The sequence below is a fragment of the Perissodus microlepis genome, chromosome 17, assembly GCF_051167445.1.
Source record: "Perissodus microlepis isolate ML-2025 ecotype Zambia chromosome 17, ASM5116744v1, whole genome shotgun sequence".
In the NCBI taxonomy this organism is placed as follows: domain Eukaryota; kingdom Metazoa; phylum Chordata; class Actinopteri; order Cichliformes; family Cichlidae; genus Perissodus; species Perissodus microlepis.
In genome coordinates this window covers 12,875,265-13,019,443 of record NC_140477.1, presented here as the reverse complement: position 1 = coordinate 13,019,443, position 144,179 = coordinate 12,875,265, and the positions used below count along the sequence as shown (strand labels likewise).

General features: G+C 39.4%; 6 protein-coding genes and 2 long non-coding RNA genes across 16 annotated transcripts; 2 read left to right on the top strand and 6 right to left on the bottom strand.

Annotated features, from left to right (window-relative positions):
* Positions 1 to 23,811: 23,811 nt before the first annotated feature.
* On the bottom strand, positions 23,812 to 37,078 carry LOC146369286 (uncharacterized). Its single transcript, XM_084909364.1, has 4 exons — positions 25,239 to 37,078; positions 25,027 to 25,161; positions 24,793 to 24,870; positions 23,812 to 24,611 (listed from the first exon to the last, which is right to left on the bottom strand). The coding sequence occupies exons 1-4, from the start codon at positions 25,318 to 25,320 to the stop codon at positions 24,436 to 24,438; spliced, it is 471 nt and encodes a 156-aa protein (XP_084765490.1). The 5' UTR covers positions 25,321 to 37,078; the 3' UTR covers positions 23,812 to 24,435.
* Positions 37,079 to 42,857: 5,779 nt separating this feature from the next.
* Positions 42,858 to 49,918, top strand: LOC146369285 (uncharacterized). The gene is made up of 2 exons (XR_014797299.1): positions 42,858 to 43,431; positions 45,472 to 49,918. It is a non-coding gene; the product is annotated as an uncharacterized LOC146369285 (long non-coding RNA).
* Positions 48,828 to 57,778, bottom strand: fam3c (FAM3 metabolism regulating signaling molecule C). The gene is made up of 10 exons (XM_084909363.1): positions 57,642 to 57,778; positions 57,184 to 57,239; positions 56,959 to 57,063; positions 55,555 to 55,581; positions 55,055 to 55,178; positions 54,775 to 54,833; positions 54,626 to 54,676; positions 54,455 to 54,539; positions 54,234 to 54,360; positions 48,828 to 49,664 (listed from the first exon to the last, which is right to left on the bottom strand). The coding sequence occupies exons 2-10, from the start codon at positions 57,197 to 57,199 to the stop codon at positions 49,575 to 49,577; spliced, it is 684 nt and encodes a 227-aa protein (XP_084765489.1). The 5' UTR covers positions 57,200 to 57,239; positions 57,642 to 57,778; the 3' UTR covers positions 48,828 to 49,574.
* A 525-nt stretch (positions 57,779 to 58,303) lies between these two features.
* Positions 58,304 to 72,353, bottom strand: LOC146369283 (sortilin). Of its 2 annotated transcripts, none has more exons than XM_084909361.1 (21): positions 72,055 to 72,353; positions 71,690 to 71,752; positions 71,488 to 71,564; positions 71,318 to 71,414; positions 70,717 to 70,884; positions 70,488 to 70,561; positions 70,197 to 70,243; positions 69,267 to 69,403; positions 69,095 to 69,178; positions 66,794 to 66,854; positions 65,676 to 65,828; positions 64,885 to 64,982; positions 64,704 to 64,803; positions 64,431 to 64,605; positions 64,143 to 64,336; positions 63,408 to 63,600; positions 60,038 to 60,154; positions 59,814 to 59,955; positions 59,609 to 59,715; positions 59,403 to 59,520; positions 58,304 to 59,142 (listed from the first exon to the last, which is right to left on the bottom strand). In XM_084909361.1, the coding sequence occupies exons 1-21, from the start codon at positions 72,313 to 72,315 to the stop codon at positions 59,110 to 59,112; spliced, it is 2,499 nt and encodes an 832-aa protein (XP_084765487.1). In that variant the 5' UTR covers positions 72,316 to 72,353; the 3' UTR covers positions 58,304 to 59,109. The 2 variants fall into 2 exon arrangements, with proteins under 2 accessions (XP_084765487.1, XP_084765488.1); XM_084909362.1 differs by having other exon boundaries at positions 59,403 to 59,483.
* A 2,893-nt stretch (positions 72,354 to 75,246) lies between these two features.
* LOC146369282 (uncharacterized) lies at positions 75,247 to 77,129 on the bottom strand. Its single transcript, XR_014797419.1, has 2 exons — positions 76,632 to 77,129; positions 75,247 to 76,109 (listed from the first exon to the last, which is right to left on the bottom strand). It is a non-coding gene; the product is annotated as an uncharacterized LOC146369282 (long non-coding RNA).
* Positions 77,130 to 79,254: 2,125 nt separating this feature from the next.
* LOC146369281 (uncharacterized) lies at positions 79,255 to 80,676 on the bottom strand. Its single transcript, XM_084910746.1, has one exon. It carries the CDS (start codon positions 80,612 to 80,614, stop codon positions 79,256 to 79,258), a length of 1,359 nt encoding a protein of 452 aa, XP_084766872.1. The 5' UTR covers positions 80,615 to 80,676; the 3' UTR covers position 79,255.
* Positions 80,677 to 91,455: 10,779 nt separating this feature from the next.
* On the top strand, positions 91,456 to 111,517 carry impdh1b (IMP (inosine 5'-monophosphate) dehydrogenase 1b). 8 transcript variants are annotated; one of them, XM_084909439.1, is made up of 16 exons: positions 91,456 to 92,013; positions 98,007 to 98,105; positions 98,282 to 98,359; positions 101,466 to 101,514; positions 102,677 to 102,778; positions 102,906 to 102,980; positions 104,598 to 104,804; positions 104,896 to 104,983; positions 105,078 to 105,277; positions 107,617 to 107,707; positions 107,844 to 107,939; positions 108,259 to 108,402; positions 108,525 to 108,669; positions 108,756 to 108,899; positions 108,981 to 109,064; positions 109,406 to 111,517. In XM_084909439.1, the coding sequence occupies exons 1-16, from the start codon at positions 91,802 to 91,804 to the stop codon at positions 109,425 to 109,427; spliced, it is 1,836 nt and encodes a 611-aa protein (XP_084765565.1). In that variant the 5' UTR covers positions 91,456 to 91,801; the 3' UTR covers positions 109,428 to 111,517. The 8 variants fall into 8 exon arrangements, with proteins under 8 accessions (XP_084765565.1, XP_084765566.1, XP_084765568.1 ...); XM_084909442.1 differs by lacking the exon at positions 91,456 to 92,013 and adding an exon at positions 95,719 to 95,942; XM_084909441.1 differs by lacking the exon at positions 91,456 to 92,013 and adding an exon at positions 95,720 to 96,037.
* A 62-nt stretch (positions 111,518 to 111,579) lies between these two features.
* Positions 111,580 to 136,144, bottom strand: prrt4b (proline rich transmembrane protein 4b). The gene is made up of 4 exons (XM_084909438.1): positions 136,034 to 136,144; positions 126,721 to 127,861; positions 120,889 to 121,011; positions 111,580 to 114,271 (listed from the first exon to the last, which is right to left on the bottom strand). Exons 2-4 carry the CDS (start codon positions 127,766 to 127,768, stop codon positions 112,239 to 112,241), a joined length of 3,204 nt encoding a protein of 1,067 aa, XP_084765564.1. The 5' UTR covers positions 127,769 to 127,861; positions 136,034 to 136,144; the 3' UTR covers positions 111,580 to 112,238.
* Between the last annotated feature and the right edge of the window lie 8,035 nt (positions 136,145 to 144,179).

Below are 144,179 nucleotides of genomic sequence, written 5' to 3'. Positions count from 1 at the left end.
ATACACGACTTTTATTTATATTAAAAAAAGACGGGTTTGAAAGGAAGTGTCAACCATTTTTGAGCTAAAATCAAACTGTGCCCCTAAAAATGTTTGATCAGGTTACAGAAAATTATACTGACATGTGTATTGAACTATACTTAAATGATATTAAAAGTGTGTACTAATTACAGTGGGTGCCTGACAAAATATTTTTATCCCCTCATATGCTGCTGATGGAACATGTGACACAGTTGTCTGGTGAATTGTCCAAACTAGGAGCTCTGTTTTCTTAGCAAGACATGGCTGCTTATCAGGCTCTGGCATGCAGCTCCTTACTTTTTACTGCACAATTTGGCATATTTAAAATCGTAAAATACAAGCTTGGCAATATTTAGTAATTTTCTAAAAATCAACAGAAAAGACCAAAACCCATTTCCATTTCAACCTGTAAGTTACAATTTTGAATATTTATATACAATATGATACAACTTCATATAATATAAGCAATTTAATATTTGCACATTCTGAATATCTTACAGTGTGACAGTGTTTCATAACTACTTGCACATTTTAACTACACCCTACCCTTGTGTACATAACACTCGCTTTACTTTATCTATTATTTTGTATGGTCAGAGTTACATTTATTCTTTATTTATTTATTTATTTATTTATTTATTTATTTATCTGTTTATTTAGTTGTGTGAAGGGAACTCACAAAGTAAGAATTTCATTGCTCAGTGTAACCATTTGTGTTTTGTGGTGTATATGACAATAAACTTCTTGAATGTATATATATATGGCAGTGAAGGAACCCAGTGCAACTTGGTGATTACTTTTTGATAGTATTTGTAAAGCATATAACATGAACATATAAGGCACGTAGAAATCAGATGTGGAAAGCAAACTACTCGAAACTCAAGACCTCCATGACGTCAGTGTACCCACTGAGAGAAATTTCACTTCCTGTGTGTACGCTATTTATATTTTCAGTAAATACTCACAAAGCAGGTTCAGCTGTGCATTTGGGTATGTAATTGTATTGCCCTCGTTACAGTTTCACGTGCCTGGAATTACTTCCTGTTTTGGAGGAAAAAAAGTCCCTATAGTATAAAATATTAAGACTTGTTATAGGTTAGAGTAAGTACAGGTTTAGTCAGTGTAGTGTCCTCTGTGTGTGTGTGTGTGTGTGTGTGTGAGTGAGAGAGAGAGAGAGAGAGAGAGAGAGAGAGAGAGAGAGAGAGAGAGAGAGAGAGAGAGAGAGAACTCAAAAGGCTTTCATGAAATATTCTGAACATATGGCAGCCAGGCCTCTCAGGACTGCAACAAAGAAAGCTAATCTCTCGTTGTCAACTGAGGTACATATAGAGACTATAGAATATGACAGGTAACCTCCCACGCACCCCACGCACACTCACACACAAACACACACACGCATACACACCACCTTCCCCCAGGACAGCAGGAGTTGTGAAGGACCATGCTGATCCAGGATAAAGCTCTGACAGGGCCTACTTCCCTTTTCTGTGTCTGCAGTAATTAAATGAGTGCCGTTGGTGAGCAGCACTCAGGAAATTGGCCCCGTCCAGCCACTGTCTCTGTTGTCAGTGTTTTCAGTAGGCGGGTACAGGTGGTGGAAGGAGAAAAGATGATGGTTGCAAGGTAGAAAAAAAAAAAGAATAAATGTGAAGAATAGCGGGCACTGAGAGGCACGAAAGAATGAAAATGGCATGGTGGCAGAAAGTGACAAATCCAGAGACAGTCTAGACAAAGTAGCACGAGCGACATGTCCATCAAGATTAAGTAGGAAATGAGTGCGCCGGGGAGGAAGTGTGAATGTCACAGCGTCTCTCCTCTCTCCCGCTTGCTTGTGCATTAACGAGAGCATTGCAGAGTGATGTCACACGATACCGCGTTTCCATGCTCGGTGCAATTTGTTCTTTCAGGACATGGGTGAGGTGAAAATTGTGTTAAGGTGAAAAGGATCAGGTGTCTTTGGAGAATTAGGGAGAGAAGTGAAGATGAGAAAGTGATATTATGTCAGGGTGACAGACAGCCAGTATGGCCTTAAGAGTCAGAGGAGACAGAAATGACATTTACTTCCAGTAAACGCAATTGTAAAGCTATGCGGTAAAATACTGCTATTGTAGTATATCCTCTAAACTCTTCTGCAGTAAATAGCAGTTAATAATAGATACAAGGATGTGTTTTTTAAAAGGAGACGACCTTTAAAAGACGCAGGTTTGGGTGATAGTTCAGTGACTCTAACATTAATATAGTTCAATGTATTTGCTGGTTTAAACAAGTGAACATCTGGTTTTTAATCTATGAGCTTTTCGCTTAAATATCTTCAACTATAGCAACCACACTTTTGGGTTCATTATTACTCAGCAAGTGCGATTATGTCTGTATTTAAACATTAGAATGTTAGGCGGCCTTTATATAAAAGTTTGGCTTTTTAAAAATTGAGTCTCAAAAGCTAATGTGGAAGCGGATTCTGCCTTAAATATTTTCCTTATGAGTTCATGGTCTTAGTTGGTTTTAGCAAATCTTACTGAATATAACTTCATGTCTGTTTTCTTAGATGATGCTTAACAGTAGTGCAGTACACAGGGCATACTTTACCAGAGGTCTACCTTGCTGCTGACAGGTTATTATTGTATGAGTGTGCAATTACTTGAGGCTTCACAATCAGAACCACCTCACAGGGGCGATCGTGGCTCAAGAGTTGGGAGTTCACCTTGTAATCGGACGGTTGCCAGTTCGAGCCCCGGCTTGGACAGTCTCGGTCGTTGTGTCCTTGGGCAAGACACTTCACCCGTTGCCTACTGGAGGTGGTCAGAGGGCCCGGTGGCGCCAGTGTTCGGCAGCCTCGCCTCTGTCAATGCGCCCCAGGGTGGCTGTGGCTACAATGTAGCTTGCCATCACCTGAATGTGTGTGTGAATGGGTGGATGACTGGATGTGTAAAGCGCTTTGGGCTCCTTAGGGACTAGTAAAGCGCTATACAAATACAGGCCATTTACCTTTTACCATTCACACTCACAACGCTTTGTTGGGATCTTTAGAAATGGGACCTCCCTGCTTCACTTATGGAATCTTCCTCAGGCCTAAAAACTGATGGTAGGGGGAAGTGAGTGTTATCCCTACCATTTGCGAGTGGCTGCTTTCAGTCACTATGAAATCGACTGCCAAACCCCGAGTCATGCAGGCCCAGAGACTGGTCAGCAACCTGCTGGAAACCATTAGTTGCTGGGGGAATATGTGTATTCCCAAACCGGTTGGTAAGTGCTTGCTAAAGATTTCTTGCAGTCACTAGGTGAAATTGATCAAAAAGAGCCAAATGTTGCTAGACAGAAAACCTCTTTGCAGTTGCTGTGGTCACAGATTGCAGTTGTCGCCCATCATTTGCAAGGACTCAACAACACACTCACTACCTGTCAAAGGAGATGAAGAGGGTTTGCCTACAAAACAGTGTGAAAGTTGTACCTTTGGAAGCATGTTGGTTTCAGCAGGAAAGCACAGCTTTTACTTTGAAGGAAAATGTTGTCCATTTCCAGATTGCAAGTTTCAGTAAGGTGACTGTGAGTGTTTGAAGACATACAAACCACGGACAACAATCTGCTAAAGAAAACAAGTAATCACAAGGAGAATTTTTTGCATTACCCTCCTTGAGATTCTTTTCACTCAGAGACAGTCATAAAACACTCACTAACCAGTTGGGGAACACATTTGACCTAACTGCTGTGGTGAGACTACAACACCCCAAAGATGGACAAAGAGACAATGAGCAAATCTAACCCACATTTTACCCACTGTTCCTAAATTGTTTAATGCAACTAATACAAAAAAAGAAAAAAAAAGCAATTAAAATGTGAGCGCACTACAGAGGTTGTAAAATAAATCATAACCTACTGTATATAAAGTGAAATGAAATGCTTGTGACATTGAGGTCGTTGCTACCCTAGCTACTCATATTTTCATTTCCTGTGAAAGAAATTCAAAAAATGATTTTCCTAAAGACTGTATTAAAGCAACCTAGCATAGCATTGGAAGGACATTTTATTACAGCAATATAATGTTCATAGTTCAGCTGTGGGTTCAATACAGCCTATCACTGGAAGTTCAAAAGATAGCAACAGTTTATGGCATGAAATGGACAATACACTTCTAATTAACGTTTATGTGTATCCCTTGTAGGTTATAGTGATTGTTTTTAATGATGGTTGAATAATAAATCGTTCTAAATTATGGAGTGACATTTTCTCCTCTCGCTGTCCTCAGTAACTAGAGATTGCGACTAACTCTGATTATGGCCGCTGAACAGATACTAACAGGTCACATCACTTAGTTAGGAACCTCTGTAAGCAACAATTCGACCATAACTAACCGTGTTGGAAATCTTTATTAATCTTTACATTAACATTTAGCTTAAAACACCAGTGTGCCTAAGTATAACTTCACAGACTCACTAGCATGACTGACAACTCTACTCTTGCCAAATGTATGTTCTCATCCGTGGAATAATAAAGGTTTATTCTATTCTATTCTATTCTTCTATTCTAAAATAAACCTTGGAGCGATCCAAGCAAGCAATTTTCACCTGCTTTCAGTCTTTATACTACAATACACTAAGCTAACTGACTCCTGGCTTTCCCTCTATATACTATGGCACATTTAGAAACTGAAAGAGCTGGGTCTCTCTATGTAATGTTGACTCTCATGGATACCTAAATGCCAACTAAACAAATAGATCAAACACATCCCAAGTAGAGCACAAAGACAAATGAATGGCATACTTATCACCTTTGTGCATGTCACACAGTTGTTTCGGTTAACACAAGACCACATTAAAGATTGTCTCATGTGTACAGTTGACTCGCAATTTTCTGTCAATATTATTTCAGTCAGAATTTAAAAATATATATAAAAAAGTTGTGAAAGAGAACTTAAAGAGGTGCTGGAAATAACCTTTCTATTTTAATGGCTCTCACCTGGCCTTTTCCATTTAAAAAGTTACGCTAGGCTATCTAGTTTCATGACCGGAAAAGGAATTTGAGGCTGATCTTATAATCTGACTGATGATGTATTCCCAAATGGTGGGCTGTTCCTCTAACTCTACTCTTTGGTTGAAAATGTTCACCCTCCCCTGGGCTGTTGTGCAACCTGCAGTTCATCTATGAGCGTGAACCTGATGGCCCGAACCCAATACCGAGCAGCAAGTGCAAGTCATCATATTTCTTCATATTGGATTTTTTGCTGTTCTAAGGGGCCTGAGGTGTGTGTTCATGTGAAATTAGATTACTGCCTGCAATTTGTACACCCTTCAGTGATGGTTCCAGTTAGCTGGAAGCTGACAGAGGATGTTAATTGGCTTCTTTACTTGCAGCGGCGAGGCTGTTGATCAAGCTTTGGCATGCAACATGCCCTGGGAGGCGAGACATTTTCACACTTTAGGAGGATTTGCTGACAGTATCTGATTAGGCCACCCTCTGCTATCGTTACTGTGATCCATTGTCAGATAAGATACCCAAAACAAAAGACCCAGAATTTATTCCATTTTAATAGGATACATTTGAAAAGGGGATGATGATCAAATCCATCAGTGGACAAAAGAAATGATTAAATGTCAAGGTCGCTTCATTATTGCAAACTCTAAATAACAAAAGAACTGTGACAAGATAAAAGGGTTTGGGGTGAAAAGGAAACGTGATAAGCAAGACAGAGCTCGATCTAAAGCCACATGTGTGCCTGCCAACCAAACTCTTGTGGAGCAGAACAAAAAAAGACAGAGGTGTCAAAGGCGGAGAAAAACATAGTATGTTGGATACTGACGAGAGCAAAACAGGGAGAGGAGCTAATCGCGAATAGAGTGCAAGAAGCACAGGATGGAGAAGGGGTGAGTGTTTGACGGATTGTAGATAACGCGGATAATACGACTGGCAGCAGAGTTATAAATAAAGTGAACACAGAGCAGGTTGGCACAGAGCATCGTGTACAGGTCAGGGCCTGGCAGAGATATCGTGCCGCTGTGCTCTTGTTAGAGCAGCTGTCTGACCTGCGCTTGTTCATGTTTGCGTGCAGCTGCTGTCAACACGCGTCATTTGCATTAACTGATAATCTCTGAGTCTGTAGGGAAACATTTCCAGCACTGACCTAATGCAGGGAGGTTGCGGCAGTTCACCATATACATGTCTGTTTCGCGCTGTTTGTGTGTGCATGAATATGTGATTAGGCAGATTTATATGTAGCTAGTTTGAGAGTATTCAGGTGCAAATGAATGCACGTGTGTTTAAGTGTACATCAGTTTTCTGTATATATTGTGATGTGATGTATTTGAATATGTACTGTAAATAATAGAACAGTAAAAAACTAATATTGCGAAAAAAAAAATCATTTGAATCAAAAAGGTAAACTTTCAGGAGGTTGATGGTGGAAAGGCTGGCTGTTGGCAGAGTGCTGTATCAAAGCATATTAATGGGAAGTTGACTGGAAGGGAAAACTGTGGCAGGAGAAGGTGCATAAGCAACATGACTGACCGCAGTCTTAAGAGGATTATCAAGAAAAGTTGATTCAAGAACTTTGGAGAGCTTCAGAAGGAGCGGAGGGAGGGTGAGGAAAAGACCTGGACTGTTGCACAGTGGTCCAAAGAAAGTACATTTTTAATTTCCCTTGGAAATCGATGTCTTAGAGACTGGAGGAAAAGTAGAGAGGCAGAGATGTTTCCACAGGCTGTGATGATTTTGGGGGTCAGGTCATCAGCTGGTATTAGTGGTGGGTGGTCCACTTTGCATTATCAAGTCCAAAGTCAACTCAGTTATTTACTAAGCCATTTTAGAGCAATTCATGCTTTGATCTGCTAACAAACTATATGGAGATCCTAATATCCTTTTCCAGCAGGGCTTACTACCTACCCACAGAGCCAGATCTACTGCCCATGTTATAACTGTGCTTGATTGGCCAGAACCCCACAGAGAACCTATGAGGTATTATCAAAATGAAGATGAGAATCATATGATCTAAAAATACAGATGGACTGAAGGCAATCTGCTATAATAACACCTCAGCAGTGCCATAAGCTGATCGCCTCCATACCACACGACACTAATGCAGTAATTTATGGTAAAAGAGCCCCAAACCTTAGAATGAGCCCCCTCTATGAGTCTGGGATAATTTTAACGCACACTTTTCTTTTTAGTCTTGGTGGCCACTCAAAGTGCTTTTTACACTATAAGCCACATTCACCTGTTCTCATAAGCATTGACGAGGCTTCAAACTACCAACCTTCAGTAGAGGATCACCCAGAATGAAAATGTAAGCTTTTTCTTATTCAAATTCTTATTTTGAGATCTAGTAAACTATCAAAAAACCATGCAGGAGACAAACGCTCTTAGCAAGTGCACTGTTATTTTGCTAATGTGCTTAAGCACTGTAATACGTGATCCTCTAAGTGTCTAGCCATGATTTAGTGGGTCATTTTTGTTCATTGGTTAGTGTTGGAACTTTGCTGCTGAATACGTCGAACTGGCCAATAATAAAGGCAGCCTCAAAAAACTTAATTTATAACTTTCTGCGACCCACCTACACACACCCACATTTATATTTACGACATAGCATACAGTGTGAAAACACACCTGCCACAGCAGCCAGACACAACCTCAGTCTAGACTAAATCTGTCATTGCCCCACAAGAACAGGTTACCTTGTTTCGGTGTCCAGCCAAAGCTGAGCCCTCTGTATTTATGAGGGTATTTGGGCATTAAGTAAAGGCAGGAACAGGTTAGTGGAGCGTAAAACCCCCCCTTCATGTATAACAAAGCTGTTCTTTGAAGATTAGCATGCTGTCTGCTGCTGAACATTGATTTAGATTTAGTGTGTACTACTGAAATGATCAGGAAATGCAGCCAAAGCAATGTCATAAAAGAATATGTTTTTTGAGTTATTGGGAAGCTGCACATGTCTATGTTTGTTTGGTTTAGCACACTTGTCAGTATATAGATGATAAAAAGGGGAGAAACACACAGACTGTTGATTGTAATTGGCTAGGGCAGTGGCATGCCTCAACTTAAGAAACTCTTTGATTGTGGAAGTGTGTTCAAATAGCTCCAATCAGGCAAAGGCTGACCCCCCGCACTGGATGATTGTTTCCAATATGGCAAAAACTGTAAGCTGCAAAAATAATTTCGGAATATAACAGGATGAATGTCTGCAGTGTAATTTGAAAGTTTATGTTTACAAGGAATAAAACAACAAACGCATTAAATGCAGATGTCCTTTTTTGACATATAATACTGAGAATAACAAAAAAGAAATGAACAAAAAAGAATTTTCCGAATGTCTGTTACATAATGCATAAATATGCTGTTCCAGTTTCCTCCTTATCTTGCCAATGAAGGGAACTTTATTGCACTACTTCTGACTGAACAACAGCATTCCCCGAAACAGAAAGCATCCAAAGAAAACAATGTGTACTCATGACCTCTGGAGAGATTTTAGTTTCTATAAATGATACATAAAAATTTATTGCGGTATTGTATAGTCAAAGTTCAAGAGTTATGTCAGAAAACAACCATTAACCTGTTGTTTGGTTGGAATGGGTATTTAATTTAGTTTCACTAGAATGGACAGCTAGAGTATGAGTACAAATAAGAACAATATAATCCAAGTTAGCAGCTGCTTAGAATGTTTATTAAACTTTGAATTTATTAACAGTCAGGAAAAGATACCTGGTCTTCCAATACTACATTTTCCACATTTGCAAGCATGTGATCTGTCAGGATCCAAGTGATATGTCGTGTATGCAAAACAGCTATGGTCAAAATTGTTTCTTTTGGCATATCTCCCCTGAAATATCACAGGCATCGGCGTGTCTCGGTGATGCTAACAAACCCCACTGAGTCTGTTGGTATGCGACTGACCTGTGCTCAATTGTAGTATTATTTGAGTATCCAAGACTTTGGAATAGAAAAATGTGTCTTTATGTAAACTGCATATGTGTTGAAAATACTCCAAGACAGCAAAAAGTAGTCAAGAAGAAAAACAGTGCATCCATTCAGTATAATTGAGGCCTTATGGATCATGTAATAAAAGGAGCATGATAATACCTGTACACATATCACCACACGTACGGAGCATACAACCGTTCATTAGTAGTTGTCTTCAGAGTCTGACCAGCTAAAGAAATGTAACAGTATGGTGCAGTGGGCAAGAAAAGCAGCAGCATGTGTTTTTAGAAGATAAAGCTTAGTTTTGTAGTGCTGGTGCCTTCAGGGAACATTCAGCATCAAAGAGAGGGCCATCAAGAAAAATGTTACATTAACAATGGAACAAATGGAATTTTTTTTCTTCATGGATGTCTGAAACCTGTTGGGTGTCTGTTTTGAGTTTTCACTGAAGTCGAAGTTAAATATGACAGCACATTTCATGAGGGGTTTTTGCTTCGAAACGGAACACATACCGCATCATTCAACCACACTGTGTGATTGTATTTATGAAGCTGTGAATCCTTTAAAATACCCTGAGAGACTCGTCGTGCACACACTGATATTTCCCACAGGGCTCTGTCCTCCCTATAGCTACGCTGACAGGTACTTTGAAGCATGTCCCCACGTCAACTTCGAGTGACTGCGTTTTGCTTTTGTTCTCGGTAATTAAAATGGATTGCTAGAGTTTTTACCGAGCAGTGCTTTCGCACATACATTCCCTTTCTCTAGTGTTGACAGAAGACTTGGCTTGAGCATTTCAAGGGTAAGCAAGTCAGATGTGCATGCACTGTATAAGCCCTCATGCTGAGTGTTACATTCCATTTGCCTAACCTTCTCTAGTAAGTTTTTGTTCATGGTGATAATGGTTAAAGTTGTAGAAATGCTTTACTGCTTATTAAGTAATAATCTAATGAGTGTATATTAGATAGGAAGTGAAATGAACCACAAGTTATAGGTTTTTGGTAAGTACAACCTTGGGTAAACAATAAATCATGACACTGTGTAATAATAATACAATTACAGTACAATTAGAAAAAGATGGAGTAAGCATCTTCTCTCTTAAAAGAACAGGGCAGCACGGCTGAGGTTTGCATCTGAACGATCACAAGACTTCTGCAACAATGTTAACAGATAAACCCAACATGGAGATGTGCATCCATACTGAACAGCATATTAGCACAAACACTTAATTGTCAGCACGGTGGTGGAAGTATGATAATTTTGACTTTTTTTTTTTTTTGCATCCGCGGGACCTGAGTAGCTTGCAGTTACTGAACCAGCCAACTCGTCTGTATACTCTTCAAACATGAGGTCATCTGTCCAACACCTAAAGTTCGGCCTGGGTAACATGTTGTGTTGTAATCTGAGGTTACCGCATTTTAAGACCTTGTAAGGTCTAGAGAGTTGGTTAATTTTTCTTATTCTTATTCCCTAATATGTAAAAACTTCATAACTGAAGGAGGCTATTCTTTCTTTGTTACCATGACTGTATGCACTTCGCATTGATATTTAAGGTGTCTTGACTGATTGTCTACAGGAGTACTGAGTAATATCAAGACCCATGTCAAAACATAAGGCAGTAAACAAACCAATGTTTAAACTGTAATATTTAATATTAGTAAGTAAAAATACTCTTACTGAATTTCAAATAGCAACTCCTTCCACTGCGTGTTAAAAAAGTAAGATAGTTAATGGAGTGTTACTGCCTAACACTGACCTTGATGTGCTGCTGGCCCCTGTAAAAGTTGCTCATCTAATTATGTGTACTGCAACACAGGATGACAAGATGACCTAGTGGTTAGAAACACAGGGCCATCACTAAGTGATCTAACTTACAATCCTTGTAACAGCCATTGTCCTTCAGTATTATGGGGAGACCTATTAAAAGGAGCATTAAAACTAAACTGCCTGGACTGCTGAATAGATGCTATCAGAGATATGTAGGCTGGGGTCGACCTTGATGTATAATTTCAGTAGCTCTGCAAAGGAGCACAGTGACAGTGATGGATAACCCAGGGATAGAGTGAAAGGGAGAAAAGATGATCCGATGGACGGAGAGAGAGGAAGAAAAGCAGCGGTTTCAGGCAGATATGCAAAAAAAAGCAGACATCAAGAAGAGGAATGAGACAAAAGCCACAAAGGGAAAGGCGAAATTAGCTTGAAGCGGAGTAAGTTGAATCAAAGCATCCAATTCTCATCTGTAGCCATTTTTTCAGAGAGCGCTTTGGATAGGGATTACATAGGGAACAGTGCCAGGAAGTCTGAGAGAGGTAGAGAGACACAGAGAGAGAATGGCAAAAGAGAGGGGTGCTGACCTACTTTGAATGGGAATTCTAATACAGCACCAGAATCAGCGAAGCAGAGAAAAAAAAAGAGGAATTGAAAAGGAGAACGAGATGACAGGAGCTTCTTGCTACAAGAGGCTTTTCAACCAAATTTAAATTCGGTAATAATTCTACCAGAGACTCTCCTGTCCTACACTGGCCTCTGTTTAAGAGCAGCTCTTTGAACTCATCCAACTTTTACAGGATTTCTCGGGACTGCTGTTCAAACCAGCACTAACCAGTCCTCCTTCACAGTCTCCCTCTGGCTTTAATGCAAGTAACCCATAGAGAGCACATTCATCTTGTGTCACGGTGTGTTTGAAGCCTTCAGTTTGTTTGGTTCCTCCCATATATCTGATATTGTAAGAACCATAATTCCTAATCCATTTAAAAGGAAATGTCATATATTTTAAAGGTCAGGGGTTTAATAAAAGGTTTGAGAAATGCTGGGAAGGGAAACATACACACAGGGTCAAAAGATCATGGACGCATTGCAGCTACGCATACAGATGCACACTATGCACAATAAAACAAAGGGCAGACAGGACTAATTCCATCACCTTCTTGTGCCACATTGACATATGACATTCAAACAACACAAATAGAGAATTGTCGGTGTGAATCTGCACACACGCATCGTTTCTAATTAGTAGTGCAACAACAGCTTTTAACCCATACTCTCGCCTAGCAAAGTACAAGGCCGTATGAAACTGAAATTATATTCTTCACTTATCAAGTCCATTGACAATACTGTTCTTAAAATGTATCTAAAAAGCATCAGAAATCAACCAGCTCTCATATATAAATGGTCAATACGATGCCTTTACAGTCATTTAAGTGAAGTCTGAGATTATATCTGAAACTGAGTTAAAGTACTCCACTGGATGGAAATTAAAGTGGAGATGAATCATTCTTTTCAAGAAATCAAAAAAGGCATTAAGAACCATGAAGTCCATTTTGATGAGTTCATTATTTCTAATGCCTAATGGACACATAACGTACACTAGATCACTGAGTTATGAAATCCTCATTTTTACTTCCATATTCATGATTAAAGGACAAACAGAATTATATCATTATCACTCCAGTATCCTTGCTAAAAACTAATGTTTCCATCTACTTCACTGGCAATTAAATCTTTCCAGACAATGTTTCATATGTGGCATTATAAGGTGATATGGACTCCAGCTCCCTGCATGTGACTCATGCTTTGTAAATGCCTTGGTTTTACACAATTATATCCTTGAACAGATGATTTATATATTTACATTACTTTAAAAACCAACCTGAGATTATTTTTCAGTGGGTTTTTTTTTAGCAAACCTTTGTTGTCTCCAGCGTGCAGATGGTCATGAAACTCTTGGCAGCAGGTCTCATCTGCTCCCCTGAGTAAGTAGAGGGGATGAGCCTGAGATGGTGAAGAATAGTACAGGGTGTGCTCGCTGTGGATGAGTCACCAAGTGCCTCAAAATGAACAAATACACGGACACAGCACACTGAAGTACAGCCACGTACAGTAACAGATGGGAAGCTAAAATCAAAATATAGATGTTACATCAACGTACATACACAATTTATTCAGTTTGTGGGTCTAAATGTGTTTAATTAGAGATGTAAACATTTCTCTGTGAGGCTAGGCTGATGTGTGATTTAACATTTAATGGCGATTTTAAATGTTCACCATTGAGTTTATACAATTGGTTCTGCTAAAGTTGTAAATTTAAAAAAAATTAATTAAAACAGCCAGAAAGCCCTACAACTTTTAAAACAGCCAGTCGGTTCCAAACGCCCATATGCTGCAAAAACATTTATTAGGTTGAAAATAAGCTCAGCTGCACGCTAGCTCACCCTTTACATCTCCACCAAACAGCCTCTTTGCAACACATACACACACAGGCTCATTTTCATAAGCCCTCGCCCTAAGTGTGTGAAGCTTTTCCACACACATTTGGCACTCTAATGCAATTGTCTCATAGATTGTCTGCCCTGCCTGTAGCAGACTAATGTGGAAACTTCTATGGTGGCGGGGGAAAAAAATCCCCCTCTAGTGAAGATGCTCATCGGTGTGCATGTGGATGGGGTTGTGTGAGAGAGAAAATGAAAGACAGGTGAAAATGAGCATCGACCACTATTCTCGTGAAAGCAGATCTCTCTCTCTGTGCTAAAGATTTCTCAGCCCTATTTCCCCTCCACCATCAGGGATGTAAAGGTCTGAGTGGAGGAGAGGATGATGTCATGCTTACAATCGATGGAGCACTTGATGTGATTTACGCTAAATATATTAGCATCATACACCACAGGAGCCTCTAGGGTAAAACCAAGAGGCAGCAGGGGGGATAACATGACTAAGTCTCCTCCCTAAACCCATCAGCACATGATACATCAGCCAAAGGTCCATATAGCCATGCATGCATATGCTATTATTATGTTGTCACTGTTGATAAATCAGCATAAGCTGATATGACTTGTAAAAAGCAAAACATATAAAGAAAGAGTCACCTCTCACCTAAAGAGAATAAAAGGGTTAACAGCCTTTAGAACTCTTGGGTGTTGACGTGAATGAGATAAAGACATCAGATGCTTCAGAGCAGGCTGGACCCAGGCAGCTATTAGATGCCTGGGCCCAGTGGGAGGATAGGATGCATGTGAGCTCATTGTTTGTCTGTGACTTTTTTTTCTTTTTTCATGTGCTGAAAATAAAACTGAGTGTGAATGGAACAGCAACGAGTAATGCATCATAAGCACATGGCTTTGTCTCAGTAGGAATCTTGGCATTCACTGAAAAAGATTTTCATCATCACTGTGTTGTGTGAATGGTCTGAGCATGTCTTTAGAGCGTGTATGGTTGTATAATCTCTGGCAGACATACACACAAATTGTCAAGTTTCTTGTGTTGTTAGCCACACTAGCCATGGAAGTACGACAGCGGGTTGTGATTTGGTGCATAGGAGCACGAACAGAAAGATTGTCATGGTTTCTGGAAAATAATTCCTTTGATATCATATCCCTATTTTACATATAATTGATGATATATGTTTTTAAATAAACACAAATAGAACTATAAAGAATACACAGGACACATCATGGACAAAAATGATTCTGAGAAGTTGGAGGAAGATATATCATTGACAGAGTAAGCTAATGATAGGACCAATGGGTAGGCCAGATTAGTAACTGCTAGGCCTGTGATGGAAAAAGAGGAATCAACTACCCACTGGATGAGTTCTGAACTTTGTTGGGTCTCAAAGTTGGGTCTGGGACTCTCCACCATTTGACCCTTAGAACTGAAGAAGCTTCTCGGATGAGAGGTGAAACGTCTTCAAGCAACTTAAAGAAGTCCAGATGCTTTTCTTTCCAAGCTCCTTAGACTACGATGACCTGGATGACCGAGAACCTTCACAGGCAACTGTGTTGGGTGCTTTATTACTAAAGCTGGCAACCTATTGAGGTTTCTCATCTGAAATCACGTGTACATTCTCAAGAGTCATCGACCACATTGTACATGATATAGCAACCAGTTGGTAGGAAAAAATATCTGTATTCCTCAACTGGTTGGTCTTGGTTCGTCGAGGCTGTTGCCTGTTTCCAGATGAAATCTGTTCCAAAGTGATTGCTTTGGATGATAGCAGATTACCATTTTTGCCTGGAGTTTCTAATGTTTGTCTGTAAATACTTGTTAACTACTAGCCCAGTAGTATTAACACTTGAAAAAGTGCGACCTAAACCAGAAATAAGAAGGTTTGCCTTCAAAGTAAAGGTTGTACCTCAGCACCACAACCGAAAAAGATGCAAATGTTTACTCCTAAGGTAAATATTCTCATATCCTCACTATAGCTCGGACAGTAGCTGGACAGGGTTTGACAAACTTCCATTTAAACCGAGTACGCACCAATATGCTAGCAAATAAAGCGAACACAAGGTGGTTGGGGAAGATCTGTTTTCCATAGCAACAGATGGTTACCAGGTGGTCATTGACTGGTCTATAGGCCTGCATGACTGAAACTTTATTTTTCCTGCAACTGACATCATAATCCAGCGACCACTCACAACCAGTCGGGAAATACATAATTTCCCCTCACAACTGATGGCTGGCAGGTGATTGAGACTTCTCTAGGTCTGTGTTACTATACCTGTATTCACTTAATACTACACTGTCAACATGATTGCCAAACATCCGAAAAAGAATGTGTATGCAAAAACCTTATTTATACTTGGCTCATCCTTAGCATAGCAAGGCTAGTCATTTACTGGATAAGCTACTAACTTAGCTGGACATTAGCATTCCAAGGCTAGCGATTAGCATGACGAAGCTGGCAACCTACAGGCATGGCTAATTACATTATCTTAAAAAGTAACCGGTGTTCTTCATTAATATTATTATTATTATTATTATTATTATTATTATTATTATTATTATTATTATTATTATTATTATTGTTGTTGTTCTCTTGTCACATTAAAGCCAAATACAAAACAATAAATTTAATGGGAAGTGAACTGGCCCCTGGAGCTTGGCTCTGATAACAGGTATTTCAACAGTGGCATGCTCATTGTGAGCTAATATGTTTGCAGCTTTCAAATGTGGATTGTCACAAAAACATAACATCACGAATAAACTATAAATAAGCATACAAAAATATACACATCATTTATGTTTAAGATTTAATGAGTTGGCGAGAATGAGAATGGAGTCATAGAGTCAAGACAATCAATGTTATGAGGATAAGATTGCATCATAAATGACTGCGCCCAGACAAAATTGGAAGGAAAGGTATCCATTAAGTGAGTGTGTATAATAAATACTTTCTATGTGTGTAGAAATGCATCCATTTCACATAGCTAGCATTGCTTGCACAATGTTTGGAGATGCTTATGCTTTACTTGTGTAACTATGTGGAAGAGGATCAAGTGAAACTATGGTGGATTTTGACAGTAAAGCCTAGATTGGCCAACCACGAGTCAACAATGCCCAGAGATTACAGCGATCAGGAGTCTACTGGCATCCCAATGTCACCCAGCTTGTCTTAGCTATAGGGATAACTGGGGGTCTGGTTCAGGGAATATGGGATTTACACTGATAGCAGGGAGGAGGTGGCCATGACCTCTCATGAACTAACAGCTGAGGACTTGAGTGTGTCTGTTTGTGCGTGAATTAACTTACTGCATTCAAGCCTGTACTTTATGTGCTGCTAGTCCCCATGCACAGAGGTCACTGAGTTTGCTGCTTTGATACCTATAACCTTTCACAGTATTATGCAGAATGTGTCACACTTCATCAGGCCTAATTGCATGTGGGAGAACAGTTTAAAAGCAAAAAAAAAAAAACCACGACCTTTATGGTGAGTAAGTTCCAGTTTCCTTGACCACAAACACGTCCCTATGTTCATGGAATTGCATATGTGCACACACGCCTGATTTATGCATGCAGTTTTGTGTATACAAGTGACCACTATGTTACAGTCCATAAATCAGCTTAGTGAACAGAACACCTTCATGATAACAGTGGTTAGATTATTTACTTTCAGCAGGTAGAAGAGAGCACTTATAGACAAACTTCCCTTCAGGCTTTCTCCAGGCTGTTCTCATCTCTATGTATGCTGCAGGTATCCAATGACAGAGTTGTTAGTAGCCAAATGTTAAGCAAATTATGTTCGATCGGTTCAGTTGATTCTTTTATTACATTTTATCTGGAATAATATACATCTGCTTCATTTCAGTAAGCTATTACTTTAAATTGAACCCTCGCTATTAAGATAAATGATCAGTTAATAAGAATTTATAATACACAACTGGGTAATTATGTCGTGAGAAGACATAAGCTAATCTTGGTGAAATTAATTTCTGCTTTCAAGCATGAAGTTAACAAATTAAATAATTGCACTGCACCTTAACTTTTTAAAATATCCTTACATTTTGAATGGTAAATTGTAAACATGTTGCACGACAGTACTCCGCAAAAATCTTGAGCGACCCTTCATTTCTTTACATTTTGCTTCAGAGCAATCTGATTTTTCCTGTACATTTTTTAAAGCATAATCTTGAGTAATAGTTTTCTAGAAGTTTTTCTTTAGATATTAGCTGCTTGTTCACTTATTTTCAGTGCAGTCCTTGTACCAAACAACTTTAAGAATAATGTTTTTTGTTTTTGTTTTTTTTTGGGGGGGGGGGTGTTTAAGCCACTTAACACTGCCCTATGAATCACTCAAGCATAACAAAGCCACCTAACTAACCAATGTATGACTGTTGCGTCTACATATAACAAACAACTTGGCAAAACCTGCATATGTGTTTAATATTATGCCTTAGCAGCATCAGTGGCAAACATTCAAAGATGTATATACCATCCGCAGTGTTAAACTTGGGCATAAATGTAAGGAACAAGAAGAATAAAATTCTACCAGTAAAAAACAAAATTTGAGTATTTTACCCTTTCTCTAATTTTTTTGTCAATTTTTGCTCATATCGTGTGCATACTTTCACTTCTCAAATCCTCTTGATACCCTAAAAATAAAGCGCATGTTGGCTGAAAATGACCACAAGCAGTCATAACATAGCCAGCTTTAGTTCTCCAATTTAGCAAATCAATCCTTACAAATTAAAGGCTTTTATCATAGATATTTAGCACGATACCAATACAATGCACAAACCAATATATAAATGCTATGCTTACTTTACCATAATCCACATAAGGAAAAACAATGTTTTCAAATATTTAAACATAAAGTGCAATTAGCTCTGAGGGCTAAGAAATTATTATTTTAGAAATCCTCCTGTGCACCATGATTAGAGTTGACTGGTTAAAACACTTCTGTGTAACAACAGCTAATTTTTTAGATGAGTCACTATACCCTGCTCTACCACCAAATTATGGTTTAAGGGATGGTATTAATTCACCATTGTCCACTGCTATAAAGAGATAAGTACAGTTTGTAGTGTATCTTAATCTTGGGTGCTGACCAGAGAGGTCAATAACAGTGTGGTGCAGCCACAGGGCGAGACAGTGAACACTGCCTTTCTTTTCAGACTGTGAGGAGACATCAACAGGACCGATTGTACTGCAGGGATTGGTGACATCATTCATTCTCTCAGCAAGGCAATCTATACACACAGACACATGCAAACCCATCCGAGTGGCTCTAAAAGGAGTTTCTCACAAAGCAAGAGGTCAGAAAGTCCAGTGGGTATGGGCGGGTGGAAAACTCCATTGACCTACATCACAGACATAATCAACAATGGTCATTTGATTAGTCTTCACAACAACATACACACAGGCCTACTATCACTTCCCAGCGAACATACTACACAACCTGCATCTGTCTTGGATTCATAATGGGCGGCTTGTTGTTAGGCATCTCCACCAACCCCCGCAGAACTGTCCTCTGGGGATTCACCACTTCAATGAGCCTCTTATATCTGCAGAGGGAGACAGCCAGTGCCAAACAAGACTGGCACAGAGAGGGAACAGCGTAGGCACGTGGGAAAAGCATGGGCAAACCGTGGCTCATCTCGTGATTCAGAACAATACGTTTTAAATGGGGAAGCTGGCAGACAGGAGACAAAACTGATAGAAGAACAAGACTGAAAGGCTATTTTATGGTCTCCTGTAACGCTCTGCGCATTTTACAACAGGGAGAATAAAAGTTAATAGGGAAAAAAATAAAACACTAAAAAGTTGTTTTTTGTTCTGTTTCTTTTGTGTCCGTGTGTGCGTGTGTGTGTGTGTGTTTTCCAAGGAAGACAGTTTAATGTAATTAATTTAATTAGGACATTTGACTTTTATCCATCCATCCACTGCAGTTCGCTAGAACCTATCCCAGCTGTCTCTTAGGGCGAGAGGCAGGTTACACCCTGGACAGGTCACTAGTCTGTCACAGGGCTAACACACAACCAGTCGCACTTACATTCACTCCCGCATTCACACTTATGGGCAATTTAGTGTTTCCAATTAACCTAACCCCACTAACTGCATGTCTTTGGACTGTGGGAGGAGAGAACCCACGCAAACACGGGGAGAACATGCAAACTCCTCATTTAACTTTTAGACAACCAGAAATTTTGATCAGTAGTACCTGGTGGTGCTTTGTAGTAAAAATAAAAAGCTTAAAAAATAAAGAAAATACACAATATGTCACTAAATGTTGCACTTGAAAGACCAGAAAACAATCAAATAGCAGTCTTATATTATTTATAAGGCACTGTCAGTCTTAACTCAAAACAGCTTTCCTACCTTTGCAAAGCAAAAAATAATATAACCTAGAATAAATATTTACAGAATTGTTGATATTATTATTATTGAAATAGTAAATAAAAATAGTGACAAAGATAAATAGAGTGAAAAAAATCATGGTATTCGTCTAATTTATTTGCACTTGGTTCATTTCAGATGAAAGCGAGAGTCATTTGGCTGCAAACTGCTGTCATTTACAGCCACAGAAGCTTCTCATTGTTCTTCTTCACACACAGGAAACAGTGCCACATCTGTGTGTGAGGAGGAAATAAAATTAAATCTGATGTGATTTAAAAACGTTAGTTATTCAAAACCTTCGAAGATAAATATTGAGTGCTTCACACCAATATACAAGTGAATGTCATCCGCATAGCAGTAAAAATAAATGTCCTTAAAGGTCCTCAAAATGTGCTGAGGAGGGGGCAGATACAACAGAAACAATAAAGGCCACAAAACAGAACCCTGTGGCAACGTGCAGGCAAGAAGAGGACCTGTACTTAGAAGCAGCCACAGAAAAGGATTGCTTAGAAAGAACCACTCCAAAGCAGACTCTGAACACATTCAGATTTGCTAGTGAAGGTTTGTTTGAAATGAGATGTGAGACATCATATGAGTCAGATTTGAAATTTTTATCCCTTTAAATGTGATCATCCACTGTTATAACAGCATACAGATGTCAAAAATAGGCAAAAGCACACAAAAGGTTCACTCTGCAGAATTACTCAGCATCACACATCACAATATGGATGCAGACACCAAAGACACGTTGGACTGTTTATTATTATGCCACCCATACCAGTGTCCCAAAATGTGTCTCTGCTTGTAAATGCAAATCATTAAGTCACGTGAATGGGATTTTTTGCTATCTTTGCATGCTCTCAGCGTTTGACATGGAAGAAAAAACGAAAGGGCAGAGAGTGTGTTAGAAATGCACACAGGTGACTGGAACACCAAGGACTGTATGCAAATCAACAGAGCCAAACTAATGAAAGCTGATGATGTTTGGATTTCACAGCATAGCTTTCTGTTTCTTATCTGTTAGACTGCACTTTGCGTATCATTGCAAGTTCCTCTGATAATCCTTGCCGTCCTGAAGACCGAGTGTGCGATTATGCGTGTATGCTAAAGGTTTCTTAATGGGTGTATTCAAAATGAATTTTATATTTGTGTGTGTGTGGCTGATAAGCGTAAACACGCCTCTCAGCCTGTAGCATTTGCCTACCTTGATTACATCTCTGCCTTCTCAAACCCAATCAGCCTTCATTCTGCCTAGCTGTAGCATGCACACACAAACACTCTATGCACACAGAAAAACACAGATTAAACACTCAAATTGCCCCTGCACAGGCATGTGATGTATAAACGCTTCAAACACAGCAGATCTGAAGCACTCCAAACTTCCCCTTGCACTTGCACTGTCAACAAACAGGCCATTTTGCCCATGTAAATTCAAAACCCTAGAGGAAACTAGATGGATATCTTGGACAATGATGAGTTCAGACTTTCCTAATGAAAGGCTTTATGCGGATGGGTTGTTAGGGGATTTATAATTACAGGACTGTGGAGGAGGGCTCAGGAGCTGTAATGAGCCATGCAGCCTGGTAGGTCCTCTGAGTCAAGAGCGACAATCTTCATGCCTCCTGTGGAGTCTTATTCAGTTATATGTACTTGTGTGAGAGAGGGTGTATAATGTCTGTCGCTGGGTAAAATATGTAGGGCTTGTGAGACTATTCATTTGAATGTTATCAAGTCTGTTTATACTCTCAAACTGCTATTTTGTCTCATTAAAATATAGGCTTTGTTAGTTATTGTTAGAGTTGACGGACTGAATGCGATTTTGACTAAAGATGGGGCCTCAGCTCCAAAAAAGTCCAGATTTGGTAGTGACGGGCTTCTGCCTTCTGTGGAATAATTTCAGATGTCGGATGCTATTTAAGAACATATAAAGGTCACAAAGACTGGCAAACGTTTCTGTAGAACCTGATATGTTGTCATACCTCTGATAGATTTCGTTCACACCATACCAAACATAGCTGCTTATGTTTTTTCTCCCATGTGATAACTTCATTGTTGCCACACAACTGTGACTAAGTTTTTTGTTGCGGCCAAGCATCAGGTGATGAGCCCCAAGTAGCCTGAATGCCACATTGTTAATGCTGCCAAAGAGCTCAGTCGCCTTTGTGGTGGTTCCTGCTAAACTAGGTGTCTCCAGAAACACATTTTGACGTGATGACACACACACAAGGTAAAAATAATGTCAGATATGGTATCCTGGCTCATAATAACATTTGTAAGTATGCTGTTTTAAGCAGGCCACTGGTTCATCTGTTTATTCTGCCAGTGCAGGACCGTAGCTGATCACAACAGATGTGGACGAACACAGGAGCTAATTCACCAGTGGCAAGCTTACAGCAGCTTGTGATTTGGCCTTTTAGCATCTGTTGCAGACTGAATGACCTTTGTGCTGCCACGAGAAATCTGCAGAATGTTATTTGCTACTGTTCGAGTGCCAGAGAAGTAAGTCCATAGCATGAGTTTACAGTATGCAAGGAGGCAGACTTTTGGGGCTTTTTCAAAAATAAAAATAAAGGTTTACTTTGTTTTTGTTTGGACAAAATGACACATTCACTGCCTCTAAAATTCCCTGTTTTGTTTTGACCATTTCCCTTTTTCTTTTTCCCTTTTAGTCTCTCAAACTCCCCTCTTCTTACAGTAAATGTTTGCACACCACAAACCGTAGCTGGAACGCTGACATAAAAATCCCCACACTTCCCTAAAAGAGGAAACTACAGCAGCTTTCATGCCACAAGACAGAAAAAGCAACTTTTGTTCTTGGAAAAAATAGCCAAAATGTAATTTAAGGAGAAAAATGCTTAAGATTACAATTTTTTAAAATGAGAAACGTAAAGAAGTGCATACATTGATAAGTATGCAGCCATACTCCCAGACTTTAGATAGTGGCACTTCAAAAGCCTGTTACAGTGAAAGGACACAAGGGTTCATGGTCACATGCACAGGGGCAGTCGTTTCGTAAATAGGTCCCTTAGATGGGACTATCCTACATCCCTCTATTATTAAAATCTGACCACTAATTAGACAATGCCTGGGAGAGGTGGGGTTAATATTCAGGCAGTGGCACAAAAGAGAGGAGGATTATAAGGGCAAAATGACAAAGAGCTTTAAAGAATATGAAAAAGTTTGTGTCTTCAGGGAATCTTAAAAAAAGTTCAAAGTTATCCCTATCCTTTTTGTCTCATGACCTTTAGAAAGAAGAAACATCTACTCACAGCCAATCCTTACAGAGATGGTAAATGGTCTCCACTGTACAGCACCTTTTAACCTTAGCAGTGGATGGATGAAGAACACCCAGATATGCACCACTGTGTAGTGAACGGTTATTACTGATGACAGACATGCTTCTTTGAATCTCTCCAAATGTGAAGGCTACTAATTAGACAGCACATACATATTATGTAATAGTAAATGAATAGCCTTCTATCTTAATCTTGACTTCGTGTCCTGTTTGTTATGTAGCTACAGTGTGAGTTTTAGACAGTTTTCTTTTGTTTGGTTGAAGGAGTGTTTACACTAATGTTTTACGTTCATGGTTCCTTGGTACAAGGTGTGGCTTCTAAATAATGGCTTAGATAAGCCCAGTCTTGTTATTGATAGCCACTCCTGTATTTCCAAATTAGTCCTGCAGGTCTGTGTATGGTCCACAAGCAAATGCAGTTTTAGGTCACTGAAGACAGATGCCCTTTCAGGGTGAAGCCATTCAAAAGCTCAGTCGAGAAAGTAGGTGGCTGGGAAAGGTGCCAGTGATTCTGATTTGCCTCCATGGTTTAGGCTTAAAGTTATAATGCTGCCCGTTGGCTTGGCATGCTCTTGACTGCATGTTCCTGAGTTGTGATTTTGAGTTTTAATATGTGACTGAGAAAATGTCTAAGAGGAAAAATACTTGTGCACTGTGGACTAGCTGAGACTCATACACAGCAAATTCTGGTCTTTGGAATAAACTCTCTGGGAGTTCAGATTAACTACATTTGAGTGTACATGCATGACCATCGAATGAACTCTAGTGCAGAGTTAGAGTAACTCTTTTCCGGGAGTTGATTTTTCAACTCTTTATAGGAGTTAAAACTAAACTCTCATGGAGTAACATTTCTACTACCATATAGAGTAAAATTTAACTCATAACTAGAGTTAAGTTTGATATTAACTCTTTTATAGTGTTACTCATCAAATGAAAAAAGTTTTAGGTTTTAGGTGCAAATTACTACAAAAACACAATAGTGATTATTATGAATGTATGAATTTTATTTATCAAAAATAACATATTCAAATATGAATGCTGCATGGATTAACATACATTCTGTGTAACAGTACTGTAATAGCATAACATCCACCATTATTGGCAGCTAAACAGTTGAGGTCAGATAGGCCTAACATTGGGCGAAAAGAAAAAAAAACAGAATTAAAGGAAAAAAATGACTACAGAATAAGCACTTCTTGTAATGCAGCGTTAACGTGAGGAAGACTCTGTAAAGTCTCCATCAAGCCAACAAATTAAGTAATGCAACTCTCTCACAGAACATAAAATTGTAAATCACACCCATATGACATTTGGGCATCAAAACATTTGAAATGTCTTACTTTCTCCCTTTCTAGGACCAGTATCTTCTTAGAAATGGTTTCATTTACCTGAAAAGCAGGACACTGATCATGGAAACACGTTTCATGGTTAACATACATAACAAAAACAGCTATATATTTGTAGAGAGAGAGAGAGCAAGTCTTATTACACACTACAGTTGCAGAGCAAACTACATGAAATACTATATTAAATTATTTTTCTCTAATCTGTTTTATCTTCGTGTTTAAGCTTTTTCAAGTAATGACAACTAAAGAGTCAAGTATAAGTCAGTTAAGTACTGTATCTACATTTCTTTCATGTATGCTGTCCAATAGAGGCTGAACCATTTGAAGTCCGGCATCACTTGTGTCACTGCTCTGACTGCTGGTGGTTGAGACAGACAATGTATCTCTTAGACTTGGAGAGGAGGGCTCTTCCACATGTTGCTTCAGGACAGTCAAATCTGAGGGTGACAAATAAAAATATTAGAATATAAGGCATATACAATCAAAAACACAACACAACAAAGATATCATTTATGCACACAGGGCCAGTAAATTGCACGCTTTGATTAAATTATACTTTCTCCCAGGAGAACAGATGGTTATTTTGTATTTTATTATGGTAATATACAATTTACATACCACAAGGTGTGAGTGTCACATAGTGTGTTAGGTCTGAGCAGTCACGCAGCTTCTTGGATGATTGTGTTTCCAGGATGTCTGAAATGCATGTGATAAATCCAACTTACTGTTGAGCCATTAAAACAGCATTTTGTGATTGTTACCACAGGATATTAGACAAATTAAAAATGTTTATTTAAGAGTAACTGTACAAATCAAATCCTTCAAAATCTATCAGAACATATATTTACTTACCTTCACCTGTATAGATGACAGAACACACCTCTTTGACTGCTGCAAGTTCAGGAAAGACATCCTCATCCACCTCTATACCCTGCTCATCTGTGACTTTCAGTGCTGCATTTTCTGGTATGAGAAACTTCTGCTGCACTGAAGTAAAATCATCACTCAGTTACTAACAACATTATCATTTCCTCTTTAATGACTTAGTACAAACCATAACTTACCTGCTCTCACAAAATCTGTGAAGCTGACTTCTTCCAATTTTGCATATTTCTTTGTCTCTCTGTGTTTTACTTCTATCAACATCTTGGCCACCTACGGAAAAAAATACCTTTACTACTATGAAACACAACACAAGAAGAAGAGGTTGTTTATGGTAACTTTATGTAAACTGTGTATAACTTAATCAATAAACACTTTCTTACATTGAGTTAGCCTGTCCACACTAAATATTGCTTAAAATCTATTTAGCTAGGCTAGGTTTAGCAGACAATGTGACCGCATGTTTGCTGTGTCCTTGTCTTTACAGTTCTGGAGACAGGGTTGTGTGCACATCTCAGTGTGCAGCAGGACTAACTAACTGATGTTAATGGTACCTCAACATCTCATCAGTGCAGGCTGCACTTCTCTTTGGTTAAATATGGCCATTACCATGAGTCTAAACAGAATATTACTGTAGTTAGCTAACGTTAAATTAAACGTTAGTGTTAAAATTAAGAAATAGAAATAAACGTTTTCATTGACAACGTGAAATGTGTATCTTAAAATACAGTAAGATAAGTTAGTTAGCTAACTTTTGACTAGCATTAGCCTAGCTGCTATCTCCAAATCAGCATAACATACAGAAAACACATGTAGTGCTAGTTAGTTAACTTTATATTTTACTTATGCATCCATGTAACTGAATATATATATATATAAATAACATGACTACACTCACAGAAAATTCCAAAGTAAATAAAGTATTTTTACCTCCTACATGTCGGAGTCCAAGAAAGAAACACAGATAGGCGCGGTAACGGTCGACAGACAAACAACACCAGCAATGTGTTGAATTAGACTCCTTAGCACCCAGTGAATGAACACCTAAATATTACACCGCTTTAGAGTACTCCCCAACACTGACTGTAGTATAAGGTGAAAAATAAACTCCCGGAATGTAACTCTTGTGCACTTTTATGCCTAACTCCAGAATTTTTAACTCCAGAGATTTGCTGTGTATAGAAAGGTAGACCATGTACTGTTCTTATTTGTTAGTATTGCTTTCTTGACAAATGTATCTCCAATTCATCCCTTCTCTGTCAGCTGTTTTCTTCATCCCCGTGTCTAATGTGCTCAGTTGTATTGAAGCTTGTTTTTGCCATGGAAAAATGCCATTCGTTCACCTGTCATTTCAAAATTTTGACAAAATAACTTAAAATTGTCAGTTATTTTCAACATTTTCAGTTATTTTCTCACATGTTAGAGAAAATAAGGTGAATTTTTGAGAAAATAAACCCCAAATGTTGACTTCTCACTTTCCATACCCTTCTTTCTCTGTAAACAACCCTCCCAGATTGATGATCATTTACTCATCACTGCAGCAATATTTCAGCCCAGCTCTTAATGCACTCTTTCACCGTGTCTTCTTTGTTTTACTCAGCCGTTTTGCTCCCTTGTGTGTCTCACTTAGTTCATAAGGTACAGCCATATATTGGATTAGTGCAGCACAGACACAGATACCTGCTAATTAGTGATAATTAGCAGGTATAGAATTAAATACACCAAAAACTGGCGCACAGCCAGTCAGCCGAGTGGGTCGGATTAGCAGTGACCTGATCCGTACCTATCTGCCAAAGCAGCCATTTGGATTCAGCTTTGGAGGTGGTCACTTGCATTAATCCACTACAACTTTGCCCGCTTACCTACCTGCAACCCTCTCCCCCTGCTTTCAGTCCACTCACCAACTCATCAGCTTGCCTGAAGCTCATCATGCAAGCTTCCTTCCTGCCACTCTGCCAGCGATAAACTCTTTTATTACCCCTCAATCAATTGTCTGTGTTTTGCATTTTGGTTCATTTTGTCGATTACATCATGCGTAACTACTTTTTCAACCTGTATGCCATGAAGTGGTTTGGAAAAGGAAACAGAACACTTACGATGCCCCTTTTCCATGCCATAATCGTAATAATAATGCCATTATTTCTCATTTGAACCAGGAAATGAAAATGGTTGAACTTCCACGCAAAATCCTTTTCCACAAAGCTAAAATCTGACATGCAAATGTGGAAATGGAAGCCAGCAGGGCACCATAACCTGATCTGAGACATTAAGATCACCGCTTACGCCACACGTGTCGAAAATTACATTTGAATCAATCTGTCGCCCAGATTAGCAATCAGCTCCGTGACCGAACCTCCTTCCGAGCTCAATAATAATCTGATTTCATATATTTCCTCACCTTGCTGCAAGGGCAGTCTCTGTAAGAACCAGAGAGGTTTTTACATACATTAGAATACAGAATGCCTCATGGCTTAACGTCTTTGGTTATGAGAGCAGTGGAAATGTGATCCCAGCAAAACAGCATGTCAGTCAAATGCATTGTCTGCAATCGGGTGCACTGTCTTTCTTTGCCACATAATACAGTATGGATTATATTTGCATTTGTCCCCTAGAGATACTATTCCATGCCAGAGAAAAAGGAACAATCCAGGAGGCTTTTTCAGGGGATGGCAGGTATTATATAGAAAATGCGTCACGTTTCTTTTAAATGAATAGACAGCTGATCTGAAAAAAGACTATGTATAGGTATTAACTGTGTACATATGTCTGTATACTCATATGCAAACACTTGCAGCCATTTAGTCAGATCAGGTTCAGCAAAGATAAAAGTGAAAAAATTCCTTTAAAAAACAAGTTTCTTTTTTTCTGGTTTCATTGGGATTCAGTATTCCGAGCAACGTTGACTGATCATTTATAGAAACAATTTTTTTGAATGACTTTTTTCCCAGACAAAGCAGTGGTTATGTTTTACTGTATGTGCTGTAAGCACATTGGTCTCCATGTATTGTTTGGAGCTACCGCTTGCTGCAAAAAGAAGTTCATGAATAGTCTGCTTTCTCATCCGTGCCAAGGAAAACATCCAGGCCGCATTTACTATTGCTTCATAAAACCCAGTGCCACACTCGCATTTAAAATTTACAGCCATTAACTAGATGCAGAAAGCCTAACAATGCCTTCTTTCTTTGTTACAATGGAAAACAAGAAAATAAACTGCAAAAGCGAATGAAACCATGGAAAATACCATGCTGAACTTATAGCTGTGATATTTAAGCAAAGGTCTTGGCATTTTGAGTCATTGCACGGCTATGATAAATATTATATTCAGGACTATATGGCGTTTTTTTTATATGTTGCTGGCAAAAATGGAAAATAGATGCAATAATTTATTAAAACATGGGCAAACATACATGGAAATCAAGTACAAAACACCAAAGCAATTAGTCTTCAGGAATTATTCTCCAGGATTCTTAAAGGAGAATGACTTCTCGGCAGCCACCCTTCTACTGCAACCATTTCTAATGAGGCTTCAGCGAACAGTAGATGGATCGACAGAATGGCTCAGGCTCTGTGCCAGATGTGGATTGTGTTTTTTAAGATCATAACTTTCAGATACTATTATCTGCTGTAGAATATTTTTTAAGCCTCCCACTTCATCTTTTGTGTTCAACGTGTCCAGTTTCCTCATTTTTTAAAAACACACTGCGCAGCATCCTGACATATGCCAGGCTTTTAGCTAATAGCTCTTTGGGATCACCTTGGTGGTGCAAAACTCTTTATGCCTGTAAAGTGGCATTATCTTTGGCCTTTTTCATCTATTAAACTAAAGAAATGGGAACAAATAAGGGGCTGCTACTAACAAAGTGCCTAAAAATCTGATTTAAAAGGGCTTTTCTGTTACAGTGGTTCATCCTTGAGTTTAATGTCTTTTTTATGCTTGAATTATTTAGAGGTCACTGTTAAGTGGCTTCATAAATAAACAAAAGTGTGAAAAAGCATCCAATGTCCAAAGAAAAAACTTTTGAAGACCTCCAGAAAGCCAGAAGAGCTCACGAACACTTAAAGAAAATATAAGAAACTCTGTCATCTTAGAAGCAAAATATAAAAATATGAGGGATGGCTCAAGAATTTTGCACAGTACTAAGACCCCTTTAGCAGCAAATATGAAAGAGAACAGTAGAACATCAACTGGAACAACTGATCAGCTGGAACAACTGGAAAAAAAAAGGACTGTGACTCAGTGAATGGTAAGCTATTGATCTCCTGTTTATTGATCAGGCCTTTTCAGCCTGAGCCTTCTGAGAGTCTTCAGTTTCTTATAGCACATTGAAGCATGGTATATTATTTCCAGTGAGTTTAAAGGACATTAATAAAATTTAATTTTACTAAACGTTAATAAAAAGTTTTGTACTTTTTAGGATTCTTTTATAATTAAATGAAAGGTTTCAAATCTGAGTTTTGCACCTTTCCTCTGCTGTGAACATCTGACAGCACAGAGAGCTGCGGGGGAGGGGGTTTGGGTGAGGTTGTAATTAACAACGCTGAGATTCACTCCATTGAAGGCTGAGAATTAAGAAAAACGGATGCTAGGGAAAAGGGAAGAAGAAGCAGATGTCACCCATACCTTATTAGCATTGCTTTCATTGAGTCCCAGAGTGATGTTAACAGAGCCGACGGAGAAGTTTTAAAACATTAAAAAAAAGAATCAACAAAAACCAAACACTGCAATTATTATTTCAAGCTGAACACAGACTGGCTTTATACAATTATTCTTCCTTTACTGATTCACTTGGTTCTTGGTATGGCTTAAACTTTATGTAATAAAGTTCATGTAAAGCGTGACATTAATACGTTGAAAACATTGCAGTTTTTGTATTCTCTCTTGTGAGTGAGTATGTGCACTTACATTTACCTGCCTGTGTCTTCCAGGCTCAAATGAATGAGTGAGAATTGGGCACCTGGAGTTTTTGAGGGTTTTTTTTTTTACCCAACATTTCACACTAGACAAACATCCACTTTCCACTAGGTCAGACAATTTCCCTAAGTAAATTAGAGACACTGTTTGTTCTACCAGCATAATCACTTGGAAACAGCCACACCTGTTATACAATATATGAAATGGAAGGGGCATGTGGGGGGTAAATGTAATTTGCAGAGCCTGACGCTCGACAAAAATACCAAGCAACATGGAAGAAGTGGGATGATAAGTAATCAGTAGCAGGATTAGAAAGAAGCATTACAAGAAGTAATTGAGTCACACATTTCTCACAGTTGTGATAGCAGTGGGGGTTTCAAAAAATGCAAGCACTGACTGAGAGAGGCTGCCTCTCAGTTCCCGATGATCCTAAAGATGCTGATAGTACAAACGTATCTCTTTGAAGATGCACCGGGCCTTTTGTGGTCATCCACAGTGCAGACCACGAGGTGGACAAAATTAGAAAGCACACTTAGCGAGGGCAAAGGTAGTGGTCACTGAAGTGAGTGCTACAGCTGTCCAACTAGTAGAAATTTTCCATGCATGGATCACCTGTTTAAAGTAGCTTTGCTCTTTGCATGGTGATCAGAAGTACAGCCATCCTTTACTTACGTAGAAGTAAAGATACTTGAGTTAAAAAGTATTCTGTTAAAAGCTGACTTACTTTACTCTTCTTTAATCAGGTAAAAATGAAAAAAGTACAGGCTCTAAAATCTAAGAATTCTACCTACAAAATGTAACCCAATATTTCTCAAGCTATTGTGGCTGATTTCCATCCCCTACACCAACAGTATACTCTTGATACTACCTTTAGTATTAGCATAAAGGTGGAATTCATTGACTAAATATAAGCATCATCAGCTGAAATTCAAATTCATAACTTGAAAAAATGAACTTGTTATCATATACAGAGCCAATATCTGATTCAAAAATAATGACATTACATGCAGAATACATGCCCCAACATGTATTCTGTAACGTATTCCGTTACGTTACTCAATGAGAGTAACGTATTCTCAATACTTTGGATTACTTAATATATTATCATGCTTTTTACAACTACGTGAATGTACTATTGCTGTGTGATTTATTACTATTACTGAAGGTCCACGGCTCCGAACCGTAGTAAAGGGACCTCTGACTAATATGGTGGGGTCCGTGTCGGCTTGTAGCCGAAAACTAGCTTTACTTTGTTGTGTGGGTCAACTTTTCTTGCAAGAGACAGAGAGAGGCGTTGAAAGGCTGCTCCAACGGAACTTATTGTTTTCGGAGGAAAACACGAACACAGTGTACAGTCGAGTCTTAATAGCTTACTTACAACTGGGCTCGTCAGGCGCTCTTCTTGGCTGCAGTGGTTATTATTATATTTACATGCTTCCAGCTCCCGTTTCTGCTCGATGACAGATCGTACTTTTCCACTATCCTTTTTCTCCCTCCTCTTGCTCACAGACACATAACGGGTATGCCAGTCCATTCTCCCTGCAACACGGACTACACTGCCCATGAGGCTACATTCTTTAGAGCTATGCCTGTAGCATTCTGCCTGTTAGCTTAGCACAACAACAACACCACAATATGAAACAGGAAAGTACCGCTGTGTAATCCATTTATTTCAACAAAGTAACTGTATTCTAAATACAACCTTTTTAAACGGTAACTGTAACGGAATACAGTTACTCATATTTTGTATTTTAAATACGTAACGGTGGTACATGTATTCCGTTACTCCCCAACACTGATTACATGCAAGCTTTAAATATTCAGTTTATCAAATGTCACTGAGCAGTTCTTACCTTTAAATCTTTACTGAACACATCACACATACAGGTGCTGATTTTTACAAAAGTAAGGGCAAAGAAGGTGATATTAGTTTATAGGTAGAAAGAGTCTTAAGTGTAAAAAATCAAGTATTCATCCTAGTCTGTTTGCACAATGCTAATTTGCAAAAGCAAAGTCATTTTGCAGAAAACGTAATGCCCATTAAATTATGATGTCTATCAACATAATGAGGAATTTTTTAAAATTACCATCTTTGACTTTGCAGTGTTGTAAAAAGCTGATATTTCAAGTATCTGCAAATTGATCACTGACTTAACTGTGAGCTACAGTACTGATTTACCCTTGCAGTCAGTGTTTTCTTTGTCGCTGCTTTTGAAGTATTTGTTATTTTTCTAATTAAAAAATTCTTTCAGCTTTATGCGATTTTCCGATGCTTAATTTTAGTCGCACTCCTGAAGGTTCAGGAGTGTTATGCAAGTAGCAGCTGTGATCAACTAGAGGAAATGAGGAATGAGCTAAAGAGAAATCCGATTTTCTCCAGGTTTTCTCCCTTGGGGTCTACATCAGTAAGCGACCCGGATAAAAGTGACATCACTTGCGACAGTCTATCGCATTTTATGCGGGCCCCTCTGGATCCACAGAGCGCAGTACACCACTTCACATATTTAGCTGTGCAGTACTGCAATAATATGTAAATCTGGATGAAACTTTAAAATGACTGAAGTGATCAGGGTCCAAAGTCCTAATTGCTCTACAAGCCTTCCTCTGTGAACTTTTATGTAATAAAAATGTCCTGACAATAACTTTTTCTTTTGTTTCATTATCGTTATTTATTGTTGTTGTTGTTCTCTTGGGTGCTGTGAATTCTGCTGTTGGGCTCAGCCTCCTGCTGTGGAGGGTGAGCTTGGGCTCTTTATTTGGCCTGTAGCGATGCAGTTCTGGCTTGCTGACACCTGATAAACTTGAATCCCAAAGAGCTGAAGGTGTGGACATGATACAGAGCTACTCCCATGGAAATGCAAAACTGTGCACTACTTTTCCATGTGTGGTCCCACACCACTTGTACAGCTTGTAAAGGAAAGAAAAGACCTATGCGGGCAGACACCTGACATTGGAACCTATGCAAAACCGTAACCAAATTCCCAAATTTATTAGACCAAGAGCTGGTAAGTTTCCCTTCAGTTTAAACTATTTTTAAGACAGTGGAGCTTTCCCCTCTGTCTAGGGCCTGTTTTAAAAAAAAGCACAGGTCAATTTTCCATATGAAAAAAGGACATGATTATATCTGTTTTTCATTAATTCTGAACACTAAAAAAACATAATATACAAATGTTAAACATCAGGATTAAATGTGTAGTTCAAAACTATCCTAAAATTATTTACTAAAGGAAAGAAGAGTGGAACACTATGTGCCTCTACATCTTCCCAGCCCATCCCGGGATACCAGCCAACTATACTCCCCTTTTTAAACCTGTAGGCAACTTTCATTCCAGTATGCAGCAGAATGCTCTACGGATTGTGCAAATAAACAACAAAGATGTGCTTTGCTTTCCTTACAGGAAGGAAGCTACAAAGCTGAATATAGAACGAAAGGGGAAGTATTCCTATAGTAAACGAAAGAAGCAAAAACACTTACTGAGCTTTTATATTTGTGCACTTTTTACATGATCTACTTTTATTCTTGATAATAATTAGAGATCGTAATGTCTGAACAGTTTTGAGATGCTCTACCAGGATCTCTCACTGTCAACAAAGAATGCACTTTCTTTACTCTCTGCAGCCTGATTTTAGTTAAATTTTACAGTCTCTCATCTATTTAAAAAAAATGTGGATATATTTTGAGAGGAAAAAGATTAGCAAGATTGCACGTGTTGTACATTAGCAAGATCTGCCATATGTGGAAACCCACATAGTGATTGCCTTAATTTATAAAGTAGCCTCAAAGAGGAGGGGCTGAAAGATATGAGGAAGAAAAAGGAGCTGCATGGCAAAGACACTGTAACAGTCCATTGATGCTTTATGCAACATATGTGTATATGCCCTGTGTGTAACCATGTGACATTCTTGAATGCAAGAGTGTGAGTGTGTTTCATTCTTCCCTGTGTCATCCAGCTGTCCCCGGTGAACTATGCACGCCATTAAAGGGTAGCAAGCCCTCGACCATTAGTGTAACAGGATCAGGCCAGTGAAAGCCTTCTGCACACATGCATATACTGTACGTGCTGCAGACGCTCACTCAGTATCATGAGGGTACACGCACACTCTAAGACTTACTAGAAACCATAACCATTAACACAGCTCCCATTCAAAGCACTTCACCAGTTAGTTATTGAGAGTATATGAGTTCCTGACTGTTTGTGTGAGGAAGAAGGGGATCAAAGTGATGAAAGCAGCAGTCATGCACCCCTGCAGCCCCCTTTTCTTGGCTGGAAGTGAAACAGAGACAAGAAGGAGAGCAGAGCAGCAGCAATCCTGTTTACCCCTGAATGTCACCCACACGGCTCTGCATTTTGTTTCCCAGAGGAAAAAGGAAAATGGAAGTCTCCTTGTTTTGTTTTGCTTTTTTTCCAGCCGTTTTCTTACCCAAGAGGCAGTGCTCACAGCCAGCCACATCTCTTCCAGTAAGCTATAATTATCACTAAACTGACGCAGATTACTGGAGGAGGGAGCGTGTGGGAGAAACAGCGGTGAAGGTTTCGAACAATGCCAGAGAAAATGATAGCCTTGATACGGAGGTCACATAGTAATGGCAAATAGAGCCTAAATGAGTTGATTCTATGGCTCACAAAACATTCCCTGTATTAAGCCAATAGAGACAGAGGGGGTTTTCTCCTTGGCCGCTATTAGCATTTTACACTAGATGTGCAGCAAGTAATTACATTTGCCATTGAAAAAACACTTCAATACTTTGAAGAGACAGAGCAGGGAAAATGAGAACCACCGTTATCTGTCTCTGTTGTGCTCAAGTAATGAAACTGCTGTTGATTGAATTAAGAATATGAGGAATGATTTCTTGTGGTAGGCTTTAAGGCACGAGCTGGCGTGAGCAAATGGGCTGTGGGCCATATTTGGACAACTTTGGGCCAAATGGTGTTGTATTTCCACATGGCTCGTGTAACATGGGAGGCTATTTGCTGTTAGGGCCAGAGATCAGCGCTGTTGTGAAAAAAGACCTGAGATGGACTGTTTTGGATCTGACACGAAGCAGATGTGGTTCTGCGGTGGTGGATATCATGCAAACAATGGAACCTAAACACAGACTTATAGATAAGCTTGAACGCAAACATCTCTGGCTAAAGCAAAACCTCAAAACATGTGGAACCAGACTTTACAACGCCCCCTCGTCTGTCCAATCACCATTAGAGCGTGTTTTTTCTAAATTACCTAATCAGTCCTGTTAAACGTTCTTCTTCTTCCACACCCTCTGCTACACAGATGTATATCAGAACAACAAGAAGGGGCCACTCCCCTGCTCTCTATCACCAGGTATCTCTAGATTTTCATTGGCCTGCTTGGCAGAGAGATTGCAACACCTCCTGAAGGTTCAGTGACCTCCACTCCTTGTGTCACTATGAAAAGCAAACAAATGACTCAGAGGACAGTCAGCTACAGTGACTAACATTGCAGGTTTTCTAAAAGATCTTTCTGAGTGAAACTTCCGCTTCAGCAAATGTACATAAACATCCTTCTATCGTGCTCTATATTCGGCACTCGTTGCTTAACTTGCTGCAAGTGCAGTGCATGTGAGTCCAGTTTGCATACAAGGAGACTCTAGCAAGCATCAACCTATTTAATGAAAACAACTTGAAAATAGTTGGGCCTTGGGGCTGAAAACAGCCTGTGGTTATTTTTAACAAGACTCACCTGGGAAATGTAAAGTGACACAACCCTAACAGGATCTACATTATGTGTGTACATTTGCATACCATGAGGTGAAAGTGGAGGTTAAGCCTACACACCTGCATCCTTTTTATGGAAGCAAAAACACACAGCAGACAGTCCTGCATTTGTACAGCAGTGTAAACTGTGACGAGCTGTCACCTACAGCGTATACAGTTGGCTCGGCAGGACCTTGGCAGCACAAATGGAATAGCAACATAGCTGCCATTAGTGGACTCTGGCTCTGTTTGTGTTGAGGCCTTTCCAGTCAAAACAGTTGCTGTATGGAACCCATTTGGCTTTCATGTTAAAAGATTGTTTCTCACAGCATAAAACCATCATGGAAGTAACAGCACACTGAATATATACTGTACACAGGAGATGCAACAAGCTTTTGTAAAGGATATCTTTGAACATTTGAGAATATTTAGAGAGCAAAAAGAGTGTAAATGTTTCCCTTATGGTGTTGTATTGAATTCTGGGTATGGTCATTTGATCTCATGCCTTGTATTTGATCTTCTACCTCAGCCCAGAGGAGACAGCAATACAACTTCTGTCAATTCAAGAAAGACAGACAGTGATACAATAAGTGGAACTCTTGCTAAAGAATTCATATCAGCCAGACTCTGGCTTCTTTGATACAACATTTCTATTGGTGCTTATGCTTTGTGAATTATGCATTGTTTAAAAAGTCAAACTGACATAATTTTTGTGGTTATTAATCCTTCCATGAGCTACAATATAAAAGAGCTCCATCTCAACAGCACTGCAGTATAGCAGCATAGTGAGATCTCACAATTTTGCATGACCTTGTCTTACTGCGGCCAGAGGAATTTTCAACACATATGATAGAAAACCACTTTACTGTACAGTAGAAAATGGGTTCAGATTCACTATAAAACTATTATTATTCATGTTTGAAAGACCACATTGTAAATATGATGACTTTTTCTGTGATAATTCCAGCTTGCCAATGTGAGCTGGTACATGATCCTAAACAACACCAAATAACTTACACCAAAAGATTTAATATTTAATCTGGAGAAAAGTACCAGTCTCCACACACAGACTACACTATATTGTTTTTCTGATAAGATGGCAGATAGGATGATTACAGAGTCGTAAATTCTTGCCATGCTGGACCCGCAACTGATTCCACAGTAATCAAACATTGTTCGTGGCAGGTTCAATGTGGTGCTGGTACACACTGCCCACTAAAAGAATGTAAATAAGTTGTCTATAGGATTGTTTAAGAACTCTGTGGACCTGTGTGGTTGCTGATATAATCAACTGAATGCATTTTCTTTTTTTGCTTACATAGCCAAAAATAGAATCTACATTTAATTGTAAGGAGCATTACAATTAAATATAGCTTACATTTCTCTCCCTCCCTCCTTCCACCTTCCCTTTCATCCTTGGACTCTCCAGTTGGATTAGTAAAGCCCCCTTCCTTCCAAACTAAACATTGTGATGAAAAAAATAAAAATCAAAGAGTGGGTGTGCAGTCTGTATCCACCATGACACATGACTTACACTGAAACCACAAGGCTGTGCCCACCCCCGCCATAGCGACTCACCCTTGTCTGGGGCCTCCCTTGCACACATTTTTTTCATAGCTACCATGGTTTTGTTTCTGAATCAGCGAGCATGCCTGCTGATGCAGAAACAGTTCATAAGTTGAATAATTTCTAGCTCTGCGTGCTTGTAGGCTTTAGACTTTATGAGCCGGGGGCTCGATCGCTTCATGGCTTGTACCTATAGTTGTGCTGTAAACACAGTAGACCTTTTCTAAGACTGAGGAATCTGGACAATTTACACAAACATAATTTTTGTTCACTTCAGACAGTTTGGAGTACTCATGATGATATTCTACCCTCGTTATTTTATTGATAAGTTTTATTAATATCATTGTATTTTAGCAAACTAGGTTAAGCTATAAATATGTATGTGCTTCTGGTTCATGCTATTTACCTGTCTGCATGAAACTATACCTCATTCTTATTCCCTGGTTGTCAAACAATGCAGTTGTGTCAAAGCCTCTGGGAACAAGTATGCAGAAATTTGGCATCTGTTCAATAACACATTGAATCATGGCAAAAGTAGCAACAGATTTCCCCCCAGCTCATATGTTAATTTGTTCAAGGCATTTAAGTGCACTGGATAGCCTAATGTGGTATTTTTCAATAACAGGTGGAACATTTTAATGCAAAACACATACAAGCCCTGTACCAAAAATGGGTTCACACACATCATTTCAATTCAAACTGTTGTGATGTGTGCCAAAACATAAAGGGAAGATGTACCAGGCTACAAATGGTATCTAGCCCAACTGAAGTGCATTACAGAGAAATGCATTGCTTGGCTCCATACACATAAGGGATATAGCAGAATGATACTAACTCATTTGAATAGCATCCATTCAATTGTTTTATAGTACTCTGTACTTAAGCATATGTTGTGCAGTGAAGGACATGCAAGATTCGAAGTGATACAAAGTGCAGTGTAATTTATGAGGAAGCTGTGTTTATGGGAAAAGGCAGCACTATAGCTTGCTATAAAACTACAGCCTGATAGCTGGCAGAGCAGTCGCTCTGTAACTGTAATCATTCTAATACATATTATGTTAGACATTAGAGTATAAACTGTTGCCAAAGTTAATGATTGTGGTAGCTGGAAGACAAAAAGAACATCCAGCCCTTCCAAGTAGTTTTCAGAAAAAAAAAATGAATCCCATCTTTAAACTTTTAGGATAAACTATCAAAATTAAAATGCATATGATGAATTCAGCCAGTTATTTTGAGTGGTGCAAACATGATACTAAACTGAAAGTCAAACACGTTGAATCCCTTAAGCACTGCACATTAGTTTGGAAAGGAGTGATGGCTTTAGAAGTGATAGTGCTTAGTGAAGCAAAGTAGCGAGGAGTGTTGTCTAGACTGTTGCAAAATGAATGAGGCAGACTTTGTGGTCAAAGCCATATATTTCCCGACAGCTTGCGCAAAATCACTTAAAACTGATGGAGATGAAAACAACAAGGCAGAAATGGCCATTTTGAAATTTTAATCAAACTACATGAGGCTCAAAGGCACAACCTGCAAACCATAAGTGCAACCACTCAATATTGAAAGCACATAAGTGAAACTTTTCATTACTGGCAAATTTAGTCAAATGCTCTAGTGTTTATAAAAGGTTTGTTTGTGTGTGTTATGACTTTATTTTTTCTTCCGCAGTACCCCTAATGAAATTGTCAAATATAAAATTATAGAGAGAGCTATGATTCATACATTTATGTGACGATATATGTAGGCAGTGGCTCTCTGAAATCTTTTTTCGAGGAAAAACATTTTTGCTGACACAGTTTGGGGTTTTTTCGGTAAAGCACGATCATGCCATGAGTGCCTTGGATTTCTTTAAAGTATATATATATGTATATAGGTACCCTTTCCAAAGAGCACTGCAAACAATAACAATACAATTCCAGGAAGGGTTCCTACAAAAATATTTTTCATGTCATGGTAAAAAGAAAGTCTAAGGTTTTACATGTTAGGACAAATCATGAGATATTAAACCACGCCATTATTTATTTCATGAAAAATTAAATAAAGTAAATAAATACTGACATATAGAAACAGTGTGTGAAAAACTATATACACCCTTACTACTTTCATAGGAATTAAGAGGGTAAGTAGCAGCCCTAGTCAAATGCACCGAGATTAACTAATTATTAGCAAGTGTGACCACCTCTCATTCAAGACAGCTGCCAGTCTTCCCAGGAGTGGACGTCCCAGCTAATTCATCCCAAGGACAGATTATGCAATGCTCAGAGAAACTACAAAAAAAAATATCAAGTGCTACATGACAAACGACACAGGCCTCTGTTGGCATGTTCAGTGCTATGTAATGTTCATGACAGTACAACTGAAAAAAGCCTGAACAAGTATAGATTGTTTAGTAGGGTTGCCAAGACAAAGCATCTTCTTTCTAAAGAAAAAACAGCAGCGTAACTTCGGTTTGAAAAGTTGCATCAGAACAAACCACAAGACTTCTGGAACAATGTCCCTTGGACAGATAAGATGTGTGGAGATGTTTCACAATAATCTACAGTGTCACATCTGGTGAAACACAAGCATATCAGCACAAATACCTCATACCAGCGGTCAAGTATGGTGGTGGAGGGGTTTGTTTTGCAGATACAGGACGTGGGCGTTTTGCAGTCACTGGGTTGACTATGAACTCTCCTGATAAAGTCACACATTGAAAACAACGCACAAAGTTATTGTTGCTACAACCTACTGAGTCACGGGGTGTACTTTTTTCCAAATAAATAATGAAACAGTGGAATATGTCCTTCATTACTGTTTATCTCAGATTGCATTTACCTAATTTACCAAACCAGATTAGACATCAGCAGGTATGAAATTACTGCCTACTGACCTGTCAGTTCTCCAGAAAATAGCATCGCTATTCCTGGAAGATCCCACAGACCTCTACGGAGAGAGTAGGAGGGTGTGAAGTTTGTCAGTAGCATCTAATGACTTAATGTTTCCCTGATGAGTATCAGTAAGAAATATGGATTCTTAGACCCCGCTTTATTCCTTGATGTTTTTCCTGTTGGCTCAACACATTTTTCCAAAAATTTCGTTGTTCATTAACCATGAATATCTGATCCTAAACCTAAATCAATTTTGTACACAAACTAAGCCTGTGTTTGATTTCTTTGTTTATATTTAATCTTTACTCTCAAACCCTTGCACACACCGAGTCTGCAGCTGAGAGGATAACAACTAGAACTATTAGGAGCAGGTTATATTGCAGAGTTTTGGTTAAACATCAGCTCTAAGCATTACATTTTTAATTATCCTTATATGCACAGCATGTTTTATGTGAAATACACTTTATATGTGCAAGTTGTTAAGTCGTACCTTACTAAAACCACAGAGTAAAGCACAAACGGCGTATAGTATTGTCACAGGAGTGCTGCACATATTAATTTAGTGATGCAGAAAATGCATAAATTGCTGTTACACTTGATGCTAATCTGCTGCAAAGGCTACTTTAGACTGTTGGAAGTGCAGCTACAAGAACACACACACCATAAATACCTGTCCAATCAATCAAATCACTTCAATTTTCCTCTGTAGAGAAACTCAAGTGATTTCCACCATCTCCTTTATCAAGTAACCTTTAATGTTTAAATGGAACCAGTATAACGTTGTGCAGCGGTCACCTTAGAAATAAACAGCAGCACTGACGGCACACTCAGCCGTGAAATAATTAACTGGAATTAAAATGTTTATTTTACTACTCTGTGCATTAAATCACCAGATTAACGATTTTCTGCAGCATTAATCGCATGCCCTTTTTGTTGGTCACCATTTTGTCATCTTCTGATAATGTCTCTGGCTGGAGTAGGTGGCACTCGTAGGGATCATTTTCTTGGGAAGGAGAGTCATATGACTCATGAAGCATCCCTTTTAGAAGAGTTAGATGCTTCTAGCACTAGGCCTTTCATGCAAACACGCAGGTGAAACCCTGGATTAACTTAGTGAGTTGACAAACAGCTTCATGTGACCACTTATCCAGATTACAAGTGTTAGTGAATCCAGAAAAATGGAAAAACACTTGGATATATTAAACTTGCTTCGTAGTGTAGGGCCCTGGAAAAGACCAGATGATTTGTGTGTGTTTGTGAGTCCTGATATATAAAGCTTTAGACTTGACAGACGATGTACTTTCTTTTTACCATGACTGCTTTGTCATCATCTGGTTGTTTGACTTATGGTACCTGACAAGAATATCATGATTTCAACATATCATTGCCCTGGTATCCATGCTTGTTTGGTTGCTGTATATATGTGTTTATTTCTATGCTTTTAATTTGAGGCATGTTTTGGATTAGCGTTTGAAACAAAAAAATCCTCCTGGGCAGGAAATGATCAGACATCGGTTGAAAACAAAGACAAAAACGGCTCTTTAACAACTCTGGGTCAAACTCTTCATGTGCATTCAATGAATTGAGCCAACATGTTTCAATTTGTTTGTGAAAACCCACCCACAGCATTTCTGAAGCACAGCTAAAACCTTTAATGAAAATCTAAGTATGTGAAGGTCTTCACGTTGTAGTCATAAGCTCGTGCAGCCAAATTACCTAAAAGCACATGCATCTAATCCAGCTGCTGAGAAAGATAGTATTCACCTATTTGGCAGTGGCCTCTGCACAATACAGCAAAGCTGCTGCCGTTACAATACCGAGGAAGAGCTTAGAGTTTGGAGTACGTCAGGGGCAGAATGAATTTTTTACCAGCAGTGATCTGATCCACTTTGACTTCCTGACTCTGAGCCAGAAGTAGCTCAGGAAGCGAAATGACAACTATGAATGAGACCTTTGTTTTACAGGGAAGACCAAAGAGACCATGTGCATAGCTGAGTATGAGCTGTGTTAGTCATTAGTGAGGGTGAAAAGGTTACTGCTATTTCAGTTCTTAGCGTGTTATTTGTGCAAAGACTTGATTTAGCTTTGGGGCTGCCCTTAAATTGTGCTGGGATTATATAAATCCATGAGAAAAACAACACACCCACTTACACAGCAATAGAGAAGTATAATTTAAAGTACGTGGAAAAACAGTTTTTAGTTTTCCATCTGGTTCTTCTGGATTGCGCTGGCAATCAGTCCCATGTGTTTGAGTGTCTGTGTGCATTTGACCAGGGTCTGCTTAGTAATCTCTAGATGCTGTGAAAAGATCCATATGATCAGCTATCGATCTGGTTGGGTGTCTGCATGAGGCTTGTCTGTCTGTGCTGAGGTCAGCAGGAAGTTCCCACAGGCCCACTGAGTGTAAACACAGCTGTCTGGTTGAGTGTGTGTATGTGTGTGTTGAAGAAGCAATTACAGGATTGGAGGAGGGGTAGAAAGAAGGGCAAAGGGGTCACTGAGAAGACTGGGGGGGTATGACTTTAAAGGGGGTGTCAAGATAAGTTAAAAAAAAAAAGAGAGAGAGAGAAAGAAAGAAAAGTTGTGGAAAAAACTTGGTGCTTTAAAGAGCTGGTAGTAAACATAAGGGCTGAGCTATTCCAGTATCAGATAAGAGATTATAAGGGAGTGGTTACAGCCTCCAGACAACATAAAAGCACACAAATAACTGTGTTTATGTTAGGAGAGAAGTTGCCCCGATTCAGGTCCTTCTAGCTGGATGGTGTAGTCTGGGAAACTTTTAGAAGGATGCCAAATATTCTGATAACACTCTGGTAAACAAAATATCTTCTAAGGGGGGAATGAAAAGCAAAGTCAGGTGGGAATAAAGCAACAAAAACAACATGACTTAGAAAGGGGCTTCAAATAAGTGATTCAGTAAACTGAAGGACAAAGAACAGATTAAGACCAAACAAGGTCAATGTGGCAACTAAAATATTCCAACTTTTAGTTAGTGTCAGGACACTGCTTGGAACACAAGTCCTTCTGTTACATCCTGTGAGGCTGTGGGAGTGTGTGGGCGTGGTGTTGTCTTCTCCCTCTCCTCCTCCTTCTTTCTTGCCCCTCCCCTTGTCTCTCTCTGCCCCTGCATTCTCCTTTAGGACACACCTGCTGCTCATCTGCCCTCGTCTACCACCAATTACCCTCAGAGGTGATATAAGCTGGAGAAGAGCAGTGTGGATGGGGGAGAGGCTTCTGGTGGATTTCCTCTGTGTTGGTCAAGGTATGGAAAAGGCCTGCTGTGCGTGACCAACCCCACTGTGCGTGGCTCTTTGTGAGTAGTTCTTAACTGAGCGGTGGTTTCCCTGAAGTGACGGCGGCCTCCATTAGCTTGTTTGGCCTGCCTGGTTATTGTTAATAGCAGCGTTGCTGTCTTTTTCTGTTGGAGCCTTATAGTTGTTTTCTTTGTTGAAGTGGTCGCCATCTCTTTGGGTTGACCTGTCTGATTTACCATTAAAGCAGCGGTGCTGTCTCTTTCTGTTACTATTTATATGATTATTGAGTTAATTGATTATAATGAAGATATATTTTGTGTTGACTACCTCTGCCTGGTGTTCTTTTCATTTCACCCGGATCCAACTGTTACTGTCCCCCACCCTCTTCGCCTAGCTTTTATGTGGGGACGTAACACCTTCCATCCTAACATATCAAACGTTTAAGCTCAAGGCACTTTGCAACTTTCAGGCCAACCACAACACTAACAATTAGTATTAGTAGCAGTTGAGTATGCAGTTTTATAGTAGTCTAATGAGTTACTTGGTCACCCAGGAGAGCTTAGAACTTTGTAACAGAGGTAGTCCATTAATAACAGGGGTTAATGGTTCAATATTAGCTCCTGTTTACATGTTAAACATAGACTATATATAAATGATGTACCCTCAAGGTCTTATCAGAAGTGCTTTAAACCTGCATTCCTTTTAAAACCCAGCATGTCTACTTCTCTCTTTCTCTGCAACCTCAGTAAACACTTTCACCGTGAGTTTATTGTTTCAATTAGTTTCACGTGGTTTCAGGTCTTTTATAATTAAACAGTGTTCATTTTAGAAATGATGTTCCCATTTAGGACAAAATAGACAATAAAACAGAGGATGCTTTAGGGCATGACTGCCATTCAAGCAAACTATCAAACTACCAAAATGTCAAACTCGAGACTTCAAAACAGAAAAGGGCCTAGAAAGGGTCTTTACAAGGGCCTCAGTTATATAAGCTGAGAGACCGGTTGGCAACCGCCTGCCCACCTCCAGTCGCTAGGCAAAAATGTGCAAAAAAAGAAGATCCCAAAAACCAAAACTAAAAACCTCCTTGTGATTGCTTTGGTTGCTATCAAATTGCTGTTGTCACGTCAGTCATACTTGGTGTGGAAGAAACTGACTTGTCTGCAAACACTTGCAAACTACTAGCAGAACAGCAGTGAAGCTGGAAAATGTGCAGCACATAGGGTTAAAGAAAGCTGTGCCCTTAATAGCAGACGTTCTCTCTATTTCTATTTCTATCTTGCTTTGCAGTCTTTCAAGTTTCACTACCACTTGGCAAATTGTTGGCAAGTATTTGCAGATAAATTAGCGTCTTCCACTCAAACTGTGAACAACTATAGCAGTGTGCTAGCAAACAAAGCCATCTCAAAGACTGTTTTCCCCTTCAATCAGCAGTTGCCAAATGATCACCTTTAGGTCTTTATGGCTGAAGCCTAAGCAAGGCCCTTAACTCTAAATTGCTCATGGAACAATTAACTGATAGCAGCGCATAAAACCTGAATAAGTGATCTAATGTCCATCTCAGACTATGACATGAGGCCTAGGCTATTTCTTGGAATCCGTGCCATTGTAGACCAGTGGGTTGGTTCATATTTTTTCCTTCAAGTTTCCCTGAAGTCCTTTAAATTAATATGATAGAGCTTAAAAATCTTACACCTTTTCGTAAACTATTTAATTTCACAACATCAATATCGTTCATTGTTTCCATAAAAAAATAGTTTCCAACCTGACTCAGACAACAGCGGAGGGAGGTCACAAATTTAGCGACAAATCAGGTCGTCCATAAATCTTAGCAGATCGTGTAGCATTCGAATACCAAAAAGATACTCAAAATGTCACATACAGGGCAAAAATGTTAAGTGGAATTTACAAAGTTCAACTCATAGCCATAAAAGGCATTAAAAGGTGAAATTTAAGTGCTTTGGTAGTATGATGGGAGCTGACAAGATGCAATATGAGCAAAATATAATAGGAAACATAGACTGTAATAGATGCTTTAATGCATATTTTACCCCAAGTGGTGATTTCTACTTGTCGTCTGTTTTATTTGAATCTTGCAGAGACTAAATGGGTTTTCAAGAGGCCAGAGCTGCGATGTTCAGGTCACTGAGGGATGTTTGGTCAGCAGACTCACAGAACAGAGGTCAAGGGAAGGTACAGTACTGGACTGAAATGAGTGTATGAGCATGTGCATTTACAGAAAATACCAATGCAAGCATGTTAGAGTCTCATAACTAGGTCAGGAAGAGATGCGTGTTAATCACAAGGTTCATGTTAAATAGAAGACGGTTGTTTCGAAGCTTGTTTTGATGCAATGAGAACCTCGGGGTGTTTCGGTCAAAAGGCTAAAGGGCGGAGGTCAGGGGTCACAATCTGAAAATTTAGTGCTTCTGAGGTTCTTTCAGAGGCAACCACCTTTGTGTGGTGGACAGATTTATTTTAAAAACACACACACCAGAAAGGAATCTCAAATAGGGTTTTGTTCTACGCGCTAAAAACAGTAATAGTCCTCTTGTGTTCATATAGTTTAGCACTCGTGCTCGCACTAGACGTTTCTGTGTTCGTATGTAACACGAACATGACGAAACATGACGCTCTGGAGAGGTTCGGCCCACGGGAGCACTGGCTAGCCTACCCTTCTGAAGGCATCATGCAGATACATCTTTAACTGCTTCAAGAAAAACAGTAACATACTACGTCCTAACATAGCAGGCAACAATGTCACGCACAAATTGCTACATATGGAACAGTTGGTAAAAAAATGTTGCCCTTTAAAAAAAACACACGGGCATATAAATTACAACGGGGATGTGGGATGTATGTGTGCTGCGCAGATGACATCAAAGAAAATACCCCACTGTGATTCTTCCACTACTGGGAAAGCTTTTATGTTGAGAGGAGATGAGGTCACTTCAGTGGCAGAAGGTGTAAAAAAAAAAAAAGAAAAAAAAGAAAAAAAGTGACTAATTAAAGAACCGTTGGCTTGCTGCCATGGTGCAGAGCATGCAGATAGTAAATATGCTTTGAGGAGGGAGACCGAAAAATTTTTCACTATAATGTGACGCTGACACGAAGAGAAAGCCCCAGGAGAGGTTAGGCAACTCAATTTTCACACCCTCAATAGACATGCAAGCAGGTACAGCATTTTCTATCACTTTTTCATGTATTAGGTTAATTATTCAAGAGGAAGAAATTGCATATTTAGTTGAAAGTAGGCCAAACTTCATCATTAATGGGATATTTACAGCAGCGCTGATGGAATCTGCTACACAGACGTGATTGTACGAGAAAGGCCTCGGATCTTTCATTAGAAGGAGCAAAGCCACTCACGGACACTTACTCTACTGTACAGCTGAAGCAAAACAACATGCAAAGAGGGAAGTCACTACAAAACATATGGCCTGCCGCCTGAAAAAAAAATAAGGCAATAGCGCTCCCTACAGGTCACTACAAAGTGTTTCTTTAACCAGTTGTTGCATTTTTAAAGACTGAAAGGGCAATATGGTACAGGTGTGCTGATTTACTGTAAATATGACTCTAAACACAATGATCTAGTAATTACACCGCTATACTATAACTCAACATAATGACAGGGAATGTCCAGTGAGCAAAATAAATCTCAATGCAGCTAAATCTTATCAAAACAGTTAAAAGTTTATAGATAATCTGTTTATATACTCACTGACCACTTTATTTAGTTCAACTACTTATTAGCACAAATATCTCATCAGCCAATCATATGACAGCAATTCAATGCATTTAAGCATCTAGACATGGTTAAAATGGCCTGCTGAAGTCCAAACTGAGCATCAGAATGGAGAAGAAACGTGATTTAATTGACTTTGACTGTTGGTGCCAGACAGGCTGGTCTGAGTATCATTGAAACTGCTCATCTACAGGGATTTTCCCACATAGCCATCTCATCTCGGGTGCACAGGGAATATTGTGCAAAAGGAAAAACATCCAGAGAGCAGCAGAAACGCCTTGTTGATACCAGACATCAGAGCAGAATGACCAAACATCTTTGAGCTGATAAACCTTTGCAGCAGGTGGGCTTCAGCAGCACGAAGACCACACAGCTAAGAACGGGTAACCGAGGCTAAAATTTGCAATGAAATTTGGACAATAAAAGACTGGAAGAACGTTGCCTGGTCAGATGAGTCTCGATTGCTGTTGTCACATTCTGATGGTAGGGTCAGAATATGGTGTAAGCAATGTGAAAACATGGATCCAACCTGCCTTGTATCAACGGTTAAGGCTTGTGGTAATATATTGGTGTGGGGGATATTTTTCTTTTTGGCCCGCTTTCGATCGTAACTAAACATTGTAGAAACACAGCAGCTTAGCTGATGAACCTAGCTTGTGTTAATGTGCCATAAAGCTCAAATCATGTCAAACTGCAGCACCTGTGTGATGCCATAATGTCAACATGGACTGTTAGGAATATTTCCAGCATCTTGTTGAATCTGTAGAGAACTAAGGCAGCTCTGAAGGCAAACATTGGTCCAAACTGGTAGTAGCGAAGTGTATCTAAAAAAGTGGCCAGTGAGTGTAAAGTCCCTTCACTGACTGCTTTCAAAACAAAAGGTTTTAAAAAATAAAAATACAATCTTATGACAGCATTAGAGACTTAAGAGTTAAAAGTTGTTTTGCACTTGTAGATAAGTTATGTCAAGTGAAAAGTGAAGTTGATCAGTTCTTTATTTTGTTACTTCAACAGAAAAAAGAAAGAAAAATGTGCAACTTTTAAACAGTGTTGCGCAAAAGTTTTCGAAACGTTCTTGTATGTGGGAGGAAAGGAAACCGCACAGTGTGATCTGAAGTTGTTTAAAAGGTGAACGCAAATAGAAATGTAGTGCGTGAGTACGTTGTAAAAACTATGATCGACGGAGTCGTTCTGAGAGCCGGTGTTTCCTTATGTTAAAAAAGGCTTATTTTGTTTTTGTTTGTTTTTTTACAGCCATAAAGAGTTTGGAAAAAACATTCGACAATTCAGTGACTGTGTTCTTCTCCGGCACCTCTAACATAGCTGTACAACAATAGTGCAAAATGACTCCTTTTTTTGGTAGCTACTCTAAAAAGTTCCCCTTTTTATTCAAAAACAAGTGGAAATATTCATGAACTAGTTCAGTGTTATACTAAAGCCACCAAAGATTTTTAAACCTTACCCCAAATAGAAGCTAAGCTAAAGATAAGACAGAATGTCACACTTAGCCAGTGTGAAACAGCAAACGCTCTATTATCTTGTTTGAAAGTGATAAAATGGTGAGCAAACAGAAATCCAATCCATCTACATCTAATGTTTAAAGAACAAGGTCTGTTTCAAGGGAACAAGAAAAACCACATAGCAGTGCAACTGCTGTGGACACACTGAAAAAGCTACGTCTGCACTTCAAGAGGCTTAATCAACCGCAAACATTGTCAACAAGATCATTTATTTTAAGAAATTATATTAGTATTCAAATACTCATTAAATTAATCCCTTTCAAAACTGCTTCTGCCTCTAAACAAATATATACAAAACATCACAGTGAATTTGGTACATTTGGTTATAAAATCTTCAAATCTAATTTAAAAAAAAAAAAAAAAAAAAAATCACATTTCTAACAACAAACATATGGAACAAACAAACAAGCAGATCTAAAAATGGTTATTTAAGGCAGGGTACAGGTTATCAAAAAAAATTAGCCGCCCCTCCCCCAAAAATCTGATCCACTACGTCCTTTTTGGTCACCATTGCCATTATGCAACACTATCACAACCAAGTCCCAAGAGAATCTAAAGATAGAAAGTTTGATTGAGAGCAAATCATTAAAGCCTTTTGATCAGTGCAGTCTACTCATAAACCGGATTTAGCATCTATTTAATAGCATCCAAACAGAAGGAGAAGTGCAATAGGGTCCAAGTTTCCTTTCCCACATTGCTTCCTGCTCTGATTGAAGCATCATCACAGCAGCTCCTTCTTCCTGCTAATGTCTTTAGTGAGATTGTTGCTGTGGTGGACAAATGCAGATAAAAGGCTTCTGGGTAAGAGGTGTACAATGGCCTTTCTGAGCACAAAAAGTGCAACGACTGTAAAGTCTCATCAAGATAGGAACATCAGCACAGGTGAGAACACATGGGTAGACAAGAGTGAACGCAAAGGTGGGCAGCACCTTAAAGGTCAGTCCTGCCTCTGCGGTATGCAGCCTTCCATCTCCAACACTTCAGGCCAGCCTTCAAATTTGTTTGTTTCTGCGCTGTTCTTTATATGCTGAGAAAACAAAAATAAGACCCATGTTAAAGGTTAAAGTCCTAAAAGTCTCTCTTGTTAACAGCTAATGACATAAAAATAGTAAAATGTTATGATAAGAACAGACAAAGACCAGCAACCAACAAAACTGGTTTGTGGTTAAAGATGACAAACAGGCTGTAGAGTGTTGACTGAATGACTGATTGTGTGCACTAGGTATTATTAGTAATAAAAAGCCTACTGATGTTCTTTTAGCAGTGATTCCACAAGTAAAATCAACTTAGCTACAAATTACGATCGAGCATAAAAACATATTAGTGTGACTCACACAGTTTGCACTGCTGTAACGTTACAGCAGGGTTTCATTTGGTTGTGTCAGCAAGGAACATTTCAGAAGGTTGCATACAACAGATTAGAGCAGGGCGATGACCAAAAATATTTATCACGATATAGATTTGAAAATTTGCGATAACGATATAACTGACGATAATTGACACTAGGCAAAATACTTTACAACTCCACAATTTTATTAGTGCAAAAAAAAAAAAAATGTATTTTCACTTAAACAAGCAGCTGTTTTTTTTTTAATTAAAGTTATATAAAAATGTAACAGTACAAATGCAAATTCCTTGCTGACAGTTTAACCAAAAGGCATTTCCAGTGGAAATTGGCCGACATATCCTCAGCATAACCAAGTATAATATCCACAAAACTTAAAAAGAGCTTATACACACACGGTAATATTATGTTGAAGCACCGTACGTATCACTCCGCGAGGCTTCTGCCTACGATAGCCGTAATGCTCTGACAATCCATCAAGCGGTGCGGGTTCGTAGCTTAGCAAAGTCGTACTAAAACATTTGACAGATTTTCGAGCGCCGTGTACCACATAAAATCGTTTCGAAGTCAGTAAACACAACCAGAATTCAAACATAAGGCACATGGGACTATAAGGGGCACTGTCGATTTTCAGAAAAATCAAATGATTGATTTTAAGTGTGCCGTATTTTCCAAAAAACACGGTAATAATGATGGTCCGCTAGCATGCTCTACCAAAAATAGTAATTTGTTGTGTATCTGATGGACAAAAGCTAAACCAGTTCCACACCACTGAAATTGCAGCATTTTTACAAACCAATTCTGGTTCATCCGTTTCACTCAACGATCCGCTTTCGCCCTTGTCATTCTCCGTCGCCGCTGTGCCTTTTTCGCCATGTGCGTATGAAAATAAAGGCACTGCGCATGCGCGTTTTACCCATATTCTATCGCGATATTTCATTTTCTTGTCATTGCCCAACATTATACCGGTATTACCGTGAACTGTATGATATGGCCCAGCCCTACAACAGATTCCTCAAGTGGAAACTCAACTTCACGGAGCATACCATAAGTGATTTTAAATGAAAATTCTGAACAAAAGATGCTGCAGAACTATGTTAACTGAACCAGGAAAAGAACCTCTGGGGATTTAAAGATTTACCATCTTACTTGTACTAAATGTTGATGTATACATAAAATAGGGCAACTACTCTTGTGCCAGCATCCACACGAGTTTCAGACTTTGCAGAGCCCTCCAGTGGGCTTGAGTGAGTCCTTAGGCAGATAAGTTCTAGTCTGCAGTTCACATGTTTCACAAAGCTGTTCCCGACTCTACAGGTCTACTTAACAATGTATAAGCATATTCGTTGGCATTATCGGTTTTGCAAATTGCAAACAAATGCCTTCTGCTATATGCTCCTGAAAACAGAGATAAAAATGAATCTTCCCCTTGAAGCTTTTTTGTGATTTTCTTATGAAGAGTGCTTTTTAGCAGGTAACTGTTAAAATAAGAATGATTCCAAATGTCATATCGCCTTGTACGAGGATTTTGTCTCAAGGCAACAAGTGTCCCACTTAATCCTGCTTTGTTAGCAAAGTGTTGCCAACTTTTACACTTTCAAGAAGACAACACAGCTCAAGTTGACATCAAGTTGTTACATTACTGTAAGCCCAATAAAAACTGCTCAGTAAGTGTTAATCAACCTGAAGCCACAGCCGTCTCAAGTTAGCCCCAGATATCTGCAGCCAACCAGAGTGACGCCAAAGGGGAAAAGGGCCATAAAGTGTAGCGGTGCACACGCACAAATGTCCACCAAGATCAAAGAAAACAACCACAGGATGTAATCTCCCAAGAGATTTTGACATTTCAGCAGAATCATTTTCTCAAGATTGTCTTAGTAGCCTAATAGAAATAAAGTGTCAAGCTGTTTCATCCTCATATTTTGCTCTATGGCTCTGTGGTGTATGGATTTTTTTCATCTGATGTGCGAATGATCCCTGGTTCAAGGCTGGGAGGGGACACAATCTAAGCCCCATGGGTCACAAGCCCCGAGTTCCCGTCCCAAGACTGGATAAACAGTAGAGTTTGTTTCCAGAAGTGTCTTTGTCATAGACAGATAAGGTTTGTTGTTACTAAGTAACGAGTTACTGTAATTAAATTACTTTTCCACTGAAAAAGTAGAGTAACTAATAACTGTTCATTTTTAGGTATTTTCATTACAGTTACTTATAATGAATGTACTTGTAAAATAATTAAACTCGCTGAATATCATTGTTTAATTTCAATAATTTATCTTCTAAACGTAGAAGTAAACTCTGCCGCTTTAACATCGCTGTAGTGCAGCTGCGCGTCATTTCGCGCCAGTTTGCTGCATAGTCGTATTCTAAAGCGGAAGATGTCGGACTCGGCTGAAGCCTGTGGCTGTTTTATGAAATGGACATATTCCCGTCTCTTCACTTTTCTGAAACAAGCAGACAAGAATATTACAGTAATATGTAAGCTATGTCCTGGGGAGAAAAAACTATCGGCTGCTGTTAATAGCACGAGTAATCTACTGAAGCGCCTGACACGAGAGCATAGACAAACACTTCTGAGTGATCATTGTTCATCAACCATGGATAACTCTGCGGCAACTCCTGCTAAGCAGGCAAAACCTGATTTTACTTCAGCAGCACAGAAAGCGTCTGAAGGTGAGCTTAAAAAAAATGATTGCAGGCTACATTGTGGAAGAGATGCTACCGCTACATACTGTAGAGCAGCGGTCCCCAACCTTTTTTGCGCCACGGACCGGTTTATGCCTGACAATATTTTCACAGACCGGCCTTTAAGGTGTCGCGGATAAATACAACAAAATAAAACTAGTACCGGTACCGAAAAAAGAAGATTTATTCATAACACACGTGAAAAGACCCAGGAAAATCGAGTTAACGATAAAAACGATAACAAAATAACGCTGAAAACCGTTAAAAACCCTGAAAACCATACATTTCACACCTGAGCCTCAACTCTCGCGGCCCGGTACCAAACGACTCACGGACCGGTACCAGTCCGAGGCCCGGGGGTTGGGGACCACTGCTGTAGAGTCTCCGTCTTTTAAAAAAATTATTTATTATTTAAAGAGTTTAATTTCTATTGTTTGCCCACTCAATGTTTATAGGGATTTTAAAAAGTATTTAGTTAAATTACTTATTTAGTAATTAAGTTACTTTTCTGACACAGTAATTAGATAAGTATTTTAAATACAATATTGACTAAGTAATTAGTAATTAATTACTTTTTTAAAGTAACTTACCCAACACTGGTGGTGATACACTAGCAAACAAAGGAGCTGCTGAAAGTACCTTCTCATTTTGTTCTTTGTCTAATGTGCTGTAGCTTTGCTGGCAGTTTACATTTAAAGAGTATAAAGAGTAGGGCTGCAATAATTTATCTTTTATTAATCAGGAATTCTACTGATTATTCCATCGATTAGTTGAGTAGTAGGATAAGAAGTACTTTTGTCTTAATAATGAGCAATAATAAATATTCAAAAGAGAAAAACAGATATTTTAAAATAAACTGCTTACACAAACACAAATCCATTTCCTAATGAGGGCTTGGGTCAGCATTCACTCAGTTTAAACATCACTCTTGTGGCTAGCTTAGCGTTAGTATGCTATCTGTACAGGTGCGCACAAAGAGCTGAAGTGCTCACAGCATAATCCAGTTGTTTTTTTGTCCTGGATGTAGTTTGCACTTCACCATTGTGCTCTCACCCTTTTTAAATAAAAGTAATACTTATATCCACGCTGTAGACTGCGTCACTATGTTCCCTCTCTGACTCACAAACGGAAATTAGCGGATTGTAGTCAAGTGCAAGTGGAACCAATACGCAGAATCAATAGGCAAGCAGATTAACAATTTTAGATATCTGGATCTCGATTTCCATTCCTACATACAATCTAAACTAAGGCATAAAACAAAATTGTTACTTCTTGGAGTGCTTTCTGACACTAGTGTGAGGAAAAAAAAAAAAGGGTTCTGATGTTGGATCTCCTGAATGAATGTGTTTTTGTGTGTCTGTATGCTTAAGTGTGCTAGTGAAGGAGTAGGTGTAAGCCTTTAAAGCCTTTATGGAGAAAAGCGAGTGTATCAGCATTCTTTGTGGTTTGCCTTGTGGTTTGATCCGAATGTTTGAAGAAAACACACATTAAGATGGTGTAGATGTTAAAGGTCACTAATAATCTAGTTTCCAGCTTTTGTTAAATATGGGATTTTGTGCATCATCTTACCTGCTCAAATGGACTCTTGGTCTTGATGCCTTTCCCTCCCACAAAGATCCAGTTATCTCGAAAGCCCAGATTATTAATAGCTGAACTGCCAAGATCAGCAATTAACTTCCTGGCTTCATCATTGAGTCTATATAACAAAGAAGACATATTATTTCATGACCATCCCCGCAACTGGAAACAGCAAACATATTTATTGATCACGCGAGTTGAAATGCTCTTACTTTGTTGCGGAATCATCAAATGAGGCCATCATCACAACAGTCCCATCTTCAATTTCATTCAGGAATTTAATCAAGGGAGCCACGTCTATGCAAAGTGACACACGGTTAACAAACTGTATGAACTGGATTTGTAAATGTCTACAAAAAAAAATGGTTCTCAAGTATACTCACCTCCAGCCCACATATCAAAGTATTCTGTTTTTACAACTTCCCCTGTCCTCCCTATGGAAAAACAAACAAACAAACAAAAATACAGTTTTTCAGAATTAGGTTTGTAACTCTCGGAATTTAAAGTGGGGTACTCGAGTGGATAACGTCACCATTAACCAGGGCGATGTTGATTCCTCTTCCCACGTTGTTCTTCACGCCGCTCATTACTCTACAACCAAAAATAGGAAAGGGGGAGAACATATGGATATATTTAAATATAAAAGCATATAAACTTAAGGAAATGAGTGATTTATAGAAGGATGGCACTTCATAACATGTTTAACATACTATAATGTAGATTTCCAGACAGCCCAGAATAATCAGACAACACTTTCTACCACACAAGTGAGTCTTTCTTTCTTATAACACACTGTCTCACATCCTACTTACACTTTGTCCTCCAGGCAGATTCTGGGCCCGACCACACTGGCTGCACCACTTGCCATCTTGAAGGCAAAATGTCCAGCTGAACATGCCTTAGACAGCCCACATTTATGACTGACAGGCTTCGTTGCTGAGAACACAAAATTTGCCCAAACAGCACAGTATCAGGTCACAGGCAGTCCAATTACATTGTTTAAGGCTTTTCACAAACAGGCACAAATACGGGTGATCAAGGAATGGTACAGCTTGAACTCATCTAAAGGGGGTCTATTTGCACACTAATGCAATAGCTAAGCTTAAAACACACAGTTAAACTCAATATCTAGATGTTTTCAAAAGGATTTAGCTACATTACAATCTGAGACAAGCTCCTGATTACCATTTTTGTTCTGTCTGTTACAGAGATAGATTTAAAAAAAAAAAAAAAAAAAAAAAAAGAGAGGCATATCAAAACACATGAGTAATAGAGAATAAAAAGAAAAAAGTAAACAATTGAGAACACTTACAAAGGACACCTGCTGGCACAGATCTTGCTGAAAAGCAAAAAAGGAGATGTAGATGTAAGAAGACTTTATAAAATCTAATATATTTATTATTAGGATTATAAATAAGATTTATATTATATTTTTATAAATGTTTATCCAAGTAGCAACAATTAATACAGATAAGTAATAAGTGTGCAACATTTCTTTATGTCAAGATAAACTAGAGGCATAAAAAAAATTACAACCATCAGTTATAGGAGTGCAGAGGATACTTTCAATGTGGAGGAATAGCAGCTCTACTCTGAGTTCCTCCTGGATGGCCAAACTCGTCACCCCATCTCTAAGGGAGAGGCCAGCCACCCGTCGGAGAAAGCTCATTTCTGCTGCTTGTATTCACAAGCTTGTTCATTTGGTTACTACCCAAAGCTCATGAACTTAAGTGAGGGTAGGGACGTATATTGGCTATTAAATCGAGAGCTTCGCATATACGCTCAGCTCTCTCTTCACCGCAACAGACCGGTACAGCACCAGTCTGTCTATTGATCTCCCGCTCTCCTCTCACTTGTAAACAAGGGCACTCCACCCTTTTCCAGCTCAGGACCATGGCCTCAGATTTTCCACCTAGAAATTCTGTCCATAAAAATCATGAACAGAATCTGTGACTTAGGGCAGCCCTGGCAGCCACCGGGAACAAGTCCAACTTTTTGCTGGCTTAGTGGACCAAGCTCTTGCAGCGGTTGTATACGGATCAAATGGCCCGTAGCAATGGGCCAGACAACCCATGCTCCCAAAGCATCTCTCACAGGATACTCCAAGAAACATGGTCGAATCCCTTCTCCAAGTCAACAAAACACATGCAGACTTGTTGGGCAAACTTCCACGCACACCCTTAAGTTACCTCGAGAGGGTAAAAAGCTGCTTTTTTTTTTTTTTTTTTTTTTTTATTTCTACACTTTCAAAACATGATAATGAACAAAAGAAATGAATGTTTCATCTTCTTCTAAAACTGTGCCAGACAAGCAGATAACCCTCCTGGAGGCAGGAAAGAAGAGAAGGGCCTATGAGATAAAATACTGGCTGGCGTCTCACAACTGACTTTAATCGATTAAAATGAATAATTTATTAATAATATATGTAGTAAACAATACATATACATTGCATTACAACCCATTATATCATGAACTGAAACCTGTGACTGACATTTTTTGTCTTTTTCCTGTATATAAATAAAGATTATTTAAAAGCCATAAAGTGATGACCCACTAAATAAAGAAATAAATTAACCAGGATGCAGGACATGCCTGACTTAAAATGTCCCTGCAGACAGAAAGTAAACAAAGTAAATGACTGTCTTGTTTCCTTTACCGATGATTATCTCCTACCTACACTACTGTTCAATCCAGTCTTACAGGAAAGGTTACTCACAAATCACATTAGCCAGTTTAAAATCCGTATTAATCTCGAATAGCTGAAAAGCCAGGAAGACAACCAGTAGGAATGCAATGACCAACACTGTCAACTTGATAATTCCTGCAAAGAGAGGGAAAACGGAGAGGTGCGGTTAATCAGCCATCCGAATCACTGATGCGAAATGGTTTTAGATAGCAAACATGTCTGTTTAAATATTTATAGTAAATATATCTGACTTACCAGTAGCCCTAATCATCTTTGCGACTCTCCAGAATATTTTACAAACAGCCGACAACCTGTAATATCAAATAAAAGTGTAGGTGTCTGTATGTGTATATCAGTGACTGTTTTCTACAGTCAATGGTGTATATCTGCGTGGCTTTACAGGGTGGTCTAAAAGGGGAAGTTAGCTTGTGCTGTGTGTTATTTATAGGAGTGTCTAACACCGAAACACAGTGACCTTGCTCTTTTTCTAATAAGTAGTTATTGCGACCGAATTAACGAACAATGTAACGTATGTAAGCACGTAATGCATTTTTAAAGCTATATTTTGAAAAGCTAACTAGCGTTTAACCCCGTGGATAACTTCTTCGTCTTTGACAGGTTTTACTCACTGACACTGGAATGACTGCATCTCAGCCTCTACAAAAGACAAATACGTAGTTGAGCTTTGAGATAAATGTTCACGACTTTCTCACCTGTTTACGTAGCAAAATACCAGTGGACTCTCCGGTGTGGTTCTTTTAGGACAGGCTGACTAACTTATGATGATGGCGCTGATACGCGTCATGACAGCTGGACTGTGGAGGAGCAAACCGTGGAAAAGAGGCGCCACTCCGCCGGAAAAAGGAAAGACGAACCGGAAATAAAGCGCCTGGACAGTACAAGAAGGAGCAGCTTCCGTAATTATTAGCGTAATTATATATACGAATATATAATATATAAAAAGAGTAGGGAAATAACTGAATATGGGCTATTTCAAACAACAATATAACAAACAAAAAATATGCATGAACCTCAAAAATATCTACAGGAGATGCACAGCATGGGAAAGTCATGTCCTTAAGAAATAGGAAGAAATCCAGCAAAGACCTGACACATGGTCTAAGAGAGGAATCATCAGAAATGTGCAAAAGTAAATAGTTAGTATGGCCACTTTTACTCTTCACTCTTCACAACTCTCTTGGCCAATCCAAGACTGTTTGTCTATCGTGGTATGCGTTTAGTGCACTGACAGTGTGTTAGCCAATCAGATCATTTCCAATTGCATCATTTCCTATAGCAACTGTTGACCAAACGTGCAAAACATGCTTCACTAAAGCCTCAGTGAAAAAGTCTCAGTGAAAGGGGGGTTCTGAAGAAGCCGATATTAAGGAAGGGAAACATGGAGAAAGGGCTGAGGTGTGCCAAATTACACAAGAACTGGACTGAAAATCAGTGGCAAAAGTTCTTATGGAGTCATGAATCTAGTTTTGAAATTTCTTACTCAAATTGTCCGCAATATGTACAGAGGTAGTCAACAGAATGAATCTTGAGACATCTGTTTGAGGCTCTGTTTGGGGTTGCATTTCAGCCAGTAGTCCTGGAGAGCTTGTACCATCAGGGATTAGTCCACCAGCAAAAACATGCTGTCAGTGATTGGCCAAGAGAGTTTATGTTCTGAAGAATAAAAGTGGTCACACTAACTACTGACTTTTAAGTTTGTTAGAAACGGTTTACCGTCCCATGTCTCTTTGTAGTCTTTTTTTTTAGTAGTGAGTCATCTATCAAAACAAAATCTTTACCATGTCACACCAACTTCCTGTTGCATTTCTTCTTCAGTCATTTTAAAAGTACATGGGAGCGATAAAAGCGTCAACACCGCCATCAAATGGACAGGTTTTAAGCAGAAATTTATTGGAGTATAATTTAACCTGTAACATTTTGATGAAGACTCCATAATATGCAGAATTTGTTTCATTTTAAATGCACATTCTGTTTTGGGTTTTATTTTTATGTTGTACAGAAGTACAATGTGTTAAACATGTAAATCAAGAAAACATACATATGTACAAAGAGCGAAAAAAGCAAAGTCAGCTCAATAAATTAAGACATTCAAACATTTGGGGAGCTTCAATAAAAAAAGAAAATCAAGGCAACATGCAGTCCATTTCAGTGCAGCTGGTGTCAATCATGTCTGCTGTGTCTTTCAATGACATCCTAGAAAAAAGAGAACACAAAATGTATGTGTGAGAAAAATTACACCATCTGGAAAACATTATAAAACAGTGCTAAATAACATCTCGATGCATGCTTAATCATACTGGTAAGGAAATCCCAAAAAGTTGATTCTGTTCATCTGGATGCAGCGTTTTCAGTAGGAGAAACCTTTTGTCACTTATCTAAGTGACTTCCTCCTACAGTCTGAAGACGAGACGAAGAGATCAATCAACCCTTTGGGAGTGCTAAATAACACTTACATCATCTGAGTCCTGTTGGCAGGCTGTGCTATTGCTGCTCGTGACGCTTTCATGATCAGCTGCAGTGGAGTTTTCGTCGTCCTGGAGTCGAAGGTTGGAGAAACGATATATCGGTGTCCTGTAGCAGACAGCAGGAGACCACCACGGTCAGAGCTTTCAGGGTGCTTAAATTTGAACATGTAGCAGGTACCGTATGCGTGACTCACCTGTTTCTATAAATCACTCTCTTGACAACAATCACAGCAGAAACAATAGCTATGAGGACGATGATGACTGCTCCTGCACACACCAGGATCAACACCAGCTTTTCTCGCTGGAAAATACACGAAAAGGTTGATATTTATCCAAACAAAGACAATTTTATAAAATGAAGCAAAGACTGAAAGAGCACAATCAATCAAACCTACTGACCGGTGTGTCAAAGTGTGTGACTGAAGATGTGGACTTTGCAGGAGGAGCAGGACTAGGTTTAATACCACAGGCTTTGACTGTCTGCTTTATGAGCTGAGGACTGAACCCACCCTCACACCTATCACTCGGGACCTTGCGGTACCTACAAAGACAAAAGGGAATAGAGTGAGATTTGCATGTGCGCATAAAGGTGGTGTTTCTCCTTGCTTTATGAAGGCAATTACCCTTCTGTCAGAAGCTCATCCTCCTCTCCATTCAAACAGAGCTCATAGGTTTTATTTGCAGCGCTTGGCTGTCTCACACACTCTGAGGTGTTAATGTGTCGATAGTAACCAAAGTCGCTGTAGTAAAGGAGAAAAAAAGAGTTTTAGTGCAACCACAAAATGCTTTTCTCTTCTTAAACTCTATATTTTGCAAGAAAATGGGTGCAGCAAATTATTAAAAAATGCGCAAAGACACATGAAAATGCAGTACATAAGGAAAAAAAACACAGTAATGCTGGGTCTTTGGCTAAGAATGCAATTAAAATGTTTTAATTTTGTTTTAATTTTGTTGTCTGTTATGTGCCAACACAGCATCCCTTGAGTTAGCTGCCTTTTTTGTGCTTGAGTGATTCACACGTTTTCCAGACAGAGCAGCATTATGCTTTACACACTGTAAGAACACTGGTCTCTCTTGGTCGCTTGCTGCAAAAAGAAGTTCATGATCGTCTGCTTTCTCATCCTCGGCAAGGAAAGCACTCAGGTCACACTTGCCATTGCTACACTCTCATTTAAAAGCCACAGCCATTAACTAGATGCCAAAAGCCGAACAATGCCGCCTTTCTTCATTAAAAAGGAAAACAAGCAAACAAACAGAAAAAGTAAATGGAAAATAAAAAGCTGATCTTGAACTTCTGAGATGTAAGAAAAGGCCTCAGAATTTCGAATCATTGTACAGCTAAGATAAAGTAATATATTATTATTTATTGTGCAAAAGTCTTGACTAAGCTCTTGTTTATTTTTATTTTTTTTTTAGGAAAATGGGAAATAGAATTTGTACACTCTGGTGAGGTTGAAAGTCAGTATTTAGTAAGACCAGTGATGGGACTAACGGCGTTACTTTTTTCAGTAACGAGTAATCTAGCTAATTACTATTTCTATCGTTACAACGCTGTTACTGTTACTAACAAGAAAATGTGATGCGGTCGCGTTACTATTTTTCAACAAACAGACGGCTGAAGCTGTGTTCAGCTTACTCCACCTTATATCAGTTGCATTGAAGAAGCTGACTATGCGCTACAGCTTTCAGCAGCTGCACTCAGCAATCACTTTCTGGCAGACAATCACTTTTTGGCACAACACCTGGAGCTAAGGGGGCAAAACAATCGCATGAGTGCTGCTGTTTGACTGAGAAAGAATAAAGTAGTCATGGTAAGCCAATCACATGACCAATTTAAGATGACAAAGCAACAAGGTGATATATACCAGTTTTTAAATTGTGTTTATAGGCCACGTAAGACCAGAGTCATGATAAACAACATATACTTGGTGTTTTTTCCTGAATACTTTTGTCACGTTTACTGTCTAAGGACAGCGCTAGCAAGCACTCTCTGCTTATGACCAAAAAATTAAAAAAACAAAACAAAAAACAACAACAGCAAAAACCAGCCTGTTCATGTTGGTGGAAAAATGCACCATGTCGACCAATCAAAAAATGATATGGACAACATGACATTTGGTTGTTTAGGAAGACGGGATAGTTTTAGGAGTGACGGCGAGAGAGAGAGAGAGAGAAAGAGAGAGAAAGAAAGACAGTAGAAAAAGAGAGAGCGCGAGTTTTGAGATGTGTGACGTTTAGCATGTTTGGAGTGTGTAGTTAATGTGTTGTCTTGTGTAGTTAGTGTGTAGTGTTGTGGGTAGTTTTGTGTTGTGTGTCAGAACAATCAGGTGACTGCTGTCTCCAGGTAAAAAAAACAGGAGCAGTGATACACCTGCTGCTGTCAGACCTGCAGGTATCAGGCTGTGATGTTCTCCTTTACAGTGGACAGAAATTATTTTTTTGGAGTGGCACAAATAATTTGTGTGGCATCTTATTGAATGCAGAACAGCTGACTGTTATGTAAATAGTTTGAAATGCTTTTTTTTTTTTTTTTTTTTAAAGGTAAAAGGTAAAATTGACAATTTATATTTACATTTAAAGTTGTGAAATATGATTCAATAAACATATCTGTGGTTGTTACAGTAAAAAAAATATAACTTTTTCTACTCAGATTTTATGTTTTTTGTCTGATTTTTAGATCAATTGTGTTAATACAGTATGTCAAAATGAAAACATAACTGTAAATTCAGACACGTAAGGTTGTGCTGAAAAGGATGATACCAAACAAGGCAAAGTAAATAGTTTTTAAAGGTGAAATGTAGAGGTAAAATCAAAAGTAGTTAAAAATGGCCAATTATACCCCGGACCCCAGGGGGTTAAACTTTTTTTTTTTTTTAAGTAACGCAATAGTTACTTTTCAAGTAATTAATTACTTTTAATATCTTGCAACTCAGTTACTAACTCAGTTACTTTTTTGAAGAAGTAACAAGTAACTATAATTAATTACTTTTTCAAAGTAACTTGCCCAACACTGAGTAAAACCATCTTTAGTCTTCAACAGAGCCTGTACTCTCTTCAGCAAGCCTTCTTCTAATTCCTTTAAGTTGTTTTCAGGAATAAATCTCCAGGCTCCTTGAAAGACATACAAAGCTCTTTGGATGTTTCTGCCTTTTGTTACATTCTCCTTTAAGATTATCCTACACTGCTCCAATAATACTGAGGTCTGGGCTCTGAGAAGACCAAACCATGACTGATAGTGTTCCATTGTGTGTTCTTCCATCCTGGTATGCCTTTACTGCATTCACTGTGTGCTTTGGATCACTGACATGGTGAAAATTTAAGCCACTGGCAATCAAATACTTTCCTCGCCCTAAACCATGACAGAGCATCCGCTGTGCTTTACAGATGGCTTTAGACAATCACTGTTGTACCTTTCCTGATCTCATCCATACATACTGATGACAGCTTGAACCAATAATTTCAAATTAGGACCCATCACTCCATAAGACCTGGTACCACTGATTTTCAGTTCAGTTCTTGTGCAACTTAGCGTACCTCAGCCACACTTCCACTGAGCCCATTTCTGGCCACGCCAAACAGTGAGTCTGTTTTTAAATACTCAGTCCCAGAGTCCAATATAATGTACCTGAGAGATACTTCTTAAGAACATGATGTTCATATACAGTCCATCTATACTGTAGATAGTATTTTTTTTTTTTTAAGTCTTCCATGACTTCTTTTGAAACCTGCCCACTTTCATCACATCATTAAGTGGCTTAACAAATGGTCAGATGGTGACTGGAAATGAGTGGAAAAGTGGCCAGTGTTCAAAGAAAAACTTTAGAAGACATTCAGAAAGCGTGGGGAAGTATTGCTCAAGGTCATTAAAAACAAAGAGGAAAAAAAGAAAAGAGTCTGGCTCACTGGAAGCAAAATATAATGAAATGAAAGGTTTTTACAATAATATGTATTACGTTACAGGACCAATAAAAAAAACAAAACAATCCAACATACCACAAGAAATCTTCTCTGGTGCACAGACAAGGGCTTTGCTTTTTCATCACCACAAAGCTTCGCCCATTTCGGCATAGAGATTGCTTCTTTAACCTCCTGTAGGTCTCCTTAACACCCAGGACACATCCATTTCTTTCCAAGTCCCCTCCTTCTGTTGAATGAGCCAACCACTCTTCATAGTCGTTGTCATTACCTGATGAAGGCAGTGATGACCTATTTAACTGTCACTAACAATCCTTTTAAAAAATGCACGTTTAACAAAACCAAGCCTAGGATGTAAATAAAGCAGTTTTAGGCAATGTTAGTCAAACTAGTGACGCATAAGTCTGTCCCAACACTTACTTCACTTACATAAGATTACTAATGCAAGTGCAAAACGGCATCTGCAATACAACTAAGCAAAATGCCACAGGGGAAATATCGAAAGTCCCGGGAAAGTATCTATCTTTTCACCACCAGATAAAAGGGTGTGGTTTAATTACAGCATCTCACACAAATTGTAGAGAAAAAAACAAAACAAAATGCAAACAGGTCTGTTTTCTTCTTCAAATCTGCGTCATAAACAGAGATAAAACAAGAGGGATGTGTTTTTACAGGTTTTTAGAGGTTGTGGAAAATCCCTGCTTCTGCAGTCGGAAAACAGCTACTACAACTCACATGAACCTACCACCAGGTGGCAACATGCCATAAAAACCAGTGAAGAGCAAAGAGTGCACAGTAGTCGTCTAGACTTACATTCTCTGGTAATGAGACTCTGGAAATCAATGGTGACTGCTACCCACATGGGCTGGCCGTCTTCCTCGGGCCGGAAGCCCCACACACTGACGGTCATGGCGTTGGTCCCCGGCTCAGACGCCAGGCCTGCAAAGAAGAAGGGCTGATCCGTAAAGTTATACAGCTTCCAGCACTGACCCTCATCCGTGGAGAATCTGGTGGTGAAAAACAGTAGAAAAAGAGAAAACTTTAAATCTAAGAAAACACTTCCTATCACTTCCCTGTGGTCTTTAAATGAGAATAAAGTACTTGATAGTCTTGACTTGTCCTTCACGATGGGCCTCCACAGCCACAATTAGACCCCCAGAGTCCAATATAGTGTAGTGATGAGGACCCCTCAGCGTCCCCCTCCAGTTATGACCTCCATCTGAGGAAACAAACACGTCGGGGTGCTGCGATGACGACAGAGAATCACCCACGCTGCCTGTTAAAAAGAGGAAATCATCTATAAGTGTGCATTTTACACAGTATTTGATGCAATGGTTTGGACTGAAGCACTGAAAGTAATTACAAATTAATTACCATGCGCAATAACCAGACCAACAGCAGCCGGCTCAGACAGGGTCACCATGGGAACTATATGGTTATTACGACTGTGTTCCCCATGTATATGGAGATTGCACTGGCAAAAGAAAAAAAAAGATCAAAATGAAAACACATACATGCAGACAGATAAATAAAAAAATGTTTCGATGTAACATACACTCTTGATCTTGTCTCCACAATTTATGTTCTCGGGTTTGTTAAGCGGTCTCCACGTCCCTCCTCTGTTGAATGAAATGACAGATTTTATACGGCCATCTGAAAGAAAAACAAAGTATTCCGGTCAATATTTAATAAGTTCAATCAGGATTTTAGATATAACTGTCATTATGCAACTCATGGCTGTTTATTGAAAAATCAAATGATTTGCTTTTAGACTACTCTAAAAAAAACAAAAGAAAAGACTGAGCTTCTGTTCCTATGGGATGGTTTTAGAAGTCTCACAGCCTGGCTTTTGTGCTCTGCTCAACAATGCTGAGGCCATGCATGTGCCATGACAACCTCTCTGTAAAGTTTAATAAGTTTTCCTACTAATTTCTTTCTTTCTTTTGTAGCTTTTATGAGCAGGTGGAGTCCACCTGCTCCGGGTGTTACAAACCGGGGTCTTTGTCTTTTCTTCACGTCAGCAATCAGCTCCTTAGTTTCATTAATGTAGGGTAATATTTTGTTCTCTTAGCACCACACTGCAGTATTGCTGATGACAGTCGCGTTCTCTTCTGTCAGACAATGATGTTATTGGTTGAGCACTAAATTGAAAGCGGCATGACAGCCTGTCCAATCTCCTCAATTAAAACACTTATAACTCATAAAGTGTCACAAAACAGACAACTGGGGGCTACATTTTGGGGGTTGGAATCAAAAGCTTTTGGCTTAAAGCCATTTTTTACAGGAGTTATGTACGAAAAGCTACGAGACAGAAGATGCATACAATACCTGTATGGAGAATCTTACCAACGTCTAGCTTATTAGTGAGGTACACTCCTCTCAGTGAAGTAATGTTGGTGAAGTCACTCTTTCGATGTCCATCAAACAGGTGGCGCTCTAGAGATTTGGAGAACAAGATCCCACGGTCGTCTGAGGTGTACATGGTCCCAAAGAAGGTGTCTGAAATAAAACGGAAAGGGGAGAAAAGCACGAATGTATCTCACAAAATTACAACACATTTTAACTTCTCCTATGTAAAGAGTTGAATTTTTGCAAAAGTCTCAAGCCACTACTCATGTCTTTATATTTTGCTAGAAAAATAGTAAATCAGTGCAGTTACTTATTGAAACATATGCAAAAAAATCCCCCAAAAAAACAAGTTCTAGCACATATGAAAGCCAATACTGCAATAATGTTGTTGTCTGGACTCTGAGGTTAAACCAAGGCTGATAGTGTTAAAAGCATTGATTAATACCTTGAGTTAGGTGCTATTCTTGTGCCTGAATGATTCATAGGCCAGTGTTAAGTGACTTAACAAAATAAATTATAATAATAATAAAACATTTCTCCATCACCTGAGGGAGGTGATGGGGACATGTTAAGCTTTTGAATGTGTGTCCTCGTGTGTGCATGTGTATTTGTGTTACACCCCGATGCCAAGATATGCTTATCAGCTTTTGCAGTGAAACCTAAGTCTTCCTTGTTTCAGCCAGCAAAAGACAAAGTCACCCCACATCACCCATGCACCACTGTCTCAAGCAGGTGTGAGCCAAAAATTGTATTATACTGAAAAGAGAATACAATTGCAATGGAATGAGGAAGGAAAAGAAAGGGCACGAGTTGGAGAGGGAGATAAAAACAGAGAAAGAAAGGAACAAAGCCATGAGATCTAGACTTGCATGGACAAACACACACTCAGTATTATGGACTGATTTGTCAGCAAGTCCAAGAACTTGTTAAACCAGTCTTGCCTTTACAGTTGAAGTTTTCCATTTCAACAGAAAAAAAAACTGATATGCTGTGAGGACACATTTGCAAATATGTGTCAGTCACAGGGTTAATTTTTATAGGTGTGGCTTTTTGAATGGAAAACATTTCCAAAGATATTAAAAGGTCCCATTTGCGGGTTTATGTATGTCTGATACCTCCCGGGTTGTCCACGTGCAGGAAGAGCATATCCTCATCTCCATCCAGGATGGAATAAAACTGCAAACAGAGACACATATGAAAGTAGAGAGCAGACGTGAAAAAACACACACACAAAAGAGATGACTCGTTCAATTTTTTGCTATAAATCTTGTCTAATCTTCGTGAGACAGAATGTGTGTTTGTGCTGTCAACAAGATGTGTGGGTGTTTCATCAGAGCAGGTGTGTGTTCAGCTGGTGTTGAAAGGGAAAATGTTGCCACTGATGTTTTTTTTGCATATCAACCAACTTCCTTAGTATGAATGAAGTATCTGCATTTATCTTTAATGTTCCCCACCCATACACCTGACACAAAGACAAATGGAGCGGTGCAATAAACATCTCAATTATCATTTAAAGAAAATTCCTTATAAGTGCCAATTAAATTCAATTTAAAGCTACTGTGTTGTGCTGGGAGGGAAAGGGTAGAACCACATCTTACTAAGAACTAAGAGCAGTAATAATACTATATCTTTGAAGGGTCAGTGATATGTGCTGATAAAAAAAGCAGACAAATGGCTGTGCACTTTAGTGGAAGGTTACATTTCGGTGTTGACTAGACAATCTGTTTTTAAATACTTAGTGCAGGAGGGGATTAATAAAAATTGATGATGTGTGGAGTTCACACACCATCAGCTTTTGCCCTCAGGCAATTCTGATGAATTTACCTACAGTAAATTAATTAGATCTGAAAAAAATTCCTGAATCTATCTACGGTAAATTCACCAGACTTGCCTGAGGGAACACATCATCAGCTTTTGCCCTCAGACAAATGTGATGAATCTACTGGAGATTCATCAGAAAGCGAAAACTTTGCTGTATATTCATCAGATTTGCCTGAGGGCAAAAGCTGATGGTGTGTGGAGTCGAGTGACTCCAAAAATCATCAGCCATACTTTTGATTTCATTTTCAGCCTGTTACTGCACTACCATGTTGGGCGACCCTTGAGAAACTGCCCTAATTTTGGTAATATATTTTTTGGTACCAACACCAAAACATTATTAACATATTAGACTGTTTTCATTAAGAGAGTGCTATACTATGCTTTGCATTACCTCAAAATTTCCCAGTTTGATTAGTTTAAAGTAACTGTTTAGTACTTGAAGGCTCTAATAAGCTCTACTACCACTTCCACAGTGTTCACTGTGATTCTAATGAGGTCTCATACTGTTTGTAGCCTCCCAAGAGGTTTTTTGGCTACATTGTACATAATGCTGCTGTTATCAAAATACTTTATGAGTTCTGTGCCACAGTTGCTTTTTTTAAGTACTCTCAGTCGCCCACGTATTTCCCACATACAGCAAATGGATCCACATGTGTGGTTTGGCACAGATTCCACTTTTATCCAGAGTCTGGATTCCAGACTCTGGATTAGATCTAGGAATACACTACTTGTGAGGCTGAGCTTGTTTCTTCTCCCAGAACTGAACAAGTTAATTTTACCGTGTAAGGTGAATGTGTTAACCTCTACACTACAGAGGTGCATCTGTATTGTATTTAATATAGACATGAAATTATATACAGAGGGTGCAGTATAGAAATGTTAACAACACTAAAGCCAAGGAAATTTGCACAGGCTCTTGGATTTTACTTCATGCTATGTTGGCCTAAAGAAAGAGACCACTGGGGATCTGAACAAAGATAAATATTAAACACTTTTGACTCTGAATCAAACAAAGCTGCTCTAGTAGAGCCCAAGATTAAAAATGGAGCTGAATTCTTGCAGAACAGATCCTCTTTTAGTTTGAATGATAAGTAAGCAAGATCTGTCTGTGTACATCCTTGGTCGTCTCGGTCATGGTAATCTTAAGCACTTAAAATAAAGTAAACTTGACTTCTTCTTGTTTGTGAAAACATTTTTCCGCTCATCCAAGAGACTTCTTTAATTCTAAAAGCTGATGACAACTCGCCTTGGAGGTTGTCCCAAGAGTTACTGACTAAGGCTGCATGAGGGTATGAGGGTCACATCAGGTAAGGAGTGAATCTAGGCTGTCAGTACCACCTCTCCGTCAGTTTTTAGAACTTATGAAGTCTCTTGGACGAGAGAAAAAAATGTCTTCATGAATCAAAAAGACATCCAGCTGCCTTCATTTCAAGCGCTTAAGAAGTAATCAAGATCATACATTTGACTGCCTCGTGCTACAGTTACATTTTGAATACTACCAAACATAATTGGCTCAATTCCCAGACCTACCTGTAGAATATTAGATGTTGTTGTTAACACACTCAACAGAAATGATGGTTGATATTTTCTCTCACCTGCTCAGTGGATGCAGAAGGCAGGAGTGCTTGACTGAAAGTATCTCCTTGGTCTGATGAGAAATACATCACACGAGGAGATCTCTAGGAGAAAAATAATGCATGACTATATAGATCGAATATATACTACTCGATAGACCGAAGTGTATAAATAATGATCCAGCCATCTTACCGGGTCTTCCATAACGGAGAAGAAGAGAAACGCTCCTATGTAACCAAAACTGTAGATGTCCTCATGGATTATGGTGAAGGTCTTCCCCAGGTCCTTTGTTCTTTTCAGGATTAAATCTCCCCTCTCCTCTGCCTCAACTGTATCGACAAATGACAATAATAACACGAATAAGTTCAATAAGAAATGTGCACTTGCCTTAAACACATTTAAGCTCATTGCTCATCCGCATAAAGCATGCACCCTCACAAGCAATAAATGTTTTGAGTGAAAAAAAAGTACTTATATTTATTTTGAGCTTGTGAAATTAGGCTCTGATGTACACAAGAGTAGAGATTTACACATCTGATGGACAAGTGAAAGTTTGATCCTGGAAGGAGACGTAGATCCTTTTGGGGTTGTGTCAAGAAGGACTTTCAGTGTAAAAATCCACCAAATCAAAAGCTGTGGAGGGTAAGGCAATAGTGTTTTCTCATGTAGCTGTCTAAGAATAAGCGCTGCTCTACTTATGGATTCAGTCATCTTAGCAATTATAAATCAAACTTAATCTCAATACACTATACTCGACCCCTCAGTTCCTCACACAATTTGGTAATTTATTTACTTGTTTTGCAATGTGCTTATAGCATGTCAGTTTTGCGCTTCTTCAGTTGCTTTATTGTTTTATTGTGCTTTAATAGCTTTTATGCCGCCCCGTAATCAAAGGATTTTTCCTGTGAGATAATAAAGATTTTAACTTGGCTGCAAAAGCCATAAAGATGCAGATTAGATTAAACATTAAAAGCAGAATTCTTATGACTATGCAAACCCTGTTACACACAAAATAAAAACATATATACACACTAGAGTACAGACAAGCCTGTATTACAAAGTGTCTGATCTTTAAATTGCACCAGTTTTACAAAACCCTTTAACGGCTTTACAGGTTCTTACCTGCATCTACTTGACTGCAGCTGAAGAACAAATTTATGCCAGCTCCCCTGATGGAAAGAGGAAGGAAAAAAATTACAAACACCTCAAAATGTCACAATTTTAATAGGGCCTGTTTCTTTTTAAACAAGCATTTATTGCTTCAGAAAAACCTTGCTCGTATCATCTCGGTTTATTCAAAGTCCCACATGTTACGCATGTCATTATGCATTTCCAGTGCTGTTACTATATTTGTGCCACAGAGCTATCACTGTTTGATATAATGAATAACTCTTTTTCCTTCTTTATTCTCACCATGAGAAAGAATGCACTCCATCGTGAACTTTTGTCCACCAGGCCCCAAAGTCCAGAGAAAGCCAAAGACCGCCCTGAAAGTCAGGAAACAGAGCAATGTTTACACATTAAGGAGTGTTCCTGATGTGTGTTTGTGTGGATGATAAACATGTGTGTCTGTGTGATAGCCAGGAACATTAAACAAAGCAACGGAAACCACTAAGGGACTTTGAAAGTTCAACAGACTCACATCAATGCTGAGGGCCACAAGATAGTCAGGGTTGGAGAAGTGGTACACAATTGGCTGCGCCAGGTGAAAGGGCAGTTGGATGAACTTGAAGGTTGCACCAGCATCCGTGGAGGTGAAGATAATCCCACCTGGATTGTTAAGCACCGGTGTGTCAGCTGTTAAAATCACCTGTCAGTGAAAATCAATGGAAAACAGCTCAGAGATGGAAATTTGAGAAAGAATTTTAGCTTCATCAATAACTTTTGGTAGTTTCGTGCAGAATTGTCTGCTTAAAATTCAGTGCATGCAAGCTCTGTACTAGTGATTTCATGAACTTGAAAGAAAAAAAGAAAGAAAGAAGAAAACCATCCACTTTCTCAGCTGGAGATTCTGCTTGCATAGCTCCGTGCAATATAATCAGTCTGTGGACAAAACTGTAAGAACACTAGTGGGTAAGACTCAAGCTGATTAGATGTCAGCATACAAGATATTTTCACACCTTCATGTCAAAACATCACAAGGTCCACAGCCAAACATGCAATGCAGTTTACCATCACTAACTGCTCTTTCATTGCACACCCACAGAAAAGTGTTAGTAAGAGTGTAAAATAGTGCTACTTACAGAGATCCCAGGTCCAACACTGACTCCAAATTCCTCCTTAATAAAGGTGTGGTTGATGCTCTGAGAAATGTCATGAAAAGATTTGCCATAATCCGTGCTGATGAGAGAGGAAAGATGGTTACGTTTTGATTGAGGTGCCCACGGTAGCTGCTGATCAGATTCTAACTCACCTTCTGTAAAGTCGTGAGGAGCCTCCTTCATTTAAAGGATGAACTGGACCACTGATTGTTGACAGCACCAAGACCACCTATCAAATGAAGAAATATAGTTACAACTTTAAACACTGGGTTAAAAAGTCACAGTTAGATTTTGTGCCCCTGTGACATGTAAGAGGTTATATGCAATAAACTTTCTGTATAAGAAGCTACTCACCCCTGTATCATCACCAACCCATGTGAGAATTACGTAGGAACCATCATCACCATTAAAACCTGTCTAAAGAGAGAGGAGAAAAACTCACACATCACAAAAACAGGCCTAACAAGCTAAATTAGATCTCTTCTCACAATTTCCTGTAATTTCCCCAATAATAGGCTACTCTTTCCCAAATGAGTATACGGGCTTACATTACTATACGTGTTTATATTACTTTCACTTGGTTGAGAAACCCTGTTAAGCATTGCAAAACACAAATAAAAACTGGTACCAACTTCAAAGTCCTGGAATCTCTTTCTTTACATTAAATAAAAGGCACGACGGACATTGCACCTGCCTATATTGACCAAGCTGCAGCTCACCTCGTGTGTGTTATCATCCAGAACCTCGTGTTCGGCGGGGGTGAGGAGAAGCCGACAGGAGGTGAAGGGAGGACCATGTGAAGGCTTGGAAGTGCCTGGGGAGCTGCTGGCATCCCTCCTGGGGCGACGGCGCATTTGGTCCTGGCTCTCACTATGCTGAGTCCGGCGGAAAGTCAGCGTCTTTCCCTCCTTGATTCTGCATTCAACTCTCATAAGAAGAACGACGGACACCCCCAAAAGCACCAAATGTCTCCAGATCATGTCGACAGTGATGTGACTGCAATGAAAAAAAAAAGAGTCCCACTGACCGATATGCCTGGCAATAATGACTCACTTTTGTTGTACTCTAAAGGTAAGTGGGTGTGGGAAGTGCTTGGACGGGTCATTAACATAAAAAGTGCTGCGCTAAGTGGCACTTCCACCACCAGCAGGTGCTTCTTCCCGCATCCTGGTGACCTAACTGCAGGGAGAAAAAAGTTTGGGGGAGTTTGTCTTAAAACAACAGATTAATTCGTGATTCGTTCACTTATCGTCAATAAATTAACAAATGAATTAGCAACAACAAAAAACAACTGGAATTCACATTTACAGAAGTTAAGGACATTTTAAGGACAGCTTCAAAAGAGAAGTTCTGGCAAGCTTTGAAAGAAATAAGAGACGTTAATGTGACGTAAAATCGCAGTAGTATGGGCAGGTTAATGCAAGAGGTCGACATGTATTCACTTGTGTTGCCTCCAGATGTGTAGAATAGAATAGAATAGAATAATCCTTTAATTGTCCCACAAGGGGAAATTTGGTTGAAACAGCAGCCAGAAAGTCACATATACAAACAAACAGTACACAGGACACATAAGAGAAACATACACAATTCTTTCTTACATATTTACATGTATGAACATGATAGGCTATGGTGGCAAAATACCTCAGGGAATTATGGCTATGATTCATCTAGTTAAGTTGCTACGACGTCATAGTCATGTCCTGAACAAGTCAGATCTAAGGAATCAGAGGGCTGGGGGTTTTTGGCGGAGGGGGCGGTGCCACAGAATTACACAGCTGCTTTCACCGCGGGGTGAAAGCAGTTGTAACAGGCTTTCCCTTTGGAATACCTTTTCATTTCCAAGAGACCATGTGAGCTATTACAGGAACTTTCATCTTAACAGATATAGAAAGTGAATTAATACATAGTTTCAATTAGGATTAAAGGTAAAGAAAATTAATTATAATGGTGCTGTATGCATTTAAGGGTAGGAAACCGAAACCACTGAAGTGGTAAAACAAGATATCTAATAATTTGTGAGAACTGAAGTGTGGCACATTAGTTAAAAACACAAAACATAATCTTATGATGAGTCACCTCTAATGACTTGGTTTTAGGTACAACTACAACCCTTATAGTGAAAAAGCACTCGAGATATTGGAAAACTGACAGCAACAAGTATGGGCGCCACCAATGGGTGGTCAGTGGGGGGCTCTGGCCACCCACCCAAAATTTGCTTTGTGGGAGAGTGAATCTTAATCTGCTTCTGCCTAGCTCTGCTGAAAATCAAAGCGATGGCTGGACTTCCGGTCAATCAATCAATTAAAACTGATTATTATGGATTTCAAAATCTTCTTCGGTTTTCATATGTGCCTATTTTCAGTGATATCAACTTTAATAGCAGGGAATTAACTAAGCTTATGATTTTTTTTCTTTCTCTCATTTTTGCCATTTTCAAGTAACGTATATTTGATAACAGCATAATAAAACTGGAAATTCAGTTTTTGGTGTGCCACCCCAATAACATTAGAGAACCATCCCACTGCTGATATGATGAATGAGCTTCTTAAGACACTTGGCAAGGAACTTATCTCTGCAGGGGGACTATTGTAATTCGTTGTTATCAGCTCGCTCTAAAAGCTCCCAGTTCAGATTCAGGCGATAGAAACTCTCTACTTTACAATAAGGCTTAAAATTTTGTTTAATGTTAAAGCCTATAGTTAAGGCTTGATCAGATGTTCCTGAATGCTGCCTTGATTATTGCTATAGTAGGTTTGGATTGCTGGGGGCTTCCCAATGATGCACTAAGTGTTTGTACTTCAGTCTTATCTCTTCATTCTATCCATGTTTATACAACACAATATTTAATCATTAGCAATTATTTCACACTGCCTCTCTTTCCTGTAGTGTGTCTTTTGTCCTGTCTCTCTCTGCTCTCTTGTCTTTACCCTCCCCTCACTGGTCACGGAAGATGGATTCTTCTCCCTGAGCCTGCTTTTCCTGAAGATTTCTTTCTGATAATAGGGATAAAAAAAAAATGTCATTCCTACTGTCGCCAAATGCTTGCTGAAATGGAGTTGTGTGATTACTGGAGTTTCTTTCTAATATTGTAGCTTAATGTACCTTACAATATAATGTGCCTTTAGGAAAAAGTTGTTATGAATTAGAGCTATGTAAATAAAATTGAATTGAACTGAGTGGCATGTTCCACCTGAAGGAGGTCCCTGGGCAGACGCATGGCATGCTGGAGAGATCATATCTCTCTGCTGGCCTGGGAAGGCCTCAGTTTTCCTCTGAGAGAGGTGTGGGCCTTGCTGCTTAGGCTGCTGCTCTCGTGGCCTGTCCCATGAAAAGTGGAAGAAAATGGTTGGATGAATGAACTGAATTCTATAATAGGTAGAATAATACATGGTTCCAATTAGGTTTAAAGGTAAAGAAAGTGTTTTAAATGTATTATCCCATATCCTATTAGGGCACAGAAGCAGAAACCACAGAAGTGAACTTAAGGGTGTTTAGAAACACAAAAAACTTTTTTGTAAAGACTTGTCTCTGATTTGGTTTTATTTGTGCTTGGGTTTGCTTACGTACAAATCCCACAACTGCTTCCCTGATGGTCAAAACACTTTAAAAGCCCTTGGGATAATCAAAGACTGAGAGCCAAGTCTTTTGAGCAGTGAAACCATTCAAGCTTCAATGGTTATTTTGTCCACTTGAAAGAACTAGAGATCATAAAGTGGTAAACCACAAAACTCTTATATAATTCACGTTAAAATGCCCCCAAAATGCTGTTTCTTTGATTAATATGATTTCCTATTTAGATTTTTTTTTTCTGATTTAGCTCCCAACAGTGATTCACTGTTCACTTTCTATTTTCTGATTTTGTCTCCTGAAAAGCCTGAGATGGCATCTGCGCTTGATAAGAAGAACAAATGTTATTTACAACATTTTACCTTTATTCATGTTGAAATCCTGCACAGAGTCATGCTTTTCAGCTTTTACAGATCATTTCCCAGCTTTGTCGCGCAACACATATTTGATTCACAAAACCTTACTCACAACAAAAAGGCAGACAGATCTTTACACAGTGGAGAGCATGTTGTGCAATTTTTGCTGGATGTCTGAAAGTTTTTTTTCTTTTTTTTTCTTTTCTAGAGAAGTCATGTTTTGTTAAGACCTGTTAGTTTTATGGCAGCCTGCATTTCTCTTTTTGACTCCAAGTTCAGTTGCTGGATCACTACCAAACCGAAATGCACACCTTGTACTCTGACTTCTACATGCTGCAATAAACTTACACACATCAAAAACATTCATCAAAAATCCCCCAATGTTTTCATTCACTTTGCTTAGAAAATTATATACAAAATGTGTACTTTTAACACAAGGAATGTGTTCTGTGTTCAGTAGTGGTTTTACACAATAGCTGCTACAAGACATGACAGCAGACAATGGGCTACAAAAAAGTGCCCAAACAGAAAGAACCAATTGGACCATAAATCCACATAAGTGAACATTCCATGTCCTTCCTGCAAGTTGCAGAACATGTCCAAAAACTACAACATGACGATCTTCTCATAAGCCAGTGTTTTTAGTCACAGGCCGCCCTCTCCAGTTGTTTGAAGAAATGTCCCTCTCTGTCTGTTGGTTCAGCTCCTGTAAGTAGTGATGGTCCTGCACGTGCATGAGACCACCAACGGAGTCCGCTATTTCATAAAGGACTGCAAGGACGGAAAGTGCTGTTCCAAAGAAATAAATTTTCAGGATGGCCACCACCATGGTTTCTGTGAGGAAGAGCTGCCTGCAAAAGGAGAAGTAAATATTCAGATTTTGATGACAGACAAACATTAATTCTACAGCAGGGTGGCCATATTTTGATTTCCAAAAAAAGTACAAAATTCACCACAAGACACAGTAAACAAGTAAAAGCGTTCTGTTTTAGAAAGAAATGATCTAGGAAGGAAGCTTGAATCACCGGCATACATCAACAGGAAGATAATTCGTGCTGCGTTTGCAAACTTCTGGAAGAATCAACTTTACCCTGAGGAATAATCTAAAGTCCTTACGTCTCTACACATTTTCGACGATGCAGCTGTTACTTTCAATGCGGATGTACTAGTTTCACTTATTCACTGTGCTCAAATTTACTTAAAAGCAGTGAAAAATAAAAAAGTAAGGGACGACTCTGAAAGCAACAGTGAGAAAGCGAAAGACACATGGCTTTCAATGCGATAAAACGCAGTCATCAAATGCTGCTTGTCGGTACTTTAACCGAAAGGCTCTTAAAGACTGGGACATGGTTGCTAATGGCACAATAACGTACCAGAATATCCACCGATCTTTAAACTGTTGTTCTCTCTCGTTTCTCGAAGCTGTGCAGGCTCTGTTTCTCCAGCGGGCACGACACGGCACGGCACAGATCAGCAAAGAAACCAGTTAAGTTGTTTGGTTATTTTGTCCGTCTGTTAGTTCACACGGTGTTTCTTCGTGCGAGGTGAGGAACTCTTCGTCCAACCCACTGCTGTGCCCGCACGGTCTGACTCCCCCTCTCACTCTCTGCTGTGGTATGATAGACGACGTCACGAAGAGGAGAGTTCTGGGTTTTCCAGGCTGTTGATTAATTTCCTGTTTTAACAGCACTCAAATCACTTTCGGTCTAATTGTTGTGTCGATAGTCAGTTCACGACTGACACATTATCTGATAAGGATATGGGAAATTTGTAAACGATTTCTAGTGAAAAAAAAAGACAGTTAAGTGTGTGGACTGTGGTTAATTTCCTTAAAACTAAATTCTTTTTTTTTAATGACCAGCAATTGTTAATTATTCTTGACTACATTCAGGTTTTGCAAAAATGTGCCATTTTGGAATCGTGACACTCGGGCTTAGAGACCAGGCAAGCCGGTTGTGAGGGAAAATGAAGATTCCCCAACTAATTTCCAGTAGTTGCTGGGAGAGTGATTGATAAAGAGTCACGCAGCCCTACTGTCAGTGACACCCTGTCGCTAGAGAAACTGGCATCCAAATGTAATTGCGTTGGTCTTTAGCATATTGTTGAGCAAATTAAACTTGTCTACAAAATCTGTCTAGCTGTTCTCCAAGGTGTAGTTTCTGCTCTGCATCATCATCATCATCATCATCAACTTTATTTATAAAGCACTTTAAAACAACCACAGCTGACACAAAGTGCTGTACATTGGAACTATAAAATAAAATTACATGAGATATAAATAAAAAACAAATAAAAGAAGAGTGAAATCATTAATTAAATAACTACTTCAATTAAAAGAGAAAACTAAGTCTCACTGAGGTTAAAAGCCAAGGAATAAAAGTGGGTTTTAAGACGTGATTTAAAAGTGAACAGTGAAGGGGCCTCTCTAACGTGCATGGGCAAATTATTCCATAATTTTGGAGCCACAATACAGAAGGCCCTGTCCCCTCTGAGCTTCCTCCTGGATCTCGGTACCTCCAGGAGCAGCTGGTCAGCTGACCTGAGAGACCGACACGGTATGTGGGGATGAAGAAGCTCAGAGAGGTAAGGCGGAGCAAGACTGTGAAGGCATTTAAAAACAAACATAAGAATTTTAAAATTAACTCTAAAAGACACAGGCAGCCAGTGCAGGGAGGCTAGCACGGGGGTTATATGCTCTCTTTTTCGAGTTCCTGTTAGGAGTCGTGCAGCTGCATTTTGAACCAGCTGCAGACGTGAGAGCAATGACTGACTGACCCCCACATAAAGTGAGTTACAGTAGTCCAGGCGGGAAGAAATAAAAGCATGGATCACTGTTTCAAGGTGCTGCCTCGAAAGAAAAGATTTTACTCTTGCCAGTCGCCTTAAATGATAAAAACTGGACTTCACCACTGCTCTGATTTGGTTGTCCAATTTAAAATCACTGTCCAACTTAAAACCAAGGTCAGTAACAACAGATTTAAAATAGACTTCCAGGGATCCTAAAACAACAGAGGAGGACTCACAGGGACCACTGGGTCCAAACACCAACACTTCTGTTTTCTTTTCATTAAAATTTAAAAAGTTTAGAGCCAACCAAGCTTTAATGTCATCTAGACATGTCAAGAGAGGTTTTATGGAGATGCCATCCTTGTGTTTTAGTGGCAAATAAATTTGGCAGTCATCGGCATAACAATGAAATGAGATCCCATGCCTTCTAAGGATAGAACCCAGAGGCAGTAGATACAGTGAAAAGAGCAGTGGCCCTAAAATTGAGCCCTGTGGGACGCCGCATGACAGAGGAGCAGAAGACGATTCGTAACCGAGAAGGCTGACAGAGAAAGTTCTATCTGACAAATAAGACCTAAACCAATTAAGTGCAGTGCCACCAATACCCACTACATCATGTAATCGAGAAATTAGAATATTGTGGTCTACGGTGTCAAAGGCAGCAGTTAGGTCAAGCAAGACAAGAACAACATGGTTACCAGAATCACATGCCAGAAGGATGTCATTAAAAACCCTTAATAATGCAGATTCTGTGCTGTGAAGGGTTTTAAAACCTGATTGAAAAACCTCAAAGATTCCATTTTCATCTAGAAAATCTTTCAGTTGACTAAAAACAATTTTCTCTAAAACCTTGGAGACTAAAGGCAGCTTGGAAATAGGCCTATAGTTCGCTAAAACTGTGTGATCAAGGCCAGGTTTCTTAAGCAGTGGCTGTACTACTGCATGCTTGAAATTTGCAGGAACCATACCAGAAGACAGACTGCTGTTAATAATGTCGAGGACATACTGTTGTATACTAGAAAAAATTTCTTTAAAGAATTGTGGAGGGACAGGATCCCGTGGGGAACCTGTGGGGTTAATATGGCGAACCACATCCTCTAAAGTGGAGAGCGTCACAAGCTCAAACTGAGTGAAAACAGCAGCGCAAGGGACAGAGACAGAGGGGTCAGAGTCAGGAGCTGTGATAAGAGCCCTGGTGGTGACAACCTTTTCAATAAAAAAAGTTCAGAAAATCATTGCAGATCTCAGGAGAAACTTCCAAACAGACATTCAATGGAGTATTAAGAACAGTGTCAATGGTCCTAAACAACACACGTGGGTTATGACAGTTGGAAGAAATAATATTTGCAAAATATTCCCTTTTTGCCTCTTTAACAGTGTTCTGGTAGCGATGCCAGCAGTCTTTTAGAATTTGAAATGATACATGCAGTTTATCCTTTTTCCATCTCCGTTCTGCTCGACGACATTCCCTCTTAACAGCACGACTGCTCTCATTAAACCAAGGCTCAGGTTTAGCCTTAGGCTGCCTGGTTTTTAAAGGAGCCACAGAGTCCATGATTTTTTGACAGCAAGAATAAAACCAGGAATTTAGCTGTTCTGTATCAGAGGAAACAAAGTCAGAAGGGCCGCCGAGCTGATTAAAAGCAGCAGAAAACTGCGCAGCAGTGGCGGGGTTAATAACCCGACAGCACCGAGTAGCAGCGCCAGATTTAACTGCGGTATATGTCAAACCAACGTTGAATAACACAGGCATATGATCTGAGAGTGCACAGTCACAAATCTCCAAGTCAGTGACAGGCAGACCATATGACAGAACAAGGTCCAGTGTGTGTCCGTGCTCATGTGTAGGGCCACGTACGGACTGTACCAGGCTAAAAGAGTCAATAAGGCTTAAAAAGTCATTTACCAGTGGCTTATCAGGACAACATACATGTATATTAAAATCTCCAACAATAAGAACACTATCATAGTTGGGCATAATCCCAGCTAAAAAATCAGAAAAGTCGTTTATAAAGTTCTTATTGTATTTCGGGGGGCGATAGATGACAGCGCAGAAAATCGGATTTGTACGACTCACCTCAAACGAGGTAAGTTCAAAGCTGGAGAACGAAGGCTGTAGAAAACACTGCTTACATTTAAAATCCTTTTTGTAAACAGTCACTGTGCCTCCACCTCTGCCTGACGTCCGTGGCGAGTTAAAATAGCAACAATCCACAGGTAAAAGTTCAGATAGAACACTGGACTCACCAACACTCAGCCACGTCTCAGTCACACACAGAAAATCCAGATCACGGGAACTGAAGAAGTCCCGAAGAATAAAAGTTTTGTTTAAAAGTGATCTGGCGTTCACCAGGCCAATCCTAGCGGGAGCTGGAGTTGGCGCTCGGGGTTCAGGAGGTCCAGAAACCCGCCGCAGCGATCTCAGGTTCCGATGATGTTGACAGCGGAGGTTTAGCCTGGGAGGGCATGGGCAGCGAGGCTGAGGAGCATCATCATCAAAGCCGACAACAGGCACCAAAGAGGCATCAACAGGATCCAGAAAACGCCGAGACGCAAACAGCCTTGGCATGAATCCATGCACTGGTCGGAAAACAGCAGAATAATTCTTTAGGTAAACCTTTAGCTTCACCAGGCGACCGCTACGTTTACCCCGGCGACGATGACGCTTTCGCCGGGAAGGTAGCGTGGGAACCCGGTACAGGTAACCCGGGGTTTCCGATGCAAATGGGGGCAGGGGTTGCTGCCCACCAGCTCCAAAGGACACAATATTTTGGACCACAGGTTTGAGGTCCAATAGTGTCTGGCGATCATACCTCAGCAGAGACTTTGTTTCATGGATGACACAAATTAGAAATAACATAAACAGGAACAAACTTGGCAGTGACAGACGAGCAGCCACACACACCGGCGCCATCTTGCCACAGCAGCATCACACTTAGTTTGATAAAGATAGTAAGTTTCAAACATGAAAAACTACAGGCAGCCATGCAATCAATAAAATGTTTTTGGTTTTTATCATATCTAATATTTGAACATCAGTTGAGCAATGTGTACATAATGTCAAGTGAGAAACCTTAAAAAGGTTTTAGCTTGCTAGGGAAGCCACCAGCTGCTGGGGAAAAACATGCATTCCCAGATTTGTTGGCAGTGGTTCTTGGAGGTTGCTGGCTGTTGCTGGGTAAGTCGGTTGCAAAGAGTGTGCAGCACCAAAAACCTCATGATTGCTTTGGTTGCTGCTCTCTTTGTAGCAACTCTCTTTTTTACTCTCTCTTTTAGTGGACTACCTGACAAGCAGTAGTAAAGGTTGGTAAAGTGCGTGCCAACTTGCCAACGTTAGGAAATATACATTTTTCCCCAAAAACCAATCGTTGTGGACCAGTGTCTAGGCCTGTGTGACAGGGACCAAATTCACTTGACCCTACAGTTCCACTATGATCATTCAAAATTGCTTACAAGTTCACATCATGTGTTTAGAAGCCACACAACTGGAAAACCTCTCATTATTACTACACTTCTGTATGGCTCTAAGTACTGGATCCTTCTAAATGAGGGCATGGACAAGCTCGAAATCTTACAGATAAGGTGCCTGTGCCAAATCCTGGGTGTCAGTCTGGTCAGCCGCCTTAAGAACACCTGCATCCATCAGTGCTGTTCCACCAAACCAGCCACTCCAACCCCGATTCATCAAAATGAACTAAGGTTATGTGGACAGGTCTACAAAATTGAGGCTGGTTGCTATGCCAAGAATTTGCTGCTTGAAACCCAACATGCCAGATCCTGCCTTTCTTCATGGCTAAGAAGTGGCAATATCAGATTTTAGCTTTCAGTTTTGCTGCTCTAAAATCTTACAAATGCTTCGTATGCCCTGCACCAGCACCAACAGCTGAAACATGTTCACACATCAGTTGACGAAGTGTGTGAAATGGCAAAAGGTTGAATGCAATGGAAGCAAATTTGCTGTGAACTCCTTCTTGCTGTGGCACGGCAGGACACTATGTCAAGTATGTTATTGCAATAATAAAATAATGAATGGAGGAATCAGCCACTAGCTCAGTTTCTGTGTCAAATTAGTAAAGGCCTTCATGTGACTCTATTGGCTCAGTTAGTTTTAGGTCATAGTGGTTAACACATGTCCGTAAAGCGAGGTAATTTTGTAATTCAGCATCATTATTAAAGGCAGAAAGGAGGACTGACCAAGGTGGGCTAATGACTTGTCAACCAAGTCATTCGCCAGTAAATGTGTGGTGTGCTTGGCTTTTGAGTTAGATCCAACCCTGGCTTATCACATGCCAAAACAAGCATTATTTTACAATAAAAACAAAAAGAGGTTAATTTAATCTTTGTTTGACCGAACCTTTAAATACTTACTTTTACAGTAACAATAGAGCACTGTATATTTAAAAAAAAAAATGTCATTATTACACATGTTCAGTTACAATATTTTGATACTTTATAAATTGCTCAGATTTTACCATGTGTACATTTTTTTATGACATGGAACCATTCCTCCTGATTCAGTATCTCTAGGATGCCTTGATCAACGAGCACACAGTGCCACAGCACTATTGTTGATTTACCCTGTGTGCTTTAAGTTATTGTCTTGCTGGGCGGATCGATCCAAACATCGATTGTATCGATACCAAGTCGGTAACGGTATCAGATCGATACTAGCCCGGTGAGATCGATTCTTTACTTTAAGTTCCGCTCTTGTTTGCAATGCTTTGGTTTCGCCAAAGACGAAACAGCCAGGTCGCCGGAGTAGCCGCTCCTGTGTCAGCGCAGAGCAGGCACACTTTGCTCCCCCTCCCCCCTCTCGTGTTTAGATGTTGCGCCGTCACGTGATGTGACTTAGACGCTTTGGGGGTTGTTAAGTTGTTTACATATTATTTATATTTTTACCAGTTGTTGTTTTTGTTGTTGAGAAATTTAATTGTAATTTTTGTATTATAGTTTCTCAACATTACTTGTTTGTTTTAATGTGTTTACTGGTTTGCGTGCACTTTTTATTTATGATTTTTCTGAAAAAAAAAGATAATAAAGCACTTTCTCTTTAATTACAAACTTTGTCCTAATTATGTCCTGGGTTTTAACTATTTAATAATAAAAAAAGGAAACATCACAAAAAACACTTAAGGTCATGAAAATTAATTGAGATTTAGCGATTCAATTACGCATCCCCCTTATTTATTGAAAAGTATCGGTATCGGTATCAGTATCAGCGATACTGGACCGTATTTACCAATTCACAGCTTTTATTTTGGTATCAGATCGATACCAAAATATGCTGAATCGCACACCACTACTTGCTAGATCACCTCCTCATTTTTGTCTGTCTATCCAGGGTAACTTGGTTGCTGGGGCCTATCTCAGCTGTCATAGGGAGAGAGCCAGGGTGCTGCCCCAACAGACTGGATTCTAACCAAGGATCTTCTTACTAGGAGGCATCAGTACTACCACCTTTTTCAGTAGAAAGGACTAGATGTTACAGTCCCTGATAATGCATTGCTTTAGATGGAGAGACTTTTGAGGGATGGCTGTTATGAGGAAAGGCAGCCCAGAAACTTTGCCAGCAGCACACATCATTGTGTGTCTCAACTTTAGGTCTTTTACCCAGGCTAATCTGCCATTTTCCTTCCTTTGTTAGGTTTAGGGATTAGAGATCTGATCTATATTATCATTTTAAATTTGGGACACATCGTCAGTAGTGGACCTTGGATTCATCGGGTGTTCCGGCCATTATCACTAGACACCCTCATCCAAGGAGGCCCTGCCAGAGTGGATCAGGCCCTGGAGCGTGTCACTGGTTTATGTTAAATTGTTATTTCTCTTCTTCTTTCTTCTGTTTAGTTTCCTACAGTTTATTTTCTATCTATTCACTGCAACTGAGAAATAATACTTACCTCTTTAGGTAACACATTAACGTGTGTTATCCAACCTGTCCTACGCTTCAGGACTTGGTGTTCTTTGTGCACCAAACTCTAAATACCTTTTGTTCCTTCAAATGGAGAAAACGTTCTTATCGAGAAATTAAACATCCTAGCAAACATCACTGAGAGAGCAGTCTTTTTCTCATTGTGCAGAAGCTAATGAATTTTAACTCTGATTCAGTAACTTCACAAGATTTTCTTTACATGTCATGGGGGAAAAACACCTCTATTTGATGAAAGTACTTTGAATTCACTGTCTGGTTTTTCTTTTTTCTTTCTTTTCTTTTCTTTTTTTAGCTCGCTGGATAAAAATGGGTTCCTTATACAAGCAAGTACAAAGATAACTGTCAAAACTATTTAGTGAGCTTTACTCTTCAACTCCTTAAGCAACTGTCTCCATTATAGAACAAAACCTTTTTTTTTAATTTGCCTGTTTGTGTTTCTCAGTGAGCTTTCACCTTGTCAGGACATCCTTGGCTTTTGTTGCTGTAATGCTCAGGTCTCAGTTTGACTGCCAAAATGTTTTCAATATTTATTGAATTATTAGTACATCTGGAACTTTCTTAGCCTGGATAACACCATTGATAACAGCAGTAAAACCATAACTAACAACTTCTTTCAAAGGGGAAAAAATTAAAGCATTTTTAAATAAGCTTGTATCTTAAAAAAAAAGAAAAAAAAGATTTGATTGGTGACTTTATACATGCAAATTTTATATCAGGAAGGAGCACTGAATAAATGGGTATTTATATAATGCAAAATAAGTGCCCAAAAAGTGTCCAGCGGCATTGTTTTGACAAGGACTTCCTTTATGACTACAGTGTACCCAACTTTTAATTGCTCCTTCCAGCCAGACAATACACCATGACACAAAGCTCAAAACATGTCAATTTTCTTAACATGACTATGAGTACACTGTAATCATATGGAAGTACAGCCAACAACTGTGACACTATTATATTAATATGGACTATAATCTTTCCAGCTGAATATACTGTTGAATATGAAGAATTAAGGCAAAAGGGGGTTCAACCCAGTATTAGCAAGATGGACCTAATAAAGTGGCCAGTGAGTGTATATTTGCTTAATAAACATAGCCATTTATACTTGTGACATTTTCTAGTCTCTTTCCAAGTATAACAAGATACTACAATTAGGATTACAATAAAAATGAGTTTGTTAACCTCCCAAAGCCAAGTCATCATGTCGGTGTAAGGACAGAACTTGTGTGGCTGTTAACAGTAGTGCTAACTACTGTAACCTAAATGCTAAAGTTATCTGGCTAATGCTGATGTTTGGAAAGCCTAATGTGTACTTTCCAACATTTTGTCGGCTGGTTAAAGAATGGTGTGTTAGCATGCTAACATTTGTCAATTAGCTGACCCTTAAAGTGATTGTGTATGGACTGCACACAAGTTCCTTGTACTCTTGTCCAGCATATTCAGACATCCATTTTGACTGGCTCTGTTTCACAAAAGTGAAAGCTGTGTCTCAAAAAATTCAGGAATGTGACAAAACCTAAAATGTCCATGTCATTTTAGGCCGCTGGCATCGCGGCCGACCTCCGGACCTGCTCAGTGGCCGCCACTGCCTTCCGAGTGGTCGGCCTCCTGATTGGTTTTGCCTGTGCCGCCGCCGTTGCCGTGTGCACGGTCGGCCTCCGGAAATGTTCGCCCGTCGCCGCCGTTGCTGTGTGCACGGTCGGCCCCCTGAACTTTTCATGGACTCTTGTTGAGCTCTAGTTTGGTTTTGTTTTTGATCTGCTTTCCAGTGTGCTTGAACTGTTTGCTTGCGTTTTTGGACTCTTGTGGTCCTTGTTTTTTGTTTGGTTTCTGTCCCTCCGTCCTTGACCCCCTCCGCCCGCCTTGGTCTGGTGCTCTGTTTTTGTTCTGTTTTTTGTTTTGGGCTGTCGGGAGCCAGCCCTTGGAGGGGGGGTACTGTCACGTTCTGGGTCAGGTTGACCCAGTATTTTGAGTTGTCATGTTTTTGCAGGTTTAGTTCAGGTTCCATGTGTCATTCTGTCTGTCTCAGTGTCAGGTCTGCGTCTTGGTGTAGTGTTCTCGTTTCCTGTTTTATTGTGAAGGTCTGCATCTCATGTGGGTGTGTTCAGTTTTACCTCTGTCTCGTCTTGTTGATTATTCCCAGCTGTGTCCACCACCTGTGTGTAATTCCCCTGTGTTTCTCTGTGTATTTAAGTCGTGTCCTCTGTCATTGTAGTTGCTGGTCCGTCTGTGTATCCATCATGTGTCACCCGTGTGTTCTCCCTGCTGTCCATCGTCAATCTCCTCTGCTCGTTCTCATTCTTGTCCAGGTTTGTGCTCTGTAGTTTAGTTGTTTCCAGTCTAGTTTGGTTCGTGCTCCATTTGCTGTTTGTCCATATTTATTTTGTGTTCAATAAATCACCCGTACACCTTCACGACTGCCTGCGTTTGGATCCTCCTTTTCCTTTTCCACACGGCTCTTTTCACTCGCCGTGACAGTCCATTTTGTGCTCTTTTATAAAGAAAATAAATCTAGGCCTTTCATACTGACATTTTCTTAGTGTATTAATTATAACATTTTCTTGATGTAGCTTACGGTATACTCAACACTCAACTTTCTTATTGTGATGTGTTTAGTTAGTTATGTATTTATTTATTTATTTTTTAGGATACTAAACTTCTTCGTAAACAGCAAACATATGTTTTCATTTCTTCATTTAGGGCTCCTGTAGACGGTGAGGTTTTATGTCTTAGATCAATGTGGAAATGTAAGGGAAATCATTGCTCAATCTATTTACCACATGCTCAATGAGTCACAAGCTGAGAAATTATAAAGGTCTTGAGTAATAACCACTTTCAAAATGATTATTACACACCTACTTTGATGGACGAGTTTAGACCAGTTTATCAGGAGGTTCTTCACTTTGCTCATGTTAAAACTGAGATGAGATACCAGAAAAATATGTAGAGCAACATATATCGAGGTCACTTCAAACTTTTCACTATCTTAGCTCAGAACTTTGTATGGTCTAAGCTTTCAGTTGTACTCTTTGTCTATTCACTCGAGTATGTTAACCAGCAACATATCACAGTAACTAAAACAAACATATACTTTCACAAATAACATTGAAAATAGTTTTCCCTGTGAGCTGATCTCATTATGATATCTGTGCATTGAATCCAGTCGTATGATTTCCTAAAGTTGAAAAAAAGGTTTGGAGTTGTCTAAGCAGCTTGTAGATGCTTGGGCATGCAAAGAACTGAGGTAAAAAGGGATCTTCTATGTTGTAACAGTTGGTAAAGAGAGCACTGACTTGCAACTATATTAATAGAAACTGATTGTTAGTTTAAAAAGAATGACAATAGATAATGTAGGGGCACAGTAAGATGTGAGCTTTATACATGACCGGTTTAGACTCTCAGATTTTTAGTGTGTGGCACTACATGTACTCCATATATTTTTCACATGTTTAGTATTCTCTCTTACTTCTTGGCAAAAGTAGAAAGGCTCAGGTTGCTCATACATGCTGTTAATAAATAATTCTGGCTTCCTTTTTAAAGCCTAGACTTTTGTCTCTCAGTTTAATACAGTTTTATTTCTTTAGAGGTCAGTATGGTTTTCTTGCTAATTATTCTCAAACTTTTTCTGTCATGCTTCATTTGAGAAGCTATAAAAAGTTTATGCCTCACTTCACATAACCTTAATCAATCATTAAAAAGTTAAAACAAAGGGCAACAAAGTCCATAACTGAATGGTTGTTTCCTTCATAGCTTAACTACATAAGTCGTTTTTTTCTCTCTTTTTTTTTGCACAATGCTAAATATATTGTGGCTCTGTGACTCACTGGTGAGTTTACTCTCAATGCTGAAAGGCTATCTGGTAAAAGCAATGAAACAATGGGAGGGAAAGAACCAGATGAGACTGTGAATCAGAAGCTATTCGTTGTTTTACGCAGAATTCATCCAATTTTATTTGGGTCATCATAAAAATTCAGGAAGTAACTATGTTGGTTAACAACGTCTTACAGCTGACTCACTTTATAACCATCATCTTTAGGATTTAATTTCTAGGATTTATGGACTGGAAGAAGATTTTGATTTCCCCACTGCAAGAATATCATTGAATCAACAGAAACAGACCTGTAAGAAAACACATGAAACACAGGAAGACAAACCTTGCTAAGGAAATGATGGCATTTGAAATAATTGCACATTGCATTCACTAGATGGCAGCGCTTTACAGTTAACAAAGCAATATTGAAAGGCTTGAAGACTTAGGCACTGAATATCAGTGAGAAATGTAATACAACACTGTATCAACAGTGTTGTATTACATAATAACAGGGATCTTTACAGTAAACTTCCCATAGAGGGAAAAACAGGGTTGTTACTAATAACATTAACAATATATCCATTCTATCCAGATGTAAAAAAGTATGTTATTGCAGTTAGTGCGTATTTATAGTACCAAGGCATCTTACTGAAGCAGCTAAATATAATTCAGCTATTATTCATTTTATTGTTTAAATTTGTGCTTTTACTGTTATGATACTGTAATAGGGCTACCACACTTTAGTATGTCTTTTTTTTTAAATATAATTTATTATATTGTAACATAATAGAGATATCAGCATGTCAGTACAGGAAAAGGTGAAGGTATGCAGTTATTAACATTGGCACCACATTTCATTTAGTCAAGTCGAGGTTCTGCATTTGTTTGAGTTTGCTGAAGTTTGCATATTAACCCTCCCTTAGGTTTGCTTTTACTTACATGTACTCATATTTTTGATTATTGATTTTACATTTCAGCTTTTTTCTTCTTTTTAAAGATGACTTGATACATTTTTTTCAGAGTTTTTGTATTTAAATGTATTTGCCAACCCCTGGTGTCTGGTGAAAGCACAGTATCTTCCCCCATTTACCTTTCCATTTGTCTTTATTATCACTTCTGTTTTGTACATTTTAGTATTTTTATTTTCTTCTTTTAGTCAGTTATTGTAACTGCTTTGTTCTTTTTCCTACTGGACAAAATAAAAGTCCGCTTTTATGTCTTATTGCTTGATTCCTAACACCTGAATAAAATAAGATAAAATAAGATAAGTTAAAATAACATTTTGATGAACATTATATTTATCTTTTCAGAACATTAATTTTAGTTTCTTCTAACTGAAATGAATTCAGATCATCTGAAGGAATATGTCATCCACAGAGACTCAAACATACAAACTTAGCCTTACAAGGAGCGCTCTTTTGTTACTCACGTGTTAAATCTTATGACTCTGATTTATCACAGCTAGTCAATGACTACCCACACTGTTCACATGATGTCCATTACAATAAATGTAATCAAATTATGAGGGACAAATTAAGGGCATGCACATGTGAAATTAAGAGTGTGATCCTTCTAGTTCTCCTGCATGTGACACTAACCGTTTAATACCAGATTAGATAACTTTCAGGCACTACAGAAGCAATGAGCTCTCAGAGAGGGAAGCGAGATCAATGCACAAATTCATTCAGATTAGAAACCAGTTTATATTTAACTTATATTATAAAAGGCAATTTGTTGAACTGGTACATGTCATTTTTGGGGTAGCTGAGGGGAAATGCATGTGCATGTGTTAAAAATGAGTGTGAATTATAAATGGAGGGGGACAGACGAGACCAAAGTGGAGATGTCTGACCATATTGTACTGTGGCCCTGTCCAAAACCAACAACAAGATCTAGACACCTTTCAGTCTTTGAGTCGACAATGAACTTCTCTGTAAAGTATTCTAGAGTCAAATTTCAGGCCATTTAGTTTTAAGCTAAAACTTAACCATAATTGAAACATGCAGCAGAACAATGATCTAAGCACCGTAGACAACCTACAACAGAATAACTAAAAAATAGAAGAATCATCATGTTGCAATCAATGTCCAGATCTCAACCTGACTGGAATCCTGTGGCGGGACCTCAAGAAAGCTGTATGTATATGAATGCCAACAAACCCCAATCAACTGAAGCAACATGGGCTAAATAGAATCCTGTGAAAATGCTTTTTATCGCCATCTGTGACACATTTGTCCACCTATTTTAGGGGGTTTGAGTTTAGCATTCGAAGACCACCTAAGATAAAAACCACACAGTTTAAAGTGGTCATGTCAGGATAAGGTTATGTCTAGGAAAGAAGTGGCTATTTTAATGTTATTGGTATTTTTCCCTTGAAGTCAATAATAAAAAAGCTTTATAAAAGTCTCACTGAATGCACAACAACATTTAGATTGGACTGACTGTTATGATGCTAAATGTATTTGAGATTTGCCCTTTGCTTTGCAATAAACAACCAATTTGACATGACAAGACAAACATAATGGACTTGCAGCCATGTAGGATTATGACTTGAAAGTGAAATTCAGAGCAATTATGTAACACTTAAACTTTTGCAATCAATGCTCTGCAGTGTTAAAGTAGAAATACAAGTTGTTTCAAATTGCTGGTCTGACCTCGGCCTTTGAGTAGTAAGGAGAATGATTACACCCAAGCTGTTTTTATACAGACTGATATCTCTGGAATGCAAACTACTACCTTCTGTGAGGTTGTCACAAAGCTGGAGAAGCTGTAAAATCATACCCTTCCAGCACGAAGAAATGCAAGTTTAAGCTGCCTTTGCCAAATATTTCCATAAATGTTGCTTCGTGTTTGTGGCAGAAATGTGGATTGCACAACACTGGACATTATATTTCTTCATTTCCATTTAATACTTGTATAGCTGCTGTTATTGTATATATATATTTATATTTCTTCATACATTCTTATATATTTCTATACTGTGTATTTGTGTATTGTGTATTTTGTTACACAGTTATTTTATTTTCAACTTTAATTTTTATATTTTATCTTATTCTTTCCTAGTTAAATTTACCCTTTTTAATTTTCATATTTATTTCCTATCTTATTCATAGCCTTTTTTTTCTTTAGGCCACGAGCAGTTGTGTAAGCATTTCACTGCTTATCGTACTGTGTATGACTGTGTATGTGACAAATAAAATTTGAATTTGATTTGAATATGTTGCTCTCTTTGCAGAGCACGTTCAATCTAGCTGGTCCAACTAATTCTGAAATCCTCTTTGTGAACATGACGTGCTGATAGAAAGCAGGATTAACCCGTGCATAGAGAGCGGGCAAGACATAAAGAGAGCTCCATGAAGCACTCAGCAGGACAGTGCCACTCACTCCACTCAACCTGTATTCAACGCTCAGGGCAATGACTGCTTTATCCCAGACATAAGTACAATATGGGGCTGTTACTGTGCTCTTCCAGCATTTTTCCACTGCCCTCCTCTCTCATGACTGAAAACCTCCACTAAGATTTCGAAGACATGAGCACAACAGCCTCACCAAAACAAAGTGCAGTTCCTGGCATTTCCACAGCAACACCCTCTCACTGGGAGAATCTCCAAGGTGACGCCCTCTATTGACACGCCTAGAGGTTCCTGGAGCCTTTTTTGTAAGCAGGTGCATCCTGTTCACAGACAGATGGTGTAGCCGGTTTTTCTGTTATCTCTGTGGGAATACCTATGAGTAGCTTCATAACCTGGCTGGAGAGCAGCATCGGGGTAAACAGAGCAGACAAAGTGGAATTCAGATTAGATTATCAAGAAACAAATGAAGAATTTGCATTTGGAAGTCACTAACTTTTACGGAACTTGGGTGAAGACATTTATATAAATCGAGGGGTTTAAAGAAAGCAATCTTCTCTGTTTTGGCCTGCATGTTGCTTTCAGCTCTTGGATATCTTCTCTGATATTATTAAGTTGAATTTCAATGCAAGGATCTGCTATTCCAAGTCTGATCTTGGACAAACAATGGATGGGTTTGGGCATGAGCACTTTCGAGAAGGAGAGAATGAGAGCCAGCAAGCGGACTATCGAAGATTTGTAGGGGACACTCAGCGCTCATGTACCAATGTTTCATCCCGGGAATTAAAACGTTACGTCCGGCAAAGCTCACACAGTCATGAAACTGCAGCTCAGCGATACAATGCCACACGGATCCAGGCTGGTTTAGGCCCAGAGAGGTAGGTGACTGGGATAGAATATGAAAAAAAAGAAACACCTTCAGGTATCAAACTAGACAGTATTTTGATTCAAATATAGCTGGTTTTTACCTTTAAAATAAGATTACTTTGTAATAACATTAATATTGCTCTTTGTTGTCGCAAATTTCTCAGCTGCAAGAGAAAATTTATGTCTTGCTACGTACACCACTCTTGGTGATGTACGTTCAGCTCACTCTTACCAGCTGCAGCTTTGCAAGGTTACTTCATGTAAATTATCTTTGTGTACCTGGATTAATTTACATGTCCACACACACACTGCAAATGTGCTTGAGGTTAAATCATGTTTTCAATGTGCTGCATTCTTAGTAGTTTGGAGGCCATGCAGACAACAACACTGAGTTTATGGGCAGGCGCTAATACAATAAAAATGGCTTGTCATAGGTTGTCAAGTGCTATTTTTAACCTTGTCCTTCTGCCCCTTGTACCCACCCACACACTCACAACTCTTTGATGCACCGTCAAGGCAGGAGTGAGCAGCATGCTGCAGGGAGGATAAACAAGGCTAAAGCAAGCGCTTAGAATAGCTACAGTGCATAAAGGAACCACTGACCCATATCTGCAATGACCCACATTTAATTTGACACAAAACACAGAGAAGGAAAAGGATCCCCCCTGAGTCACCTTTGCAAACATATCTAGCAACTCTCGCCTTGGATTAACACAAAACAAAGAAGGAATGTCAATTTAAGGGCATAAAATGTGATTCTGAATATTGTCTGGTGATAATATCAGTCTCAAATATTTTGTGGATCAGAAACAACATCTATACAGTGGTGCTTTAAACTTTGTCAACCTTTTTCTCTAATTCTGCAAAAGTACACTCATCACAAAGGGAATGGTTTTGCAGAAAGTGGCCAAAGACTGTGCCCATCCCTCATGGTTGATATTTCTCAATTACTTATTTTTGTTAGTGTCATTGTCACTGCTGGTAGTAGTACCTGACACCCCTTCAGGCAACACAGGTCCTCCAGGATGGCACATATGCGTTCTGTTACAAGAAGGTTTGATTTGTCTCCCAGCACACTCTCAAGAGCGTGAAAGAGATACTGGGAGATGGGCTGTTTCGCAAGAAGGGCTGGAAAGGGCCATCTGGTTCTTGTGTGATCAAGAACAGAAGGCGCACTATCAGAGCTGCACAGTGCTGGGCTGTGAGCACAGGTGCCACTAAAGGACATCAGGACCTTATGGCATGCTTATATATGTCTGTTTCTGACAGTTTGGTCAGAAAAATATATGAGTAGCTTTCTGGAGGTTCTTGCTTTGTTCCTCTTCAAACAAAGTAGCAGATAGAGTTTAAGCCATTCTGCAGCCCAGTCCAGTTCTCCTTGTGTGATGGCTCAACTCCTTGCAAGGAAAACATTCTTGTGACCATATGTACAGGCTCCACTTACCACTTCATGCTATTAGTACTGACAGAGATACGGGTAAAAAGCAAAACTAAAAAAAAACTCAGGAGGGATAAGCAGAGAGCAATGGTCTGTGGAAATCACCTGCAAAACCACTCTGTTTTGGAGGGTTGTCTTGTTGTTGCCTCTCCAGTGTACCTGTGACATTCACTTGCACCAAAGCAGATGAAATTCACAGTGGTTTATGCTGATCTCCAGAATCTCAACTAACTTTGTGTTATAGTGTGTAATCAATAATGCAAATCTAGAGTAAAGTGTTCTCAGTCAATATGATAATGTGGTGTGATTGATCAGAATGGGAAGAGTCCACCATCAGGACAGCACTGAACAACAATAGTGTGCATGACAGGGCTTCAAAGAGAAAGTAACTGCCCCCTAAAACAAACACCGCAGTTTGCTAAAGATAAAATGGACAAGCAAGATAGCTATCAGAGTAATGCTGTGTGAATGGATGAGCTCTGCATGTTGTCATAGAAGGAACAAAGAATGTAAAGGCATCTGAACTGAATCTCCAACCCGGTGTTCTAAAAAATCCCCCACTCAGATATGAAAGAAGGTAATTTTTTGGAACAGGCAAGTCAAAATCCTTATCTCGAGTCAACAGAAATGCTTAGGGTGGGACCTAAAGGGAGCTGGTTAAGGCAACACCAAACATCTGGGAGCTGAAGCTGTTCTGTACAGAGCTATGGGGAGAAATTCATTTAATTCACGTGCAGACTAATCAACAGTTAGTTGCAAACATTTGGTTGTAGCTATTGTTTCACAAGCAAGTCACGTGTAAGAAATTTTCTTTTAGTGCCCATTAGGCTTTTTTCATCTAATTTGATGAAGGTTTAGGTCACATTTGCAAAGAAGTAAAGACCTTTTAACAAGCTTCACAAAATTTGTAAGAAATGCTGTTAGCAAACATGCTGTTATGTTACATGGACATTTGTGTTGAATGTACAAGTTTAAAGTGAACAAAGCATTAACTTCTGACAGTTCAGCCACCCTGTTATTGATAATTAGCCACTTATTTGGCTGTGAGGCGCATAAATGAACAACTCAGCCTGTTTCCTGAAAGTCTGGAATATATCTAATAATAAACTGGAACATACTTGATGTTGGTGAAGTCATCCATGTGCAAAACCTTTTTTGACTGTGCCAGACCTGGTTTGGGTTATTGTTAAAGAGCTTAATTCTTTCCTTCCAGAGAATACAAGACACCCACCAACATATATATAATTGGATGAAAGTAATGCCATGTAAAACATTTATGCTCCTGGCAATACATTGTCAAATTGTCAAGAAGTGTATGGATGCATACACTGTATGGAGTAGTTTGATGTTCCTTATAATTTCAGTTCAGTATAACTGGGTGTGTACTGAACAGTTTTAGTAACTATTTGGCATCCTTAAAATAGACAGTCGTACTTCCGTACTAGTTGAACTTGCTTGATTTGTTAGAAATCAAAACACCTATAGATATGTTTTCTACTAGGAAGCTGTTTTCTATGTTTACTTTTAATGACAATGTCACATAGAGTAAGGTATTTTTTTCAGTGGTAGAATTTTGCATTCTTAATAAAAAAAATTGTAAGTAAATAACAAAAGATCACAACATTTGTTCAAAAAAGGTCCTTTCCTTAAGTCAGCATAGCCAGTCTGAGTTACAGTGTGTTAAAGTATTCAAATGTTCAAATGTTATCATGTGAATGAAATGTGGTTAGTGCTGGCCTTTCATTGCACTTAATCCTGTTAAGAACCTTTGCATGTGACCAAAATTTTAATTCAAGGCAATGTTTCACTAGGTTAAGGATATTAAGCCTTAGAAGTCTCATCTGTATTTCAACCTGATATGAAAGAACTGTCTATGGTCACCTGATTTTCACTTTCACTTTGTTAAAGTTCATGCTCACGCACTATGTAGGATCAATCGCCATTCAGGCTTCTGCCTTGTTCTACCAAGCTTGTATTTACACCAATAACCTATATTTAGTAGTAACACATGAGGATGATTTACACATACACTATAGTTTGCTAATTACACACAATTAGAGATTTTACCAACAATACAAAAAGGGGGCTATTTTTAAGCGAAAGAAAAACTGCCAGTGTTTAAAGCTGAATATAAAGATTGCCTGGTTATAACTGTGATTTGTCACTATGCTGTGGGCAGGCTGACAAAATATTAGTGATAAAACTAGTCTGGCTGCACTTCCGTGTAGTAAACGTTTCACCTGAGCCCGTGTTGCTACTTTGATTCCAGATATTGGTCATGATTTCAGGGTCACAGGAAGCACAGGGTTAAACTCGCCTGAAGGGGAGAGGGGATGTGACGCTGCTGCTAATATATAACACCAACACGCACTGTCTGAAGACAGCGATAGGCAATCACTTCTTGACTGGCTTCATCGCTGACGTTTACATCTTGGAGCCACAAAAGACTGCTGTTTTTCTTTTGTTTTTTTGGCAAAAAAAAAATCCAGTTTGTCTTTCGAGGTAACGGGAACAAACTGCTTTCTGTTTTAATTGCTCTCAGTCTACAGCTGGAAAGTTACCTCCTTTTTGGCCAGCGTGGGCATCCACTCAATGAGGTAGCTAGCTAACCGTAATCAGCAAAAGATGTTGAGTTTACCATAGCAGAAAAGATGCGTAGTTTAAATTGCTTTCGCTTACCGGTTTTAAAGATATAAGAAGCTTGTTTTAGAGTGTCGGGAGCCTTGTTTTTTTTTCTCCCACAAGCGAAGCTAAAATAAGAGAATAGCCAATGCTAAATGCTAATGGTTTCTCCCACATGTCTGCACGTATAGTTCAGCATATAACCAGGATGCAGCGCGTGAAAACTTTGGGATGTGTGTTTTCGTTTTTGTTTTTTATAAAATAACTGTTTTATTGTTAAGTGAGCAGGATGTTTATTTTATTCGTGCAGGCATTACTCTTAATGGGGCAATATGAATATTCACGAGAGTATCTAAAACTGAATCTGACGCTATTGGGGAAAACATCATTATTTGTGTCAAACATTAACGACTGATTGACTTGGCCAGCTTATCAGTTAATTTATTACTTATAATTACCGCTTAGTGTTTAGTACAAGTACAAGCTGGTTGTTAAAACACTCGTGGTGATAAGGCTTTCAGTCCTACGTATACTGGTAATGGTTTACTATTACTTTAGGCTAATAGCTTGACTCGACAGACTAACTGACTTCATTGAGTGATTATGTATTTTTGAACAGCTAAATTATAACGGTGTTACTCACATAATTGTAATATTATTAGAAACAATGAACTTGGTTCAAGTAGAAGTAAACAAACTAAACTTTACGTTTCTGGAAATGCTACATAAGGTCTTGCAACCTTTATGCAGCCACATGCTTTAGGAAAATGCCACATATGCCACTGAACGCAGCACCAAACTCGCTCAAAAAGTCTTCTGAAATATCACCGATCGCCTGATATACCAGAGGCTTTATTCAATATAGAAATGGACCAAAATATTTACCAAGTATTAGAATGCGGTTTTTTTCCCGACGTGGTTTAAACACTCAAACGCCAACCTTGGGAGCAAGGTTCACCTGTTAGCTAACGTTTGCTAAGTCTAAATGAGTAGTGATTTGAAACCCAAGGTAATTCATAAGCATGTGAGCTAAGTGTTGCTAAAATGTAATAATCCGTTATAGCTTCTGGAAAATGAGCGATGTGGAGGGTCCTCGATAGCATGGATAAGGTTACACGGATGATGCATAGTCGCATCTCTGTATAAACAAAGGCAGGTCTGACTGCCATGTTTTTGCTAACTCCCGGCGTGCAGCGTAAGCAGCTAATGTTTGCTAGCTGATAATGCAATGTGGGTCACTAGGGGAGTAAACGTTATCGTGCAAGTGTAGATGACACGGCGTTTTGAGGTTACCGTGTTCTTCTGACATTTAATCCAGATCTTTTAACTCTACTGTTTTGCATTTCATTCCTTGAAAATCGAAAGCATGCATGATTGGCTAATATGGAATGGTGCAGTTATATGTTAGTGGGTCACCCGGCCATGGTTTCCTTCACACGCGATGGTGTGGGGAGTAGTGCACCGTTATCTGCCTCGTGTGCGGTTTGTTTGGCATTAGATTAGTTATTAAATAATAACGTGTTTAATATTTGTATTACACATCTCTCTTCAGCATAGACTTGATTTTTATTTTAGTTTTTAGTTTAGTGAGTTGTGGCTAAGCTGTGGTATTTACCCGTAGAAGTGTTGTGGGTTTCCCCTGTTTTGGGTTTAAAAGGTGATCTCATCTTAAGTACCACCAGCAAGGTTGCAAGTTTAGTATAGGATTATTTATGGGGGAAGCACCTGTCACGCAGGCGCACTGACCCCAGGCTGGCGGGGGATGTTGATGTTGCCATGGTTATACCTTCCTGTGAGAAGGTCACCCACCACAGCTCTGCCTGCACAGTGGCTGTGCAGTCTTCCTGCAGAGCGTCATTACACTGTCTGTAGATGAACATCCTAATGTTGAGTGTTGGCGTTAAAACAGCTGATTGAAGTGGCTTTGTTTTGGTCATTTGACAGCATGGCAGATTACCTAATAAGTGGTGGCACAGGCTACATTCCTGATGATGGGCTCTCGGCACAGCAGCTCTTCTCCACTGGAGGTGGTCTAACATACAAGTAAGTTTCCTTTCATTGCAAAGTTTTTGTTTCGTTTGTTTTTCTTGAAAATGTTTTCATTAATTTCAAAGTAAGGTTTCCTCATTTAAAAAAAGAAAAAAAAAACCTTTTGCGAAGTTGTGGGTGGAGTGTAAGCACCAGTGCTTTGTAATGGCCAACACGTTTTGAACCGGCAGATCTGACCAACAGTGTGTTGTCTCCGATGGTCAAACGGCTGAAGAGCTATGCTCTAAAGGAGATGGGTTGACTTACAAGTGAGTAAAAGAAAAAAACAGTCACCTTCAAACTGAAAATCCTTGATCTATCTAAATAGTGAATTCATAGAGGAGAAGCAAATAATTGTTCTTCTACAGCAACTTTATTTTGACTGCAACAAACTATATCAAAAATCCCATGAACCGCATGCATGAAGGCAGATGGTAGATATAAGGCTTTGTGAAATTCTTAACTTGATTTGGGTCATGGGAATGAAAATTGCTTTCACGGGACATGGCTGTTTTATTAACTTCAACTAATCATCAAAGTATGTGACCTCTCCTGTAAATGCAGAAAGCATGATGGAGCAGCTTGTGCTCTTTAGCATGAATACTTTTGATAAAAGCACTCATTAAGCACTCATTTCTGACCTCTTGCAATTCTTGCACTCCTCTGCTTGACATTCTGATGACATGCTGTATAGACACGCTCATGCTGGATTTTGTGTAGAATTATTTTCCTTCATTAACTCTTGTAAATAGCCTTTTATTTTCATAACCATAAATGAACAAAGCAAGCTAAGTTGTAGTGGTTGTTTGGCACTTATAAACAACCAATTTAATCTTGCCTGCATTCATAAGTTCCCTATAGTGCTGTGCTTTACTTTTTATGTATATATTTTTATTTATATATTTGTTCTTAGAATCAGTGCTCAATCAATGCTTAAGGTGTTATCTCATTAGGACCATTAGATGTTGTGTTGTTGGAAAGTTTTATCAGCTGAACATCTTAGAACTCTTCACTCTAACCCTGCCAGTCTTGCTTTGTAGAATCTGAGTAAAAATTATTATGGTGCATTTTAAGCAGGAGCGTCACGTGTGGAGGGAAAGGTTGCAAACGTGACTGCCTGAATTGATATCATGTGAATTTCAGGGGTAATTGATAAGAATAAAATTCAGATCAGTCTCTCAACCTCCTAATTAATGCAATGCAGATAGCTGACTCAGCATATATAGTCCACCTTAATATTTTTTTATATGAATGAAAAAAATATTTGATTACAAACTGTTTTTTTTTTTTCTTTTTTTTTTCTTTTTTTTCTTGGAGGAAATAGTCAAACAGGGAAACTGATGCACAGTTGCAGGAAGACAGAATCAGATTTCTGTGAGTGGCAGCTTCCTGCTATACCAGATGCAGCAACCTTGTTCTGAACGTGACGTGTCAACATTTTGCCCCAATCAAGTCTACTTTCACACCTTTTCTTCCTGTAATGGCCCTCAAAGTATCGGTGCACGACTGCCTGTATACCGACTGTCTGTTCAAGGCAGTGTTAAGAGCACACAAAAGAGTTTTAGATGCCGACACTGTTCAGTACATCTACAGGTTCCTTCCTGTACATGTCTCTGTTCTAATGCAGCTTTCTGACACAAACAGGGTATTTACTGTGGTTGCATATGAGGTCACTGCCATCCACACAAAGCTACAGGCTTTAATTAACCCGTTTAATTCAAGCTATATAAATAAATGTGTGAACTTTTGAGACTTGGAGCCGAGTGTACACTTTCAAAATCATTTTAAATGTTAAGGCTGGTAAGGAGAAATTGCATGGCAGCATTCTCCTAGAACCTGATAATGGAGTGGGGTCACACTTAGCCAAAGTTACCTCAGGCTAAGGATGGAATATTTTAAGCATGACATTATGATCTTTAGATAGTAATTAAATGTTTCTTTGGTAGTCAGTTTTAATAAAGGGAGGTGACTCAGATATAGAGATCTAACCTGTACCAATTAACTTTAATAATAGGATTTTAGGGTGTGGGCACATAGTGCTGTACAAACCTTGATACCTTCAGAGCTTCGTTTCTGTGCTTTGTCTTTCAAAATCAGCGTCAGTTTTACCCTCTACCAAGCTCTGAAATCTAACTAAAACCAAAATCATATTAATAATAATAATACAGTGCGGCTAAAACCTGTGACAATACACACAACTATACAACTTCAGTGCCAGCGAAAAAGCTGACAGGTGAGGGCCAGTTGTGGCCTTTGGTTTTACTTTGAAACCATTAGCATGGTAGATTTGTCATACGTACATTTAACATTCAAATGCAACCTGTGCGATATGGCCGAGCCAGTGTTTTCTTTAGGAGTCAAAGCCAACACGGCAATCAGGTTACTGCTGACTTGGGGTCAGCAGTAAGCAGACAGTATAGTCTGTGTGCTGCAGCTGCGGTTTGTGGCTTCTGCTAAATGACAGCAGATGTTCCCTGGACGTTTTGCTTGTCCCGTTTTGCGCTTTAAAGTGAGGGTAGGCAAAGCCTTCTACCAGATTTCTCAACTCCTGTTCTCAGTTAGACCCGCTTTATGTTTGTGTACTGTTACCTCATAGTTTCCTCCAACATTCACTAGATGTATAAAGCTTCACTTATTCCTCCTTATTTCCATTTGTCCCCTGCTTTTTTTCCCCTCTCTTTCTCTTACATAAACATCTCAAAAAACCCACAAAATACATACAGACTCAAGCTGAAAAATAAACACATCATTCCCACGTCTGGCGCTCGCTGCTTCACTCATCTTTCTGCCTCTTATTGTGTTTATACAGGCCAGGAGCTGAAAAGAGGTCAACTGTAGCTTTTTACCAAGTAGAGGGCACACCCAGCTGCACTTAGTGTCTGTACTCAGCCGCAATGCCATTTTGTAATTTTCTGGGAACCACGATGCGGTGCAAGAGCGTCCAAAAATGGGTTGTTGTCCTTGCTAAAAATATTACACAGGAGAGGAGTGACTCTGAAGGAAAGTGACTTAAAAAAATACTCAGATTATTACAAGGCCTTGATTACAATCAGAAGTCTATTCACATTCTTTGCTAAAGTTCTGTTATCACTACAGTTTACTTTAACCTCCTTCCCCCCCCCCCCCCAATTTTTGATCTGTAGTACTTTTATTAGTTTGTTCAGTACACCCCATTTGCTTTGAGATACTGCTCAAAGTTGTGAAATCCTTTAATTCATCTGATTTTCTTAGGCCTGCCATTACAAGCTTTCACTGAAACATATAGAACACCATCTGCTGGAATATTTCTGAGGTGTTGTTGGAGTTTTAGACCTCACAATACTGCTAAACTGCTGCTATTAGCCCCTTACTTTGCACTTTGCTTATGTCTTTCAGCGATTTCCTGATTTTACCTGGCTTCATCGACTTTACCTCTGACGAAGTGGTGAGTAGCGTACACATGTGAACGAGGAATCTGAGTCATATTTTTGCCCTTTGAAAACAGTCTGCATCTTTTGGTCTCTTTCTGCTTTGCTATTTTTTTTTTTCCCCCCCAATGTGGTCACCCACTGGCTGCTCCCTCACCCTTGTGTTCACATTTGTGTCCGGTTAGTTACTCATCTTGCAGCAGGCAAAAGGGGGGTTAATCTCAGGGCTTTACGGGAAATCCCTCTCCTCTGCTTCGTCCATCTGAAGGTTTAATTTAGTTTTAATCTCTTTCTGTTTCCTTACGAGTTAGAGTGCTTTCTTTACTATGGGACATATTTGCCTGGCTGCCATGTTATGTTCTAGTTGTTTTCTCCACAGTCTTGGTCTGCCCTAGTTTTTCTCAGGATAGTGAACCTATTCATGCTTAAATAACACAAATGCTTGCACAACCTTGAATAGTAAATAAGTCTAAATACTTTGAGGGATAGAAGCATGAAGTAGTGCTGTGTGTGTAGGGTGGTGGTGTTTTGGGACATTGTTTGCAGTCATGGTTTTCCTCACATTCTTTAATACCTCACAGTAGAATTTAGCAGGTTGGTGCAGTTGTGTGCTCTGGCAAAGTGGCGTTAGGCATTTTCTCTGGCCTTCACCATAAACCTCTAAAAAACACTGCAAGCACCCGCTATAGTTTATGTCTACATCAGATACTGTTGAGCCACTTTCCTGGTTTCCCATGTTAGTGGAATGTTATTATTTTCACTCTGCCAGTGGTTTGCAACGAAATGTGCTGGTTGTTTTGGGAATCGGCGATAAGTAAAAGTAAACCTGGTCATTGGACACTGTAGTGTGTGGCTCCTTCCTATTTTTTTCCAGACAGTGTCATGTTTCTTTCCCTGGTAGGAACAACAGTTGCAGTATGTTACGTCAGTGTCTTTTAATTTGGAGGCATTTCATATCTAATATGAACTAAATCTAAAGCTTAAAATATTTTTTAAGCTTAAAATTGGCTCCATTGTTTTCCCGTTTTTATAAAAGTTTGCTTGTATTAACCTTGTTGTGTCCTTGTGGTGTCTGATCTGAAGGATATTTACAGTGAAGTCCTTCATGGCTATCTAGTTCATTCTGCCCCCTGGTGGACCACATGCAAAATATTCAATCCCCTATTTTTTGTCTTTCAGGACCTGACATCAGCACTGACCAGGAAGATTACATTGAAAACCCCTCTCATTTCCTCCCCCATGGACACTGTGACAGAGTCGGCCATGGCAATAGCTATGGCGGTAAGAAACTAGCATCTTAAGGACACAGTTTTTTTTTTGTTTTGTTTTTTTCTGTAACTGTTTAATCGAAAAGCACACATCTCATTCTTTTTTTTTTTTTTTTTTTTTCTTTTAAAAAATTTGGTAGCTAATGGGAGGCATTGGCATTATTCACCACAACTGCACACCAGAATTCCAAGCCAACGAGGTCCGCAAGGTCAAGGTAAACTGTGACTGCGTACAAATATTTATACACATTAAAGGGTGCTAACTAGAGCAGGGCGATATGGCCAAAAATATTTATCACAATATATATTTGAAAATTTGCGATAACGATATAACTGACGATATAATTGACGCGAGACAAAATACAACTCCACAACTTCACTAGCGCAAAAAAACTCCATCCATTTATTTTCACTTAAACAAGCTGCTGTTTTTTATGTGCATTAAAGCTATATAAAAATTGAATAGTGCAAATGCAAATTCCTTGCTGAAAGTTTAACCAAAAGGCATTTCCAGTAGAAATGGGCTGACATATCCTGAGCATAACCATGTGTAATATCCACTGAAGTTAAAAAGAGGTGCTTTGCTACATTAAACTGCAGTATGCCAAGTAAAAAAGTCAAATACATATTTTTCAGACCATAAGGTGCACGGGATTATAAGGCACATTAAGCGAAACAAAGCAGTCAGATAAATCAAACTTTATTCAACTCATACTTCTTGCTTCCTCTACTTCTGTACCATTGATTCATTAATGCTGTATTCTATCACAGCTGCTCTATTCCCGTGTTGTTGCAGTATATTATTGACTATTAGTTTCCTGTCTTCATTTATTTTGGAAGTGATAGCAGAGCTGTACGTTTGAATGTTTTCAGAAATCTCTCAGTCAGAACATGCTATATCATGCTTAGGTAACTAGCGAAACTAGCGAGCTAACTTCCGCTAACTTCTGCTAACTTCCTGCTAGCTTCTAACTCCGTTAAGTGTAATAAATTCTGTTCTCATGGATGCCTGGATGTTAAACTTCATAGACCTTCATACACCTGGTAAAGCAGCAATGCTGTTAGTTTTATTAAAGATGAATGAATTTAGACCGTTTTTAACTCTCAGTGATGCTGCAGTGTTCGTTTGACTTTGGGACCTGAAATGGACGGAGTTTAGGACCCAGATTACTCCCAGATTTACCAGCGCCTTAGTCCGACGAATAATAAAGACAGCCGCTTGCAGGTTCTACCACAAAATGTGCTTTGTTGTGTATCTGACGGACAAACACCAAACCAGTTCCACATCACTGAAGTTGCACCGTTTTTTACAAACTAATTCTGGTTCATCCGTTTCACTCAACAATCCGCTTTCTCCCTTCTCATTCTCCGTTGCAACCATGCTTTTTCGGCCATGTGCGTATGAAAACAAAGGCACTGCGCATGCGCGTGTTACCCATAATATATTGCGATATTTCATTTTCTTATCGTTGCCTAACATTGTACCGGTATTACCATGAACGGTATAATATGGCCCAGCCCTAGTGCTAACCTTTACCTCAACCAACATAATTCAGCTGTTGTGTGAGCCATGCTCTTGACTTTTCTTGTTATGGTGTCCCATCTTGTCCCTATTGTGTGTGTGTGTGTGTGTGTGTGTGTGTGTGTGTGTGTGTGTGTGTGTGTGTGTGTGTGTGTGTGTGTGTGTGTCTTACTGTTTTTCTGCTGCTTCTGCTCACGATTTTTTTATTTATTTATTTTTTTTTGTGTAGTGTGTTTTGGCTTTTGCTGTTTTTTGCCGCATTACAGATGTACAGTGGAAAATAATTGTTTTGGTTTCTGTTGGCTTCCAGAGGTTCGAACAGGGTTTTATTACAGACCCAGTTGTTATGAGTCCACGCCACACAGTCGGGGATGTGTTTGAGGCCAAAGTTAGACATGGTTTCTCTGGTATTCCTGTCACAGAGACAGGAAAAATGGGCAGCAAACTGGTGGGTATTGTCACCTCCAGAGATATCGACTTCCTCTCTGAGAAAGACCGTGGCAAGCCTTTGGAGGAGGTGTGTATTCTTGTTGCTTTTAAGAAACTCTGTCATTTATAAAAACTTGGCTTTACTCGATTATTTTTACACTGACCCCGTCTTCTCTCAGGCTATGACTAAGAGGGAGGAGTTGGTAGTGGCTCCTGCTGGTGTTACACTAAAAGAAGCCAATGATATTCTGCAGCGCAGCAAAAAAGGTGAATTAAAGAAAAAGTATTTGTGTAATAGATGTTGGACTTCTTTTTGGTTATTGTATTTTAATAGCCCGACTTGAACTTTCTGTGTAACCAGGCAAGCTTCCCATTGTAAATGATAACGATGAACTGGTGGCCATTATTGCCAGAACGGATCTAAAGAAGAACCGGGAGTACCCCCTCGCCTCCAAAGACTCACGCAAACAGCTTCTCTGTGGTGCTGCTATCGGAACCAGGGAGGACGACAAATACAGACTGGACCTGCTGGTGCAAGCTGGAGTTGATGTCGTTGTACTGGTTGGTGCTTTTTAAAAAGTTAGATTGTGGTTGGTGCATTAATAATGATCGGTCACATCACAGATACTTGGATGTATTGTAGAGAAGATAAATCTTTATTGTCATTACAGTCATAAAAACTGTCCCCCATCGGCACTACTTAGAAGATTAATTTCAAATTTTAGAGCAGCTTGTAGCTAAATGGCAGCCACTGTCAGTCACATGGCTAATTTCTATAATTTTCTCATTAAGAAATATTTCAGATTATATTTTAATAGTTTTGGAAATTATTTTAAAGTGTTTTTTTTTCTTACATTATTGTATAGCCAAAACATATTTTAGAATTCATATAAAAACGGTGCTATAAACAGCGCAATAAGACATCTAAATATTAGCCTTGAAAAGAAAAGAAAAAAAACTACTGTAGTAAACTTGAAAAACTGATTTTTAATTGGAGGTACTAACATTAAGAAAGTATTAAAACAGGGCACTTACATTGAAAGGGATTGAACTGGTCATTGACTGCATTTTAAAACTGACACTATAGAGTGCTACACAGAAATTGAGATTCAATATGAGATTATGAGGTTTTATTTTAACATTGACATCAATTTTAAAATGCTAAGGGGTCTGTCTGTGATTCTAGTGTTAAATGGCGACAGGATATGAAACCTGTGACATGTTTTGGTTTCACTGAAGAGCCTAGCAGTGTGGCTGTTGTTAACATTGGCCATATAATGGCAGATCTCGAAAAAGAGTACAGGCACTATTCATGCGTGATGAGAAACTGTCAGACTCTGTGTAGAACACTCTACTGTAACTAAACACAACTAAATGGAATGGGTACCACCTTGTGGTGAGATTCAGTATTGCAGGTAAATTACAAACTGATGTTATAGCCCAAATCATACTTCCTGTTGCTGTTTTGTTTTAAAATTGTAGCTTAAATGTTAATTATTACAGAGTAAAATTCTCAAGGAGATGTGTGACTAAGTCCACAAATAAATCCATGGATTACATCAGACCCTCCCAAAGTGTGGAGCCCGCCCCCTAGGGGGGCGCAGAGCCATTGTGGTGGGGGGGGCGGTATGAAGGGGGGGGGGAACCAACGACACTGCTAGCAAGGGGCACCTACACAAACACAAAGCAGGAGATGAAGCATAGCTGAATATGTTTCCAAACCAACTTCATTCTAAGCCAAAGACTAGAAAATATGGTGAAGCATGTCTTCCCTTTGGCTTCACCTGCACAAGTGCCAAGGTAGGTCTCCCCTGCAGAATTGGTTTTCCCTTCGTCGGGAGCAGCGCTGGGCTCTTCAAATCACACAGTATCCCACATTCTTGATTTTTAGTTCACAAACACTTGTTGTAATGACTAACTACTCCTGACATTTTGGAGATGTTAGCTCTTTATACAGTAAAGTTACAGTGGGATACAAATAATATCAGGCTCATCCTGCCACAATTTGTTCCCCCTGTCTAAATCACGGACAAACAGTATCCCACAGCTGTTTATGTTTTTAAACCCATTTTGCACAGAGGCATTTTTTGAAAAATGGATTGATAGCAATGTTGAATATTATTACACCGGAAAAAAACAACCACATGTAAAATAATTACACCGTGACGCCTCTGCCTTTCTAAATAGAGGGACAGTAACTGCGTGTCTATATGTAAGCGTGTAAAACCTGAAGATAGTCAGATTAAAAGTATTTTGTCTCTATCTCCCATTCTGCAATTCATCTCAAGTAAACAATAACGTGCACACAGCGTGATGTGAAAAAAGGCACATACCTTTGACGTTGCGTGACGAACTCTGTGTTCCTCGTCCACACGTAAACGCAAAAAAGGAGTTTTAAAAAATCTGTTTTCGGTGATTTGAAACGCCGTTTACGTGTGGACGAAACAGCTGCGTTTTCAAAAATACCCGTGTAGGTGCGGACGTAGCGTAAAAGAGTTAATAGTTTATTTCCTTACTACCTGTAATTTATTGCAGATTACTTGTATTTGCTTAATTGTTTACTAAATGTTTGAGGTGTGAAATAAACAGCAGTGGAGCAAAATATGGGTGTGTGTGGTGGGAGGATGTGTTTGTGCGGGGGGGGCGAACATTTCTCTTCTAAAACAAAGGGGGGCCTTGCAAAAAAAGTTTGGGAACCAATGGATTGCATAATCTTCTAACTGCTTTAATACATCATGACATTGAGAATGAGTCGTCAAATTCAAAGACTGAACCTGTTGGTATTGTTTCTACTTTTATTCAAATGTCTGTTTTGACTTATTAGGTGTTACTGTATTTTATGGCCTAAACTTATTCTGTTTAATCCATAAATATTTTTTTTATATATGTTTTTGTTTTAGGACTCGTCGCAAGGCAACTCGGTGTATCAGATCAACATGATAAACTATATTAAGCAGAAGTATCAAGAATTACAAGTGGTGGGAGGAAATGGTGAGTCTGTTGGTGTGGGGAGTGAGTATTATATGGCTGTCCCTTTATGAACAGTAACATAAATGACAACAAAATAAACAGATAAATTTTTTTGCACACATTTATTGACGGTTTTCACTTTCCACCTTTCCTACAGTGGTCACAGCAGCCCAGGCCAAAAATCTGATTGATGCCGGCGTGGATGCTCTGAGAGTCGGCATGGGCTGCGGCTCCATCTGCATCACACAAGAAGGTATTCAGTGTGGAAACCATGATATGACGATAGAACTTAAGTGTAGTGATAAGTATTTATAAAAAATTATGCCGATCCTTTTTCCAGCAATGAGCTATGCTAAGATGAAAAGGCCATCAGTTGCTAGTGGAAACTAATACCCTGAGACCACTCCTAGTTGTCATGGTGATTTGCCGAGGCCTCTGTTCTGTGTTGCCATGGGGACCGGTCTCATGTTCAGACTAGGTCATGTTTACGCTGAAAAAAACAAACAAACGAACAAAAACAGTGTTTTTAAAACAACATGGCAGTCACGTTTGATGTGTTTTCTACTTTCTAGTCATGGCATGTGGACGACCCCAGGGGACCTCTGTGTACAAGGTGGCAGAGTATGCTAGGCGTTTCGGTGTGCCAGTCATCGCTGACGGTGGCATTCAAACTGTGGGCCATGTGGTGAAGGCTTTAGCTCTCGGTGCATCAACTGGTGAGGTTTAAGAGATGGCGACGTGCAGTTTGTTCAAGCTAATATTTCATACAGGTCTTTAGAAATGTCAAGATTTCTATACAGTGGAGCTGTCTTTCACAAAAAATTTGCTCTTACTCCAGTTATGATGGGCTCCTTGCTAGCAGCCACAACTGAGGCTCCTGGAGAGTACTTCTTTGCAGATGGTGTGCGACTGAAAAAGTATCGTGGTATGGGCTCCCTGGATGCAATGGAGAAAAGCACGAGCAGTCAGAAACGCTATTTTAGGTATGTGTGAGGTTATTAAAAGCTACAGTTATTGTAATATTGTGAACCACTTGGATTTATATGATTTGGTGATATGTTGTCCACAGTGAGGGTGACAAAGTGAAAGTAGCCCAGGGTGTGTCGGGCTCAGTCCAGGACAAGGGTTCCATTCACAAGTTTGTACCATACCTGATAGCAGGAATCCAACATGGGTGCCAAGATATTGGGGCAAAGAGTCTTTCCGTCCTCCGGTGAGTTGTGTGTGTGTTTTTTAAGGTTATGAGATGCTTTTATAAGCAGTATGTATGATGGTGCTTGTATGTTTTATACAGTTCCATGATGTACTCTGGAGAGCTGAAGTTTGAGAAGCGCACCTTATCTGCACAGGTGGAGGGTGGTGTTCATGGTCTCCACTCGTAAGTACAAAAACCCACAAAAGAATGTCTTTTCTTTTAGTCGTATTTTAGCTACTTGATATAAACACTGTAGAGTGTAGACTGTATATAAAAGATGGCCAGCCGTTTCTTAATCTTTCTACTTTCTAAAGAGCAGCAAACAGAAAAAATTCGTAGAGTAGAAGTCAATAAGAAACTGTGCTGCTGCTTGCCTGATGTTACCTCAGAAAAGATGAGTTTCATTTTGTAATATGTGAGCCCATTGAGAGAAATGGAGGGTAAAGCATGATACGCGGTAGCACAGACAGTGCCCATGCATCCTTTCATGAACTAGCTGATTTGGTGTTTCTTTGCCTCCGCAGATTTGAGAAGAGGCTTTACTGAACAGGGGTGTGATATGTGGATCACCCAGTGCACAGGACCTCCCCAATCTTACAGTGACCAAATGTTATATCGCTACTTCTGCTAGAACACATGCCGCCAACTACACCCCCTCTGCAGCATCATATTCACTGTTGCTCTTTCTGATCTTACCCGGCTGGTCTAGAGGGAGGGGGGGGGAAGAAGGGGGAGGGAGGCATCGCAGCGAAGTGTGAATTTTCAAACTGACACCTAACTCTCTGAACACCTTGGATTTTGCACTTAAGAAGCAGAGCATCAGGGTCTTTGGAAAAACACACACACCTGTATCACAGCTATACAGCCCGATCCCAGTTATGTGCGTGTCGATGGCAGTGAGAGAACAAAGTGGTTGAATTAAGAGTAGTGTGCTTGAATGTGTGATATAGTTTTGTGTATGTGTGTGGGGACAGACAAAGTGAAGGTGCGCTATGTTTATTTGTCCTGTTTCTGTTAGTGAGCTGACAACAGTCATTGTGCGCAGGTCCCATCAGCATCCTTTTTTTGTCTTTCTTTTTTCCCCCTGATGTTTACCTGCGAGTTGCCTCAAACATCCCATTTTGGAACCAGAATAATACACGTGTGCAGACAACAAGAGAAACACTTCTGCTCTATTTGTGCAGCGTGGCGGTCGATCACGGCAAACATCATTACAGGTATGCACTGCACGAAGAGTAGCCGCTTATAGTTGAGCATTCATTCACTCGGTGTATCGTGCAGTCAGAAATACACGGCCATGGTAGTCATCTGGTCAAGTTAGTCTCCTCCAGTGTCAACAGTAGATGGAGGTCAGAGCTGCAACCTTTTTTATCTTCGTGAATATTCATTTACCCCTTAGACATACTGAGCCGAATAACCAGTGTCCCATCTCGATGTGTAGTGTTCATGTGTTGAGCAAGGAGAGGACCAAAATCCGAAGATCAGGTATATTTAAAGGAAAAAAAAACAATAAAAATGTGTCAATCAAAAATAGTTGAGTTTCTTTGCCCGTACTTTGAATACTTTTAGATATATTAAAAACAACAAAAGCTTTATATTAAACCTGTATAGTCTCGGGGAGGGGGGGCTTTGAAATGAGCACGAAGGGTTTTTTAATATGCATGTTTTTTTTCACTAAGCCAACCGTGGCTGTATTTATATTCTGCGTTAATTGCATACATACTGCCAAGTGTATTTACACTTCGTTTGACACTTCTTTTATAAGTTAAAAACCAAAATTGGTGCAACAAGTTGCTTCTCACTTGTTTGTTCCTGCTCTTTTCACGTCGTGGCATAGTTTCTCGGAGTTTATGTCATCTGATTCTTAAAGTGTCTTTTCACTGGAGATATGCCTTGAAACGGGGGTGGGTAACAGCTGTAAGACGGCTATGTGAAAATGCATTGAAATGCATAATGTTACAGTCCTTCTTGACTCCATTTCTTGCTTTGAAACAGTCTCATTGTTTGTTTTGTTTTTTATCGTTAAGCTTATGTAGGAGTAGGTTTATTTTCTAACATTTTCATACAAAATTATGTTTTTGTTTTTTGTGGCCCAGAGTGTAAGCAAGAATTGTTTTCCTAACTGGCTAATGTATTACACCCTGCGCAGGGTTCACTTGACTAACATGATCTTGCAGCTGGGCTGAATTGCAAAAAGTACATGAAAATATATGGAGACTTGTATACATGTAGTTGGAAATGACTGCTGCTTGTTTTCAGTTTCCCCACCTAAAGTTGTAATTCAGGTTTTTAAAACGTCTTAAGTTGTCAAGTACAGAGTCCTGTTGGTCCATCTAAAAAGGCACAAATACAGTTATTTGAAGTGTGGTTTTTTTTTTTTTTTTTTTGCCTTATCAGCCTCACAAGCATTGCCAAAACACAGCAGTTGCTTATGCAACTTGCAATCTAAATGACAAGAAAACTCCAATTTAATTTTTTATTTTTTTTAGATGGACTAAAAAGACTTTGTATGTAGTAAATCTTTTAGGGGAATTTGAGGACTGTTGTGTCAGAACATGTTTACAGTAAAACACTCGACAGAGGAACGTTGCTTTTGCTGTTCATCAAAGTAAAAAGAATAAATGAATAAAACCATGTATGGGCTGTTGTCTTTTTGTATGAACCAAGTCATTTGTTTCAAGATATAAAAGAAGCAAACTTACTATAAAAACAAATCTTTATTAAACAATATGTTGACAAAGTTATAGATGAACATAAATAAGTTAGTAAGCTGGTCATTAATATGCTGTCTGGATTGTTTATATAGAAGCATGTGACAAATAACTTGTGCTTAATACCAGTAGAGGGCACTGCTGCATCATAACTGCAAATGCGTAGCTTAGTGGTATGTTTATGTTTTTTAAGCTTGAAATACTTGACTCCCATTCATTTGACATGAGAATTGATGATTTTGTAGAACTGGAAGGAGTCTGACTTCAGTAGTATTTAATAAGTGCTTATTTCACTCACAGTACTATCTATTGGAATGTTGGAATGCGATAAAATTATTTGTACAAATCAGTTCTTGTTAGATCACCACTCACTAAACGACTGTATCAAATGTCACTTGCTTTTATCAAACATGTAAAAGTTACAAATTACCATTTGGCTTTTGACATTCTTGGCACTTAGACCCTTTTATCTTTTTACCACATAACAAAGCCTTTCAAAAACTATATTTTGGCAGCTGTAGCTCTTCCATAGTGTATACACCGCTAACCATGCACTATCAATTTGTAAAACTCCTGGACAGTCAGCTTGCTGCACATAGTAGTCACCCTAAAGTCCTCAGTATAACCCTCATTTGACCAGACTACTTCATAAATCAATAGTCTCACTGCAGATGCTCAAAGCATCGATTTGTCTGCAAACACTGATGAATTCCTCCTGGACAGATCGGTCTGCCTCTGTCGACGTGTCTAGGTCCAGGCTCTCTTGTGAGGCTGCTCCCAATGTGTGATAGTGCCTCTGCAGGTCTGCATGGCCCTGGTGGCCAGAGGATGCCACGTTACCTGTGCCGCCTTGTTGGAGAAGCTGTCGTGCATGTCTCTCTGGGCTTGCGCAGAGGACCAGCGAGCTTCCAAGAGAGGCTCGGTAGAGGGAAGAGGAGGAAGAGCTTCCCCTCCATCGTTCAGGTGATGAACAGCTGGAAGAAGAGCTCAGGGAGGGAGATGGCGGAGCACCTTCAACACCATTACCCTCAGATTCGGGTGGCTGGGGTTGAGAGGCTATCTCCACGCAGGAGGAGGTCCGATAAAGGCCAGCGTCGGCAGAGACGGGATCACAGAGTCCGTTGCTGGGAAGTGTCCAGTGCTTGTTTACTGATTGGTCACTGCACTGAAAAGGCCTAGCAGGGCTGAAGAGGCTCATGGGAAACAAGGCCTCACTGAAGAGCGCCTCATCTATGCTGCGACGTAGGTTGATGGGTGAAGGTGGACGTAGGTCTGCGGTGGAGTCACTGGTGAATGAAGATGCACCTGAAGGCTCTCTGCCACCTGTATCTTCAGGTTTTTCTGAACTCTGTAAATCCATGTCCAGGTCTCGGTAAGCCAAAGCCCGGTTACTGTGGTAGAGGAGGTCCAGGCCATTCAGACTGCTGCCAAGTCTTTCGTCCACCAGAGTGTAAAGCGGGAGACTCTCAGTCTCTCCAAGTCCAATAGTGTCAACAATAGCTAGCTTCTCTTGCTGACTCAGGGTCCATTGGTAGCTTCCAGGCAGGATGGGTGACTTGGATGCCAACAGTTCGGTCCAACAACTTCCAGCAGTTGGAAGGTGGTCAGAACAATAAACTGGCTGTGCAACCACTAAGGCTAAGGTGAGACAAACCCCGAGCTCACAGAGTCTGCAGCTAAACTGGAACGCCCACCACGGCCAAGGATGGAAGACCTCCGCTCCACCCACAACACCCATTGCATTGAGCATTGCGTATAACTGAAGTCCTGCACACGCCAATGAAAACAATGCTGAAAGACACACCGTTGCAGCAGCACGATCCCACTCCCTGCTTTCAGCAAAAGGGCAGCGGTTGTAGCGCTCAGCAGGCGTTGGAGATGTGTTATTCAGGTGGTAGATGTGCTTTGAGTCTGCCCGCACGTAGATATAGAACACAAAATAGGCAGCTGATAGAAAAGTTGCCAGTGCCACAAAGGTTCCCCGGGAGATGAGTGACAGAAAGAGGCACAGAGGAGGCTTTTGCTGGTAGAACTTCAGAAATGTAACTGGACCAAACGCAGCGGCAAAATGCAGGACAACCAGGCAGGCCAGGAAACAGGGTCTCTGAAAGGCCGAGTAGGAAAGCTGCATCCGTGAGCGCATGGACAGGAGAAGGAAAACCAGACCAAAAGCTGCAGTGAGGCAGGGAAACGGTGCTTCGTAGAGCATCAGTGAGGCCTCTGTGGAGGGTAGTCGGTCCTCGTGGCCATAGGCATCATACAGAAGTGAGAAGGACCTGGTACAACCAGCAGCTAATAGGAACAGGCTAACCAGAGCAAAGTAGCCACAACCAGTTGGGCATCGCAGTGGTAAGCAGAGCAGATTCAGTGCTGAGGCAATCGTCAGCATCGCAAAGACGCAACCAGCGCCGTAAATGTGGGCCTCCCAGGCCAGGCCCCACGTGGCCATAGCGCTGTTCCAGTCCGTGTACAAGGGCACCAACATCGGTGGAGCTGGGATCAGAAAGGGGCTGCTTGACTGGTTGATGGCAGTGGCGTTTTCTGTGGGCTTAATGTCCATGTAGGTTGTGGAATCCCACGTGGTGGTGGAGCGATTACAGCCTTCTTTAGCGACGTTGGTTGAGGTGGACATCCAGTCTTCAGTATACAGAAATATATGGGGAGTTTCAGTGGGAAGGTCTATAAAAAGAAAAAAGTAGAGATGATTCTGGAACATTAATAACTGAATGAGTTTTCATAAAAACAGAGAAAAAGAAAATGCATAAACTTTGAATTGACAGTAGCTGTAAACGTGTACGGACACTTTTATATCACTTGAAAATGCACTAATGGAGTTCTAATGAGAATACACAGAAGCATTTAATAGTAAAACTATCTGAGTCAGAAAACAAATGGGCTCGGGCCCAGGATGGGGAAAGTTCTCCTAATGTGCTAATCCTGTGTAAAATCTTATAAGCTGTTCAAACCGAGCGAGGCCCAAAAGCAGAGGTATGCATGTGTGGCTGAGTGTGGGTGCGTGATGTGAGTGTGTGTGAGTGAGATCAGCCCACTCCGAACCACAAGAGCTAGTTCTTGCGTTACGTAAGCCATCTGGAGTTTCCATGCAGCTATAGTTAATTATGATTTTGTTAGACATGTTTTAGCACTGCAAAGGAAGTGGCTTGGCTTTGTAAATTAAGGAGTAGCCATGCATATGTGTGTTTGTACAAAATTTGCAGAGACGTCTGCAAAGCTCATCTACCCTGTACATGTTTATGCACTTCAATTACTCGAATAAGATGTACATAAGGCACTTCACACAGCATAATGCCTCACAGATGGGCAATCAGACAAACATTTTTTCAGCCTTCTAGTCTCGGCATCACTGAGCTCCACATACTGGTGCTTGTTCTTTTTCATAAAGCACAACCGATACTGCGTTCACCATGAAAAAGAGCAAAACAACAACAAAAAAAGAAGGACCCATGCTAACAATGGAAGCTTATAAAGAATATGAATTCAAATGCAGCTGAAGAGAAACAGCTTCTAACTGCATATCAGGGATTTGCACACACACCCAGGATCATTAGTCATTCTGCTGCAGGCTTATCAGAGACAATAACTCCACCATAAAAATCCAGGTGCTAAAAGAGACCACAGAGACAGGGACAAATGGACAGGATAAACTGACAGCCTATTAAATCACACAGCAGGCAGATTTAATGCAGTGCACACTCATAGATATATTTTGGAATCATTTACGTGTCAGAAAGTGATGTTTTTATTGATTAAAATATTGCCCAAGTGCAGATAAAAGGCACTCCCACTACTTTGGTCTGCAACAGTAATTGAAACGCATCTAGCGTTAACTGGAGAATCCATTATATCCGGTGGTAATGTTAAACGCCTGTTTAAGAACATGAATGTGTAGACTTCAGAACCGCAACCCCCCCAAATCTTTGCCTATAGGCCGAAGATGTCTAATTTGTTTCCTGAGTAAAAATAAAAGCGGAATTCATGTGGTTTTCTGAACTCTTTCTCACATGTCTTTTATGGGTTATATTCTTGTGTTTCCCATCCCACCCTGTCCTGGTCACCTAATTCATTCTTTTGTTTTTGATTTTCCTTCGACTCCCGCCTGCAAACAGGGAAACTCCCATAGGTGGGCTTGTTATTTTTGAACAGGGACAGTTTTCTTTACCAAATCCACTTTTCTCTTTGACAGCCCTGAGTTTTACAAGTCTCTTCCCATGCTTTATTTTTGTGCTTTTCCTGGTGTTTTTCCAAGTATATAGATTCAATGTATGGCAGCTGCAGTTTCTATTACGTTTAATATGTCAGCAGCTCCAGATGGAAATAGCAGTTTTTGGTTTTTTTTTTTGCTCTAACGTGAAAACTCCTTTATTTTGTGCTTTCCATAAAACCTGTGTCTGTATATGCGTTCATTTTGGGGTGTGAATCCTTGCATTTACATGGATTTGTAAGCTACTTGTGAACAAAGCCATCATCAGATCCCTATGAGCAGAAAAAAACTTTCACAAGCGCTTTAGCAAAAGCACCTCTCTGCTGTTTGCCTGTGTTTGTTTTGTCATTATTCACATTTATCTCCTGACCTCAGTGCTGAGTCACAGCCCCAGGTACTGATGAAAACATCAAGCCTGAGGAAATACGAGCCCACCGCAGGCTCACTTCTGCATCTCTAAATGTGATGCAGCAGTTTTATTTCACACCCTGAGCTGATCCAGAGCAGCGGGCGGAAACGCAAGGATCGATTTTTGTGAGTGGCTTTGTTTTGTTTTTGTTTTTTTCACTTAAGTCTTGATGAAGCTTTAATAGCAAGATGCATTCAACGTGGCTCTGTTACACATCTCTCTCTCTCTCATGATGATGCTGGATTATTAAGAGCAGGAAAGAGATTTAGATGTGCAAGTCTGCAGTCAGCACTTTCACACCACATTCTGCTCTGCTAAGTACAAGCTGTGCAACCATTAAGTCTGTTAAGCAAAATAGAACTAAACATCCTGTTCCATGCTGACATTTAATTTGCCATAATTCAGAATGGCTGAATTATAAACACAAGCCCTGATGGGTGTGGAACAGAGACATGCTTTAAATTTGAAAGCGCTCCAAGGAAATCTTGATTATCTGCCTAAAAAAAGGACAGAAATAAAACCACCTTTTTGACATACAAGTGGTCAAACATTTATTACTTTCATAACCGTCCCTGTTCTGTTTCATTATATTTACAGTACCCTTGACTTTTGGACTGCTAGTCTGACAAAACGGGAATGCTGAAGACATGCAATATTAGTTGTGCAGCACTCAGTGCTGCAAAAGTCAACCTCATGATGCCATTATAGGAAAAGTCAGCACTCACTAGTGTCATTAGAAGTCATTGTCTGGGAATGTGTAATGTCTGTAACACGATATTCAAGTCTGGACAAATGTGGTGGGCTGACAAGCACTGGTGCAATGCAGCAAGCATAAATAAATATCTAAAGATTAATCAAGGTCAGCAGTAACCCTTTCTCCAGTATAGTGAAATGATAATTGGTTAACTGGTTAATTCAAATTCCATGTTGCATCAGTGCAAAATGCAAAAAACAAGCAAACAAATCTTACACACTCATTATTATCAAATAAAAATAAGATAAAATTATGTTTAATCTTGTAAAAGTTATCGCACTAGCAGCATAGAAACAGTCTATGTACTCGCACTGACTCCAACTATGTCATCTTATCACAGAACACAGTCGCTGTGTGGGAAATGTGGTTCGAGTATTAAACAAACCCATGGCTGCAGACATTCTGAATGTGGCGGCCACTGATAAAGTAGGTGTGTTTTAGTATATGCATTATGTCAATGACCTGTGTGCCCACTTGTCTGCTTTCCAGGGCAATGACTTGGATTCCACTGGGGCAGGCCGAGTGGAAAACGTGATGGGTATTGAATGATCGCCCTGTTTTGTTTCCTCGTGTCAATAAGAGTCCCATCTGAGCTGCTGGCCAACTGAGCGGCCTCAGGAGGGTTTGGTATGTGCCGGCGGCTGCTCACTCTTGCCTCTGACACACTCTCGCCTCTTATGCTGGGAACCTTTTACACAGAAAGACTTTAAGAGGTCTTTTGTGGACTCTGAGGGGTTAGAACTATTAAAAAACAAAGTATAATCTTTTAATTACTTGAGAATTGTTCTGCTTGTTGGGATCACAGATATAAAATGAGCAGCTCTGTGAGACATAAGATGGTGCTTTGAGCTCACCGTTAATGGTAGCACACTACTGTAAAATGCTTACAGTGACAGTGCTCCCATACTTCACAATGTTCAGCATTTTTGTGTTAGCATGGCAACGTTCAGTAATAAAGCTGTGTCACCTCTGGAGCTCAGACAAAACCTCCGCACAAAGACAAGGCATCGAATCTGAATGAATGGATAATTTTCGCATCTTTTCCGGTTTATGTAACAATAATTATTTGCCTTCATTGCAGTAGCAACAACAGATTTCAAAAATGTGACAGCAGCAAGCTGCTTGTCGTTATAGTTACTTGTGAAACAGTGCAGGTTGCTTATGGTTGTCACAAGACAGTGCCGCAAGGGAGAAGAGATTTCAGATTTATTTGCCATTCTCTAACCAGAACTCTAGTGAGGGAGGTTTACACTCAGGATTTTATGCAACATAAGTATTTAAATCATCCAGTCGAGTTCCAAATCCACAGATGTGAACTTCTAGGTGGGGCTTGGGAAAAAAGTAGGGGAAAGTCACAAATGTTTAGAAGATTCCTACTTTTTAGACTAGTAGCATTTCATTCAGGAGTCAACCAATCCACCAACTGGCATCCCCGTAGCTAGGGCTGTTCGATATAACGATATATATCGGATGACGATATAAAAACGTCTATCGTTTCATTTTACGCTATCGTTTGTTTCGTGGTGTCGCAAAATAAACTGTTTACGGCAACATTTTTTCATCGTTTTGATGGTCACTGTAGTGGCTATATTAATTTCTTAAAGTTCTCTCTTTTTCTTATATGTAATATAATCACACTACTGACGGACAAGCGCCTGTTTTTATGCGTTGTCGTTAGCAACAGCGACGGTAACACATTCGCGTGTCCGCTTGTTTATGTTCCACATAAACCTTTCACAATAAAGCTCAACATCATGTTGAGACTTTTCAAAATAAACTGAATCACGTGAAAGAGCATCTTATTAACGGATGAGAAGTAAAAAAGAGCCGTCAGGTGCTAAAAAATAAACCTTAGACTCAAACGCTAGAACAGGCAACCCGCAGCACGCCGTGTAATAAATACAAAGAAAACGGCGGCCGTTACAACTTATGTCTAAAAATGTATAGTTTCATGCATCGGTTAAAACACTCGACTCCGGGTAAAGGACGCGCAGCTGGAAACACTTCACGCAAGTCGAGCTGCCCGGGATTCACAGAATTTACAGAAAATGTTACATTTTTGTGATTTATATCGTTATCGGGATGATAGAATTCTTATATCGGGATATGAGATTTTGGTCATATCACACAGCCCTACCCGTAGCCACACAAAATTGAAAAAACAAAAACAAAACAAAACATAAAAATCTTGTTTTGTACAGCTAATATTTATTTACTACCAGCACTTCAAGGTAGATAAAAAAAAAGGTCCTAGAGCTTTCTTACGACAGTTCAGCCACAAAACAAATTAGCCAGCAAACCCACAGTGAGAACAATATTGGTACACAGGGCTGTATTTATGTCTTCATTGCTTTCAGCCTTACTAATAAACCCTCAAAGGTCTCACCTGAGGGGCCTCACATGTCTACCAGCTAAGATAATGAAGTAGAAGGGTTCTTCTGATGATACGTGGACTCCAGCTACCCCACACCCATCTTTAATTCACGGCATGTTGATTCTGTATCACTAAACTAAGGGACCCATGTAGTTTTCTTCTGATCGCCTTCATCTTCAATTTGGCTCACTTCAGAAAAAGTAATTTCGTGGGAGCTCATGGAGAAATGAGGTTTTATCTCTCACTTAAACAGTTCTACACAATGCAGCGGGCCTGCTTACACAAACAGAAGAGATTTTATGATAACTTTATGCGGAGCAGACATTCTCATCAGCACATTTATTTTATTTTATTTTTCTTTCTTGTTTTTTGCTTTTTGCTTTGCTTTAGGGAGAACACTATTAAATAACAGATATGCACACTAGTAATATTATTGTTTCATTTACTTACTTGCGAGCCATATTCAGCAGGTGGCACATTTGAAGTCTATTTTTGAAAACCACTTGACAGTATCGGCTATTCTGGGTGAGGTAATGTGGGTTACAGCTGCTTCTGTGAAGTGGGCTGAAAGTGAATCTCTTCAACAGATATCTGATCAGAAATCAGCTGTATATGATTTACAAATAATTAGACTAATATGTGAATTTCACATTTATACTGTATCACATTCTTACAATTGATCTGATTTTTTTCTTTTTAATGTCAAGAGAGGCGATGAAAAGAGGCTTGATCCTGTTGTAGCGTGTTCTTTGTATAGCCTAGGCATTCTTATTGTTATTGCTGCTATTATTATTATTTATTAGCACCACAGTGACCTACAATGTTGGATTGCCTAGTGAGTACTATTCTATGTGTACTCGCTTGCCAAAATGCTTCCATCAGACTTTGCCTGTTTGAGCTGTAAAGATTCGTGCTATTAATAAAAACCAGTGACATGTGGAAATGTTTGAAGTAGATGCAAATGTTTCTAAATTACTTTTTTAAAAAACTGTTGACAGCATGGTTCCAGACAACTGTAGTATAAAAAAATCCACATCGACCAAGTAGAATGCAATTAATGCATTTATTTCTACGTTTTTCATTCTCTTTATTTAATTCAAAAGTGGATATTGCTTTGTTATAATGCAAAAAAGATGACTAATGATGATAATCATTGGCCAGCAAGATTTGCACTACTGCGTGTTTTATTTTTGTAATAGAAACTGTTATCATTGGATCAATAATTGTGTATTTTAGAAGCTAGAAGTCTGTTCAGTGGTTGGGCATTGCTCCCTATCTGTTGGATGAGCACTTTTTTCCCCTCCCATTGGAAGCAATTAGTAGCCTCAGGCAATAGATGCAGGTAATTGTTTCTCCCAGTCTTCTGACAGATTTATACATACGCAAACATTTAGAGGATGGCTTCTGAAAGTAACAGCATGCAGACTTGTGCTTGTCCTCCTAACAGTATGACAGTGCAAACACATGCTTCTAAAATGGATTAGATTTTTGAAGGAAGACAGTGTTTGTTTACATCTCGAGGGATGTGTTTGCTCACCTGTCTGTTGTCGCAGCTCATTGGACGGCGTGGTAATGCCTGCCAAACTTATGTCACCATCATCGTCTGCAGTCGACTGAACCACACCTTTCTCATCCTCCTTATCCTCTTTGCCTGGCAGATCTGGGGAGACACGTGCAGTTTAACCTAGGCGAGATCTCAAAGTGATCAATTTAATTAAAATAGCATTTTAAATAGCACTGGCATCTTTACAGTAGTCTGAGTTAAAGAGATTAGCATACCCAAAAGAAAACTTAACCCTCTCTGTTCTCTGCTCAAAGCACATCTGAGGTTTAACACTGTAGCAAATGGAAGAACTATATTTCTTAACCCAGTTCTGTCAGGGATCGGCCTATCACCCACTTAGTTGTATTCAGTCATCCATAGCATAGCACAGTGGAATAGGCCTGTGTGGTCTAATTACATTGACATCCTTATGTGTATGTGCATGGGTGTGTACATCCTGGTCCACTGCAAATCCATACTGTGTCTAGAGCTGCTGCGTTCCATAAAGGAGACAAAGAGGAAAATGATGCAAGAAAGACGGAGAGAGAATGCTAATGTTAATAAAATGCCATACTGTTCTTTTCCCTTTAGCTCAGTATGGTTGAATCACAAAATATTTTCACCCACCCACACAGGAATTGTGTGTTACAACAGTCACAAAGACAGAAGAAAAGATTTAGAGCGCTGAATGAACCTGTTGGGAAAACCGAATGAGCTGACTATGTAATGAAGCCAGGGATACCAGGTACAGTTTTAGGCTATAAGTTCAGAATTAATATTAATGAAAAAAATACCAAATAAAGTGGAAGATAATGAGTTGTGAAAAAAATCAGAACAGCTACAAGGCAATGCCTTCTATCTTAGAGACTAATCTAGGTCAAGCAGATAGTACCCGAGTCATCTGTTAGTTTAAAAAGTCCTACAATAAATCGGTTTCACACAGCGAGAGCTACAGTTCAGCCAAAAAGAGTAAGAAAAAAAAAAGAGACAATATAGCTCATGTACACACCCACACAGCAGTATCTCACACTACAAGTTTGTATTTTAAGTTTTTGAGTTAAATTTTCAAATACTATTAAAGTGTCTTCTTTGCTTATGTTATTATATTGTGGTCTATCTGAACAAATGATTAGTAGGGAAAAAATATTGTATTTGATTAGGACATGTTACACATTATCTTTTTATTTCATTACATACGCTTGCTATGCTTGTTAATGTTTAACATTATGAGTTTTTAAAATAATAGTATAAAACTCTGTATGTCCTGGGCTTTTTCTCTGGTCTAGCTCTGTTTGTGGAAGCCAGGCAGGGGACAGCAAATCAATTCAGTTAAGTTTTATTTATATGGTGCAAAATCATAGCAACAGTTTCCTCAAGGTGCTTTAGATTTTAAGGTGAAGACACTGCAGTGATCCAGAGAAAACAGAGAAAACCCCATCAATTAGATGAACCCCTATGAGCAAGCACTTTGGCGACAGTGGAAAGGAAAAACTGTCTTTTAACAGGAAGAAACCAGGCACAACCAGGCTCAGGGACTGCATCAGTGACTCATCTAGGAGGTCACAAACATCTAAAGAACTGCAGGCCTCACTTTCCTCATTTTCCAGTTAGGGTCAGTTTGGGGGAAAAAAGTGGTTTTAGTGGTAAGGTTATCCTACTGCTGTCCCAACGGGGGTTAGGGTTTGCTGTAATAATGGAACCATGACTTCTACTCTCTACCAGAAAATCCCTAAGCATAATATCCAGCCATCAGCTCATGAACTGAAGCTCAAGCTCACTTGGGTAATGCAGCAAGACAATGATCCAAAACACACCAGCAAGTCCACCTCTGAATGCCTCATATAAACAAAATAAAGGTTTTGGAGTGGCTTACTCAAAGTCCAGGCTGATATCCGACTGAGGTGATTTGGCATGAGGTTCAACAAACCTTCCAATGTGGCTGAAGTAAAACAATTCTGCAGAGACGAGTGGGCCAAAATTCCTCCACAGCGATGTGAAAGACTCATTGCCAGTTGTCACAAATGCTTGATTGCAGTTTTTTTCTGCCAAAGGTGATGCAACCAGTTATTAGGTTTAGCGGGCTATTACTTTGTGTTGCCAGAAATGTAAGCAATATATTCTCACTGCAATTTTGTTATTATTCTGATTGTTGTAAAAGTTTTCACAGTTAAGTTCAACTCATAATTTTGATTTTTTTAGGGAGCTAATACTATGTGTATGTACGCCACATCTAAATCACTACAGATCTGCAGTGCAGGCAGCGAGTAAATAACAACGTCTAACAAGATCTGCTAAAAACGAGAAAGAGAGAGTGACGAGAGAGTTCACTCAGATCTGTAGCTCATCACAAACTGATGACCAGCTTTTTAAAGCGACTGCTGAAATTGCAAAATAAAACAGTAGACAGTTGACAGGGATGTATGAGCTAACTATGGATGTGCTAACTCTCCACTTTTCTTATTGAACAGCTCAACTTTCCATACCTCTGCTGACTTATCATGTATGCCTCTACCTAATTAGTACATCCATAATTTTCTTTGGTCTCCGTGACCTTAAAGTCTCATTCAGTTGTTTTTCAGTCACAGCAGAAAAGGAATGTCTCACTGCCTTCCTCACCACAGGCTATAGCTTCATATAATTCAATTCATTTATGGCCACCCAAAATAAAAATAAACATAATTAGCGGCCGTGGCGAGTTTAAGTGTACCACAATAACACAGTGTATAGTGATGATGGAGCTTCCCTTTATCTTTAGCTACCAGAAATGATAAACAGGAGATGATGTTGCACTCCATTACTCTCTGCTTATCTATAAAAGCCTTGTGTGACTGTGAAACGAATGAATGCAATGGTTTGTAAGAAATTTACTAATAATTATTTTCATAACAGTGGCGCAATAAAGTTTCTCATCTTGAATTTTGCTTCTAATGTGACTTACTTGCACAAAATTGCATCACGTTGTTGCTAATTTGGTTCATCTTCAAGGCAGCTACACAGGAACCCAGAGCATCTCTTACTTTAAAATCAGTCTGGGCTAGAGTAATAAATCACCCCCATTGCTTAATATATGTTCCTCAGCCAGTTATTTTCATGGAGTTTATTCAGCCTAAGAGTTGTGAGTCAAATCCTAAAAACAAAACAGGCTGGTAAAGCCTGAGAAGATTAGCATAATATGTAAGCCCCAGCAGTGTTCTCTATTTGCACTAAAGCCCGATTTCCATGTAAAATCTATAAAAGGCCATCAGATATTCATGTCACATGCTCTGTATCCATTTCCATAATCAATTACTCTGTCATTGGCCACGCTTTAGTAGTTGGGTACAGTGCTTGGATCACAGAGACAATATATCCTTGCAGGTATTAATGGAGTGTGCTAAGGGTCTAGTCTCACCAATGAGACTGTTAGTGCGGTAATGGAAACAGGGAGGAAAGGAAAGACAGCAGGGTAAAAGACAGATTTTTGGATGAAAATTAGCAGCAGTGGTTTGAGAAAACCAACACTTTCACCCCTCAGTTCTCTTTCCCCCACTTTCTCTTCTCATAATTGACCTTGCTATGGCTGTTTTCATTGCTGTTTTATTTTTACACCTGACAGCCTCCTCAAGGGCAACGCTCCCTCGATCAATGTAGCTCCCCCCCTGTGTTTTTTTCCTTTTGTGGCGAAGGTGTCCAACACCTGAAACAATTCACCCCATGCAGCTTTCAAATAAATTACAGCACACAGATAGCATGCTCACATCAGGATAAAGTATGATAACACAGAGCTGCTATGCTGTTAGTTTCCTATTAATCTCCACTTGTGTCCTTTGGTAATGTGTAATAATTTAAACACTGCATGACTCCAGTCCACTAGCACATCAGTTAGTCTTATGTTACTGGTTTACGTTTCTTTGTGAATGATCAGAAGCTTCTCAGCTTCTCGTCAGGGCATTTTCAACCTTTAAAGCAACAGCCGACATTTTTATCCATGAAACGAGGTGACAGGGGTTTGCGTCTGTACAGAGAGAAAATACATGGCCATAAGAGAGGAGGGAGGAGACTAAATGGCAAGAAGCATGTTCAGCATCCATGAACAGCAACGGCGAGCGGATGGTCCCACAGGAGAGGCGGTGGTTTCGCTGAGCGTGCGCTTAGAATACTGATACATGAACACAGCAGCCCTCCCCACCCACCTTCTGTGCTGTATCCCACCACACCACGCACAGCTGAAAAACAAGTGCAGACAACACTGATCACAGCAGACAAAACATAATAACTGTCAGCCAAAGCAGACTGGGTGATATGGGATTGGGAATGGTTGCATTCCAACACTGCTGTTGTGGAAAAAAAACATTCATGGAAGAACTGTAATCTCAAGATTTCAACATAACAACACTATAAACTGCAAGCATCTTGATGAAGCTCAAAAATCTATTCTCAAATCTGTAAACAGCACAAGGCAAAACAATTGCACTTCAAGGTCGAAGGCTGATCTTGAGCTTTTGAGCTTGAAGAACTAAAGTGCTCAGAAAATTACAAATGAAGACATTTACAATTTTGTGATAAACACACAAAATACAAAAACTGGAGGAAAACTACTCAAATGGCAAGTTTGATGTTTTTTTAATAGGTAAGTATAAACACCGCAGCATTTAAATATATTTGTAATTGGTGAGTATCTAAAGTTAAGTTTAAAATGTATTCAGTTAGTGATTTAAATTAACTAAATCCAACTAACTTCATCTAACTCCTTTGCCGAATTGGACTCTATAAATAACTTAAAAATTATATTTGAAGTAAATTCCAACATTAACATATATCTGGTCTATTTGCAGAAACAGAAAATAGTTGTGTCCTAAACAAGCTAGGACAGTGCTGTGTGTACCCATCCACCAAACAACTGCTGAGAATAATCGACTCTTCATTTTCAGGACCGACCTTTGACCCCACATGATGAATGTGTCTGTACTTGGAGGAGGATCTCCCTCCGAGGGCTCGTTAAGTATTCAGACCCCAGACTGCCACCAGTGGTTGGGGGATGGGCCAGGGATAAGAAAGTATTGCCTCGGTGTCGTGTCAGGGTCTCCTGCGACATAAAGGCTACCAGAAGCTATTTCAGATTAACATCTTTCGCTTTATACGCACGAGGAGAGCAACTCCTCTTCCCCCTTCCTCACCCAGCAACCCCCACAACATTTAGACAAAATAACCTCCCTTTTCTGGTTTTAGCATAGGCAATGCTGGCGTTGATCTGCTGATGAAAACACATTATAGGTTGTTAAAGAGATAATTTCTTTTAGTAGGGTGGCCCAAATTACTCACTGGAAGCAATTGTGCAATGCAAAATTAACTTGGGGTATAGATTTAACCAGTAAACAACAACAAAACAATTGAAATCTCATTTTAACCACCCACAACACTTTACTCAGCACATTCTGATCATTTCTTCTCCCTTGATGCTTTGGAAATATAATGAAGACGTGTCATTTTGTCAATGGTTTCAACATGTTTTTGATTGCTTTACTTATTAAGCAACTCTCACTTCTCAAAACCATCATCACGCTGGCAGTTAGATGCAATCCATTTATCAAATGCTGAATATCGTGTAATAATTTTAATGCTGATTTCCATCTCGTATTCAGTGACTGTTTACAAGGATTCATCTGGATCTGGGTTTTATGCAAATTTCTGACCTTTGACTTCTTGCCATGTCAAACATGTCATCGATCAAGCCAATCTGTCTGCAGCCTTTTTGACAGCCATTTATTGAACACTAAAGACCTGTCAACACATGATTGATCACATCTTTCAAGTCAATCCAGCTACTATTGATTTAACTTTGCTTACCTCCAATTGGTAAGTTAACCTTTTGGATCTGAGTTGTGCTTGTTGTGGATTCCAGGACTGGTTTATGATCGATCCCCGGGGCACTAGACATTACCCCTGGCTCCTCTGCCATGGCCCACGACCTGGCCTCAGTTCTGCTTTGAGTTGTGTGGACTTCTGATGTAGCGAAGTCTCCAGCTTGGAGGGTAATGCTAACAGATGCATCTTGTGGTTCTCTGCTAAATATTGTTTCTGGGGTAGCAGTGTGAGCAGCCGGCCCCAGATTGTGTCCCATGGTCAGCGCGGTCTCCACGAGTCCTGGGTTTGTTGTCGTGGTTTGAGCTACTGCCCATGTCAAGGCAGTGGGAACTGTGGTTTCTGGTGCTATTGTTGAAGAGATCTCTGGAGAAAAATCTTTATTCGCCAGAGTAACACTGTGTTTCTCTTGAAGGTGTTGTGCGGTGGCATTCACGCTGGGCTCAGCTACCCATGTTGTGTCCCATGGTGGGTGGGTATGTGTTGCATTCTGTTCAGGAGCGTTAGTGCTGGTGGGACTGTTGGTGAACAGAGTGTTTCTGATAGAGACGCTTGTGGGAGAGTAGGAGTCGGAAACAAGAGTATCATTGTCGCTCAGAACTATGCTGCTGTGTGGAGAATCTGATGTTCCTGTGGGAGGTGATTCGCTTCTTATCTTAGTCACGCTGGTTAGGAGCCCCTGAGTCAAAGTGGTGGGTGACTGAGATGCTTCAAAAATGCTTTCATCTCCAGATCCTGAGCCTTCTTGGACTTGATCATTTGATTCTGTCAGCCCTTTGGCAGGTGTGGTCACTGCAGCTACCTCTTCTTTACTATCTGAACTCCCATAAAAGGGAATACCGAACTGCAGTTTGGGAAGGGAAGGGAGCTTCGGCAGAGCCGGGGCCCACCAATATGAGCTGACTTTATCTTCAGGTGGCTTTTTACTTGATGCCGTCGATCCCCAGGGGGCCTCTTCGTCAGCCGCAGCCTCTCTGTGAAGTAGCAAAAAATACCAAAAGAAGAATGCCAAGGTCCAGTGGAGGCGAAGCATGCTTTCGACAAGTGGTGTGCAGATCCGTCACATGTTGTTCTCCAATCTCCTGCTCCCTGAGATGGGTCCGGCTGCCTTGCCAGCAAATATGGCCTAGAAGACAAGAACACAGAGGACATCAGTGACACACTTTTCATCCACTCTTTGGCGGCTAAATTTGAGTTGATGAAAACTTGATAGAATTTGCATGTGTTCACTTTTTGGAAGGCTGAGTTTTCTTAGAGCATGACTTGCTTTTGAGCTGTTTTTCCAGACTGTAAAGCAAATTTTTGAAAAAAAAAAAAGTATAGAAACGATGCCACTCATTACAAACTACTGCTGAAGTTAGCAGGCTTAAAAAATACGTCAGCCGCCACAAATCACAACAAGAGCTTAAGTATTATGGACACCCCACAATTAGCGGTATTCTGTCAGATGCCGTGGTCAGTATTTATGTCATGCTGTTGCTCGCATGCTCACTGTGTTGCAGCGGTTGGGCTGTTACATGGACTGATGAATTAGAGAAGGAACTTCCTTTCATATACATCCTCTTCTATAAGGAGTGGTTGAGAAATAATGTATAAGAGTTGGGTTGGGGGGAGGTTAGACTCTGAGAAGAATAGAAAGACCATTTATTCTTTTGTGGAGCATTGAATAGTTCAAAGTCACTAGCCTGTTGCCTCAGTGAAAAGACTGGAGCACCCAAGGAATTTCCCCTGTGAGAACAACAACCTGTATGCATAGCCTTACTTAACTCCCTCCTCAATAACTCCCAGCTTTGGTCTTGCTCTCTTTCAATCTCAGATTTATTTGTTCTTTAAAGCAGTGGAGAATGGTCTTTTTGTTTGGGAGTTAAAAAAAAAAAGCATCAATATTCACAGAAAACTGCTATCACAGTCAAGCTTCTCTACCGTGCTCTCGTTGTTGTTATCAGTCACGTCACACTTCCTCTTCATTGTCAGCTTTTCTTTTCCGCTATGACAAGTTTATTTTTATCCCTCTTTTTTTTTCAAAGCACTGCCTGTTAACTTTGATCTCTCAAGTGTTGCCATTTTCTTTAGCACGCATACAATTTAGATCAATAAGCCACTGCTTATCCCGATGTCTCTGGATTACTTCGTCTGATCAGGAAAGCAGGGCTTTGTCCAGCCATCAGCCCTTCTCTTCCCTGCCCGAAGGAATGAAATCAGCCAGAGCACACAGTCAGATGCTTAGATATGAAGACTGAGAACTGGAAGGGGGGGCAAACATGAAGCTTCCCACACACTCCCCACTTTTAGCATTTTGACTGAACAGCATGAAAATCCAATTCCAAGGAGGTGAGAATGTTTTTAGATGGCTGTGTGTTCGAGCTTGCCCCAGCCAACCTGCATACAGTCGCATTTCATGCATGCAGTGATATGAGTGATACGATTGTAGATGAATATGGATCTGACTCTGCATAGTAGTACAACTTGTTCGCCTACATGTACTGTTCTGTAGTAGATCCACACACCCACGCTTGCACTCTCCTGAATTCTTCAAGACATTCTGACAGCAGTTTTAAAGGCTTAGAGAAAGGGAAAAACATCTAGTTGAAGCATGGGGCAAATTATCTTTCATCCCTAGTTGCCCTTTTGTTGATTTGATGTATAAATCATCAATTATTTACACAGCGGGTTAGTATGTATAATTTACTTTGGTTAACATTCTCACATTTCACTTCAGTATCACTTTCATTTAGTATCCTGCAGTGTGGTAAATGGGAAATTCATGTAGACTCATGTCGAGTGTAAAACGATCACTTCCCTTAGCGTAGCGATTGCACAGTTCTCGAATAATCATGATATTTGCTATGATATCGTCTTTTCAGACCATTCACCGGAAGCAGTTGTGCAATTCAAAGCATACTTTCCAAAAAAAATGAAAATTGCGAAGGTAATACCACTATACAAAAGTAATGACAAACACAGTTTTACCAATTATAGGCCTATTTCTCTACTGCCTCAATTCTCAAAAATTTTAGAAAAACTTTTTAATTCAAGATTAGAAAAATTCCTTGAAAAACATCAAATAATAAATGTTGGTCAGTATGGTTTCAGAACGCAAAGAACCACTTCAATGGCGATAATTGAGGCAGTAGAAGAAATTACTAATGCACTGGATAAAAATAAATATGCAGTTGGTATTTTTGTTGATCTCAAAAAGGCCTTCAACACAATCAATCACTCAATTTTATTGGATAAATTGGAAAGATATGGTATTCGAGGGAAAGCTGGTAACTGGTTAAAAAGTTACCTAACGGGTCAGGAACAATATGTTAGCATAGGGCATTACCACTCAGAGAAACTTGGTATTACATGTGGTGTTCCCCAAGGGTCAGTGTTGGGACCAAAACTTTTCAATGTATACATAAATGATATTTTTGATGTTTCTCAAGTACTTAAACTCATACTGTTCGCAGATGACACCAACATATTTTTCAGTAGCGATGATTATACTGAGCTTGTAATGACCGTAAACAGGGAGCTAAAATTAATTAAAAAATGGATGGATATAAATAAATTATCATTAAATATAAATAAAACTAAAGCAATGTTTTTCGGTAATTTAAAATATAATATAGAATTACCAATTATCATTGAAGGTGTACCAATTGATAATGTGAGTGAAAACAAATTTTTGGGAGTCGTAATTGATAACAAAATTTCATGGAAACCACACGTCAGACACATAAAAACCAAAATTTCCAGAAGCCTCGCAGTTTTGAACAAAGTGAAACCATACCTTGATAAAGATGCACTTCGTACTCTGTACTGTACCCTGGTTCTTCCATATCTTACATATTGTGTGGAAGTGTGGGGAAACACATATAAAAATACAACTAATCCATTAGTCACAGTACAGAAACGAGCACTGCGTATTATTCACAAGGCTGGTTATCTAGATCATACTCACAAACTCTTTCTTCAGGCAAAGTTACTTAAATTCCAGGATCTGGTTAATTACAATACATCTATAATCTTATACAAAGCCTTTAATAAACTTCTACCTATAAATTTACAAATTATATTTGAAATTCGAGAAAGGGTTTATAATGTGAGAGGCTTCGGGGAATTCAAATTACCCAGAACTCGAACAACCCGTAAAGGTTTTTGTGTGTCTGTATGTGGTGTGAAAATCTGGAACAGTCTGAGTTTACAACTGAAACAATGCAAAAATATTCATAGATTTAAATTCCTCTACAAACAGTTGGTCTGGTCACAGTATACTCAATGATGTTTTAGTGTGCTCTGTAATGTCTGTTCTCTTACCATTGCTGGTATGATTCCAAAAAAAAAAAAAAAAAGTGTGTGCGTATGTATGTACATATATGTACATGTGTGTGTAGATATATATGTATGCATGTATATGTATGTGTGCTTGTCACTATGTAATTATTATTGCCTGTTACCTGTGGTAACGCAATTTATAATTATTATATATTCTGTATTTAGTTATGATGGTTCTAATTGTTGTTTGCGAGCTGCCGTTGAGATGCTTGCATGTGCCCGGGGCTGTTGATGGTTTGTTTGGTTGTAACGATGGGCGTAGCTGTGGGAAGCTTATTGTTTTTTGTTGATGAGTGAGTATAGGGGTGGGATTTAATAAGTTTTCTTCGTCCCACTCCTTTTCAGGTAATTTTTGTTTTTTGTTTTGTGCACTTTATGTTCAATATATGTATTTTGTTGTGCCTGAAATGAATGAATAAATGAAATGAATGAATTAATACTTTGCTAGATCTTGGATTAAACAACGAAGACATTTTTCATGCATATTCATCAACATCAGGATTATTCTTGTATCTAACATACGTAAAATTTTAAAATTACCTTTCAAGTCATAATATCAGAGGATGTCCAGGAGATACACAGCAAAGGTTGCATGCGTTTGAATTTGTGTTTCTAGCAACTGTGTTTCCTCGTTTTGAACTATATTTCAAAAAAAACATTTTCTTTCCAACTAAGGCTACGTCCACACGTACACGGGTATTTTTGAAAACGGAGATTTTCCGTTTTCGTTTTAAAAAATAATCCCGTCCACACGTAAAGGCAGAAATGAAGGAAAACTCTGCTAGGAACATGCCAAAGCAACAGGTGGCGATATATTCCTAACCATGCAGAAATGTTGGCCAATCAGAAGTCTAGAAGCCTCGGTGGGAAAGAGTAAACAAAGATGCCGCATAGAAGCAGAACCCAGTCGTATGTGTGGAGGGACAGTAACTGTGTATATGTAAGCATTTAAACACTGCAGAGAGTACAATTAACAGTAATAGTATTGTAGAAATTCATTTCACTGAAACAATAACGTGGCGCACAGTGTGACGTCAAAAAATGCGCACACCTTTGACGCTGCGTTTTCTCAGTTTTTCTCGTCCACACGTAAATGCAAAAACGGAGTTTTCGAAAATATCCACCCTGGCAGGCGTTTTTAGAAATCTCCGTTTTCAGTGACCGAAAACGCCGTTTACGTGTGGACGAAAGGTGCAAACGCATAGAAAAATCTGCGTTTTCAAAAATACCTGGGTACGTGTGGACGTAGCCAAAGTCTTAGGCTACGTCCACACATACCCGGGTATTTTTACCCGGGTACGTGATTATTTTTTAAAACGAAAACGGAAAATCTCCGTTTTCAAAAATTTCCGTGTACGTGTGGACGTAGCCTTAAAGTGCCTTAAAGTTTAAAGGACCAATGAGGCAGATGCCAGATGGGCCGCCCCATTCATCGGAAATTTGGTTTGTGGTGAGAAAATAGGTTTGTCAGAGCCAAAAAAAGAAAAGAAAAAAAAGATGAGAGCGGTGAGAGAAAAGCAATACTTAAGCAATAATTAACAGCATAAAGCAGTTTACAGGTGAGGGTAACTTCAGTCATGTAGTATTTCTTTGCGGGTGACACATTTCATGTGCATGTTCTCACATGACCTTATAAAAACCGAAGCCAAACTGAAGCTTTAAAATGTAAACAAAGCAGCCTACAAGTAATGTTCAACCACAAATTGTCAGAGTCAAATTTAAACAATCTTATAATCTTACTACAAACCACCAATTATTCCAAAATCCTACTCAGCTTGAGCTTTAATGCCACTGCCTTTAACATTCCTGTTACCATTCTTCCCCACATCAAATACACGCCTGCTGTAGGCATTGTCTGGTTTGACAGGCAGTCAAGCAAGTGGAAAGGAGCTATAAAAAAGTGGCTGTGGGGAATATGCAAGTCCCTTCTATTATTTTGCTGGCGTTTTGTCTCACTGCTCCTGACAAAGATGGTGGGGAGCCTGGCACTGTAGTGTGCTCAATGGAGCAGAGATAGAGAAAGATGGACCGAGAACAAGAGACAAGGGCAGGCGAGGAGAAGAACAACAGCGTGTTGACATTCGATTGTGACATTGTTAGTCCAAGAGAGCGAACTCTCTTGGAGCATCAAAGAGCGGTCTCCTTGATGCTCATTTTAGTTTGCTGCCCAGAACCTCTTTTATTAACTCTGTCAACAGACTGTCAACAGACTCCTGGCTTTCATTTTAGTCTCAGCGTGTCTGTGTTTACAAGAAAGCACATACCTCATATTTTCTCTGGGACCATTAGCTACCTGACACGCAGTCAGCTTTCAATGTGGTGCAGCACGTTTCTCCATGAAACATATGCTGTTTCTAAATTAATTGGAACTATCGCAGGACAACCCCTTCTGTTATCAGTGCACTCAAAATTTTGTTTAAGTTAATCAAACAAGAAATATAAACCTTGTAACTGAAGTGGAGGCTTGGGTCTTTCTAGAGTGATTGAAATGGAGAGACTCTATAGCGAGGGCAGTCACGAATAGAGATGAATTGACTGCAGCCAGCGTCATTACTATTTAACAAACCCTCTATGAGTGCGGGAAGGTCTGAGGATCAATGACATAGTCCAGGATAATGGAGTAATTTACCTCCCTGCAAATGGCTACTGTTGTGTGTGATAGTTGTTGTTTTCTGAGTCTGCTGTGTGGGTGTACATATTTACAAGCCCTAGTTTTCACTCTAGTATTATTTCCATGGTTATGTGTAGGTGCAATAGCATACAAGTGCACGTGCGTCCTCCCACGTGCCTTTGGGCCCTCTGTTTTTCAAATGCAACTCCATCTCCCATCTAAAGAGCAAACTTAAGTATTAAATTTGAAAGGATTTATTTTTAAATCTTGGGAATTAGAAGGCTTTCCATATCAAGCAGGCACTGAACAACCAAGGTGATTTGAATGTGTGACTATCAAAAATTTGTGTTATTGTGCTTTAGAGCCTCATATGCAAATATTCTGATACTTTACCCTCCTTTATTATCTTTCACAACTACTATATTGTCTTTGCTCATGGTGTGTAATAAGAATACTGTGGCATTAAATGCCATAACAATACTGCAAACTAAAAAAAACTTGCAATTCTGCTTCCATAGTAGCGTTTCAACATCTTGTGTGTGGTTACGTCGCCATGATGCCATACTGTGTTTTTATTCAAATTAGCAGTGACTGGCTAATAACTGTGGCCAGGAAATAGTAACCTTTTAGGCAAAGCAAAGTTTCTGTCTTCACAGTAGCCTAGGTCAACCACTTGCTGACTGTAGTCTTATGTTTACAAAAGAGCACAAGCGAGAATTTTATTAAGATTCCCAGACAATTTTTTAAGAGAACTGTCGTTAACTGCACAACCCTTTTGCCTTAAATTATTATTTTCTGATTGCACAGAGCCTATAGAATAGTGACAAAACACCCGTGTTGTGACTGGTTGCCTCTAGGCTCCGGCAACCAGAGGAACTGTTGTTGGAAGAGGCAAAGAAGTCAGACACAGTGGGAAGCAGCATTAAATCTGCATTATTTCTATTAGATCAGGAAGTAAGACAAATTTCCTTGTGATAAACCTAATATAGACATTATAAACAATCATTCAGTATTTGCAACAACACTGGGAGAGAAGTGATAAATCTATAAGCAAGCGCTTATGTGAGCTTCAGTATCTTCCTCAAGGACATACAGACTACAGGAGTTAGGGATCAAACCATCAAATCTCCTGAGCTACAGTTGCCCCTGTTTAATTTTAATCTTTCTTCATTTGTCATCATTTTAAAATAATTTCTCCATCTGTTGTCCTACACTGTAACTAATGTGTTCGCAGCAACATGTGCACAAATGGAATTGTGCAACCAGTCAATAGTGCCTGGACATTATTGACCATAATGAGAGCTGTTCTCATGTCTAAGAATAGCTAAACCCATCCACATGTGTCCAAATAGGCAGCATCATAAGCTGGACTCCCAACCGAGTCCCGTTGGCTTGACAACCAAACAACATCCTGAGTCACTGTATTTACAAACAAGATTAATTCCTTGCTATTTTCACCTGCAGGGCTTCCACTCCAGGGCATTATCTTTGGGTTCTGGCATTCTTTTTCTAATGTATTTTTCTAATGTATCTTTCTAATGTATTCTAAATACCACCTCTTTAAAAAAAAAAATCCCAGTTTGACCAGCCCTGAGATAGATCTCATCAATCTCTTGATTGAGAATGACATTGTAGTGGGTTAATGCTTGTGTTAGCTCTAGAACTGATGAATGCAGTGAACCCGCTTATTATAGAGGACGCTTTCAAACACAGGCTTTCCACAGGCTGCCTTTGCCATGGTGACAGCTGAAGCCAAAGACGTCTTGTTAATCCCAGGAATTTGAGCACCTTCTGGATTACGCTGTTCGGCTTCTTGGAGCGTGTTGCTCTCACATGTAAATAGGCAGTCTGACACACAAACACACACACTCAAAAAAAACAATCGATTCTTGCAAGAGCATTTGCTGGTTTGCTAACTCCAAAGCGCACATACATACATCTGTACACCCTTCTATAACAAAGTGAGTGAAAATAGATACAACTGCTAAACGAAATCACAAGAGTGAAAATTGCAGATGCCAACATCTTTATATGTCAGATTTATCCAGACGCCTCACTGACAGGAACACACATACACATATATTTAGCCCTTACTCATCTTTGAAATCCAGATGTTAGTAAGAATCTGCACACCAGCATCAACCACAACCCTTCCTCTTATATATGTTTGATGAAATCCAGTATGTTTGTGAGTATCAGTGTGTAAAACTGCAGCTAGAGTGTGTATACCAGCATGCAACTGCCTGCATTATAGGAGTCATATCCACACATCCCTTATTATTGGTCAAGACCACCTGATTAAAATACACATACAGAGAGAGACAGAGGGAGGAAAAGGACGGTGAAAACATGTCAGGTGCTTACCCGCAGATGTATGAAATAAGATCCACAGCCAGCGGTGTTCGAGTGTGAGTGCTGCAGGCGAGATCGTGTTTCTGAGCCTATGTAGGTTTGCCTGTGTGGAACAGAGTTCCAGTCTCCCACCCTCCCTCCCACTTGCTCTCGCTCCCTCTCTCCCTCTCTCTCTCTCTGTCTCTCTGTATTTTTCTATCTCTCTCACTCTTTGCATCTGTAGTCCACTGTGTGGCCACCATCACAATGCCTGTGGTCACACCTCACTGGGCAAATTGTTCAGCGGAGATGACCCGCAGCCACGGACAAACACACATGCTTAAAAATGACAGACACAGCCTTTAACATGAATGCGCACACACGGGCAAAAAGCTGCCGGTATCCAGTTGCAGCAGTTTTTAAGGCCAGAACTAATATCACTGATGGTGCTGATGAGGATGTTTTTTTCACAATCACAAGCACACAGACTCAAAGCACGTGTTCAGATTATGTTAAGTTCTTAGTGTCCTCAAGCAAAACCCAAATGTGATCTGACGTCCTTGTAACTAAGGTGTGAGGAGGTTTAAGGTGTGAGTGGGATTACAGCACTCTCCTTGACCCATTCATCCACTTTGACCTCCTCCTCCTCCTCTTTTGCTCTCTATTGACACTTTAATGTCAACATGTGTATTTAATGATGTTTTAGTATTATATCATTTCTTGGCAGGATAAACTAACTGGTTACACAATCACACTGCTTTAACAAAATACAACTTGTGCAGAAACACGAGAGAGGCGGATACAAATTGTAAACAAGTCGAACAGTTTACTATATTTTCCTTACACGTTTTTGAAGTTGCCACTATTTTCTACCCGACATTTTTGAGCTGTAAATGCCAACAGAACTCTCACATCTGTTCGTTTCCCTGCCTTTTTTCTCCCCCAGCATTGCCACATTTCCAGCCACATACCTCAGCAATTGATTTGGCTTGTAATCACATGTTTAGGTCCAAAGCCTCTTTTAATATGTGCACTTTGAAATATTCTGTTTGTGTTAACTAAAAAAGTAAAACACATGTTTACTGTTTTAATTAAATTTTGTTGCAGGTCTGTTTTGAGAGTGCATGCTGTCATTGGACATCAGTCCTAAAGTACATCATTGTCTCATATTGATGCAACACCCACAATTTGTAGACTGCCAAAAACAGATGTGTAGTGTTAGTGATATAAGTCAAGCTTAGCTCTCAGTCAGATTCTACACATCCTTTCAAAAATCTCAGATAGGGTCTGCTATTTTAGTTAGCTTTAGCATACCTACAATTGGTGCTAGCTCTACAAGCCCCTTTGCAAGCTACCTACCTAGAGAGCACTAACCTGTGTTTTATGCTGTGTCCATTTTAATCAGTGTAGGGCTTCAGCACCCTCAGGTGATTTGACATTCAACTGATGAAGCTTTTATAAAAAGCTTAAGTGTGTGCAGTAGCTCCCTCGTAGCTCAGTCTTGGTTCATGCATCCTTACAAAAGTGTCTCAAGCTCTGCCTACCTGGTCCAAAAAGTAAAGCTTACCACCTTACAAGCCGGGCAAGAATACCGACAGAGCAGCTCTTTAAACTTTTAAAAATTCCCATTCAAACTCTGATCAAGAACTAACATATCAATTGAGAACAACTAACACGGCAAACCTGGCTACTTGAAACCTATAAAACAGCTAATTAATTGCAGGCATTGCAGTAAATTTCTTTTTGTGGTTTTGTGTGCCTTTATCCATCTACAACTTCTTTAAAGTAAATAATAAGTGCGAATTTAAGCTCTATGTATGAGTGTGGTAGGCTGGAAAAGAGTAGGGTGGTCCCAAAAACTCTAAATCACTAAATCTAAATTATATCAGCAATTCTGCATTAAAATCTAAGTTTTTATATATAGTTTCTATCAATAACCATCACTTACATAAGGTAAGGGACGGCACCCCTTTATTTTGTTTTTTCAATTTTTGCATGCTTGCACTTTATTTAGTCCTCTGCTAATTGTCTGTTACATGTTATATGTAGCACCATGGTCTTGGAGGAATGTTGTCTCGCTTCATTGTGTACTGTACCACTGCATATGGTTGAAATGACAATAAAGGCACTTGACTTGATGACTTGACTAGATTTGACCTTTAAGCCAGTTTAGCACATCGTTTTGTGAAATGGTTTCACTTTTTTTTAATCTCCATTGACATCTATGGTGTCCAAAGAGAGGATGCTACTCTTGTGCATTACCTTTGGTACAGCATTCCCCAGATCTTTGCCTCAGTGATCCCCAGGAAGTACCTAAAAATAGGAACAATCTGCCCAGTCCCAGAGCTAGGAAACATAATTTCCTGAATGGTTTCTGAGTAGACCTGCCTGAGATGAAGCCCCATCCCCAGTGTCACCCACCAGCATGGGCAAGAAAGCCTTAATAGCATATCTGACCTTGGCTCTCCTTGCTATTTTTAACCACCTTTACTTTACCCTGGTTTGATCAAAGACCAGTTTCCTTACAAGTACTTACTCTACTTAGAATTGCATTGTTCTACTTTTATATCAAATATCTTTTTCTGTACTCTGTTGTTCTGACCTCCTGACCATATACTTTTAGCCTACTGTACTGTGTGTATAATGAACTGACAAAGCAAATGCATCTTCCATGCTAAACCGGACTGAAGAAGAAGAAGCACACTGTATACTGAGTACTAATACACACTTTTGAGATGGGTTCATGTCATACAATCTAATCATTTTGTAAACACTGTAGATGCTAGTGCTATGTAGTGTGCAGTTTAAGGTTTTGCTTCATAGAAATTGTCTGACATTTGTGTTGGACCTTTAAAAGTTGAGGTCAGCACATTTGAAGTGAATAAGAAGCCAAAATGTTGAATGCATAAGTCCGAATTCTCCTTTAAGTTGATTTTTATACTCTATCTGGGGCAGCTTTAGCAAGCTTGTATGTGCATTCTAACACATGGTTTTTCTTTTTTCAGCCTTTATTCATTCACATTTTTGTGTTGTTGTGTCATATCTCCTTTAAATTCTCTTACATCATGCAAATAAACAGCTTTGAGCTCAAAGCAAGACAATAATAACTAAAAAAAAAACAACAAGAAAAGAAACTCATTGCAATCAAGGTTTGCAGAAACCATCCTACTTTGGCAAACTGTCCAACTGTTTGTAGTTTATGCACATTTCTGCTGTCACACAATAATTCCAACATAAATTTAAGTATGTAGGACGGTTTGCCACTTAACTTTACCCATCAGAGTATACTTCTAGCTCATATTAATGAAGGCAGGACGGTTTTCCACTTAGTTTTACCCATCAAAGTATACTTGGAGCTCATATTCACAAAGATAGGACGGTTTGCCACCTAATTTTGTGTTGTGCGCATACACAGCACATGCGCAGAAACAACTGGTAGGATGGTTTGTGAGGTAGGATGGTAGGATCACATTAAACCTCGAAGCAGATGAATTACATCAGCAGAAGACCACACCTGCACCAGTCCTGTCAGCGAAGAACAGTAAGTCATGTAGCAATGGTTTAAATTGGTTGTGATAATGTAAGGGCAGGGAGAATATTTTCTTGGCTCACTTTGGGCCCCTTAGAAACAACCGAGCATTATTTAAATGATACAGTTTCCAGTCTCTGTAAAATCTGGCACAAACCTTCCGGTGTACACTGGTCAGCCATTTAACTTTGTTCCTTTCTCTGTGCAGGAGGTCTGTAAAGCTCTTAAACTGTTAGATCCTAGAAAATCTCCAGGGCCAGACTTACTAGATCCTTACTTCTTGAAACTGGCAGCTGATTTTGTGGCAGAGCCTCTCACAACACTTTTCAACCTCACACTGGATATGAATAAAATTCCCTCAGTATGAAAATCAGCTTTTGCTATTCCACTGTTAAAAGGGGGCGACCCAGCAGTGTTAACTAATTACAGACCAATATCTAATCTATCTGTGCTGGCCAAAGTTCTTGAAGCTCTTGTGTGTGAGCAGTTAAAGGAGTTTTTACACACCAATGCCATTTTATCTGAATATCAATCAGGCTTTAGGAAGAATCACAGTACTATCACAGCTGCAATTAGAGTGGTAAATGATATTACTATTGCACTTGATAAAAAACAACACTGTGCATCCCTTTTTATTGATTTGTCAAAAGCATTTGACACTGTTGATCATTGTATTTTAAAACTTACACTCTTCCAGTCAGGACTCTCTGAGAGAGCAGTGGCATGGTTCTGAAACTACCTCAGTAACAGGACTCAGTGCATTAAATCTGACGGTCTATGTTCTGACTTTGTTACAGTGCACAACGGAGTGCCACAGGGTTCTGTATTAGGTCCCCTTCTATTTATCATTTACGTAAACAATCTTAGTCTACATGTGCCAGATGCAAACTTGCACTTCTATGCTGATGATACAGTTATTTACAGCTGTGGTTCAACTCTTGTCCAAGCCATTGACTCCTTGCAGAAAGCCTTTTTTGCTGTCCAGCACTCATTACTTCAGCTTAAACTTGTTCTCAACGCAGACAAAACAAAGCTCATGTTGTTTTCTAAATCAAGGAGACGAGCCCAAACAATCCCATCAGTAACCAGTAGAGTTGGTTCACACCTATAAATATCTGGGAATCTTAATTGATGACTCGCTTACCTTCAAACCACATGTAGAGAATCTTGTGAAAAACCTGAAGTTAAAACTGAGATTTTATTTTCAAAATAAGTTGTGTTTCTCTTTTAATACAAAGAAGCGGCTTGTTGCTGCAACATTCTTGCCTGTGCTGGATTATGGTGATATTCTATATATGAATGCTTCTGCACAATGTCTTCGAATGGTTGATTCTGTGTATCATGCTTCTCTGAGGTTCATCACTAACCATAAATTTCAGACTCACCACTGTGAGTTATACTCTCAGGTAGGATGACCTGCTTTGGTAAGTCAGAGGAACTCTCATTTATACAGTTTTATATATAAGGCGATACTTGGGTTGCTGCCTTCTTATATATGTTCCCTGCTTGTAATGAAACATGCTGGTCGGTATTCTCTTTGTCCGCATGGTTACTTGTTGCTTTCTGTTCCATTTGCCCGAACTGAACTTGGTAAAAGAGCTTTTGTCCATTTAGCACCCTTGGCTTGGAACAAACTGCAGAAGGAATGGAAAAAGACTGAATTTATTTCATTAAATGCTTTTAAATCTAAACTACGAATCCTTGAGGCCAAGTCCATAACAGGCAACTGTTTCAATTAGATTGATTGTCATTTTAACTGACTATTTTATTTTTATTTGAATTTTATTGAATTTTATTTTATTCTATTTGTATTCTTTCACTTATTGTTGCATGTGTGTTGTTGCTGCCTGTGTTTGAGTAATTTTTGTAACTGTGAGACACCTGCTGCTGCCTATCTTGGCCAGGTCTCCCTTGAAAAAGAGGTTTTTAATCTCAATGGGATCTTCCTGGTTAAATAAAGGTTAATAAAATAAAATAAAATAAACAGTCTGCCTGAGTATTGCTGCTGACCATGTCCACCCCTTATCACCAGTGGATAACACTCCATGTCACAAAGCAAATCTTGACAAATCTGCAGCAACTAAATGAGGTTCTAAAAATGTCAAAATGAACCAGAATCTCTGAGGAATGCTTCTTGAATATATATGACAAAGAATTATAGCAAGCAAAGGCAAAAGGAGGTCCAACACAAAATTAATATGACCGTAAACCATATTTTGTATAAGACGTGAAGATGTTTCTCTGGCTGCCTGGAAATTTTAAAAGGAATTCTTAACCATACTCTACAATTTTGCTTCTAGTTAACTGTAATCAGAAAATTTGTTGTTAAAAGAAATGAATAACAATAAAAATTGTGTAAACTCAGATTATTTATTCCCACTTTGTCCATTGTTGTTACATCTTTAAGCGTCTGTCAGTATCCTGTTGTGATACCGAAATACTCTTCCTTTTCCAATTTAAGATAACCTCTCAGCATCATGTACTTTTACACATATTCCTGTGCTAATGATAGTGACCTTTAGTGTGTTAAAGGGACTGGTTTGTCTCTTTCCAAGCCTAGCTTGTGTCTTAAAAACACTCAAAATTCAGCGTGTTATGCATGTAACTCCAAACCGAGGTCCTCTCCTTGACCAGTCTGCTGGCTCCAGCAGACGGAAAGTGCTGGACAATAGCTATTTGTGAGAGTCAAAGAAAGTTTCTTTGTCTCGTAAAAAAAGAAAACAATTGACACTCTGAGTAGTTTAGAGGCTCTACCATCTGCACGGACCCAGCCCAGGTTCCTTGGTGTGTTTACACGCCAAGGTCAAGATCTTAAAGCTCCCTAAACCTTTAGTCACATAAACAATTACTAAATTTAGATTTTTGAACTTGTGCTTATTTTGCTAAAAGAATGTTTTATGTGTATTTTGTTAGCATGTTTTTACCCCGTCTTTGATAATAATGCTTCACATTTTTCTTACTGTGATCTGCAATTCGCTGAAATAAAAAAAAAAAAAACAGACAATGTGGGGAACAGCGGGAGTCTTGATGAAGTACAACTTTTGAAATAATCCATAAAGACAATCTGACTGAGGGAAAAGTCCAATATAAAGATGCCCAATATGCAATACAACCTATAATCAAGCTCTCTGTGTGGGTGTGTGGGTGTGTGTGGGTGTGCTTGTGTACAATCCTCATGTGTGTTCTTATGATGTTCACAGTTTTTGCTCCAGATTTGATATCGCTGATTAGAGCTGTTAGATGAGCATCGGAGATGACCTTGGCGGACAAATCAACACTCTTTGCTACAAGCTTGTGGGATAAATAATGTGTTATCTTCACTTTCACTGGAGCGCTCACAGAGTTATAATGTATGCCCTTGGCAAAGCATTTGGGACAATCAGAAGAACATCAACAATTTAAAGATCGCTTAAAGTGAAGCAAATGAAAAACGCATTTATTGTAAAGAAATTGGTTGGGACAGACTAGTTAGCAAACAATTTGTGCCAGTGTGATACCTCAATTACATAGATGTCTGCAAAAGACTAATGTAGTCGAAGGATTGGAGGTGAAACCAGTGTAATCAGGTTGATTGGATAGAAGTTTGAAAATACCACAAGTGCTCATTGCATATATTGCTAAAATCATTATTTTCTTTCTTTTTATTAAAGCCGGTGGGAGCGGGCACGCTCTGTTTTGCATAACTATTTTTAAATCCCCAACCACGTAAGCTAGCGCAATATTTTTTTTTTGCATATGAAACCGGAGGAGTTGTACTTACATCTTATGCCATCGGCTTGTCCTAAGTCACAGTTTCCTTCCACATATAGCTTTGCAAAAACTGCATAAAAAGCACTTGCAGCAACAAAAACATAATATTCCAGAAACAGGCTTTACCGATCTGATCAGCTGTTTGTAACACTTCCTAGTCCATCAGCCCGAACTATCGCATGTCCGCCATGACCTGCCCGAAGCCGGAAGTGACGTCATTTTGTGGAAAGTTTTTTACCATCAGGGCCTTTTGAGCCTATACTGGTGTTTTTAAAAGTTATGTTTGACTTTATGACTTTCTGTGTCGTTTCTGGGATGCTTAGGACTCATATTGCACTGCTGGAAATAGTTTATTTTGATGTATATGCTGTTTTTTTTTGCAAATTTGCATTATAATATTTATTTTCGTTTTTCCTGCAGTATATAAAAATTGGTGTATTTCAAAAATAAAACTATGAAGACACTTAAAATAAATTTCCTGTGGTGGAAACTATTTTGTGCAACTTTTTTGTATTTACAGTTTTGAGGGTTAAGCCTCTTAAATTCCTCTAACTAGAAATATATGTTAAAAAAAACAAAAACGATTTTCAATTGTTTTGTAGTTTATTGCACTTTTTTGCAATTTATGTAATTACTATGCACTTAATGCATACATATTATTAAAATTTGGACTATAATGGTTGTATTGATGTATATCAACTTGAAATGCTCCCAAAAATTGCACTACAACATGCAAAAATATAATGTAAGCTTTGGCGGACTTGGTTCTATGGTAGGTCTTAAAGGGTTGATAAATGTTTAGTTTGTAACAAGTAAAATAGATAATAATGCAGGCTATGTGTTACTGATTTGTCAGTCAGATTCAGCCTTGCTTGCTCTCTGCATGGTTACAGTTTTCCC

Coding starts and splice junctions, on each gene's coding strand:
- LOC146369286 (XM_084909364.1), bottom strand. CDS start 25,320: ATGTTGATAGAAGTAAAACACAGAGAGACAAAGAAATATGCAAAATTG. Junction 24,871..25,026: donor TGTCATCTATACAGGTGAAG/GTAAGTAAATAT, acceptor CATGCATTTCAG/ACATCCTGGAAACACAATCA. Junction 24,612..24,792: donor TGTGACACTCACACCTTGTG/GTATGTAAATTG, acceptor TGTCACCCTCAG/ATTTGACTGTCCTGAAGCAA.
- fam3c (XM_084909363.1), bottom strand. Junction 54,361..54,454: donor TTTGATGATTCCGCAACAAA/GTAAGAGCATTT, acceptor TTTGTTATATAG/ACTCAATGATGAAGCCAGGA. Junction 49,665..54,233: donor CCAAGAGTCCATTTGAGCAG/GTAAGATGATGC, acceptor TTGTTTTCTCAG/CATATAAAGAACAGCGCAGA.
- LOC146369283 (XM_084909361.1), bottom strand. CDS start 72,315: ATGATCTGGAGACATTTGGTGCTTTTGGGGGTGTCCGTCGTTCTTCTT. Junction 71,753..72,054: donor TGGATGATAACACACACGAG/GTGAGCTGCAGC, acceptor CTCTCTCTTTAG/ACAGGTTTTAATGGTGATGA. Junction 64,606..64,703: donor TGGTCTGGTTATTGCGCATG/GTAATTAATTTG, acceptor TCTTTTTAACAG/GCAGCGTGGGTGATTCTCTG.
- LOC146369281 (XM_084910746.1), bottom strand. CDS start 80,614: ATGCCAAGGCTGTTTGCGTCTCGGCGTTTTCTGGATCCTGTTGATGCC.
- impdh1b (XM_084909439.1), top strand. CDS start 91,802: ATGGATGGGTTTGGGCATGAGCACTTTCGAGAAGGAGAGAATGAGAGC. Junction 102,779..102,905: donor CCATGGCAATAGCTATGGCG/GTAAGAAACTAG, acceptor AAAATTTGGTAG/CTAATGGGAGGCATTGGCAT. Junction 108,670..108,755: donor AGTCAGAAACGCTATTTTAG/GTATGTGTGAGG, acceptor TGTTGTCCACAG/TGAGGGTGACAAAGTGAAAG.
- prrt4b (XM_084909438.1), bottom strand. CDS start 127,768: ATGCTTCGCCTCCACTGGACCTTGGCATTCTTCTTTTGGTATTTTTTG. Junction 121,012..126,720: donor GGTTAACTTACCAATTGGAG/GTAAGCAAAGTT, acceptor GTGTCTCCCCAG/ATCTGCCAGGCAAAGAGGAT. Junction 114,272..120,888: donor TGAGCTGCGACAACAGACAG/GTGAGCAAACAC, acceptor TTCTTTTTATAG/ACCTTCCCACTGAAACTCCC.